Source organism: Panicum hallii, chromosome 2 (assembly GCF_002211085.1).
Source record: "Panicum hallii strain FIL2 chromosome 2, PHallii_v3.1, whole genome shotgun sequence".
NCBI lineage: Eukaryota > Viridiplantae > Streptophyta > Magnoliopsida > Poales > Poaceae > Panicum > Panicum hallii.
The window spans coordinates 578,566-715,543 of NC_038043.1; the positions used below are offsets into that span (position 1 = coordinate 578,566).

The window sequence follows — 136,978 nt, forward strand, 5'->3', positions numbered from 1 at the left end:
CATCCTTGTGTACTTTGCGTGCAGTGTCCTCTCCTTAGAAAGCATATTTAGGGCATCATGCCTCACCTTATCCAATAATTTTCCGGTGCCTAATTGATGGCCTGGAAGTAACTCTGGGACAAATGCCATCAAATATGCACAGTAATTTGATAGTGTTTCGGCAATAGTATGATTAGAAACCGATCTCCCTCCTACTTCCTTTCCACAATATGGTTATCGTTTATGATTTCAAATAGGCAACTATATATGAAATTTTATTTCACGGTGAATCTACTTACAATTATTTGGTATTAAAGATAGTATTTATTTTTTTATATATATTTGATTAAATTTGAGATTTGGTGGAAAATAGGTTTCATATTTTTTTTCTAGGATGGATGGATAGAGCAGGAGAAGTCGCCCGCTTGGAATTCTCGCTACGTTACGTTCGGCCAAGTTAGTACCCATGCATATCGATGGCTAATCATGCGTAATCATGACCCACTACGGCTGCCGGCGGCGGCGGCGGCGAGCGTTTCGTCCTGCAGATCGAGGCCGGGTACAGACGTAGTACAGTAGCTAGCTAGCAGGTTAATGCGCGCCACGGAGAAGCCCATCCACCGATGATCGATCCACGTCGATCGAGCGCCGCGCCGCCGTACGTGGCCAGTGCATGCGCCCACAGCGCCGCCAGCCGCCGCCGCTGGTAGTGGTAGGATCCCCGCGCCACGTGGCGCTTGCCCGCCCCGTCCCCGTCCCGTTCCGTTCCGTTGGCTAGCTTTGCTTGTACACGCGCCACCCCACCAACGGCGACGACGCAAAGCCGCAAGAGCGCGACCGCCACCTCGATCCAGCGAGCACGTCCCCGACAGCCAAGACCCGTGGGCCCCGCGCCTGTCGCCTCCTGGCCCATGCGCGGGCAGGGGCCCATCCGCCCTCGCCGGCGTGGCAGCGGAACGCACAAGGCGGGTGGCGCCGCGCAGCCCGCCGCCGCCGCCGCCTTGCATCACGCGAGTGGGCCAGCTGGTGGTCTCACCGGAGTTCCCGTCACCAGTAAGTGCAGAAGCTGCCAGAGCGAGGCATGGACGGGATCACGCTCGAGAAGCTAGCTTATGATGCAGAGCGCTACGAACAAAAAACGTCACGGATAGTGAGATACGTATATAGGATGAAATTTTGTTTGTGCGACGGGAAGGAACTTGCGCCGGCTACATGTACGCAGAGCTACCACAACATCAGATGCATGCATGCATGCGTTTTCTATATATAGCTAGTCTCTTCATACCAGGGGCCGGCTGAAAACTACTTGCCGGTTTTGTAGTAAAACTGTCGGATGGCATGGCAGCGCATGGGCCCAATTAGAATACGCTTTTTACGGGATAAAATTTGAAGAACATTTATTTTGGGCAAGACCATATCTATGACTCGTACGTTACGACGATAGAGAGTGGCATGTTTTGACAAAATATTGCCGCGAATCATGCTTGACGTGCACTGATGATAACGTCAATTTACAAACAGCATGGTGCTAATATCATTTGGAAAAGACAACCTCAATATATATCTTATCAAGTATTTAGTCAAACTATAAGTATGTTAATTTCATACCTTCGCTCTATATTGTTTCTAGGCACAAATATATTGCGATGAAGTATAACTTTAAAGACCATGCCAAAATCAAATATGTCTCTTGTGCATCCTTAAACAAAGGGTTGTCCTTTCTCAAGGAGTAAATTGTAGCCAAAAGAAGAGTGAAGTCCTTGTTCCGCGCTCTACACTGCTAGCCACTTTTCACAAGCAGTTATATATATATATATATATATATATATATATATATATATATATATATACTTCCCTTTCTCCGGTAAAGGGTTTTTAATTCAAAACCGATCTATTGATGTTTCCATACTTTCAGGGCCTTATATATATATATATATATATATATATATATATATATATATTCCTAAAGTGTCTAGTATGAAACATTTAGCATGTTCTACAAACTAGTTTAATCTGCACATGTATTGGGTGTAATTCATGGCACAAATTAACATGGCATAAGAAAAATTTGCCCAATAAAAAGAGAAAACACACAAGCTAGTTGTCCACTTCAGCAGGGGAAAAAAGTACACAACATGGTAACCGTTGCTCCTTAGCGCCATATACGGAGTATACATATATATGCAGCTGCAGGTTCAAATGAACGGCAGAGAAAAAAGAGAAAGCACAACACAAGCCAACGGTGGGCCCGGACGGCCATCCCTGTGGGCCCCACCTGGTGAAGGAGAGAGGTGGGGTAGGAAGGAGAAGAGAGAGGTGTACACGTAGCAGCCGCACGACCCCCACTACTCGATCGTCGTCGTCGTCTCGTTATCCCGCCGCCTCTCTGTCCTCTCCTCTTCCACCTCCGTTCAGTTCACGTTGCTCGGCTCCATCATCGTCCTTCAGACCTTGCCTCATAATTACTTCCCCCACTCACTATCCTCTAGTAAAGAGGAGCTGAATCGCCTGCCGCCCCGGCGACCCGGCCGAGCTGCAAGATTCACACCCCACACCACCTATATATAGAGAGAGCACCTGGCTAGCTAGCTGCCTGTCACGTGGAGCGCCAAGGTCAGAGGACAGCGAGAGGCAGCAGCTAGCCCAGGATCGAGCGATCCATTCGATGGCCGTGGTGGCGCCGGAGGACGACGGCAGGGCGCCCGTGGCGGTGCGGGAGTTCGACGCCCACAGCGAGCGCGACCGCGCCGCCGTGGAGCGGCTGGAGCGCGCCTGCGAGGTGGGGCCCAGCGGCGGCAAGCTCTGCCTCTTCACCGACCTCCTCGGCGACCCGCTCTGCCGCGTCCGCCACTCGCCGGCCTACCTCATGCTCGTACGTCCTCCATCCAAGGTCCCCGATGACGATGGAATCGGAATGAATGGTCGATCGGTCACTCACTCATCAAGCGGCGTGTGAATAATGCCAGGTCGCGGAGGCTGCGGGCGGGCCCCTCGGCGGCGCGGAGGTCGTCGGCGTCGTGCGCGGCTGCATCAAGACCGTGGCGTGCGGCCGCGGCAGCAACCTCTTCTCCAAGGTCGCCTACCTCCTCGGCCTCCGCGTGTCCCCGGGCCACCGGCGGCGCGGCATCGGCCGGAGCCTGGTCGAGCGCATGGAGGAGTGGTTCCGGCAGATGGGTGCCGAGTACGCCTACGTCGCCACCGACCGCGACAACGAGCCGTCGGTGCGCCTCTTCACCGCGCGCTGCGGCTACGCCAAGTTCCGCACCCCCTCCGTGCTCGTGCACCCCGTCTTCCGCCACGACCTCGCGCCGTCGCGCTCGCGCCGGATCGCCGTCGTCGAGCTCGCGCCGCGCGACGCCGAGCGCCTCTACCGCGAGCGCCTCGGCGACGTCGAGTTCTTCCCGCGCGACATTGACGCCGTGCTGTCCAACGCCCTCTCGCTCGGCACGTTCCTGGCCGTGCCCGACGCGGCAGCGCGGCAGTGGCGCGGCGTGGACGCGTTCCTGGCCGCGCCGCCGGAGTCGTGGGCGGTGGTCAGCGTGTGGAACTGCAAGGACGCGTTCCTCCTCGAGGTGCGCGGCGCGCCGAGGCTGTGGCGCGCCGCGGCGCACGCCACCCGCGCCGCCGACCGCGCGCTCTCGCCGTGGCTCCGCGTCCCGTCGGTGCCCAACCTCTTCGAGCCGTTCGGGATGCACTTCCTCTACGGCCTCGGCAGCGCCGGCCCGGCCGCGCCGCGGATGGCGCGCGCGCTGTGCCGGCACGCGCACAACCTGGCGCGCGCCGCCGGGGCGTGCGTCGTGGCCACCGAGGTCGGTGCGTGCGACCCGCTCCGCGCCGGGGTGCCGCACTGGCCGAGGCTCGGCGCCGAGGACCTCTGGTGCATCAAGAGGCTCGCCGACGGGTACGGCGACGGCGCGCTCGGCGACTGGACCAAGGCGCCGCCGGGCGCCTCCATCTTCGTCGACCCGAGGGAGTTCTAGTAGCGCGGTTCAGCTTATTAGCATAATCAGTTTTGAGTTAGTGTCTACCGTCGATCCTGCATCCGACGGCCGAGAGCGCGTCGATTCGGCTTGCCTTTTGAAGGACCTGTCCATAGTTTCATCTCTGTTTTGTTTCATTTTGTCTTGTCAGATCAGAGTGTAATGATGTAGTGAAAGAGAGTTTTTGAAGTTAATCAAGTATGATTAGTGGAATGGAAAGGGCCTTCTTGTTTTTGCTGAATTTGTGCCCTGCCTCAATTTGCAACCGTTGTCAAAAGAGTGCTCCTTGCTTTTCCATAACCCTTTTGGTAACGAACTGGAATGTTCCCAGTGTTTTCCTTGCGTGCTTTGCTCCTTTTACATGGCCGTTCATGCTCCTCACACTACCATTGTTAATAATCTTTTGGTCTATTGCTAGCTTCCTTCCTTTTCCTATAATATTATAGGTTGACACTTACATATGGTGATTGCATCATTACATTCTTTAATCTATCAATGTAAAGTTTCAAAGTAATTACTTAATTAAATTGTAACCATGGAAATTAAAAGCGAACAATGGAGGTAGAATATGCTCAAGAACTCTGCGTGCCAAGACCGTGCCGTAACCATTAGCTGATGCTTTCTTTATCATTTTTTTCGTGTCCATCAAAATTTTACGCCTATTTTTCATATAAATGTAAAGACAAGGAATGCAGAAGTAATAGTTTTGGCCATGAGTAAATAACAAGAAGAAAATTAAGAAGAAGTTAATTAGGAGGTGGATGAGGCTCCTCGATCTGTTTGTTCCCGAGTTGCAACGTCCACTGAGCTAGTAACAGGGCGTGGTGTCTACCGGTTGTTAAGCCCCTGCACAGCGCAATCATGGATCTGAACCTGAAACAGACCCTTGACCATTCGCCATCAAGTGTGATGGATGCGTTTGTTGCTGTTACAGGTGGTGTTATCATTGCACAGCACCACTGTTAGCTCATAGCGACGCATTATATATTGTGTTCATCATCAGTTACATCAGCGGAGAAGTTTCAGGACTATGCAATAGTACCACAAACAATCATCATTGTATCCTCTGTTATTGTGGATTAACATCTAACTTTTTATTGTACACTTAATTGTGCCACACCACAATTCTATTAATATTTACATATACTAATTGTAGACCTTGTCAGTTTTTTTTTTTGTTTTTGTTTTGAGTCCATCATCATGCATGGTCCATTTCAACATCTCGATCAGGGGAAGCGGTGATGTAGAAACGGTGATTAGCTACTCGATGCTACTTTGATTGGATTGGGCATGACAAGTGAAAAGGTACCGTGGGTAACGACAGGTTATGCCAGAAAGATAAGGCATAGCCGTACAATCATATTTGCGATCCGACGTTTAGAGGTGTATGGTTTGAGGAATCGGCTGCTCATCTAAAATAGAATGGTTTATTATGGAGTCATCCGAATTATGATGGGATGATGAGCCAATTCCTCATTATTAAACTAAGCTAACCGTGTACATGCGAGCGAGTCATGAGGTGTGATGCATCGATCCATTTTATTTCCCAAACCGAACAACAATATGATCGAGGAATAAGAACATGATGGAGCAACATATTCCTCAAACCAAACGGCCCTTTAGAGGATTAGAATCCCTGTATAGAGACAATCTCAATATAATATACTCTCTTTATCCCAAAATATAACTATGCTTAAATTTATTCTTAGTTAAAAAGTTTTTAAATTTGACTATGAATTACAAAAACATCATGAAGATTGACAACATAAAAATGATGTTAACAGATTCATCATGAAACCAACTATCGTAATACGAAATTGTTTTTATTCAAAATAAAACTATTTTTAGAAATGTTATTTGTTAAAGTTAAAAGTATTTGATTTAGGATAAATCTAAATATAACTATATTCTGAGATGGAGGGGGTATTTGACTGGTGGGCAAAGCTAGACTCTCAAGAGAAACTTTAATGGTACCACTATTGTTAATCCTTATTGTCGCTCTCATGTCATGGGTCCCGTAGCAGTACACGACAAGAGCCCCAAGACAAGAGGAAATCTAGCTCAACAGTCAACACCCAGCATATATTTTCAGTAATGATCACATAGGGAAAATTTTCTTCATTAGGTGTGTAGACGGCACACCGTATCTCTGTTGCTAATCTCTAGCCATCAAAGGGCGTCAATCCAGCAACCAATCATCGTGCCTGCAATGTGCAAATCTACATCCATGATCCATGGTGCTCATGCAAGTCTAGAAGCAAGCAACAAAGGCTGTGGCTTAACCCCTTTTGTTTCCTTTTATAAAAGTGGGTCATCCAATTGGAAACCGTAGCTATCTGGCAGCACTGGCAGAAATCCAGCATAGAGTCCATGCCGACACTTTGTCCCTGGCCCTGGCAGACAATCTTCATCGACCCAAACGAGCCCAATCATGATGTTCTGTACAATGTTGTCGATGGAGCACTGAATCTTTTGTAACAGGTCCTGATGAACACTTCTCCTTTTGTCAGTGCTGAAGCTGGACACGAACACCAGCATTAGGGATCCGTTAGGCGACTGTTTGCTGTCTCTGTGCTCCCTGCTGTCTCTTCTGAAAAGTGGTATCCTCGACAGAAAAATGAAATTACAGGAACAGGAGAGCAGTACGGTGTGCTCATACTGTTACATGTAGCAAGCAGCAGTAACGTGCGACTTGACTGAATTTGGCTGTATCTATACAACAAGGACCTGCCGGCTGCCAATCATTGGCTTCCTTTTTTGTATGGTCAGGTAGCAGGTCACATGAAGGGCAATGTTCGTGGGATGGAATTGCTTCTGCTTATGGAGTACTTCTGTGTACCTCGAGTGTACTCCACTACCTGTACAACTGTAGAAGCAGATAGTAGCTAGTGTACCTTTTTGCCAAACAGTAGCTGCTAGAACTGCAGTATAATTTTTACAATGAGCTGTGGTAAAGCAATATAATTTATTATTTTCCGAAGCGCTTATTTTGAAAGATACGCGGATATTTTCAATCAGTAGATACATGAGCATCTCAATCTTTTGGTTGAAGGAATGATCATCTCCTTAAACTATCCTGAATTATTGCTGATGAACAATTTATTGAACGGAGTGCCTGAAAAAAATCTGAGGAAAGGAAGAATTGCTGAAGATCGTTGCGCATCTACTAGAATGCACGATGTGCCTTTTCTGCCGTCCACAAACTGAAAGAAGATTCCAACTTCTGGGCCCGCAAACTGGGCTGGAACTGCACCTTAGTGGCTACTGTGCTACGGTCGAGCAGCCCATGGGCCCCTCGCTGTCTGCCACCTGGTCCAGATATCTGATATCTCCCATTTGTGGTAGTGAACAAAAAGAAGACCGACTTTTCTTGCACGATCTGTGATTACTTTTTAGTTTTGAAAAAGAATCTGTGATTACTTTGCCATCGTGTCATCTGCCACGATAAGCTGATTGATGACTCAATTATTGTTCATGCTAATCGCCTTTGTTTGTTAGTGCTCTTTCTGTTATTGGACGACATGATAGGTTGTGTTAGGTATTTGATTTGGATACGGCTAAGATTATATATAGAGAGAGAGATGCTTTTGCATAGTGTTATTACTGTTCAAATCCCACATAAATTTGTGTGCGCTTATTTTAGATACGAGATGACAACATATCAAAGATGGTTGGTTCCTTTTGGAGCATTAGCTGATTGGTAGAGAGCTGCTACTATCTCAACCAATTTTGCACGGCTGCTCTGGCGATCGAAGACCTTGATATATACTCCTTCGTCCTAATATATAAAGCGTAACCACCTTTTACTCAAATCCCATAATATAAGGTGTGCCCTCTCTATACGCACGTACACCGATACTATTATTGATAAAAATATTAAATACGTTCCTTGATATTTAAACTAGAGGTGGTTACGTCTTATATATTAGGACGGAGGAACTATATAATTCCTCAAGATTAAATAATATTTGCGAGCGCGTGCCCTTTCTTGGAGCCGTAATGTGATGTTTCTAGGCGAAAACTTTGGTATGATTTTATGTGGATTGATGATGGGATGTCGCTTTCTTCATCCTCTTTTAATTAATGGAGATTATCAGGAGGATTTTTCAATTAGATTTTTGTAAGAGAACTTTTTTCTTAAACTTTCACAAGCCATAGTTTCATATACTTTATCATTAAGATTTTTTTCTCACAGCACATCTTCTATCAGGGATTTTTTAGATAAAGGACGAACCGGCCTTTATATCCACAAGTTGGATATATATAGCCAAAAGTTATAAGAGTTCTTAGACTCTGAACCTCAAATGACGGTTTTGAAAATACAAGAAAAAAAAACTCTAAAATAAAGGAAGAAAACTAGAAGACTAAGTTCCGTCAGGGATACAAATTTTATGTATCCATATCACCGAGGCAAGTATATACCTTAGTGAGTTTCAAAATATGAACAAATTCATTGTCCTTAGATAATCAACAACAATTTTCATGATTGATTTCACACACGCTCACCAAAGACATAAAAATGAGAATGTGGTAGATTTAAACTAGATCCTTGGAGAAAAGTTGTTCATCCTCATATATATTTATGTAGGGAAATAATATTGTGTAAAAATTTCATTATATTTATGTAATAAAATATCAAAATATCATATACACTAAATTCGGAACAGATAAACATGAGCTCACATACTGATTCATTTAAGGGCTTATTTCAACCAAGCATTACTGAAACTTCACCAATCATGAGCTGCCAAACTTGGGCATCCTCTTCTTCCTCTCCACCACACGCTTCGGCCTCCGTATCTTGCACATCAACACGTAGCATGTCGAATCTCCCCCGAGGCCTGACGCGCCCAAACATGACGTCCATCGACATAACCCTAAGAGCTTCTTCGCCTGTCTGCTGGTAGTCGTCAAGGATCACGACGTGTTCTTCCAACAAGCTGGGAACGCGCACGGCGGAGTTCGCCTCCCACGGATGGACCGCGAATGATGGTCCAAGCACCGTTATTTTATTCTCTGAGATTCGGGCAGTATTATAGCTAGGTTCCTTCCGTGTGCAAGTAATGACTTGGTTGTTGCGCACTTTGACAGTTTCTTAACTTGCATGTCTTGACATACCTCTACTCAGACCTGCGCAGATGGGTAGATGCACACAGTATCCTATAAGTTTTTTTGCAAGTTAGCCTATGTCGTGAAGTTAAGGTCGGCGGGGGCTGAAGCGGGCCCGTAGCGCAGCACCCGGTGCTAGCTGTTCTTTGTCTCCGTAAAGAAAGTCATTTCGTGGGAGAAGCCGAGCGAGGTGGAGGGGCTGTTGGGGAGGAGATGAGGTTTGATCTCGATAGTGTCGAAGAGCGGAGGTTGAAGGGGGTTGGATCTTGCTTGCTTAATCCATCTTCTATCTCTCTCCTTGGAGTAATCGGAGGTTTAATTTCAAAAGGGAGGTGCAAGGAGGCTTCGTTCTCGTGGGGATGCGAAAAATGCAAGTCAAAATGATCTTTAGTTCGCAAAATCTAACCATGATTACATATGTATTCTAACATGGATTAATTGACCTATTGTTTAGTTTTGGTGACAGTTTTAAATTTAACAAATTGCTTTTGTAACTGACTGCAGCAATTAGGCTTATACCATCCATCAATAATCCAGCCCACCAGATAGATGGCTATATCTTTTATTTCTAAAAGTCAATTATGAAATTCTTTAAAAATGCATATACTCGGTTGCATAACATGAATCAAAGTAAATAAAGTTAAATAGATAGAACGGCAGGGTTTCTTCTTTAACAAGTCTTGCTAATTTGTGTTGGTTGCTAGGGATGCATCGATATTATATTTGTTTCATATTTTCTACAAAATTCAGATTCGAACACGGATAGACTCGGATACAAATACGAATGCGGATTGTTTCAGTTACGATTACGGATATATGTGTATTGAATACGGAGCGAACTAGATACGGTTACTATAGGACATGGATATTTCTTCGGATATCGAGTAAAGGCATCATTTATTCATATCACACGTGTTGTAACATTCGAACACCCTATAAGTCTAAACTTTAACTAGATTATACTTAACAAAACAAATTAACAAACAATTACATGATATTTCTAACTTGTTACGTAGATGAGAGATTCGATTACATGATGTTCTAACTTGCAACATAGCTTAGATTAGAGACACTCAATTAATGACACTATAACTTATTATATTGATGATACTTGACAAGCACTCAAGTTGGCCAGATTCAAACTAAAATCGTGCTTGATTAACCAAATTAACAATAGATGACATACCATTTTGGGCACAAAATTACACAATATTGACATTCTGAATTATTACATGCATAAATATATAGAAGCAATCGAATTATTGCTAGAGTTCGAACTATTATACGCTATTGAGTTTTTCAACAAAAGATGAACAAGTCTATTTTTTATTGTTGAATTATTGCTAGAGTTTGAGTCTAATTCTGGAACTAGGAATAAATAGGATCCAACTCCAATATAGTATCAATAGATAGATTATATTTTTAGAAAAAAATTTATGCTAATATTATTTTTTTCTAATTATAAATGAATTAGTTATAAATTTTTAAAGATAAATTAGCCATATATTAATTTATATATTTGGAATATTACAACTATCCGAATATAGTATCCAACTTGACTATCCGGATTATCCGACCGGATGTCCGATATACGAAGGACATTATCTTTCTTGTATCCGAATCCGATATCCGAATAAAGTATCTGAATTCGTATACGATATCCCAAAAAATGTCCGGATATCTGAAAATGATACCCGACTCACTATCCCACCCCTTTCGATCGGTCAGAAAATATCCGTACCATTTACATCCCTAATTCTTGGCATCAAAATGCAAATGGTATGAAAGGATGCTTGCGTTTCTGACTTCCCTATTTCCAAAAGCGGTTACGCTTGCTCGCGGTTGTTGGATCGTGAGGTACGTGGAGCCGTGGAGGGCAACCGTCTTCACCAAGCAGAGCCTATTGAGGTCGGTGGCTACTTTGCTATTTTTTATTTTGACCTCTCTACGGGGAGAGGGCTCACCCGGTGACAATCGGTGGAGAGCCCACCTACCCTTACCATCCCGTATGTTACATGTGAATAATGATAAGCATATGCATATCAATCTCAACTTTAAAAAAATTAATAGTTCTGCATCTGTAGATCCAAATCAAAATTCGATTATATCATTTTGTTTGTTTTAACAAGAGCTTCGAAATAAGTTCCTACTTAAGTATGTTGCACTCAAAGTGATAAAGTTACTTTTTCAATAACAAATTTTACTTTCTCTGCCATATAAATTAGTCACAAGTTACTTCATATCATGTGTACTATTGACAAGTTACTTCCTATAATGAACCAGAAAGTTAAATTTTTCTAAAATTCATCTACTACAATATTATTTTTTGTTAACTTTCACAATGTATAAAAGTTACTTTTGTTAATAAAGGCATGGATAAAAAAGTTACTTTTTCTAACATTAATATACTACGAAGTTAATTTTTCATAATTTTTAAGGAGTATGAAGAACTTTTTAAAGTAAATATAATAACTTTCCTTTTTTGAAAATTCAGTAGGATTAGACTTTCCATGTTAAGGAAGTTTGAGGCCTTAGATTATTGGTTTTTATTTTAGCCTGTTTACAGGTGTGAAAGGTATGTGAAGGTTTTGACTTTTAATGGCAGCAAAGTCACCGCTCCATGTGGTCCCAAACCATTTCTCAATGGGGAATAGGCCCCAGCTTCCCCTACATCGTCGACTGATTATATGCTGTGTTTGTTTTAACGGCGTAACGAGCATAAGAGCATCCAAGAGATTAGCAAAAAAGACTAGCCAATTTTACTGATTTAGCTACTCTCTAAAATAGATTTGATAAGAAAATACTAAGTACTCCAACAGACTCTGTAAAACTAACTAAGAAGCTGGATGGCTAGTGAGGTATGCTATCCAAAAGTAGAGAGTGAACGAGGTGGGATGGAGAGCTACTAAATTTGAAGAGTCATTTACAAATCCTGTTGGAGATGTTTTTTGTTTAATAATAGCTAAATTTATTTTTAGAAAATAATTTGACTAATTTCTTGGAGATGCTCTAAAGCACTGTCCTTGCACTGCATGTATACATCGCGGCCGTTCGTTTCCGACCCTCGCGTCCTGGCCGTTAGCTGCCGTGCGTAGGTAATCCGCGTTGGGCTTTCTGTTAACCTGTCGCCGTCTAGTTCGACGACGATCAACATTCGTTCTACGCCTAAATGACAGTTCCGATGCCTGACCACACCGCCGCCGCCATGCCCAAGAAGGCTGCTCGCCGAGCTTTCCCCTGCAATATCGTTACGGGTGAAGAACACGATCTGCGAGAAGTGGTCACGCACCCTGTCGTCGTTGCAGGCATGCTCGACGAGGGTGCTCTTCCCGACTCTTCTAGGGCCAATGATGGGGAGGAAGCCTGCGGCCCTCCTATAACTATATTTGTAGTTGTGAGGTTCGAGATCTAAAAGCTGCATCTGCTAAGAGGAAGCGTACTTAATTCTGTCATTTCGACGCTTATATAGGTGTATGTCTGTGCATGTTTTGGTTGGATGTCAGTACTCACAGGTTATAAACATAGTAAAAAAATTGATGATACGATGTCGCATGTTACAACCATGGCAAACTGTACCACTGCCTGGTTACCACTTACCAGAATAACAGATGATACTAGGACAGCGATTTTCATGGTGCAAAATGAATCGCTTGTCAATGGTTTTACCTCAGATGGACTGGATCTTCAGACTTGTATCTTATTTTTTCTGGTGTGTGTTGATGTAAATTTTGTTCTGATAATCTTCTTTATCAATACAAGCTGGGCAGATTTCCTGCCGGCAGTTTCAAAAAAAAACTTGTATCTTATTTAATATGGTATACATTCAGTATGTATTGTGTTTGTCCATAATTGCTAAAAATATCATGGTTTAGTTAGATCTCAGATGCACTTAAAATTTGCATTTTAACCTGAATTTCCCTATCCATTGCGCTCACCCCCAATCAATCCCCAAGCACCACATTTTGGTGCAAGGTTCTGACAAGCAATTCATCATATCTTATTTGTATCTTATTTGGTGCAAGGTTCTGACAAGCAATTCATCAGGAGGTGTACCCATGTTTCTGAAGACATGTGCATCTCTTTGGGTTCAAAATGATCAAACGGATGGTCACCAAATTCTTGGGACAGGTAAGGAAGATTTCGACTGTGATTATTCAGTTGTATGATGAGGCGTTGATGCAGAGCCTCGACTCTCAGAGAGTTCGAGCTTGTCAGCAAGAACATGTATGCTTCCCTGCAGAGATCAAAACGAAGTCAAGTCCTCCAAAAGGCCATGGAAATTAAGCTAGCTGCCTTCCTCGCGAGTTGTTGATTTGGTCGGCTGGTCGGCTTCTTCTTCGTTGCCGGCGAGGTGGGCCATGGAATGGGGCGGCAGGTGCTGTTCATCCAAAAGGTCCAAGCTTTGCTTTTTCAGACCTCTCCCGCCCAACGTTCGATGGAGATTTTCTCTACCTCGTCCGGCATCCCGCCAGGAATCCGGCGATCGGGACTAGGGGAGAGGACATCGGAAGGCGGAGGGGGCCGGCGGCCGGCGCCGTGAGTGCTGGATGAGCGAACAGACGAGGGAGAGGCACAGTAGAACCAAACCAGGGGGCTGTTTGCATAAGGCTAATCGCGATCCGAATTAGGGGGTATATGCATATATCGATCCAAAGTAGGGGTTTATTTACATGTATTCGGGTCGCGATTAATAATAGTTGCGATCCAATTCCGGGAGGTTTTCGCAAATGTTCTGGGGGCGGTGACAGAGCCCACGACGAGGCCGTGCGCTCGACGCCGGCGACCTCCGCTAGGCCACCGCGACGCATCTCGCGCTCACCAGCGCCAAATCCACACTCATAGGCTTGGGAAAGCAAGGAAGGATTCAGAGATGGAGCGACAGAGAGGGATGGGGAGGACAAGCAGGCATCGCCGGCGGGGGTAGCAGCCAGGCCAACTGCGCACGGCGGCAGCTCGGATCCTCCACTCTGAGGCGAGGAGCTCAATCCGAAGACGCCGGAGGAGCGCCCCTGCCGGCTTGGTGGCCTCGCCGGCAAGCATCGATTTGATGGCTCGCCGCTGCAGGCTGTCGGTTCCCAATGTCAATCTTCAGTTCTTCACATTCAGGCTTCAGGTATTCATCCATCCATACTACGAAAATTCCAAGCGTAGCTCTGAATTTCCTTGTGCATTTACTCCACCAAATTCCACTGAAATAGGATATGGTAGTTCAAAAGAACCTAAAATTGCAATTCAGATGTCAAAATGTTCTGATGACTGCTTGATTTTTTTTTTCACCGAGAAAACCTGAAAGTATCTGTGTACTAGTGCATTAAAGTTACTTGTTCTCCTGTCAGCTGCATAGTTCAGGACAAATATCTGTGTCCCACTGCCGGCTGTAGATTTCCCTTCACCAGGTATTAATCCATACACTCTGAAATTTCAACCATCTTCAACTCCAATCTGAAGCGTTTCTCTGCCTTTCCTTGTGTAATTTACTCCGCCCCTTAATTATTTTCAGCCAATCTATTTCATAGAAATGACCTAAATGCAGTTCAGAGCTTCAGGTACCATAAACACTCTGGTGACTGCTTGATTTTTTTTTGGTTACTGTTTGCCAGAATAAATGGGAACTTGGAGGCAATATTGCAGTAGAATTATTTGTTTTGTTGTCAGAGATACATAGTTCGGAACAAACACCTGCTTCACATCAGTTAGCCTTAGTTGCCAAGCACATATGTTCAAAGATCCATATTTTCATCCTGTAACAAGTAAAACAAAAATATTATGCAAGAAACCCACTTAATGCTTTTGAATGCACGGTCAACTTATCTTAATACAGAGAACACGAAAAAACCTGAGTGAAGAACAAAGGAAACAAAGCCGAACAGAAAATGATATATGTACGCTGCACGATATCATCTACAATGCCACATTTTAGAGAAACAAGATAAAGTGCTATAAGATTGATTCTCATACAGAGTAGAAATCTTGCTCTTCTGGCCCTGCTTTTTTCTGGTCACCTTACAATCACACTCAAGATTCTGGCAGCTATATATATATGTACTTGTGATATGGAGGCAGGTGAATGTCATGCAAAAGTTATTTTGGGAGCTTCTTCATGCACAAGCGCTGTATGGTCATGGTTGTGAACTACGCAATATTGAGAGGAATCAGCTACTCTATGAAGAAATATATGATCATCATTCATTGTTCATCCTACAATCACTTAGGCTTTTTCTGAATCCAGGTTCATTTTGTCACCTGTTGTCCTTGAAGCATGCAAGAATCCTGTTCCAGTTCTGCACATTAACACTAGATTTTAGACCCACTGCTGTTTTGTTTAAATATATAAAGGGTCCAGAAAATGCCTTATATACATCTTGGTCAAAGTACTCATAAAATATTTCTATTTCTATGGATGCAAAACTCGGTTGCTCTTCAGGATCTGCGCTTCCAAACGCCATGATCTTTTTTTTTCCTTCTCTTCTTCTGGCACTCGGCATATGAATGTGTCGAGCATACTGTAGCCTTTGTACATGCATTTTGTCAAGATATTGAGTTGCTGAAGCATTGCTTGGTTTGTGATGCACCTGCCCTCTGCCTCCTGGACGGTGAGACAAATGCGCTGCAGCATCCATTGCAGTCTTTGCATGCTGTCCTCCTTAGATGTTGCTTGGTTCAAGTACTTATCAATTAACAAGGAGAGGGATCGTGTGGCAAGTTCACCTATGATTGCAGAGATGGCTGCATCCATTGGGCCAAACTTCTCCTGCAACTGCAAGATGGTGTAGTGGATCCATGAGAGCGTATGGGATTTATAGTGTATACTGGTGTAATGTAACATTTGGTAATATGAATTTTTTTTGTGGTTAAGGAGGAGTTTGGGAAAAGAGCAAAGAGGGAATCATGTGTGGCGGAAAAACATTCCACTGGGGTAAAGAGTAAAAAACTAAACAGCTGGAGGATTTTTTGTCACTTTCATGGCCGAGGAAAGTCCAAAATTTATTTGAAATGCCTTCTCTTTGTCCTCAGTAGAACCATAGAAGGGCAGGGTACTGTTTCAGACACGTAAAATAGATGGTCAGTAACACTGCTACCAATAGGAGTTTTATTTTCAACTAGTCATAGAGGTCAAACCATTCATCTAGATAAAACCCATGTTACAGGGCAGCTTTGCAGTAGGGTCCCATAGTTGATGATGGCACTGTGTCACTAAGCAAAGGTCTGAGAGTCAAGATCTGTACCTTTCTCAGCTGGTAGTGATATTCATTGACAATGATGGAGAGGAAATGTAAATCCAGCGAAAAAAGGAGTCCCAAGGGTCAAAGATGAAGCATCTCGTGCATGGACCGTCATATTGGACCGACCTTTTGTAGACTTGTACTAGTAATATCTTTTTTCCTTTCTCTCTCACTTGTTCTTAATACATCCTTGATGTCCTTAAAGTCTTATGCCTGAAACATCTCATGCTATTTCTCCAAAGCTGCTCTTATATTTCTCTCTAACACCAGTTGGGTTAGTTTCCTGAGGAGAGAGAGTTCCCTAATGGATACTTTTCTTTCTGCAGTCCTGGGTGAACTAGCCTCTAGATCCATAAATTTCTTCATCAGCAAAAGCTCCAAGCCAAAGGTGCTGGGTGTGGAGGACAGCCTGCAAATGGCTCTCATTCGAGCACAAGTTATCATCGACGAGGCCACAGGACGCCACATCACGAACCAAGCTATGCTCCAGCAGGTGGACATGATAAGAGATGCCATGTACCAAGGCTGTTACATACTTGACGCCTTCAGATACCTATATCACGATGAGGAGAATACCAAAGATCAGGTTGTGAGTAATTCTTTCTCCCTGTCAAAAGTAAATTCTCTGAAAGGAATCTATTCTTCCAATAAAAAGACACGGATTTTGGAACAATTGCAAGACACCCTTGACAATTTGAACTGTATGATCCTTGATATGAAAGAGCTGGTTGTGTTCATGACGAGCTACTCTCGCCTCTACCGCCAGCCATATAGCATGCATCTACTGCTGGGAAACTGCATGTTCGGCCACCAGATGGAAGCAGAGCTTGTCCTCAATTTCCTATTGCACGCACAACCTAATGGTGCTGAAGAATTGGAGGTCTTGCCACTTGTCGGTCCTGGCAAAGTTGGCAAGAGCACCCTTGTCGCACATGTTTGCAATGATGAAAGAGTCCGTGATCATTTCTTAGAAATCGTGTTCATGAGCGACCACGATTTCAAAGATGAAAAGTTAACCTATCTTGGGGAAAGATGTGTGAAGAAACATCAAAAGCCCATGTTGAAGAAAGATGGGAGGCTGCTAGTCGTTGTTGAGATGGCTGGAGACATGAACGAAGATGAGTGGAAGAGGCAGTATGCTGCTTCAAAAAGGTGTATGACAAAGGGTAGTAAAATCATAATCACAAGCCGGTCTGACAAGATCACAAAGCTTGGAACGACGAGGGCAGTAACACTGAAATATATGTCTCATGAAGCATGCTGGTACTTCTTCAAAACACTTACATTTGGAAGCACAGACCCCATGATGCACCCGAGGATGATATGTCTAGCCATGGAGATATCCAGGATGCTGAAAGGGTCTCTCTTTAGTGCAGTGGCCATTATCTGTTTGCTGAGGGACAACTTTAACACCCACTTCTGGTGCAAGGTTGTGACTTTTTTTAGATGGTTCATCAAGTGGCACGTCTCCGAATTCGGTGAGCATCCATCCGTTGTTCTGAACCAAAATAAACCTGCACACCTTTGGAGAATGGCTAGAACTTCTGAAGAGATTGTGGTTTACCATCAATATGAGGGCTCTTCACAAGAGGAGCTTCCGACGATAGCATTCCCAAGTGTGTTGTATGGGAGCGTGAAGCCCTCTGGGAGATTTGAAGCCCTAGTATGGAGGTCTCAGATACCGCCCTACTATAACTATATCTATACTTGTGAGATTCGCGATCTGAAAACTAATGCTGCTAAGAGGAAGCGTTCTTAGTTCTGTTATTTTGAAGCTTAGATACGTGTATATCTGTATATGTTTTGATAGGGTGTCTCCACTCACAATTTATAAACATATATAGTAATAAAAAATGATATGATGTCACATGTTGCAACCATGGCAAGCAGTGCTGCTACCTTGGCATATTTAAGTTACAAGTGATCGTTACCAGAATAATGGGTGACAGTAATTAAGGCAAAAAGGAAATTCTTTCCGATAGCTTTAACCCAGATAGACTGGGTTTTCAGACTTATATCTTGTTTAATATTGTATGCATTCAGTATATATTTGTTTTTGGTCCATAATTGCTAATAATACCGTGGTTTAATCAAATCTCTGGTGGACACTTGGCTTATTCAGTTTTATGATGATGCGTTGATGCACAACCCTGACTTTCTCGAGGGTTGGAGTTTGTCCCTGTAGAATCACAACCAAATCAAGTCCCCTAAAAAGCCATGGAAATTTACTCATGACGCATATAGAGCTGTTTGGATCCAAGGGCAAATGGCAAAAAGGCAAATAGTAAAATTTTTGCTCCTGTCACATCAGATGTTTGGACGCTAATTAGAAGTATTAAATATAGTTTAATTAAAAAACTAATTATATAGATGAGGACTAAATGACGAGACGAATCTATTAACCCTAATTAATCTATAATTAGCAAAATTACGGTAGCATTTGCCCTTTTGCACTTTGGAGTGTTTGGATCGAAAAGTGCAAAAAAAAAGTGCAAAAGAGCAAAAATTTTGCACTTTCTCTTTCCATTGGATCCGAACAGGTCCTTAGCTTGTCAGCGAGAACATGCATGTATGCCTCCCTGCAGAGATCACAACGAAGTCAAGTCCTCCAAAAAGCCATGGAAATTGTGCAAGCTGTCGTTCTCGCACGTCGCTGATTTGGTCGATCGGCTTCTTCTTCGTCGCCGGCGAGGTGGGCCCTAGAATGGGGCTGCGGGTGCTGTTCATCCAAAAAATCCAAGCTTTGCTTTTGCAGAACTCTCCCGCCCAATGTTCGATGGAGATTTACTCCGCCGCGTCCGGAAGCCGGCCAGGAATCCGGCGATTCGGAGCAGGGGAGAGGAAATCGGGAAGGCGGAGGTGGCCGGCGGCCGGCGGCGTGAGTGCTGGAGGAGCGGACAGACGAGGTGCACAAGAGAACCAAACCAGGGGGCAGTTTGCATAGGCTTTTACCAAACCAGGGGGTTAGGTGTAAATATTCAGATCGCGATTATTAATCGCGATCCAAAATAGAGGGTATCCGCGTATATTCGGATCGCGATTAATAATCGCGATCCAAACCAGGGTCCTTTTTGCAAATATTTCGGACCGGCAGTATCCCCCGGGAGGCCGTGTGCTCGCCGCCGGCGGCTTCCGCTAGCCCACCGCGAAGCATCCCACGCCCACCAGCGCCGAATCCACACGCACAGGCTTGTCGAAACAAGGCAGGATCTAGAGATGGAGCGACACAGAGGGGAAAGAAAGAGGAGCAGGCATCGCCGGCGGGCGTAGAAGCCAGGCCAACTGCGCACGGCGGCAGCTCGGATCCTCCACTCGGAGGCGGAGGAGCTCAATCCGAAGACGTTGGAGGGGCGCGATTTGCGCTGCTCGGGCTCGGTTTGGTGGCCCCGCCGGCAAGCATCGATTTGATGCTCACCCCTGACGGCTGTCTATTTCCAGTGTCAATCTTCACCTTCACTCTTCAGGTATTCATCCATACTACTGTACAAAATTCCAAGTGGAGCTCTGAATTTCGTTGTGCAGGTTCTCTACCAAATTTCACTGAAATAGGATGTGGTAGTTGAAAAGAATCTAAATGCAATTCAGATGTCAAAATGTTCTGATGGCTGCTTAATTATTTTTTTACTGACAAAACCTGGTGTACTGGTGCATTAAAGTTAGTTGTTCTCCTGTCAGCTGCATAGTTCAGGACAAATATCTGTGTCCAACTGCTGGCTGTCGATTTCCAATGTCAATCTTCACCAGGTATTAATCCATATACTCTGAAAATTCCAATTATCTTCAACTCCAACCTGAAGCATTCCTCTGGCTTTCCTTGTGTAATTTACTCCACCCCTTAATTATTTTCAGCCAATCTATTTCATAGAAAGGACCTAAATGCATTCAAGAGCTTCAGGTACCATAAACACTCTGCTTTATTTTTTTGGTCACTGTTTGCCAGAATACATGGGAAATTGGAGGCAATATTGCAGTAGAATTATTTGTTTTGTTGCCAGAGATACATAGTTCGGAACAAATATCTGCTTCACATCAGTTAGCCTTAGTTGCCAAGCACATATGTTCAAAGATCCATATTTTCATCCTATAACAACTAAAACAAAAGGTTATGCAAAAGACCCACTCATTGCATAGGAATGCACTATCACCTTGTCTTAATACAGAGAACACGAAAAAACCTGAGTGAAGAACAAAGGAAACAAACCCAAAAAGAAAATAATTTATATGTATGCTACACGATAGCAATCGACAATGCAAAAGTTTTAGAGAAACAATTTAAACTGGGGTATGATTGATGCTTATACAGACTAACTTAAAATCTTCCTCTTCTGACCCTGCTTTTTCCTGTTAACCTTACAATCACGCTCAATAATCTGGCAGTTATATATGTACTTGTGATATGGAGGCAGGTGAGATTCCCAAACTAGGATGTCAAATTTGCCATGAGGTCTAACACTCCCAGTCCCGTCAAGAATGTGATGCAAAGTTATTTTTGGAGCTTCTTCATTCACAAGCGCTATGCGGTCGTGGTTGTGAACTACACAGTATTGAGTAGAATCAACTACCCTCTGAAGGAATATATAATCACTGTTCATCCTAAATTCACTTAGGATTTTTCTGAATCCAGGCTCATTTTGCCGTGTGTTGTTCTTGAAGCATGCAAGAATCTTGTTCCAGTTCTGCACGTTAACACTAGATTTTAGACCCACTGCTGTTTTATTCAAATATATGAAAGGTCCAGCAAATGCCTTATATACGTCTTGGTCAAAGTACTCATCAAATATTGCCCTTGCTATGGATGCCAACCTCGGTTGCTCTTCAGGTTCTGCACTTCCAAACACAAGTGCCTTAAAGAAATACCAATATGCCTCTCGAGACAAAAACTTCAACTTAAGAGCTTGTGCTGTTCCAAAATTCACAATATTCTCTGACCGATGTGTTATTATAACTTTACTGCCTCTTGGGATGCTACTTTGACAAGCAGAGTGCAACCTTCCCCATGCACCCTCATCAATATTCCCAACTAATTCAGCAATAACTAAAAATTTTTCTTCATCTGAATCACCACGTTGATGTTTGATTCTGCTTCCATCCATTATTTTCAACTGCTTTTCTTCTCTGAAATCATTATCACTTAAGTAGATGACATGAGAAAAGTTACTACGCACCCTTTCATCTCTGCGGACATGCTCAACAAGTGTAGTCTTTCCAACTTTTCCTGGACCAACAATTGGTAGGATGCCAAAATTGCAATGAACAGGAGGTTCTTCATGCAGTAAGAAGTTGATGACCCGTTCCATTTCCATCTGGCGACCAAACATGCACTTCTCCATAAACAGATACGTGCTGTATGGCTGCCGAAACATAGGAGGGTAGTCCCTCAGGAAAATTACAAGCTCACTCATACCAGCTACGGTGATCTCTAGACTTTCAAGCATTTGTTCTATATTTTCAGTGTCATATTTGCTACCAGCAGAGAGTTTAGCTGGACTGAATTTAGATAGGGATAAGGAGCGACTCACGCCATGATCTTTTTTGCCCTTCTCTTCTTCAGGGACATCGCATATGAAGGTGTCGAGCATGTAGAAGCCTTTGTACATAACTTTTCTCAAGATATTGAGTTGCTGAAGCATTGCTTGGTTTCTGATGCACCTCCCCTCTGCCTCCTCAACGGTGAGACGAATGCGCAGCAACATCCATTGCAGTCTTTGCAAGCAATCCTCCTTAGATGTTGCTGGCTTGAAGTACTTACCGATTAACAAGGAGAGGGATCTTGTGGCAAGTTCACCTATGATTGCAGAGATTGCTGCATCCATTGAGCCAAACTCAAACTGTGGCTGCAAGATTGTGTACTAGATCCAAAAACGCATATGGGATTTATAATGTAGACTGGATAATATTGTAGCATTCGGAATATGATTTTTTGTGGTTAAGGCGGACTCTGCATATTAGATGCCACTAGAAGAAGGAATCACGTGTGGTGTAAACCTTTCCACAGGGGTAAAGAGTCAACAACTAGACAGCTGGATGAGTGAGGAAGGGGAGGGAAGAAACTTTCAAAGATGACACAGGTCCAATTGCTATTCATGATGGTGATGATGACGTGACAAGCCGATGGAATTGTGCTTTGTTTGCATGCATGCTCTGTCTTGCTATTATTGCTGGTGCCATCCTTTTCACGGCTGAGGGAAATCCTAAATTTATATCAAATGACGTCTCTTTCAGGTGGTATTTATTGAAGATGAGGGAGAGAAGTCCTGACGGCTATGTAAACTCGTGTCCAAATGACTGCCTACATTGTGGAAATACTACTATTACAAGATAATGTAAGGTGTTAATAGGAGTTATATAGTGTAGCATCCCTCTCGTTTTCTGGTCAAATTTGTTTTTCTTTGACTAATTAAGCCTCCCAAACCGCTGTAAGGTTCCAAAGTGTTCTCAGCTGAGGGACAGAAAAAGTCAGTCAGAAACAAGCGGGTGAAGGCAAAGGGAGCCCCAAAGATCAAATGTCATGTGCATGGACTACCTGAGTGAAAAACTGACCTTTTGATGACTTGAACAAGTAATCTGTCTCAAATGGAACAGGTAAAAGTTGTTCTTGATACATTTGTCGTTAACCTTGGGGTCACAGGTTCTGGACGTGGGGGAGTGGAGGACTGCCTCTACCGGGTCTTGCTGCAAGCACAGGTTATCGTCAACGAGACTATGGGACAGCACAGTAAACAAGGAAATTGGAATAATGTAGTGTGTTGTATTGCTATAATTGGTTATGTAGAGTTACAAGACTTTGGACGGCAGAAAGCCTCATAGAGATAGGGTCGAGAGTAGAAACAGGGGAGAATAAGGAACCTATGGAAGTAGAGAACCACATCTTACATGGCAAGTGGACTCGCACAGATGGTGATCGCTTTGGCTTTGAGTCACTAAGCAAAGGCCTGAGAGTCAAGGTCTGTACCTTTCTCAGTTGGTAGTGTTGCTTGTTGACAATGACGCAGAGGAAATGTGAACCAGGGGAAGGCCCAAGGTCAATGATGAAACATCTCGTGCATGGACTTTGGACTGACCATTTGCAGACTTGATCTAGTAATATCTTTCTCTCTCTCTTACTTGTTCTTAATACTTTTTTGACGGGAAGTTGTTCTTAATACATCCTTGATCTCCTTCAAGTCTTATGCCAGAGCCATCTCATGCTATTATCCAAAGCTGCTTTTATATTTCTCTCTAACATCAGCTGGGTTATCTTCCTGAGGTGAGAGTTCCCTAATGGATACTATACTTTCCGCAGTCCTGGGTGAACTAGCCTCTAGATCCATAAATTTCTTCATCAGGAAAAATTGCAAGCCAAAGGCACTGGATGTGGAGGACAACCTGCAAAGGTCTCTCCTTCGGGCACAGGTAATCATCGACGAGGCCACAGGACGCCACATCACGAACCAAGCTATGCTCCAGCAGCTGGAGATGCTGAGGGATGCCATGCACCAAGCCTGTTACATGCATGACACCTTCAGGTACCAATCTCACGGTGAGGAGGATGCCAAAGATCAGGTTGTGAGTCATTCTTTCTCTCTGTCCAAAGTAAATTCTCTGAAAGGAATAGGTTCTTCCAATAGAAAGACACGGATTTTGGAACAATTGCAAGACACCCTTGACAATTTGAACTGTATGATCCTTGATATGAAAGAGCTGGTTGTGTTCATGACGAGCTACCCTCGCTTCTACCGCCAGCCATATAGCATGCATCTACTGCTGGGCAACTGCATGTTTGGCCGCCAGATGGAAGCAGAGCTTGTCCTCAATTTCCTGTTGCACGCACAGCCTAATGGTGCTGAAGAACTGGAGGTCCTCCCACTTATTGGTCCAGGCAGAGTTGGCAAGAGCACCCTTGTCGCACATGTTTGCAATGACGAAAGAGTCCGTGGTCATTTTTCTGAAATCATGTTCTTGAGCGACCATGATTTGAAAGATGAAAAGTTGACCTTTCCAGTGGAAAGATGTGTGAAGAAATATCAAAATTCCTTGTTGAACAAAGATGGGAGAATGCTAGTTGTTGTTGAGGCGGCTGGAGACATCAACACAGATGAGTGGAAGAGGTTTTATGCTGCTTCAAAACGGTGTATGAGAAGTGGTAGTAAACTCATAATCACAAGCCGGTCTGACAAGATCACAAAGCTTGGGACGGCGAGGGCAGTAACACTGAAATATCTGTCCGACGAAGCATACTGGTACTTCTTCAAGACACTTACATTTGGAAGCACAGATCCCATGATGCACCCGAAGATGGCTTACCTGGCCATGGAGACGGCCAGGATGCTGAATCGATGTTTCTTAGGTGCACCCGGTACTATCTTCATGCTGAGGGACAACTTTGACATCCGCTATTGGTGCAAGGTTGTGACCCTTTTTAGACAGAACATCAAGTTCCATGTCTCCAAATTCGGTGAGCATCCAACTGATGCTCTGAACCAAAATAAACCTGCACATCTTCGGAGAATGATTAGCAATTCTGAACAGATCATGGTTTATCATCAGTACGAGTGCTCTTCACAAAAGGAGGTTCCGAAGGTAGAATTGCGAAGTGTGATATATGGAAGTGTTAAGCCCTCTGGGAGATTTGAAGCCCTAGCGTGGAGATCTCATATACCGCCCTACTATAACTATATTTATACTTGTGAGGTTCGAGATCTAAAAAGTACATCCTCTAAGAGGAAGCGTACTTAATTGTGTCATTTTGAAGCATACACAAGTGTGTACTAGTTCATGTTTTGATTGGGTATTACAACTCACAAGTTAAAAACATAGTAAAAATATTTTCTTATACGAGGTCGCAGATTATAACTGGGCGAACTGCTTTATTACTTTGCATAGTAAAAATATTTTCGTGATATAAAGTGGATTGCTCGTCTATGGTTTTTACTCCAGATAACACTACAGCATTAGAATTTGTGCGTTCGAACTTATGTCTTATTTAAGACAATACCAATGATCAGGTCGTGAGTAATTCTTTCTCTCTGTCAAAAGTAAATTCTCTGAAAGGAATCTGTTCTTCCAAAAGAAAGACACAGATTTTGGAACAATTGCAAGACATACTTGACAATTTGAACTGTATGATCCTTGATATGAATGAGCTGGTTGTGTTCATGACGAGCTACCCTCGCCTCTATTACTTTGACGTCCACGGTGCAAGCTTTTGGTCTTTCTGAGAGGTCTTATCAAGTGGCACGTCTCCACATTTGGTGATCATCCAGTTGATTCTCTGAACCAAAATAGACCTGCGCATCTTGGAAGAATGGTTAGAACTTCTGAAGAGATCGTGGTTCATCATCAGTATGAGCGCTCTTCACAGGAGGAGATTCCGAAGATAGAGTTGCGGTGTGTTCTGTATGGAAGTGTTAAGCCTCCTGCTGGGAGGTTTGATGCCGGCCCTAGCATGTAGGTCCCCAACTACAACTATATCTATACTTGTGCGGCTGAAAACCACATCTGCTAAGAGGAAGCGTTCTTAATTAATTGTGACATTTTGAAGCTTCTTGTGTCACCTTTGTACATATTATAAACATAGTATTAAAATAATGATGATATGATGTCACATGTTACGACCCTGCGTTACCAGAAAGTGGATGAAATGCCAATGTTTTTACCCCAGATAGACTAGGTCTGTTGACTTATATCTTATTTAATATAGGGCATATACACAGGTTATCGTCAACGAGACTATGGGACAGCACAGTAAACAAGGAAATTGGAATAATGTAGTGTGTTGTATTGCTATAATTGGTTATGTAGAGTTACAAGACTTTGGACGGCAGAAAGCCTCATAGAGATAGGGTCGAGAGTAGAAACAGGGGAGAATAAGGAACCTATGGAAGTAGAGAACCACATCTTACATGGCAAGTGGACTCGCACAGATGGTGATCGCTTTGGCTTTGAGTCACTAAGCAAAGGCCTGAGAGTCAAGGTCTGTACCTTTCTCAGTTGGTAGTGTTGCTTGTTGACAATGACGCAGAGGAAATGTGAACCAGGGGAAGGCCCAAGGTCAATGATGAAACATCTCGTGCATGGACTTTGGACTGACCATTTGCAGACTTGATCTAGTAATATCTTTCTCTCTCTCTTACTTGTTCTTAATACTTTTTTGACGGGAAGTTGTTCTTAATACATCCTTGATCTCCTTCAAGTCTTATGCCAGAGCCATCTCATGCTATTATCCAAAGCTGCTTTTATATTTCTCTCTAACATCAGCTGGGTTATCTTCCTGAGGTGAGAGTTCCCTAATGGATACTATACTTTCCGCAGTCCTGGGTGAACTAGCCTCTAGATCCATAAATTTCTTCATCAGGAAAAATTGCAAGCCAAAGGCACTGGATGTGGAGGACAACCTGCAAAGGTCTCTCCTTCGGGCACAGGTAATCATCGACGAGGCCACAGGACGCCACATCACGAACCAAGCTATGCTCCAGCAGCTGGAGATGCTGAGGGATGCCATGCACCAAGCCTGTTACATGCATGACACCTTCAGGTACCAATCTCACGGTGAGGAGGATGCCAAAGATCAGGTTGTGAGTCATTCTTTCTCTCTGTCCAAAGTAAATTCTCTGAAAGGAATAGGTTCTTCCAATAGAAAGACACGGATTTTGGAACAATTGCAAGACACCCTTGACAATTTGAACTGTATGACCCTTGATATGAAAGAGCTGGTTGTGTTCATGACGAGCTACCCTCGCTTCTACCGCCAGCCATATAGCATGCATCTACTGCTGGGCAACTGCATGTTTGGCCGCCAGATGGAAGCAGAGCTTGTCCTCAATTTCCTGTTGCACGCACAGCCTAATGGTGCTGAAGAACTGGAGGTCCTCCCACTTATTGGTCCAGGCAGAGTTGGCAAGAGCACCCTTGTCGCACATGTTTGCAATGACGAAAGAGTCCGTGGTCATTTTTCTGAAATCATGTTCTTGAGCGACCATGATTTGAAAGATGAAAAGTTGACCTTTCCAGTGGAAAGATGTGTGAAGAAATATCAAAATTCCTTGTTGAACAAAGATGGGAGAATGCTAGTTGTTGTTGAGGCGGCTGGAGACATCAACACAGATGAGTGGAAGAGGTTTTATGCTGCTTCAAAACGGTGTATGAGAAGTGGTAGTAAACTCATAATCACAAGCCGGTCTGACAAGATCACAAAGCTTGGGACGGCGAGGGCAGTAACACTGAAATATCTGTCCGACGAAGCATACTGGTACTTCTTCAAGACACTTGCATTTGGAAGCACAGATCCCATGATGCACCCGAGGATGGCTTACCTGGCCATGGAGATGGCCAGGATGCTGAATCGATGTCTCTTAGGTGCACCCAGTACTATCTGCGTGCTGAGGGACAACTTTGACATCCGCTATTGGTGCAAGGTTGTGACCCTTATTAGACAGAACATCAAGTTGCATGTCTCCAAATTCGGTGAGCATCCAACTGATGCTCTGAACCAAAATAAACCTGCACATCTTCGGAGAATGATTAGCAATTCTGAACAGATCATGGTTTATCATCAGTACGAGTGCTCTTCACAAAAGGAGGTTCCGAAGGTAGAATTGCGAAGTGTGATATTTGGAAGTGTTAAGCCCACTGGGAGATTTGAAGCCCTAGCGTGGAGATCTCATATACCGCCCTACTATAACTATATTTATACTTGTGAGGTTCGAGATCTAAAAAGTACATCCTCTAAGAGGAAGCGTACTTAGGGTATGTTCATTTTGTAGAGTCTAAAGTTTAAACCCGTCACATCAAAGAGAATCTTGTCATTTATAAGTATTAAATAAAGTCTAATTACAAAACTAATTGCAGAACCCCAGGGCTAATTCGCGAGACGAATCTAATGAGATATATTAGACCATGATTAGCGGATGATTACTGTAGCATCACTGTGGCAAATTATGGATTAATTAAGCTCATTAAATTTGTCTCGCGAATTAGCACCCATCTGTGCAAAAATTTTTATAATTAGACTTTATTTAATACTTCTAAATGATAAGATTCTCTTTAATGTGACGGGTCTAAAGTTTAGAGGGTAGGAAACGAACACACCCTTAATTGTGTCATTTTGAAGCATACACAAGTGTGTACTAGTTCATGTTTTGATTGGGTATTACAACTCACAAGTTAAAAATATAGTAAAAATATTTTCTTATACGAGAATCGCAGATTATAACTGCGCGAACTGCTTTATTACTTTGCATATGTAAGTTAAAAATAATGGGTGGCATTGATAAGATAAGAGACTTTTGATAAGTGAGAAAGGGTCGGGTCATCGCAGCCTCTGTGGCGCGCTACATCTGCGCCCTGGGTGTAGTGAAAAATGAGCAAGGGTCTTCGCATTTCTCTCGACGGGTGCGAAGGGTAAGGAAGCTAGCCGAGCCAACTAGGATTCATCTAGGTAGTTGGAACGTAGGGTCTCTAACAGGTAAGTTAAGAGAACCAGTCGATGTAGCAATTAGGAGGCGTGTAAATATTCTATGCGTGTAGGAGACTAAATGGAAGGGTCAGAAGGCGAAGGAGGTGGAGGGTTCTGGCTTCAAGTTTTGGTACACGGGGACAACTTCGGGTAGGAATGGTGTAGGCATCTTGATCGATAAGAGCCTTAAGGATGGAGTTGTAGATGCTAGGAGGCAAGGCGACCGGATTATTCTAGTGCGGTTGGTCATTGGAGATTTGGTTCTGAATGTGATCAGTGCCTATGCCCCTCAGGTAGGTCTTAGTGAAAGCTCCAAGAGTTAGTTTTGGGAAGATCTTGATAGCATGGTTAGTACCGTGCCTATCAGTGAGAAGCTCTTCATAGGAGGAGACCTCAATGGCCATGTGGGAGCGACTAATGTAGGATATGAGCGAGTACACAGGGTTTCGGGTATGGTAGCAGGAACGAGGGGGGAGGATGTTTTGAATTTTGCGTTGGTCTACGACCTGCTGTTAGCGAATACCCTCTTTAGAAAGAGGGAGTCCCATCTAGTGACCTTCCATAGTGGACAATACTCGAGCCAAATCGACTTTATCCTTACTAGGTGAGAGGATAGACGTGCCTGCTTAGATTGTAAGGTGATATCTGGGGAGTGTGTTGTCCCCCAACACAAGCTTGTGGTGGCGGATTTTTATTTTCGGGTACGTGCCAAGATTGCGAGAACGAAGTGGTGGAAGCTTAGAGGAGAAGAGGAATAAACGTTTAAGGAGAGGATGCTAGGCGAGGGGTCTTGGGAAGAAGGAGCAGATGTAGATGATATGTGGCTAAAGATGGCCACATGTGTTCGGAAGGTGGCCTCAGAAGTGTTTGGTGAGAGTAGGGGAGGTAAGCAGGGAGTGAAAGAGACTTGGTGGTGGAATGATGAGGTGCAAAGGGCTATTAAGGAGAAGAAGGAGTGTTTCAAATGCCTTCACCTCGACAAGAGCGCAACAAACATCGAGGGCTATAGATTAGCGAAGAGGTCTGCAAAACGAGCTGTAAGTTTAGCGAAAGGTCAGGCTTTTGATGACCTTTACCAACGGCTGGGTACGAAGGAAGGAGAGAAGTATATTTATAGAATCGCTAGGACCCGCGAGAGGAAGATAAGGGACATAAACCAAATCAAATGCATTAAGAATGGGATAGATCGACTTTTGGTGAAGGATGAGGAGATTAAGGACAGATGGCGAGAATACTTCGACAAGTTGTTTAATGGAGAAAATGAGGGTCCTACCTTCGAGTTGGACGACTCATTTGATGATACCAACAGACGCTTTGTGAGGAGGATTCAGGAGGCAGAGATCGGGGAGGCTTTGAAGAGGATGAAGGGAGATAAAGAGATGGGTCCTGATGGCATCCCCATTGAGGTGTGGAGATATCTGGACGAGAGGGCAGTAGTATGGTTAACTAAGCTTTTTAACCTAATTTTCCGGTCAAACAAGATGCCGGAGTAATAGAGGAGAAGTATATTAGTACCATCTTCAAGAACAAGGGAGATGTTCAAAGTTGTACTAACTACTGGGGGATTAAACTGATGAGCTATACGATGAAGTTTTGGGATAGGGTTATCGAGCATCGCCTAAGAAGATTGACAAGCGTGACCCAAAACCAGTTTGGGTTCATACCTGGGAGGTCGACCATGGAGGTGATTTTCTTAGTACGACAATTGATGGGGAGATATAGAAAGGAGAAAAAGGACTTACACATGGTCTTTATTGACCTAGAGAAGGCGTATGACAAAGTACCAGGAGACGTCATATGTTGGGCCTTGGAAAAACACAAAGTCCCAACTAAGTATATTACCCTCATCAAGGGTATGTACAAGAATGCGATGACTTGTGTTCGAACATGTGATGGCGATACCAGTAACTTTCCAATTAAAATAGGACTACATCAGGGGTCAGCATTGAGCCCTCACAAGGGACATACAGGGTGATATCCCTTGGTGTATGCTCTTTGCTGATGATGTGGTGCTAGTTGACGAGAGTAGGGCAGGGGTTAATATGAAGTTAGAGTTGTGGAGACATACGTTAGAGTCGAGGGGTTTCAGACTGAGTAGGACCAAGACCGAGTATATGATGTGCGACTTTAGCCCGACTAGGCATGAGGATGGGGACGTTAGCCTTGAAGGTCAAATGGTGGCCAAGAAGGATACTTTTCGGTATCTAGGATCAATACTTCAGAAAGATGGAGACATTGATGAAGATATTAGGCATAAAATTTCAGCCGGTTGGTTGAAGTGGCAGCAGGCTTCTAGCGTCCTCTGTGATAAGAAGGTGTCACAGAGGCTAAAACGTAAGTTCTATAGGACGGCAATCCGCCCGATGATACTATACGGTGCTGAATGTTGGCCTACAAAAAGGCGACATGTCCAGCAACTGAGTGTAGCAGAGATGCGTATGCTGCGTTGATTCTGTGGGCATACAAGAAGCGATAGAGTCCGGAACGAAGAGATTCGAGATAGGGTCGGGGTGGCACCTATCGATGAGAAATTGATTCAACATCGGTTGAGATGGTTTGGACATGTACAACGGAGGCCTCCCGAGGCGCCAGTGCGTACTGGAGTTTTAAAGCGGGGCGATAATGTAAAGAGAGGTAGAGGTAGACCTAAACTAACTTGGGACGAGATGGTTAAGAGAGACCTTAAGGAGTGGAATATCGCTAATGAATTAGCTATGGATAGGACCGCTTGAAGATTAGCAATTAACGTACCTGAACCGTGACCTTTGTTACTTTTTGTTTAACCCCTAACTCTTCCTTTGGTTAGTGCCCTTTTTGTATTTCTTATTCTTATTTTTCTGTGGATTCCATCTCTAGCCTACCCCAACTTGCTTGGGACAAAATGCTAAGTTGTTATTGTTGTATTAATAAGATAAAAGACCTTTTGTGATATAAAGTGGATTGCTCGTCTATGGTTTTTACTCCAGGTAACACTACAGCCTTAGAATTTGTGCGTTCGAACTTATGTCTTATTTAAGACAATACCAAAGATCAGGTCGTGAGTAATTCTTTCTCTCTGTCAAAAGTAAATTCTCTGAAAGGAATCTGTTCTTCCAAAAGAAAGACACGGATTTTGGAACAATTGCAAGACACACTTGACAATTTGAACTGTATGATCCTTGATATGAAAGAGCTGGTTGTGTTCATGACGAGCTACCCTCGCCTCTATTACTTTGACATCCACTTTTGGTGCAAGCTTTTGGTCTTTCTGAGAGGTCTCATCAAGTGGCACGTCTCCACATTTGGTGATCATCCAGTTGATTCTCTGAACCAAAATAGACCTGCGCATCTTGGAAGAATGGTTAGAACTTCTGAAGAGATCGTGGTTCATCATCAGTATGAGCGCTCTTCGCAGGAGGAGATTCCGAAGATAGAGTTGCGATGTGTGCTGTATGGAAGTGTTAAGCCTCCTGCTGGGAGGCTTGATGCCCTAGCATGTAGGTCCCCAACTACAACTATATCTATACTTGTGAGGTTCGAGATCTGAAAACCACATCTGCTAAGAGGAAGCGTTCTTAATTAATTGTGACATTTTGAAGCTTCTTGTGTCACCTCTGTACATATTATAAACATAGTATTAAAAAAATGATGATATGATGTCACATGTTACGACCCTGCGTTACCAGAAAGTGGATGAATGAAATTAATAGTTTATGGTGTAAAATGAATCTCTTGCCAGTGTTTTTACCCCAGATAGACTAGGTCTGTTGACTTATGTCTTATTTAATATAGTGCATATACATTCAATATCGATTTGTTTCTGGTCCATAATTGCAAATAATATCGTCATGGCTTAATTAGATCTCAGATGGACACATTGCATGAGAGTAAAACGCACTTAAAAAGTGCATGCCAGCCTGAATTTCCCTGTCCAGTGCGCTCAGCCCAATCCCCTACTTCGATGTTCATTTTGGTGCAAGGTCCTGACAAGCAGTTCATCATATATGTCTCCTTTCAAACCACGACATCTTCAGGAAGTGTAGCCATGTTTCCGAAGATATGTGCAGCTACTTTGGTTGAAAAGATCAAAGGGGGCGCTCACCAAATTTGGGGACAGATCAGAGAGTTGATTGTGTCAGCAAGAACATCTGAACATGTATACCTCCCTGCAGAGATCACATCGAAGTCATGTCCTCCAAAAATCCATGGAAACTTCCATTTTTTTCACAGGATACGCGCATGACAATCTTTCAGCTTGCTGCTAGCGATGGCATGTCTGTCTCCCTTCAGAGTCACAGCGAGTTGCAACACGGCTGATGCCGCCGTCTTCCACATGCGCAAGGCACAATCACAACCTAATCGATCTTGGAGCTCCTGTCTGCGCGAGCTGTTGGTTGGTCGAAGTTTGTCAGTTGGCTTCTTCTTCGCCGCCGGTGAGGTGGGCCCGGCCCGGGGACGGCGGGTGCTGCTCGGGAAGAACGCTCAGCAATTCCAAGCTTCCAGCTTTCGCTGACCGCGGTTGCCAGACACTGGGTGATGATTCTCCCTTCCTTGCTCTTCCGGCCGGGATGGAAGGCGGAGGCGGCCGGCGGCAGGCGGCGCAAGCGTGGGAAGATGAGGCGACGCAACCAGGGGGCATTCTGCATAATTCGTATCCAGTCAGGGGGCTATATGTAAATATCCGGATCGCGATTCTATGGGGCTACATGCATATATTCGGATCGCAATTAATAGTCGCGATCCGAACCAGGGGTCCTTTTGCAAAAATATCCGGCGCCGGCGGCAAAGCATTCCGCGCCCATCGTCGCCACGCGCAGCCGCTCGGCCTCAGGCTTGGATTGGATGACTCGCCACTACCGAGTGCCGATTTCCATCGTCAGTCTTCACCTCCTCCAGGTATTCATCCCTTCTCTGAAAATTCCAATCATCTCTCTCCTCCAATCTGAAGCGTAGCTCTCACCGTTAATCCTTTTCAGCACATCTAATTTCACCAAATTGGGGTGTGTAGCTGAAACCTGAAAACAATCTAAATGCACTTCAGATTTCCACGATGGTCAAGGAACATCCATTGCTTTGGATGAGCCAGAAATAAGTAACAATCAATAAATCCTACCTGCGCCAAGGACACATGAGAAATCGGTGGTGGCAGCTTCAAATCTCAAAATACTCTGTACTTGTTTGCGGTCAGATAGAGTCCACTACAAATGGCAGTTTCTGTTACTTTTTTATTAGTTATCATGTATATATGCTCAAAGATCCAATATTTCCATGCTAGACAAACGAGTTGTGTTAAGGCCTATATGAACGCCTGATTATCTTCAGAGCACAAACACAAGTGATAATGAAGGGCATAGGAAAGAAAATGCACATACAACACACGCTGTACAATAACAGTTTAAAGTACCTACTTTTTTTAGAGAAAGGACATGGATCGGCTATATTGTTGTTCTCATCCTAAGTAAATTAACTCAAAATCTTCCTCCTCTGACCCTGCTTATTCTTGGTAACCTAACACTCAAGATCAAGAATCTCACAGCTATACTCGTGGATATTTCCAAACTAGGAAGTCAAATTTTCCGTGCTGAAGCACTCCCAGAAAGAATTTCTAGCATAGTTATGGTCAGAAGTTTAGGTACTTTCAGCTGCTATCGGAAGAAATATATGATCATTGTCCATCCCATAATCACATAGGATTTTTCTAGACAAATGTTCATTTTGCTTCCTATTCTCCCTGATGCATTCAAGAATCCTGCGCCAATCCTGCACGCTACACTAGATTTAGAAGGTTAGCCATGGTATTAAGTTAAGAGCCTGTGTTGTAAGAAAAAAAAACATCTGAGTATGTTTTGGTAGGGTGGGTGTCACAACTTACACTGTAGTTGTAAGTATGAAGAGTGCAATTTTAGTTTTTTTAGATAGATTAGTGGTGGCGTGAAATGACCTCCATACCCTTATTTATTGACTGCATGCAACTAACCAGACTTCCTAAAATTATGGGTAGAAGTTAAATTTGGCATGCAAATCAAATCTGACCAGTTAATTAGGTAGTTGTTGTTATCCAATTTCTAGGATCGCACTCTTTTGTGGGATTTTTTTTTCAAATGTTAGGATTGCACTTCTCAAGGGACAGAGGGAATATGTATTAACAGAATAGTGCATGATGCTGAGGCATATATTTTCATAAGTTATAGTGAATTACTTGTCACTGTTTTACTCCAGGAATATCAGATTCTGGCGCCATGCCTGTGCACCAACAGTCCAACACTACCCTTAAGAAGGTTAGCAAAGTTGTTCACCTCTAGGAAACATCTAGTTATTTTTGTATGTATGCCTTGATCAAAATACTTTGGATCCTGACTTTGGTTGCTCTTCGTGATCTAAGCTTCCAAACACAAGTGCCTTGAAGTAGTACCAATATGCCTCTCGAGACAAAAATTTCAAGCCAAGAGCTCTCATTCTTCTAAAATTTATGATATTCTCTGTCAGACTCGTGATTATAACTTTAATGCTCTTGGAGTTACACTATGAGAAGCAGAGTGCAAACTTCCCCATGCAACGCTCTCATCAATATTCCCAACTAGTGAATTAGTTCATGATAACTAGAAACTTTTCTTCATTTGAGTCACAATGTTGATGTTCATTTTTCTTCCATCTCTTAATTTGCACTTTTTTTTATGAAGGTGTTGCTCATGTAGTAGCCTCTGTCATCACCTGTTGCCAACATACTTGCATGTAGTAGCCTTGGTCATCACTTTGTCCCAACATACTTGGTTTGTGATGCACCTCCCCTCTGCTTTCTCAATAGTGAGATGAAGCCACAGCAGCATCCATATTGTAGTGAGACGAAGACTAACAAATCTACAGCAGCATCAATAGTGAGATGAAGCCACAACAACATCCATTGTAGTCTCATCATACTACAATATTACCTTTTGAGAATGGAAAATACTACTTTTGCAAGATGGTGTGATGGGTCAAAAATTGGCTCAGAGGAGTTATATAATGTAAAACCCATCTCCTTTATCGTGCTGCATGGTCTTCGTATTTCTTTGACTAAGCCTCCCACACAGGTGTCTATAGAAGACTAGCAAAGCCTTTGCAGATATGGTTGTGGTCCACATCTAACTGTTTCGTTGTAGGTAAAACCCAAAAGTGATGTTTCAGTTAGCATAGAGTCTAACATCTTAGATTGCGAAAAACAAAAAAAAAAAGCACTAATGTTTTACTGAGCTCATTAAATTTGTTTATCATAGATTACCTATTATTTCACTTGTTTCACAGCTTCACTTTGAGAGATTAATGGATTCACACATTTTTAATGCCATAATATATAAAAGACATAAGTAGGTTAACATGGGGCAGGTTGCACACGAAGGATGATCATTCATTGTTTAGTAAGTTCTCCTGCAGTAGCTGACTGTAGCATCACCGTATTTCAGGTTGGACACTCCTCAAAAGAAGGTAATGCAATGGAGAAGGAATGAGCAGGTTGTATCATTTGTTTGGTTAAAACTGCAGTGTTCGAACAAGTGTCTCCTTAATTTGGTCAAAGACTAGAAGCATGGGAGAATAAGGAATTAATGGAAGTGGAGAACCACATGTTACAAAGCAGCATGCAGGGAGGTGCATACGTGGTGATGGATCTTGCATTTAGATTACTAAGCAAAGGCTCCAAAGTCAAGAGATGTACCTTTCTCAGCTTTTGGTTTCAATTTCTTGGCAATGAGGGGGAGGAAAAGTCAATCAGGCAAAGTTGCTAGGGTCAAACATGAAACACAACGTGCATTGACTATTCCATTGGACCAACCTTGTGCATGACTTTAACTATGTCTCTGTTTCTCTCTCTCAGCTGTTCTTAATACGTCCTTGATATCCTTAGTCTTAAGACAGAGACATCTCTTGCTATTTCTGCAAAGCTCCTTTTGCAAATCTTTCTTCCACCTGTTTGGTTGTCTTCTGAGGAGAAGTCCTATAATGGAGATTTTTGTTTCTGCTGTCCTGGGCGAGCTGGCTTCTAGATCCATAAATTTCTTCATCAGCAAAAGCTCCAAGCCAACGGTGCTGGGTGTGGCGGATAGACTGCAAAGGGCTCTTCTCCGAGCTCAGGTCATCGTTGATGAGGCCATGGAACGAGAGATCACAAACCAAGCTGTGCTCCAGCATCTGGACATGCTCAGAGACGCCATGCACCGAGGCTATTACATCCTCGACACCTTCAGATACCAATCTCACAGTGAAGAGGAAGCCAAAGGTCAGGTCATGAGCAACTCTTTGTCTCTGTTGAAAGTAAATCCTCTACGAGGCTTTTGTTTGTCCAATAGAAACACACTGATTTTGGAACAACTGCAAAAGTCGCTTGATGATTTAAGCTCTATGATCCTTGATGTCAAAGAGCTGGTCGTGTTCTTGGCAAGCTATCCTCGCCTGTACCGCCAACCTTATAGCATGCATCTCCTGCTGGGAAACTGCATGTTTGGCCGCCAGATGGAATCTGAACTTGTTATCAACTTCCTATTGCACACACAACCTCATGGTTCTGAAGAATTGGAGGTACTGCCAATTGTTGGCCCTGGCAAAGTTGGCAAGAGCACCCTTGTTGCTCATGTTTGCAAGAATGAAAGCATCCGTGATTATTTCTCAGAAATCTTGTTCCTGCGCGACCATGATTTTATAGATGACGACCTCTCAACATTCAGACGATTTGAAATGATAGATCAAAATCGCGTATCGAACTCGAACAAAGACAGGGGATGGCTAGTTGTTGTTGACTTAGTTGGTGATCTTAATGAAGATGCATGGAAGATGTTATATTTTTCTTGTAAACAGCGCTTGCCAAGCAGCAGTAAAATCATAATCACAAGCCGCTCTGACAAGATCACTAAGCTTGGAACCACACAGGCTCTAAATCTGGAGTATTTGTCCCATGAAGCGTTCTGGTATTTCTTCAAGACAGTTACATTTGGAAGCATAGATCCTGATATGCACCCAAAGTTCACACACGTGGCTATGGAGATAGCCAAGAAGTTGGGCAGAGCCCTCATTGGTGCAAACGTCTTGGCTTGTTTGCTGAGGGACAATTTTGACATCCACTTTTGGTGCAAGGTTCTAGCCTTCATGAGAGGGCTCATCCAGAGGCATGTCTCTGAATTTGGTGTTGAACCATTTTTTCTTATAAACCAGAATAAACCTGTACATCTTGGGAGATTGGCTACACCTCATGAAGATTTTGTGTATTACTACGATTATGAAAGCTCTTCACGAGAGGAAGTTCCGAAGATAAGATTCCAAGATGTGATGTATGGAAGTGTTAAGGCTCTTGGGAAATTCGAGGTCCTAGGATGGATTTCTCCAATACCGCCCTACTATAGCTATGTTGTTACTTGTGAGGTTCGAGAGCTAAAAAGTAGAGCTGGTGCCAAGAGGAAACGTTCTGTAGAAAATTGAATCACTCATTGTTAATTTGCTTTATCTTTAGGAATCTCTTTGTATGTTCTGGTAGAGTGTTAGTTACAAGCCACAGCATAAGGATGTTACTAGTTGCAAAATTTGTGAAACTGTGCTCCTACTACCTGTAATTTGTCATGTGCAAAGTGTGCACTACAGTAGCTAGTAGCAGAATAATCCATGATGCTGAGGCATAGATTTTCACGAGTTGTACAATGGATTTCTTGTCATTGCATTGTTTTACTCCATGAATACAATCAGGCCCAGAATCTGGTTGTGGGCTTGCATTTTTCTTTTTCTCTATGCTTTCAGTTCAGCCCTGCATGCCATTTTGTGAGCAGAGCCTCATGACTGGAGGATACAGTTCCGTCACCCAGGCTACCTGTTCACCAAGAGGATACAGTTCCATCAGGCATACTCTGAATTCTATGTACCTTGCTCTGAACTCTGCATTCTGTTGCAATTTACCCTGTCTTGAGTTCTTTTCAGCCAACCTAGTTCCACTGATTTGTGAGATGGTAATTGAAACTCATTGCAATGCATTTGAAAAGCCACAATTTTCTTTATGTTACTGTCAAAGAACATATGTTGCTCAGGATACATGGGAAATTGCTGCTAGTGAAAATCCCAAATACCTCTGCATTGTAGCAGTGTAGCTACAGAGTCCAGAACGAATGTCTTGTTGACTTCAGCTAGCATGTCTATATCATCGTAGCACAAGCACAGCAGAAACTGTTAAAGCAATCTTGTCTAGGTTTGACAGAAAATACTTGCAATGTTCATCAGCTCAACTGCCAATCTGCAGTGAACACATCGTAGCACAAGCACAACAGAAACTGGAGGGCATCGCTAGCTGCAGAGACACGCGGCGATGTTAATCGCCGGAGGAAATCTACTGGATGGCAGAGATGGTGATGTCGTTCTCATGGCAGTCTCCGTCTTCCTCTCGCAGCTCCGGCCGGCTGTGCAGAGGATGGAGCGGAGTGCTGGCGCTGTGCTCTGAGTGGAAGCAAAAGAAACTCTGCTGCTACGGTCTGAGTGGGGTGGAGCTTCGCGCATACGGCCAGGACGGAAGCCGGCGAAGGAACCGACGAGGGGGAGGGAGAGCGAATCCAGGGGGCAAGTTAATTATTTCCTATCTAAATCGGGGGTTATGTGTAAATATTCTCGGATCGTGATTATTAATCACGATCCATGACGGGGGCTATATGGAAATATTCGGATCGCGATTATTAATCGCGACCCAAATCAGGGGGCTATATGAAAATAATCAGGGGCAATTTACAAATATCCCGGGCCGGAGAAAAGGCCCCCCGGCGAGGTCGCTCGGCCGCCGGCACCCTCCGCGAGCTTCGCTGCCAAGCATCTGGGGTCGCCTCCCTCAGACTCTCGCCCCAGCTGCTGTCTCCGGCCAAGCGCCAGGGCCGCTCGAGGCCCTAGCTCCTCTGCCGCCGCAGCACCGGCTGGCCTGAGACGGCGAGGAAGCGCAACGCCGCCCACCTGCGCAATACACTTTGGTGAGGCGCCGCCGCCGCGGGCTGGCTGCTCTCCTCGTTGTCGCACCGCAAGAACACGCTGGGCATTGCACGTCTCCGCCTCCAGGTACTCTTCCATACTCTGAACTCCATTTTGCCCTTGGTCTGAACTCTGAACTCCAATCTGAAGCATGACTCTGCCTTTTGTTTCAGTTTACTGTATCTTCAGTTCTTTCTTCTTTGCAGCGGATCTAAGTTTACTGATTTGTGATATGGTAGCTGAAAAGAACCTCAATTCATTTATGAATGCTCCGAGACTGCTTGATTTTTTTGTACCTGTCAAATAAATTGTTCCAGTTAATCCTGTCTGGGATACTTGGATGCGATAGCTTGGAGATCTCAAAATGCCTCCTTACTATAGCAGTATAGCTACTGGGATTTCTGTCAGATGCAGAGTCAAGGAAAAACTGTTGCTTGTGTTCATTTCCAATTGTTGGTACAGGAAATGTCGGAAAGACTAAATATGCACTTTTCCATAAACATATACGTGTTGAATATCTTGACGTTTGATTCTACTTTGACCTCTCAGTATACACTGCTTTTCTTCTCTGAAGTCATAATCGCTACAGATGCAGCAAGATGGTTGGTGGATCAAACAGGCATGAGAGGAGTGCATGGTCTTCATTTTTCTTTGACTAAATCTCTCACACGTAATTGCATATCGTAACTTACAAGACGAGCAAAGATTCTGCAGATGAGGTACTCGTCCAACATCTATAACTCTAAAAGCAAAATTGTTTCAGCTAACACAGTTTGTAATGTTTTGCTACTCTGCTGATGTGGATCTGAGTCAAACCTACCTTTGACGAGTGGTACAGCTTAACGTTCTGGTATTAGTTACTTACCGGTAACGAAGGTAATGGTCCTTGTGCTAATTTCTCCTCAAGTAGCTGGCAGTGGCATCTCCAGATCTCAGTCTGGACTCCACAAGTAGGTATGCAACGGAGAAGGGAGGAGGAACAGGTGCTTTTCATCATGTGAAAACTGAAGTCGTGTTTGATCAAGTCTCCTAAATTTGTTCAATATCAGAAACAGGGGAAGAAATTAAGGAATTAATGGTGGTGCTGGCTTTGGCTCACTAACCAAAGCCTTATTTCTTGACAACGAGGGAGAGGAAATGTCATGGAACAACCAGGCAAAGTCAAAAGGAATTTGAAAAGTTAAACATGATAAGCATTGGACAGGACTGACCTTTTGTATGACTAGAATTCTATAAGCTCTCTCTCTCTCTCTCTCTCTCTGGATTCAGAGATATCTCATGCCATTGCACAAGCGTTGTTCATTCTCACATCTCCTTCCTGCATTTTTTTCTTCCAAAGGAGAGAGAGAGAGAGAGAGAGAGGGAGAGAGAGAGAGAGAGAGACCCAAATGAATATTCTCCTCGGTGCTGTTCTGGGCGAGCTGACAACAAGATCCATAAATTTCCTCATCAAAAATAGCTTCAAGCCAACAGCACCGGACGTGGAGGATCGCCTACGCAGGATCCTGCTCCGGGCACAAGTCATCGTCGATGAGGCCATGGGATGGCAGATCACAAACCGAGGTGTTCTCCAGCAGCTGGACATGCTCAGAGACGCCATGCACCACGGCTATTACATCCTCGACACCTTCAGATACCAATCTCACAGCGAAGAGGAGGCCAAAGGTCAGGTCATGAGCAACTCTTTGTCTCTGTTGAAAGTAAATTCTCTACAAGGCTTGTGTTCTTCCAGTAGAAACACACTGATTTTGGAACAACTGCAAAAGTCGCTTGATGATTTAAGCTCCATGATCATTGATGTGGAAGAGCTAGCTGTGTTCTTGATGAGCTATCCTCGCCTATACCGCCAACCTTATAGCATGCATCTCCTGGTGGGAAATTGCATGTTTTGGCGCCAGATGGAAACTGAACGTGTCATCAGCTTCCTATTGCACACACAACCGCATGGTCCTAAAGAACTAGAGGTCCTGCCCATCGTTGGTCCCGGTAAAGTTGGCAAGAGCACCCTTGTTGCTCATGTTTGCAAAGATGAAAGAGTCCGTGACCATTTTTCAGAAATACTTTTCTTGCGCGGGCATGACCTCACAGGTGCTGACCTTGCTGTGCTCAAAGAAGGATATGTAACGGAACATCAAAATGATGGGTCAAATTCAAACAAAAAGGGAAGATTACTTATTGTTGTTGAGTTAGTTGGCACTCTCACCGAAGATGTTTGGAATAGGTTGTATTCTGGTTCTATACAGCATGTACCAAGCGGTAGTAAAATCATTGTCACAAGCCGGTCTGACGAAATCATAAAGTTTGGAACAACCCGGCCACTAAGTCTGAAGTATCTGTCCCATGAAGCATATTGGTATTTCTTTAAGATGCTCACGTTTGGAAGCATGGATCCTGAGATGCATCCGAGGCTTGCCCGCATGGCTATGGAGATAGCCGGGTTTATGAACGGGTGCTTCATTGGTGCAAATATAAACGGTTGTCTGCTGAGGGACAACATTGACTTCCACTTTTGGTACAAGGTTTTGGCCTTCTTGAGAGGCATCGTCAAGAAGCATGTCTCTAAATTTGGTGGGCATCCATTTGATCTTATAAATGAGAAAAAGCCTGCACATCTTGGGAGAATGTTTACACCTTCTGAAGATTTCGTGCTTCATGATGAATACCAATGCTCTTCGCAAGAGGATGTACCGAAGATAAGAGTCCAAGATGTGATTTATGGAAGTGTTAAGGCTCAAGGGAAATTTGAGGCCCTAGGATGGAGGTCTCGAATACCGCCCTACCATAGTTATGTAAATGTATGTGAGATCCGAGAGCTAAAAACTACGGGTACGAAGAGGAAGCGTTCTATGAAAAACGGAGTCATGCTTTACTAATTTTTTCTGGTACTATGGTTGTGTATGAAGACTTGTGATTATGTTTTTGATGGGGTGCCACAAGTCACAACATTTTCATGATTGGATCTTACAGGTTACAGAATTGCCAAACTGTACTACTACCTTGTCTTGTGTAAAGTTTGTTTGTTGTTGACAGAATAATCATGGTGTTGGCGCAAAAGGCCTAGATTTTTCATGATATAATGGACGTACACAATGCCTCAGATTGTTGCCACGTTCAAGCAGTAGACGGAACTCTGGATTGCTGCTGGAGTTGAGCAGCCTTGTCGTTTACAAATGAGAGAGCGTAGAGACTAGCTAGGCCACTCGATCTCTGTAACTGTCGTTTCTGGTCGTAACCAGTCTTATATTTCCCTTTCAAAAAAGATTGTAACCAGTCCCGGACCAAACATTTGCAGATTTGCTCCTGGAGCAGCCCAGAATCTTCTTCGTCAGCGAAACTTCCAGTTCTTCCATGTGGACTGTAGCTTCCGTTCATCCAAGATGAACCTGGTTGGAGACTCCATAAGTATTTGTCAGGGGATCGAGGAAGAACTGGGTGGGGATTGGTGGCGAGACTGCTCACCGCCTGACGTCGTTGGAACAGTCAGTGCGAGCAGAGCGGACAAACCATCGCTCTCATGGTCATGGCAGTCAGCTATGGCTATGGTCGCCGCCGCTCGGGAGTCGGGATCGACTCCGGCAGGCGGCAGCTCGACCGCCTCCGAGGCCCCCGGTCAGTCCATTCTCCTTACCCTATCTGCAGAGTATTAGAGGACGGGCCTGAGCGGGGTGGACTAGCCGTTGCGCTCAGGACGGAGGCGGCGGCACGGCCGTCCAGGGGAGGAGCCGACGGGGGAAGAAGAGAGCCACGTCAAGGTTCAATCTGTAAAATACCGTCCCGATACAAGGGCTTCTTTGAAAATATTCGGATCGCGATTACCGATCGCGATCCGAATCAGGGGGTCATGCGCAAATATTTCCGGGGGCTCCGTGCAAAATGTACCGGCCCGGCAACACGGCGTACGGCGCTGGGCGAGCTCGCGCCGACGCCGGCGATTGACATTCGAGGCCCCTCCCGCCAAGGCGCAGCCCGTGCCCCCCTCCCTAAAGTTCGCGCCACGGACGCCGGCTCCGACCTCGAGCGTGGGCCCCGCCGCTCAGGCCCTACGTTCTCTGACGCGGCAGCTCTCCGGGCGCTGGGAGCCGCCGGCGGCGACCTACCAGACCCATCTCACCAGGCACAGCCCCGCGTCCGCCTCCTTCAGATTGTATTCGGCCTCGCCCATGGGCACCGCTCAAGGCCGCACCTCCTCTGCCGCAGGCAACATACAGTTCGCCGAGGCGGCGACACCCGCTGCGCTCCAGGCATTCATTCCATACTCTCCAGGTCTCGATCTGAAGCATGACTCTGCATTCTGCTGCAGTTTCCTCTCTGTCTTTGGTTGTCTTCATCAGCCCGCCTATCTAATCCCATTCCCACCGATTTGGGATGCCATTCTTCAAAACGTTCTCATTGCATTTCCGATGCCATATATAATATAATCCCACCGATTTTTATTGTTTATAGTAGCTTGAAAAATTGCCAAACACCTCTGCAGTGTAGCTGCACAAGTCTACAACAAATGGCTGTTGGACTTCACTTTGTATTAGTAGCCATTTAGACTATTAGTTAGAATAATGTATGATGCTGATGCATAGATTTAGCATGGCCAGGTCTGAATCTTAGACCTGCATGCCTTTGGTGTGATAGAAATTGATCAGAATCTCAGTGCTTTTCAGTCTTCAAAGGCCACAAATTCAGAACATCTGCAGGCCAGGACAAATCCTACCTGCAACTGCGAGTGCCTGGGTACACGGGAAACTGGAGGCCACACAGCTCGGAAACTTCCAGTGTCATTCATAATTGCAAGCTGTACCCCCGACAAGCAGGTACTGCGATGGGGGAAGAGAGGACCTTGTGCTTTCTCGTTACGTGAAGGCTGAGTGCTAGCTGATCTTGATCACGACCAGGAACAGACAAAACTTGAAGGCGAAGGTAAAAGGAGCCCCAAAGGTAAGAAAGCGAGTACGTGGACCATGACTCACTACTGGCTGAAATTTCGCAAGACTTGGACAAGTACTCGACTGTTTAAGAACCACAAACTATTAATTGCCAATAGTCGTCGTCGCTGCATGGACAGTGACCATTGGACTCGAAAAAGCTACAACTACAAGCTACATTTCTGCAGTCCTGGGTGAGCTGCCTATGATCCATAAGTTTCAGAGACATCTCATTTCGTTCCGCACACTACCGCTAGCTCATTCCCTTGTGCTAGCTGCCGCCTTATCCTCCTGACGACGAGTGAGTCCTCAAATGGAGATTTTACTCTCTGCAGTCCTGGGTGAGCTGGCTACCAAGTCCATCAGTTTCTTCATCACTGCTGGCAAGTGAGGCATGATGAAAAGGCATGGTTGGCTCTCGCTTCCCAACCTCGCCAAGATGCAAATCTGGCCGCGCCGAAAGTGTATGAGCTAGATGAAATGAAATATAATGCGTGTGAAACTAGCTTTTTGGTAACAAATACAACTGCAGAGCACTACGAACGTACATGCTTCCATGCTTGGTCCTTCAACCCTTATATATAGCTGGACTGGAACGCTGCCATGCTCTGCGCCTCGGCCAGTGCCTGCCTGTGACCACCTTGACTGACCAAGAGGTAGACTGGGAGGGACTCGCCTACATGGAGAACCTGAGATTCTACCTGTGGTCGGTGGTGGAATGTCCTGATGGAGAGAATGTAGAATGGGCAGAGAGCAAAGTCATTGAGCTTAGGGCATTACTTGCTGATATGATGATGCCCTCTCAGACTCACTTGACGATGTACCTGGCTTTGCGGACAGATGGGGCGCTTTTCACTATTGATCTGCATGGAGTCCTACCGTGTCACAAGACTTTACGGAGAAGGTCGTTGCTACTACGGCAATTTCCCCTACGTGAGAGCTTCTGCACTCCAGGTAGGATAAGATACTCATTCATCCCGTCTGTTTTATTTAGTACGTACTGTTCTGCTTATTACTGATTTTGCTACATTAAGATTGAGTACTAACTACTTCAGTATGTGTTTCTTTGATGTGCACCACCCTTGTTCGGACCCTGCCTTCGCCCCTGTTCTCAGCTGCAGGTTTCTCGGTCAAGGTTGAGCTGGATCATGGTAGTGGTTAATAATGTAATAAGCATTATGTTTGTGCGAGGGATGATCTCCTATGTTTGTTATCTTGATAATCTCTGTAAATTATAAAGTTTGCTTGGGCTTCTCTGTCAAGCTGATTGCCTGTATCTATCAACTCTATGTGTATTACTGAACATTAGCTTGCAATGAAACCCTATGATGTCTGAATGCGTATGGTCGTCCCCCTCGTGTAGAAACTATTTGTTGTGCTCAAGAAAATGAGCATCTGAAATTGGAACTAACACCGCAATTCCGGTTCCATATGTGCCGTATGACTCCTGCCTGACAAAATGAGCATGAGAACTGGGAGAAGAAGGGAAGCATCGACGATGCCTTTTTCTTTGACGTTTGACCATCTTAATCATGGGTAGCTAAATGCTCTCAGAGATTCAGTCAGTCTTTTGGTAAGCATCAGTCGAGAAACCATTTGGAAGTGTCGTTCCTCACTCGTCGAGTAGTCAGGAGCCAGCAGCCATAGGGCATTTTACCCTTTCGTCTTCCGCGGCGAGCAGATGCAGAGCGGAGGGCCAGATGGCAGGCGGGACGCGGCTTCAGTGTCCGGTCGGATGGCAGGCGGCGGCGGCGGCGGCCGGCGGCGTAAGGGCCGGCGCCGACGAGGGTAAGAGAGACCACGGATCGCCGAACGAGGAGCCAATCGTAAAAACTACTATCCGAATCCGGGGGCTATTTGTAAAAAATCGGATCGCGATTAATAGTCGCGATCCGAACCAGGGTGTATTATGTAAATAATCGGATCGCAATTAATAATCACGATCCAAATTAGAGGTATTTTGTAAATGGTATCCAGAACAGGGTAGTTTTGTAAAAAGAGCTCCGGCTGGTGCATTCGCACGGCGAGGACGCCGGCAACCTCCGCGAGTCCCCCGCCGCCCCGCCTGAAGCATCCCGCAGTCCGTAGGCTGCACATCAGCACCCGTCGTTGGCGGCCGCGGGCCCAAGACGCGCGCGCTCGGCCACGGCAGGGAGCCACCAGGGATGAAGCCGCCGGCCGCGTCCGTAATCGCTTCCTCTCCGGCCGGTCGGCTGGCTCCGCGCGGCGCCGCCTCCAACAACGGGCCACGGATTCCACCTCCTGGTACTCATCCATACCCTGAACTCCAATCGTCGCTGCTTTGCCCCGTCGCCTGAACCCCAATCTGAAGCCCAGCTATCCCTTTTTGTGTCAATTTACTGCATGTCCTCATATTTCCCATCTCTTTTTGTGTCAATTTCCCCGATTTGTGATATGGTAGAAGAACAAATCTCGATGCATTTCAGATGCCAAATTGCGCTGGTGACGGCTTCATTCTTTATTTACTGTCAGAGAACATCTGTTGCTCAGGATAAAGCATCAGTTGCAAACATTCAATAAATTCCACTTGAGAGCGTTAGGATACATGGGAAATTATAGGCCGACAGCTTGGAAACCTCAAGTTCCTACGTAGTCTTTTTCTGTAACGTGGCAGTGTAGCTCCTTATCTTGCTGTCGGACACAAAATCCAACAACAATAGGATGCTTGACTTCAGGGAATGAATGACCCCCATATTTTCATGGTAGAAAAAAAAGTTCTTTTTTTAGAAAAGGGTAATTCATGTTTCATACAACAACACAAGAAAACATAGTATAGCTAGAAATTATATTATCCGAGTGAAGAGCAGATGGGAATTGAGAAAGCAGAAAAAGTAAACGACTAGCACCAGTAGTATTCTTAAGAATCAACATTGGTCGAAGGGAGCCTCAGTAGTCAAAAAACGTGTGCACTAACTATGTCTATTGTCTGTTGGACTGGACTGACCTTTTGCATGGCTCTAGTAATCTTGATGTTCTCTTTTTTTCCCAAACTGGTCAAACAAAGTGAGATTTCAAGAGTGCTTTAGTTGTTACCGATACATCCTTGAAGTCTAGGCGCAGATCGCTGTCCATTCTTCTCAATCTGCTGAGTTATCTTCCTGAGAGGAGAGCTCCCAAATGGACATCCTCTGGATGAACTGACCACTAGATCCATAAATTTTCACCAGCAAATTCTCGAGACCACTGATGCTGGACATGAAGGATTCCTCCGCTGGGTCCTGCTCCAAGCAGAGGACATTTAGACAAGGCCATGGGACAGAACATCACAAACCAAGTTATGGCTATTTGAAGCTCAACAGCTTCAGATACGACAAATAACAGATTGCAGTAATTATTCAATATTGTGTAAAGTAAACTCTGTGAAAGATTTCTGTTTCTCCAGTGGAACAAGTACAAAGATTTTTGAAGAACTGCAAGAGGTGCATGACAGCTTGAGCTCCATGACTGTTGGCAGTGGCCATCGGCATAAGGGCTGGAGGATGAGCCGACGAGGATAAGAGACTAAGAGAGAGGGCCGAACTATGAGCGAACCTTAAAATTAAAATCTATAACATTGGGCTATTTGTAAATAATTGGAATAACCGGGATCCAAACTGGAGGGTCTTTTGTAAATATTCGAATAGCAGTGAATAATTGTGATCCAACTAGGGGGTATTTTGTAAAAATTGCTGATCGCAATTAATAATCATGATCCAAACCCAGAGGTATTTTGTAGAAGTGATTCACACCCAACCTCATTATAAAAGCCAATGCTTCAGTTGACACATTTTCTAATGTTTCACTATCCTGTTGTTTTGCAGTATTGACCAACTACTATGAGGATCATGAAGGTAATGGTCATTGTGGTAAATTCTCTTAAAATATCTGACAATTGCATTTTCATATTGCAGGTTGGACTCGTCATGAGAAAGGTGCTGCAATGGAGAAGGGAGTTGAGCATGTGGTTTCTTTATGTGAAGACTGAAGCAATTTTAGGTCAAGTCTTTCCTTAATTAAATCAAGACGAGAAACAGGGGGTAATGAGGAACTGATGGAACTGGAGAACTGCAGTTGCAGGGAGGATTTGCATAGAAGTTCCATAGATGCTACTTATTGGCAATGAAGGGAGAAGAAAAGTCAAGATACTGAAGCATGCTTGGTTTGTGAAGCACTTCCCCTCTGTCACGGCAAGACGAACCCTTAGCAGCATCCATTGTAGAGTCCATCTCCTTGTCGGATGTGCTTGATCTTCATTTTTTTTCTTTGACTAAGCTTCCCACATAGCTGTATATATGAATTGTACTAGCTATGACCTGGTTTGTAACAGCTGTGCAGTAGGTGATTTGGACTACTTGAGTGGACTGACTTGACCAATTAACCCCAAAGATCAGTCAGGAGTAGACTGACTCATGACTTGAACAAGTAATATCTGAGTGTTACTTATAGACATCACATTCCATTCCAGAGGTGATTGTTCATTCTCTCATCCACCTGCTGTGTTATCTTCCTGAAGAGAGAATCCCCAAATGGACAATTTTCTTTCTGCGGTCCTGGGTGAGCTGACAACTAGATCCATAAGTTTCTTCATCAGAAAATGCTCCAAGCTGCAGGAACATGATGTGGAGGACCACCTGCACAGGGCCTTGGTCCGAGCACAGGTCATCCTCGATGAGGCCATGGGACGGCAGATCACAAATCAAGCTATGCTCCGGCAACTGGACATCCTGAGAGGCACCATGCACCAAGGATATTACATGCTAGATACTTTCAGGTACCAATCTCATGACGAGGAGGATGCCAAAGATCAGATCGTGAGTCGATCTTTATATCTCTCCAAAGTAAATCCTTTGAAATATTTCTGTTCCTCCAATAGAAACACACAGATTTTGGAACAACTGCAAAAGGTGCTTGACAATTTGAGCTCTATGATCCTTGACATGGAAGAGGTGGTCATTTTCTTTACCAGCTACAGTCGCCTGTACCGCCAGCCTTATAGCATGCATGTCCTGTTGGGCAACTGCATGTTTGGGCGCCATATGGAAGCAGAACTTGCCATAAAATTCTTGCTGCACACACAACCTCAGGGTTATGAAGAATTGGAGGTCCTGCCAATCGTCGGTCCTAACAAAGTCGGCAAGAGCACCCTTGTTGCTCATGTTTGCAAGGATGAAAGAGTCTATGGTCATTTCTCAGAAATCGTGTTGTTGCATGACCATGATTTTACAGATGCTGAACTAGCTTTTAGAGAAGGATGTGCAATGAAACATCAAAATCACATGTCAAGCTCGAACAATGACAAGAGATTGCTAGTTGTTGTTGAGTTAGCTGGGGATCTCAATGATGATGCATGGGATAGGCTGTATTATGCTTACAAATCGTGTCTACCAAGAGGTAGTAAAATCATAGTCACAAGCAGGTCTGAGAAGGTTGTAAGGTTTGGAACAGCACAGGCTCTAACTCTGAAGCATCTCCCCGCAGAGGCATATTGGTATTTCTTCAAGACAATAACATTTGGAAGCGTGGATCCTGAGACACAACCGAGGTTTTTGCAACTGGCCATGGAAATATCCAGGATGCAGAATGGTTCCCTCAATGGCGCAAACATCATCTCTTCTTTGCTGCGGGACAACTTTGACATCCACTTTTGGTGTAAGATTGCAACCTTCTTGAGAGGGTTCATCCAGAAGAGTCTCTCAAAATTTGGTGAGACTCCATTTGATCTTCTGTACCAAAATAAACCTGTAGAGTTTGGAAGAATGGCTACATCTTCTGAAAAATTTTTGGTTTCATATCAGTATGAATGCTCTTCACAGGAAGAGATTCCAAAGATAAGAATACAAGATGTGATGTTTGGAAGCGTTAAGCCTCATGGAAAAATTGATATCCTACTATGGAGGGCTCAGATTCCCCCCTACTATAGTTATGTCTATACTTGCTCTGCTATTCAAGAGCCAAAGGCTACAGGTGCCAAGAGGAAGCGTTCTATGAAAAATGGAGTCACACCGAGATGATTTTGTCATGATCTGGCTTATGTAGGAGGATATCTGAATATGTTTGGTATGGTGTTACAAGTTACTTCGCAGTCATGGTAGCATGTCACAAGTTTCCACATTGTTCAACTGTACTACTGCATTGCAACCAATCCCTGGAGCTGTATTACTTGATCTTGCTATCTTTTTTCCTTAAGACATCTTTCTATATTTTTTTTCCTTAAGACATCTTGCTATATTTTTTTTTCCCTTAAGAGATCTTGTCATAACTTTTTTCCTTGAGGCACCTTGCTGTCTTTCATGTACCTGTACTGTACTAATGCTGCAATTTGGTACTTTGATTGATGCTATACTATGATGCTTGCTCTGTTTCCCTGTGTGTACTTGTGCGAAATCGTTGTTGGTTGGCGCCGTACCCTTGCGTTGTGTTCATTAGATGGCACGCACTCCATCAGTACCAAACCACTAGTAAGACTGTCTCCAGGAGAAGGCCCCTCCGTAGTGTATCTGGAGCAGTAAGATGCGTCAAGTTTGAGACTAAAGGTCACTTTATTACCTCCTCCATGGAATACAAGAAGTCGTCTGGTATTAGTGAGTAGAAAACAAGGTCATTAACCAGCATTAAGTAATAAAACATTAAGCTTCATTAAGGTGTTGTGTTGAAGGAAACAAGCCTTGTCTATATGTTGCGGCATCTTGTACAATTCTCCTTTCTTGCTACTCAATCTCTCTCCCCCCCACCTACATGGCTACTGAAATCCCCATGGATTTCAGTTGCTTTCAGCCACATACAGGGATTTGTAGTTACTTGCAATTTGATTCGTACATGCAGGAAAATGGGCACTGCTATGAGCTCCATCCTGTTGATCATCCATTTGAAGCTATTGGGGACTATAGATCTGGTTCTATTCTACCCTCTGCAACCTTCAAGGACCTTCAGCACTTCGCAGAAAGAGAAACCAAGAAGCCCATCTTCGACCAGGCTTCATCGGTCAGTCATAGATTTGACTCTCAACTGCATCCGCTGACTCCCAAAACTGAGGTTTCTCATCTCATAGAAAATGGCCTTGGATCATACAAGGCATATGATGAGATGAATGGCAGGTTTGTGCCAAGAAAGAAGACCAATAGTATTTCATTGAAGAAAGCTAATGTGGTGAAAAAGCAATGGACACCAGAAGAGGATAGGTAAAATCTATCAATACTTACTTTTCTTTGTCCTCATAAAAGGTCTCAACTAAGTCGTGATTTGTTCTGTCATCTATCAATCAGTTCATTCTTGGAAATTTTAACAGGAAGCTGGTAAAATTAGTGGAACAGTTTGGACTGAGGAAGTGGTCTTACATAGCACAAATGCTACCAGGAAGAGTGGGAAAGCAATGCCGAGAGAGATGGCACAACCATTTGAGGCCGAACATCAAGGTACAGTTCCTTCAGTTCAATGTTTTTAATTTTGATTACATCCTTCGGCTCAATGTTCATGGGACATAACGAGTACTTTTCTGTTGCTTCTCAACTGGTAGTGAAGTAAAAGTCTGAGTGTTCTTGCATGTTATACTACTATTCCCATATTGCAATGCTTGAAATTTCTTTATTTTACTTTAGCCCATTTCTGTGAAATTTTGATCTCAATACAATCGTAATATTTGGCAGAAGACATAGGTCAAACATGCAATGCATTATTGGTGCACTAAATGCTAGTAGTTACTAGTCAACCTTGGTAATTTTTTGGTTCTGTATTAGATGAATTGAGTGCCTTAGCAGAGAGATAAATACTAGAGACATATGGACACCAGAGAGAATTATTTTCTTTTTGTGCGAGAGAGTACTGTTACTGCATTTGGTTTGTACACTCTTAAATCTGCAATTAACTCTCTTAGTATTTAATTCACCTTAAAATACATTATTCTTTAATTTAGGAGCAACGGTTATATTTATGTTTGTTTGTCCACTAGTAAAAGTAGAAGGAAAATTCATGTTCCTTGCTGGCCACTGCACCTTCTTTGCCGCCTCCCCCTATCTGTTCCCAATCGTTTATCCCTATCCATTGGCATGCGCACTAGAGGATACTAGCTGGATGGATTCACAGTGTTAGTTCCAAACATGATGAAATGCTATTTCTAGGTAACGGCCCTTTCTCTCAATGGTATTTCTTATGACAGAGATACTTCAATGGTATTTTCTGAAAACGATGTTCTTTCGGTGCTTTTCATAGCCAACTTTCCCTTTAAAAAAGAATCTACGAGAGTTAGTTAATCATCATTAGAGGTTTATATACTGTAAAACAGAAAATAATGGAAAACACAAGGAAATAAAAGCTTGAAAATGCCCATTCAGGATTCTAAAATCTTAGGTATCTTTAATATAAATTTTTTTGATAACATTAACATCATGATATTATCTCAATAAGACCATTCATGTATTGATTAACCTCCTTTTTATGGAACCTGAAATGCAGAAAGACATTTGGAGTGATGAGGAAGACATGGTTCTGATACAAGCACACAAGGAAGTGGGCAACAAGTGGGCAGAGATAGCTAAGCGCCTACCCGTTAGAACAGAGAACTCCATAAAGAATCATTGGAATGCAACAAAGAGAAGGCAGTTTGCACGAAGGCGTAGCCGCACTAGCTCCAAGCAGGGCCCCAAGTCAGGTACCCTTCTACAAAACTACATCAAAGGCCTTGGAATTGGCCCAAGCAAGAACGTCATTGCGCCTCTTGCTCAGCCTACATTGTCGCCGTCGTCTTCACGAATAACCCGTCAAAGATGATTGATGAAAGGCTAGAACACAATAACCCGTCCAACATACTGGATTCCCAAGGAATACTCAGCATACATGAGCAGAATTACAGCAAGGCTGAGTCTTGTGAAGAACTTGCAGTGGCTCCTATCTGTGACGACTTTTCAATTGACATGCTGTGTGACAGTCTGTTTGACACAAAGGAGGACACCTGCTTTCAAGTCTACACCGTGGATGATGACATGGACATGAATTGCATTTTCAACCATGTCGATCATGCGATCAAGGTTGGTTGTGAGATAGATATGGAGATGATGTGGGATGATGAGGATGGCCTTGGATGTGTTGAAGAACCAGCTGGATCAGCTCAAATAGAAGCTGTGAATGTTAAGGAGGAGATGGATTTGATAGAGATGGTGGCAGTCACACAGAAGTATGGCGAGGCAGAAAAGAACTAGACAAGTAACTAAGTATATGGTATTTACAGATAATAACTGCATGACCTTTTCTTAAACAAAAACTGCATGACCTTGCTTTTGGATATGTCCTTACGACCTTACCGGGGAATGAATCCCTGCTATCATCAGTAGATAAAGCTTCAAGTAAAGCACTTGATTTTCTTTGTTTGATGTGCATATATTGCGGTTATTTTTGTTATTATTTGCTGTTGGTATATACAATACGTTTCCAAGCCAATAGGAAGCGCCTCGAGTGCTGGAAACCACATTAAAAACCCGGTGGCTTATACATACATACATACATGTCTGGTTCAGGAAATCATAGCTTATAGTTATATAATGGTTTCAATCTGTTGAACACCATTATTGAGGGGAGAGCTTTACGAAGTTAATTTCATTGCAAAAAAGGCATAAAGAACTGATCCAATATGGAAGGAATCATGAATAGTCAATGCCTTTGTATACTAATTCAACCTTTCTATCTATAGAGAAATATGGATAAAAGAAATAAGTATTTATATGGAACACTCTGCAAAGATCCAATTTATTTAAACTTATATTCCATCATATTAATAAAAAATAGTTTGAAAACGAAGAAAAATGGTCTGCTTAAGAATTATTAATATTGAATTTCCATTCTCAACGGATAATTCAAAATGATCAATTCTCAGGATCAACCCTTCCAAGTCAAATAAACTCTCAACCTCTAGTTGAATTAATTTAATAAATTAATATATTTATTTGCGGAGTCTTCCATCCACCAGGCTATTGCAACTGTTTAAATCATGTCCTTTCACCCGTTTTAAGTGTCTTGTCTAGAATTGTTATGAATTTATAATATTTTCTAAGTAAAGAAAAGGCTTAAAGTAAAAATTTTGTGTAGAAATTACATTTGCACCTAGCGTTCATGTTGTAATGCTGCCAAGTGGGGTCAAGTGGTCAATGGCTGTTCAAAACCACTTGAAACGTGACGAGTCAAGTGTTCAAAACAATGAGGCTAAAATGCAAACTAGGTGCATTCTCTGTACAAAATACACTCACCTTGCAACTGCAACCGAGAGAATACACTGATTGCAACTGGGCGCTAACCAGTTGCAGCTGGGCACGACCCAGGTGCAACTGGGCGCAACCCGGTTGCAACTCAGACCGATTCGGTTGCAACTGGATGCGAACTGGTTGCAACTTGGACCGATCCGGTTACAACTGGAAGCGAACCAGTTTCAACTCAGACCAACCCTATTGCAACTGGACACAATCTAGTTGCAGCTAGAACTATGATGATTGCAACTGCGAGAGTGGGTGCATTCTCTATGCAAAATACACCCAGATGCATTATAACAAAACTATATATATATTTATATGATGAGTTTTTCATACACTCTCACGTTGCTACCGTTAATAGATCCACTAGTTAATTAATTAACAGATTACTTTAATTAAAATACCAGCTTATCCGTAGATACTATCATCAACCCACGACGCTTGGTAGCTATGATATAACAAACATAATTTGTTCGTATGTCCGTCGAGATCGATGAGCTGGCCGGTATATACGCATACTTAAACATACAAACTAGTATGCATGCGGATGCGGACACGGCAAATCTCGTTTGGAGGGAGTTTCCCTGCGAATACTTTTTATGTGGAGTACGTGTTCATGTTTTTTGACAGAGGTTAAGTACACATATTATTTTAGGAAGGGTATGTGTGCATACTCTCTCGACTATAATATGTGCGTAATTTTTTTTGCCTGACTGGAGACCGGAGGCTGAGTATGTGAACATACTTGCGTACATACTTTTCGACATGAAGCGTAAGTATGGGTACATACTTTTGACATGATGAATGAGTATATGCGTATATACTATTTTGAGAGGAAGCATGTCATTTATACATGTTTATTCTGTGTTTTAAAAATATAAATACTGCACATCTGTACTCTCTCTTATTTGGAAAACTTTATCATTCACAAGCTGATTTGGAACACTTAATACATCATTCACGCTAATACAGTATTTAGAGGAGAGTATTGGTATTAATATTCAGTAAGTTAAGCATACAAGCAAGATGTTATGCTATCTAAACGCGTGTACATTTGACTAAAACCATATATGCAGGGACTACCATACTAAAAATCGAGTGAGTTTCAGCTCTGTTCTTGGTACTTGCTACTTCAACATCCCATGCATGCCCATTGCCTGATCCTTGTAATGTTGAACCCTTCCTGTTAAAAAAAATAGTATTAGTATGAGGTTGCAGCAATGCATCTCTGAATTTTTTTTCATGAATGAAACATGCAGATTATTGCTGAAGTACGTTTTCCAACATAAATTTCTGCAAACACAAGTATGTGTAAATACTACATGGATAGTGATGCGTTGCACAGTAATTTTAACAATTCTTAAATAATCTCTGCTGAATAATCTCCAGCTTCAAAGCTGTCGTGATTCAGTTTCGTGGACAGGCCATATTTGAAATCGATCAGTAAAATTGTGACAATTCACTGAGATGATCTGGGAGATGTGTGATCTGGGTGATGTGCTGTCCAGGGACCTCGGTGCATACCTCTGATGCGGGTGTTCTTTATGCGTTCGAATGGCACACAGGCCAATATATATGTCATATAGTAGATCGCCACCTCCAAATCCCGTCCAGCCAGGCATACATGACAAAATCTTCAGCTGTTGCTCCAAGTTGCCCTGTGCTCAGATCAGGATGGAACATCACAATCTGCTGTTGAGACCATAGACGGATCTATGAGTACATGCAAACAAATTAGATCACTCGAAACTAGACAAGACCCATGGCTTACATTCCTTCAATTCGCTGGATATTCTGACAAGCAAAATCGCTTGCCTCTTCCTCCGTACTACAAGGTGCCAAGTCGAGAGCTGTGAAACCTACGATCACCGCACATACCAGCATCGTCGGTGTCATCTTCCTGAGGATGGCCGATGGGCTCTACACTTTTGATCTCAAGACCGGGAAGGCGGTGAAGGTTATGAGCAGTGGCTTCGACGGCATCGCTCCCTACGTGAGCTTCTACACTCCAGGTACCACCACCTGACCCTCCCCCTGCCTGTTTTTAGTCTTGCTGTAACAGCTTTGCTCACTTGTGACTTCTCTCTAAAAAGATTGGATTTTTTAAGGGCTCATAGCCAGTTGCAATAATAATGTTCAGTATGGGGAATATTAATAGTTCGTTTGGCCAAAAGAAACTATAGTCGATGATATTTGTTCTCTAGAACAATGATTTCATAAAGTTCTATCCTCCCATCAGATTTTCCCTTTTATGGTCGCTGTTGGAATTGGCTTAGCATGCTTTGTTCATCTATTGCACCTGTTATCGACATATCTTTAGCCCTATGCATTCCTTGGGTATGATATGGCATTTAACAGCATAGAAGTACGGATGATGTTTTTAACCTGAAAAAGGATAGGTGTTTTGCTGCAGTTTCTGAATCCATCTTCTCGTATTATGATCAAATGTGGAGCTAGCTGCAGATAATAAGTGACAGATTGTTGTTTATTTTGCCTGTCTGTGTTTGCACTTTAACAGCAACTTATTTTTTATGTGTGCTTGGTTAAATTGATTTCTCTACCTGCTGATATTTTTAAAAAAATCTGTTCTGCAGTACTAAGACCGGCACTGGCGGCTTCAGGCGAAGGAAGCGCGGGTGCTTCCACAAGCGCATGACAAACTCAGGGTGCTCACCGGAGGAAATTTGGTGCTGATAGTGTAGTGGCCATGATTAATAGTGTGATTAGTGTTATGCTATCATTAGTGGTGTTGGTGCCGTGCTTAGTGAACTAGTCTTCAGGGCTTCTGTTCATATATGCGTGAAGATCCAAATTCAGACACCATATATATGCGTGAATCTTGAGAGCACGGCACTCTAGGCCACAGGGGGCAGGATCATTGAACAACATTCAGGTCTGAAGCCTTTTCTACAGGCAAACTGCAGATAGAAATACTTAGACAGATAATTTCATTTCTTTTATCACTCTCTGTTTTACTGATACTCGGTCATATGTCGCCACCTGCACCATATGTTAGGAGCACTTGTGAAGAGTTTCTCTCTATTTTTTAAGGTTTAAGAAAATGTGGGAAAAGCAGAGTAAATGAGTACTCCTGAACTCCTGCATTAGCCTATTCTTCCTGTCTCTACCTGTACTCCTGAAATTAGCTTGCTATGAAAGTGTGGACTGTGGAAAGATTCGGCACCAAGTAAAATGGACTCCGGGGCATGTTTGAAAGACTGACAAACTGGGTTTCAGTCCTGCCGACAGAGAGTGGCAGTGTTTCAAGTCCCGGGCAGAGTGTGTTTTGAGTCCAGGGCCTGAGGCGCCGTAGGCGCGCGGCGGTGTAGCCGTGCAGGAGAAGGTGAGAGCGTCTCAGGGACGTGCGGGGAGAGGATGCTGTACTCGTCGGCGATGCACTTCTCCCTGTTTGTGTCTTGGGACAACCGTTTGTCATCAGTGAGATCGGTGCTGAGCTGCTGCTGGCCTTTGCCAGTTTACCAGTTGGCGTTCAGGGCTATCTAAATCTGTCATTAGCTGGATTGATGCAGGTGGCCAGTTCCTTTGCACGGCTCGATCATCCATCCTCTGGAGAAACTTAGGCTTTGCAGTTCATATCTCTTAATTTGGCCGGGCGCTGGATATTCATCAGATTCCTAATGCGATTTATTTTTGGCAGCATGCGGAGTATTATTCCTAATGCCACAAAAATAACTGAGCTTGTGAAACAGGTTACGGGCTTTAAATAAAATATACAATACATATAATAGAAAAAAGATTTGTACAAATTCAAATAAATCCATACAGGATAGATCCTGTCATCAATGAAGATATCTCTTGAACAACAGTATCCGGATGATCACAGGGGTCTGTTTGTGAAACAAGTTTTCCAATATTCAAGCAAAATATTCAATAAATCCAGAAAATATAAATGCTCAAATAAAATTTTAAATAAATCCATATAGATCATGTGATCAATGACTAGGAATCCCTTCATCTCCAGCTCAAATAGTATCTACATGGCCACAATCATCAAGGAGGATAAAGAGATATCTTAGTCATTGATGACAAGATCTATATGGATTTATCCGAGATTTTGTTAAAATGTTTTTTTATAATTATTGAATCTTTTACTTGAATCTTCTACTACTTGTTTCACAAGTTCTAGCTACTTCTATGTCATTTTCACGTGTCCCAAAATGTCTCCATTATTTTTTCTAATTTTTTTGAAGGTGTTTGAGTTCTTCCCCCCTCATTTAGACAAATTGAAAATCTAAAGGCCCAGGTATAGACTTTATCAATCATAAAAGCATATCATTACTGTGAATTTCGCCTTGGGACAAGTCAATAGTTAGCCTATTGTTTTACTAAAAACTAGTTAGCCTATTACTATTTGGAAAATTTGTAGATTCATGATTTTTTATTAACAGGGCAAATTTCAACTTAGGACAAGTATGTAGCTAGCCTATTGCTATTTAGAAAAATCATATATTTATAAATTTGTAGTTTATTTAACACTGGTGTCTGGCTAGATATAAATACAACATTGTTGCGAATGGATGGATTGTGTTACTTCAATTGACAATAATGTTTGGAGTTTTTATCCGATGATGTGCTGCCTTGGATTAAACCTAAATGTTTTTTTCCTTCCCTCTTTTATTTGGGTCTGTCTAGTTATTAGATGATATATGTAAAAGGGATTAAATACGTCAAGTTTGGGATGATTCGATATATATATATATCATGATGCGATTTATATAAGAAGTATAACGGCAAAAGACACCAAGCGTCTATGTCACCCTACCTACCTTTCCCTCCAAAATTTCCCTCTTTACTCCTTTCCTGCATAAAGCCAGTGGATATGCCGTTACCGCCACTTGTCGTTTCCACGCTAACCCTTTTAAATATGCTGCAGCTCCCGCCACAATCAGCGTCCATCCGCTGGTTTCCTACCACCACTGCCACCTTCAGTCTCATCATTGTGATAGGGGATTCCATTCAATCAATCCTTGCTCATCGAGGGTGGAAAATCAATCAAAGCTGTGAATCCTCCCGGGTGCCTTGATTAGGAGCTTCAATTCAAGTGAGTCCTTTCTCCCCACTTGGGCTGCCATGCAGACCTCCAGCCGGCATAAAACCACCCCGTCCAGGCGTCCACCGCCCCCGGGTTTCCTCCCTCCACACTCCAGTTTCACTTGCCCCCCGGCCGAAGCCAGCCATGGACACCCTGTCCAGTGCCGTGCCACCGCCGCCGCTCCGCGTGCCGCCGGAGCTGCCGGACGACATCGTCGAGGACATCTTCATCCGTCCCGCCCGACGACAGCGCGCTCCTCCTCCACCCGGCGCTCGCGTGCAAGCGCTGGGCGCGCCTCTTCGCCGGCCGCGGATTCCGCCGCCGATACCGCGAGCTCCACCAGGCGGCCCCCATGCTGGGCGTCCTCGCCAATCTCACCCACACTGGCGGCATCGCGCGGTTCATCCCCGCGCCCGGCGGGGGCTTCTGCCCGGCCCGCGACGACCGCCGCGGCTACCGCGCGCACGACGCCCGCCACGGTCGCGTCCTGCTCAACCGGGTGGCTGGCACCGACGCGTCCCCCGGGCCAGGACCCCGACTCCGCCCTCGCCGTCTGGTACCCCACCACCGACGAGCTCCACCAGCTGCCCCTCCTGCCGCGTCCCCAGCAGGTGCTCAGCTGGAACGCGGCGGTGCTCTGCGGCTCGCTCGGCGCCTGCGACCACCTCGACTGCCGCCCCGGGCCCTTCCGCGTCGTCTTCGTCGGCATCGACGACTCCGACTCCGACTCCGAGGCGGTCTTCGCCCACGTCTACTCCTCGGAGCCCGGCGCGTGGAGCGACGAGACCCGCGCCGCCCTCCCGGTCCCCGTCGACGAGCTCGACGCCGCCGTGCCCGGCGTCCTGGCCCGGAACGCGCTCCATTTCGTGCTCCTCACCGGGACCAGGATCCTCCGGCTCGATCTCGCCACGCGGCAGCTGTCCGTGATCCACATACTGCGCCGGCCGGACTACGGCCCGCACATTAATGTGCTCATGGCCACGGACGACGGCGAGCTGGGGGTTCGCGGAGGTGTGCCTGCGGTCGATGGTGGTCAGGCTCTGGTCACGAACGTAGGGCCATGGGTGCTGAGCAGGGCCATCGAGCTCAGGAAGGAGCTTCCTGCTGACGCCCTCCTCCCCGGGAGCATGCCCGGCGTTGTCGCCTTTGCGGAAGGCGCCGGCGTCGTCTTCATGAAGACGATCGACGGGCTCTACAGCTTTGATCTCAGGTCCGGGCGGGCCGCCAAGTTTCCCATGACCAGCGGCTTTTTCGACATCGTTCCCTACGTGAGCTTCTACACCCCAGGTATCACCACTTGACTTGTCTTATCCTGCTTATTTCATACAGCTTTGCTCAGTTGTGATTTCCTTAGTACCTGCTGCTGATATGTTTTGAATTTTTACAACTTTACCTGCTCATATGCTTTGAATTTTTTGCTTTTCTGTTCTGCAGTTCTAAGAGCGGCACTGGTTGCTTAAGACGAGGAATCAGGTGCAGGTTATTAGATTTAATCTTGTCATTAGAACATTGCATGTTTACTTTGTTAGTTTGCATGTAGAAATAAATGTGCGCGTGTTCTATACATGGTAGCACTGCAGGTTTTGGTAGATCAAGCACTCAGCTGAACGTGTGATATGTGCTAGTTGATGTCTTGAATCACTAGACAGTAGACATGCTAGTTAGGCGTGAGGCCATGCTGTGTGATACGGCAAGTGCATGTGTGTGAATTGTATAGGATATACGTAAGATTAGGAGCTCGTTGTGCATGTAAACGTGTGGAAGTCCATGAACGAAGATCTCCAGCCCGGGTCAAAGCCACGAAGAGATTTTTTGGCAAGAGAATAGGCTCTTGCATGGCTACTACTTGCACGTTCCGCATGTACCGAGATGTGGCGTGAGTCTAGGCCAAGTGGACTGGCCGGTTGTTATCCATTTACATGTACTTCAGTTTATATAATGAGAAAACGGTGAGGCTGTAGGTGCCAGAGCCAACCAAAACTACTTGTTTCTTTTGTTCCTACGGTGTGCGTATTCATCAGAGAGAGAGTGCGTGGTGTTTGTGATAAATACCACCTAGAGAGGGAGTGATTCCAACACAGGTGCTTCAGCAAGTGCTTGAAACTCAAGAAGGCTCGCACTAGAGGATTTCGTGGCAACAAGTGCTGGTGCTCCAATGCTGTACCGTAGAGTGGGAGCATCAGTCAAGTATTTTTTTTTCTCTGTTTCTTTTTAAGTCTTAGAAGATGCATGGGAGAAACGGAAAGACGAATGGTTATGTTGCTTAATAGTTTTGATGCATTGTTACCCTGTACCCTGCTCCTGAGCACTAGGCTTGAACAGGAAAAGGAAGATAATCTGTTCGGTGATGATTGTTTAGTTGGGCGACATTAGCTGAATGATCGTTATGTTAACTTCAGAAGTTTTTGTTTTCGTTATTTTTTTTAAAATAAAATAAAAAATTCAGGCGATGATCTGACGAATCGAATTCAGACGAGACGGACGAGATGTTCCTGAGTCTGAGACGTCCGCTTTCATGGCTCGTTTGTCTTCAGAAATTACGACCTGCAGCTGGTACCCCTTGGTTCGGGCGTGCGATCTGCATCAAGTTGCTGGTTACACTCTGAACAGCCCGACAAGATTCTGAACATTGTGTTCCTGTTGACGCGAGCTGGGGCTTTTTCTGAACATTAGGCGCGTTGTCTAGTTCCTCTTCCAGCCCCATTTCTGACAGCACGCAGCAAACTGTTAGCCCCATCCACAAGCGTGTTGCTGATTATACTCTGACCGATAACCTGCGCAAATGAACCTTCCCTTTGCCGGTGAACGTTGCAGACTTGCGGTATTGTGCGCAGATGCCATTGCAGACAGACAGGCGCACCGACCGTGCCAGTCAAGCTCGAGCAGAACATGGCGGCGCTGGACAGGGACATGGCGTAGGCACGCGGCCACCGTTGGCTCGGCGAAGTCGTCGAAGCGGAGGCGGTTACCTCGGAGGACAACAGGGTGGAGGCCCAAGGCGACGAGGAGGCGCCGCGGCGGCGACACGCGCACACCACGGCCCTGCGCCGCGCGTGCGCGGGGCATTCCGCGGCGAGTACGTGCGGAGGCGCCGCGCGGGAAGGAGGCACTCAGAGGCAGCAGCGGTGTCGCCAAGGAAACGTAGACGAGGACCTCCCGCGGGAGCACGGCGCGTGTATACGCTGTGACCTCCGACGACGCCGACCGCCGCGGCGGCGGCTTGGCAATCGGGGTGGACACCTGGACCGTCCGATCCCATTCGCGCGGCCAGGATCTTTCAATACCATGTCAAAGCGGATCGCCCTCTCTCCCTGCTTCCGTGGACCCACCTGTCAGCTCCGCCGTCCCCTCACAAACCACCTGGCTGGCTGCCTGCCGGAAGTACGAGACCGTCGAGGGCATCTTCGTCAGAGTCCCGCCCGACGATAATGCGCGCCTCCTCCTCCTCCGCCGGCACCGCGAGCGCCACCGGGACGCCCCCATGCCGGAGCTTCTCGGCAACCTGCCAACCTCACCCACCCACACCCAGAGGCGGAGCTACATTGGTGGATGTGCTCCGATGAGGGCGCAGCACGCGGGGGTGCGGCTGCGTCCACGCCGGACGCGGCGCCGTGGTGGAGGGAGAAGTCGGCGGCGGTGACGTTCGACGCGCGCGCTGGCGGACGGCCGGTGACTGCCTGCCGGTGTCAGGTCTCTTGGAAGGAGTGCGGTCGTGCGGACTTGTGGTGAGGTGGGCCGTCGTCGCCGGGCGTGTCGGCGCCGTGACGAGGTGCGGAGCGACGCAGAGAGCGGCGACGGTGGCGCCGGCGCCGGAACTTCAGGGTCGGTTGACGTGGCGCTTTCTTGCTCGATCTCCTCTGCTTCAGGCTGAAGTGAGACATTCGAAGCGGACAATCATGCATTGAATCCTCAGGAACGAGCAGAGACAGCAATCCAGCGTTCTTCAGGAGCAAGAACACAATGCATCCAATCTGAGGACGATGGATCGAACTCTGGCCCGTGCAAGCACGGATTGGGAGCTCGCCAGACACCGGCGAGGCAGCGCCGCGGGATGATGGCTCGACGAGGAGGCGCGGGGAAGAGCCCCGTAATCCCGTTCGCTTCGTTGGAGGCCGAATCGGGTGTATCCTGGCCATCGGTTGCGGATCGAACGGCCCTCGCTGCCCAGAGTGGACGGTAAATGAAATACCGTCCACCAGGACGGTAATTTGGATACCATCTAACCCCGGTCGCCGTGTCCGGCGGCAAGGCCACCCGCCGGCGAGCCGAGAGCGGGCAAGCGACGCCACGAAGAGGACACCGCTCTGGAACAGAAGCTGAGAGCGCCGGCGAGTCGTTCGCCGCCGCCTGCGTGGGCACCAAGCACTGCCGCCTGCAAGTCCGCCCCGTTGCGCGTGCGCAGTGCCGCTCCGCAGCGCGCCAGGCACGCCTGCCGGTGGCCGGCCGTCGCGGCGTTCCGTCGCACGGCGCGTCTGCTCAGAGTAACGCGCCGCACGCGGAAACGCGTCCGCGGCCACGTTGGACGTGCCGCCGTGGTGGAGGGAGGTCGGACGTGCCGCAAATCGGCCAGGGACGCGGTGACGTTCGAACGACGCGCGGGCGGGGCACGCTGCTTTGTTGCTCTCCTCCGCTTCAGGGCGAAGGGAGACATTGCCACTCATGTGTTCCAAACCTCAGTTAGCAGAACTGCAGAAGTAAAAATCATGCTGAAATTCAGTTTACACGGGCACGCCTCTATGGCAGGGGCGGGCCCAATATTGATACATGGGTATTCAGCTGAATATTGAATATCCAAAAATTTTGGTAAAAAAATTTATATACGTAGTATATAACATGGATATGTATCAGAAATAGAAAATAACATTACAAAACATGCTTCCCAATCCTATATTGCCTCTTGGCTCAAATAGCTCATTTCTCAATCTTATTTTGGTATTTAATTATGTGCTATAAATCTATACTTTATGCTGTCAATTATTTTTCACCCTTTGAAAATTTTGAATACCCAGACCTCAAATCCTGGACCCACCCTTGCTCTGTGACCGTGAGATTGTGCAATGGTAATAGTAAAAATCAAAATCTGCTATCAAGATTTTGAAGGAAAGAAATATCAAAGCTTCTCATCACCGGACATACGGAGTAGATTATTCAGATGTGATGTGACTCCGAATATTTTCCCTCAGGAGAAAAGAAAATGCTACACCTTTTCTTTCTGTGCCCTGCTTTTATCTTGCAGCAAATGAACGAACTAGGGGGTTTTGAGAGGCTACTCTGCGAAATGCAGCACAGGAATCGACCGCATTTTGGTGTCGCCTCGATATGAACGTCAGAGAGCTGCTTTGGTTGATGAAACTGTGGAGTCCACAAAAATGGCATAACAGATGGCTAGCCGAGTTCAGAGCCTGCAAGCAGTCCAACCATTGATTGTTCTGTGGCCTTTAACAGTGAACAATCAACCAGTTAGAACAGTACTTGTAAACTTCCTGAATGTCTGAATAAATGATGTGCAGTAGACGTTGCTGTTGAGCATCGCAGTGTAGCGTAGGGGTGGCATGTGTTGCTTGCGTAGAGATGCCCCTGCAGGTACGGTGGACATGCATTCGTCGTCAAGAGCTCGAGCAGAGTGCTCCGTGTATTCGCTCGTCGTCGAGAGCTAGCTAGCCATGCGAGGCATTGTCCTCAGAGTTCTGCAACGCTTGGCCTTGGCGCCGACGGACGGCGGACAGCAGGGACGTGGCAACACATGGCGGAGGCGAGCGCGAGGCCATCGAAGCTAGCGGCGGTGGTTACCTCGCAGCAGAAACAGGATGGAGGTAAATGGACCGTCGGATCCTACTCCCGGGGCCAGGATCGCCCCTCTCCCTGCTCCATGGCCCCACCTGTCAGATCCGCCGCCCCCACAAACCACCTGGCTGCCTCCAGCCTGGCAAGGCCACGCAGAGCAGAGCCCACAGCAATCCCCACCCCGTCCGTTGACTCCTCACCGGCGCCGCCCGCCCGCCCGCCCGCCATGGCGGTAGATCCGCCGCCGCCGGCGAGCGCGCTGATGGAGGAGCTCGTGGAGGAGGTCCTCCTGCGCTTCCCGCCGGCGGACCCCTCGCGCCTCGTCGGCGCCGCGCTCGTCTGCCGGCGCTGGTGCGCGCTCGTCACGGGCGCCGGCTTCCGCCGCCGGTTCCGGGAGCTCCACCGCGCGCCGCCCCTGCTCGGCCTCCTCTGCAACGCCGGCCCCGGGGCGCGCTTCGTCCCCGCCTCCGCCTTCCGCCCGCCCGGGCTCCCCGCCGGCGGCCTCCTCCGCGGCTGGCGCGCGCTCGACGCGCGCCACGGCCGCGTCCTCCTCCGCTGGGACCCCGCCCGCGACGCCGCCCCCGGGGCGTGCCCCGCGCTCGTCGTCTGGGACCCCGCCGCGGACCGGAGGCGGGACCTGCCGCCGCTGCCGTGGGCGCCGTACCCGTACAGCTGGAACGCCGCGGTGCTCTGCGCGGCCGCCGGGTGCGATCACCTCGACTGCTGCGGCGGCCACTTCCTCGTCGTCGTCGTGGGCACCAACAGCAAGGAGATGTTCGCCTACGTCTACTCGTCGGAGGCGGGCGCGTGGGGCGAGCCTGCGTCTGCTCGGCATCCCAACGACAACGTGGATTTCGCGCCCAGTGCCCTGGTAGGGAATGCTCTGTACTTCGCGTTCCAGATGGGCACATCAGTGCTCGAGTACAATTTGGGCACACGGGAGATGGCGGTGATTCGCCTGCCATCATCTCCTTATGGTTGGCGGCGAATTGTGCTTGCAACTATGTACGATGGCCATCTGGGATTCGCCACAGCAGACAAATCCGCAATCTGCCTCTGGTCGAGGGAGGCGCATGGTGGAGGAGATGCGCTTTGGGCACTCACCAGAGCCGTTGAGCTTCACAAGCTGCTCCCTGCTGGTGCCCTCACAACCTTTTCTGATGTGGTTGGCTTTGTGGATGTCATCGGTGTCATTTTTGTGCGGACAGGTGATGGGCTCTTCTCCATTGATCTGAAGTCCAACCGGGTCACAGAAGTATCCAAGGACATTGGCTTCTCTGGTATTTTCCCCTACATGAGCTTCCATACTCCAGGTACTAGCTTCATTCGTCCTGGATATCTTTAATTCACTACATCCATGCTTATCTGTAACCAAAAGCAACAAATAGTAAAATGGAATACCACAATTCTGTTAAAAAAACCCTGTTTTTATCCTATCTAGGTACTCTACCATGCTTCAAATTGGCAGATATGCCTAGAAATATATATTTTTTTATCTGTTACCCCTGCTTTAAACATCAATGAGGTGTTGAAACTTATCTATTTAGGATGGCCTGGAAAAGTACCCTGTAGGAGAGGAATTTAAAAAAAAACTGAATTACCTAAATGAGCTTTTACACTCCAGCCTCCGCCTACTTTTAACCTCTTATTCCGAGTTATGATCTGTGAATGTTACTGAACAACATAGATGATATCAGTGCTACACAAAGATAGGTATCCTTTCTTGAGTTATGAGTCCATTTGTCTCAATGAAGAAGTGCAGTTGTTACCTGGTGGCTTGTTTGGTTAGCCAGCGACATGTTGCTTTTTGCGTCTGGTTAGAAACAAATGTTTATTGAGAGCTAATAGGTTCTCAACCTGCTGATATTATTTCCAAATTTTGTGTATTTATGCAGCACTGGGAGTTCCCTCAGCAGGTGAGGGGCCAAGTGCGGGTGCCTAAGGGGAAACTGGGTCATGGTAAATGGTAAATAGTATAAGCTTTATGGTGGGTTCTGGTTTTATTTTGTTAGTCTTCAAGGGTTCTATGTTTTGCTTAGGGGTTCCTTTCTTGTAAATTTGTTACTTGATCATTGCCTTGTCTGTAAACTGGTTACTCTGCAAGTCTGCATGTGCTCCAGAATTTTAGCTTGCCAATGAAGCTTAGAATGAATACATTCTTCTTCTGTAAAGTGTAAACATATGTATGCTCAAGCAAACAGGCATTTGAAATCAATGCTCCGAAATGTCATATATGTTGTGCTACTTCTGCCTGATTATAGTTTTATTCCATATTTCCATATCTTGTGGCTTGAATCATGAGTAGTGAGAAGAAAGGAAATAATCCCTGATGTGCATTTTGTGCCATTCTCAATAATCAGGAGGTGCTCAATGCCCTCAAATGTTCAGTCAATCTTTCTCTATGCACCAGTTGTTAAAACATGCAGGCTCCATTTGAAATGGATGAGTTTTGCATGAATGAGTGCAATCCCACAGAAATTCTTCAAAATTCCTAGCTACGATTAGGAATAAGTTCTTGCTGTATTTGCTGACTGCTGATAGTTTTAGTTCACATACAGAAGAAAACATTTGGAAGGGTTCAAAGGGTAGCTGCTCATGGTTTCTGATTGGAAAGTAATATTGCAGATCTGAACGGTTGAAAAGCATCCATAGGCTACACATAAGTTTTGATTGGTTTATGAATTGTTCCTACTCTGTATGTCAGTTAGAGAATCATTGCTGAACATCATTCAGATTTTCAGATATTGTTGGAGGTGCTAACCCCTAGTGCTCAGGCAATGTTTGCAGAGCGCTAACCTTTTGAAATAACATGATACTTTTACTGCTAGTGATATCAGCTAATTCAAGAGAGTTATTTCCTTTGTTGGGAATTTGCAGTGCATCTAGCCTAGAGGCAACTTATCTTTAGTCAGTCAAAAGTGTTACAGGAGACACTGGTTAATATTGTTCCTGGCTGATACATGGGACATACAGATGCTAATCTGGCAACCTGTTATTTCTGACCTTCATTACGTAATATTATACGGGCTCTACAGAGAAATTACATTGACCATAGATGGTGATGGATCAGTGGCTCCACGAAGTAAAGGGTTGGAGTCAACAGTCAAGAGCTGTTCCTTTCTCAGCTTGTAGCCTAGTATTGGTAGTTGCAATTAATAAAGGTATGGTCAATTAGAATAATCAGGTGAAGGCGAAAGCAGTCCCAAAGGTCAAACATGTGAATGGACTATTGACTCTCAATTTAGGTGTTCCTAATACGACTTTGCTCATTGGGTCCAGTTGTTCTTAATTCTTATATGTCCTTTCTCTCCTAGGAGGCTTGGAGTTCCATGAGAAGCATAGAATATACTGAGTTCCAGGAACATCAAAACTGACAGTATGTTGTTGTTTTATCCATCCTGCAGTGTTGTCTTCCTGAGGAGCCAGGGAGAACCCCAAATGGAAAGTTTCCTTTCTGCACTCCTGGGTGAGCTGATGACTCGATCCATAAATTTCATTATCAACAAGTGCTTGAAACCACCGGTGCTGGCCGTGGAGGACAGCCTACAAAGGGCTCTCCTCCGGGCGCAGGTCATCGTTGAGGATGCTGTGGGACGGCACATCACAAATCAAGCCATGCTCCAGCAGTTGGGCTTGCTGAGAGATGCCACGCATCGAGGCTACTACACACTCGACACCTTCAGGTACCAGCCTCAGTATGCGGAGGGCAGCAAAGATCAAACTATGAGTCGCTTTATATCCCCGTCCAAGATAAACTCTGCAAGGGATCCCTATTTCTCGAGTCCAAGGGCACAGAAACTCAGGGCCACTACAAGAGGCACTTGACAGATTGACCTCTGTGATTATTGATGTGGATGAGTTGGTCATGTTCTTGATGAGCTACCCTCGCCTGTATCGGCAGCCTTACAGCATGCATATCCTGTTGGGTAACTACATGTTTGGCCGCCAGATGGAAGTAGAATTTGTCATTAATTTCCTGTTGCACAAACAACCCCATGGTTCTGAAGAATTGGAGATCCTGCCAATTGTCGGTCCAGCCAGAGTCGGGAAGAGCACCCTTGTCACTCATGTTGATCATTTCTCAGAAATCTTTTTCCTGCACGGCCATGAGTTTACAGATGACAAGCTAGCTTTCAGAGAAGGTTGTGCAATGAAGATCAGAATACTGCGCCAAAACTGAACAGAGATAAGAAGATATTGCTAGTTGTTGTTGAGTTAGCTGGGGATCTTAATGAAGATGCATGGCGTAGGTTGTATCATGCTTCTAAACGGTGTGTTCACAGCGGAAGTAAACTCGTGGTCACCAGCCGGTCAGACAGGGTTGTAAAGTCAGGAACAACACGGCCTCTAACTCTGAAGTATCTGCCCCATGAGGCGTACTGGTATTTCTTCAAGACGCTTACATTTGGAAGCATGGATCCGGAGACGCATCCAAGGTTACTTCGGTGGCGCGTAGATCACTTCTTGTTTGTTGAGGGACAACTTTGACATTCATTTTGGTCAAAGGTTCTGAGCTTCTCGAGAGGGTTCATCCAGAAGCATGTCTCCAGATTTGGTGAGCATCCACTTGATCGTCTGGAACAAAATAGACCTACACCTTTCTGAAGACCTCGTGATTTGTAGTCAGTACCAATGCTCTTCACAGGAGGAGGAGGTTCCGAAGATAAAAATCCAAGATGTACGTATGGAGAAGCGTTAAGCCTCGTGGCAAATTTGAGGTCCTAGCATGGAAATTCTCCCATGCCCCCCTACTATAGCTATGTCTTTTCATGTTTTCAGTTCAACCCTGCAGGCCTTTTTGTCAACATAGTTAGCCTGTAAGCGATAACAAAATGAAACCATTCCGTTCAACTAATCCCACATATCTTTCCAACTCTTTCTGGGCCTGAGGAGATTGGTAGGATGGCCAATCTTCTTCAACCAAGAAGCCCTGCTTGACTCGTAACAAGGGCTGAAAAGTTGCCCCATCCCTAGAAGGCAACCGGTCATCCAAATCACTAAGCATTACCGCCGTTCAACTGGAAACATAAGACGGAACTGAATATCTGAAGTTAAACCATCGACAGGGCTGACGTTCAGGCTGCTATTCTGTTGATTAAGACATATACTTTACATATGGAAAAATGTAGCAGTTAAACAGGGTCAATTCTCTTCTCCTTATTCGTATACGCCGTACCGCAAGGTTCCGGATCTTTAAAAAGAAAAAGGAAAATGTAGCAGTACATTTGACAACGTTGTAGCCTGTGACATTCTGTTATGCATTTTGACTGAGCTGTAACTTCTGACATCCTACAAAATGATAAAAAAACATACCCTCCTAAATACATAGAACATATAATGACAATATTAACAAAATGAGACTCTACAATTATTCGAAGAACGCTTTCTCTTGGTGCCTGTAGTTTTAAGCTCTTGAATCTCACAAGTAATGGCATAGCTGTAGTAGGGTGGTATCTGAGATCTCCATACTAGGACCTCAAATTTTCCATGAGGTCTAACGCTTCCATACATCACATCTTGGATTCTTATCTCTGGAGCCTCCTCTTGCGACGAGCGGTGATACTGACGAGAAATCATGATAACTTCTGAAGGTGTGGCCATTCTTCCAAGCTGAAGTGGTCTATTTTGGTTCATAAGATCAAATATGTGCTCACTGAATTTAGAGAGATGCTTTTGGATGTATTCTTTCAAGAAGGTCTGAACCTTACGCCAAAACTGGATATCAAAATTGTTCCTCAACAAATAAGAGGCGACGTACGCGCCGTTGAGGTTACAGTTATGCATTCTGGATATCTCCATGGCAAGTTGCGTAAGCCTCGGGTGCGTCTTGGGATCCACGCTTCCAAATGTAAGTGTCTTGAAAAAATACCAGTATGCCTCTTGTGACAGAAACTTCAGAGTTAGAGCTCCTGTTGTTCCATACTTCACAACCTTGTCCGACTGGCTTGTCACTATGATCTTACTACCACTTGGCATGCATCGTTTGGAAGCAGAATACAGCATCTTCCACACTCCTTCATCAAGGTCTTTAGCTAACTCAACAATAACTAGTATTCTCCCATCTTTGTTTGATGCACAATTTTGATACTCCTCCGCATATTCTTCGCTAAGAGTGGTTAGTTTTTCATCTCTGAAGTCATGGTCGCTCCAGAACACAATCTCTGAAAAATAGTCGCGGACTCTTGCATCGTTGCAAACATGAGCAACAAGTGTGCTCTTTCCAACTCGGAAGGGACCGACGATCGGCAGGACCTCCAGTTCTTCAGCACCATGATGAGGCTGTGTGTGCAGAAGGAAGTTGATGACGAGCTGTGCTTCCATCTGGCGGGCAAACATGCAGTTACCCAGCAGTAGATGCATGCTGTAAGGCTGACGGTACATGGGTGGATAGCTTGCCAAGAACAGGACCAGTTCATTTGCATCATGGATCATGGAGCTCACATTATCAAGCACCTCCTGCATTTCTTTCAAAATCTGTGTACTACTTGTTCCACTGGACAAAAAGAAACTTCTGACACAATTTGCTTTGGAGTACAATGGTAAAGGGTGACTCACAATCTTATCTTTGGCGTCCTCCTCCTCAATAGGTTGGCATCTGAAGGTGTCAAGCATGTAATTGCCCCGGTGAATGGTGTCTCTCAGCATGTTCAGCTGCTGGAGCATGGCGTGGTTTGTGATATGCCGCCGCATGGACTCACTGACGATGATCTGTGCCCGGTGCAGAGTCCTTTGCAGGCTGTCCTCCACAGCAAGCGACGGCAGCTTGGAGCACTTGTTGATGATGAAATTTATGGATCTAGAAGCTAGATCACCCAGGACTGCAGAAAGGAAAAGCTCCATTATTTGGGTCTCTCTCTCTCTCTCTCTCTCTCTCTCTCTCTCGCCCTCTCCCGCTCCCGCTCCCCCTCCCCCTCCCCCTCCCGCTCCCTCTCCCTCTCCCTCTCCCTCTCTCTATGTGTGTGTGTTTGGAAGAGAACGCAATTTTTATTCTTTCGTGGAACTCTCTAGAGTATGTTCTATGTTTCTTTCTCAAGACTCCATGGAAAGCAAGAATATAGAGAGAGCTCAAGGATAAATTGAGTCAATGGCCCATGCAAACAATGTTTGACCCAGTACTTGTCTAGTATTAATAAGACGTTTAGGGGTACGGTGAAACTTTGGACTTTTTCTTTAATTTCGGAACCACTAATATACATGAAAGTCTTAAGAGTTGTCACATGAAAATGATATGGATAGCAAGTGCTCGGAAACTTGGACGCGCGTCTTTCCTACTAATTCCAAAGTAAAACACGTGCTAACTAAACATTGCTTTTGGACCATGCCAAGAAGAAATACTTTTGCAGTCTGAGTACCTGAAGGAAAGCATTGGGATTTATTTTTTTTTCGCCTTCATTTTCGTATTCTGTAGGCCCTAATAAGTTACACCACACTACTTTAAAACTAAATAAATACAGCAATATGTCAACTAAAATTACATATTAAACTTTTTTTGCATATGTATCAATAAATCACAGAAGGGACCTCCTCTGTTGTTCAAGTAAAAAGAAAGTTTTCAATATCATCTCATTTATCTACGTGGAAGTATGGATGATGGCATTTGTGCTGAAGAATAATGAGAGAAGACAGTGTTAAGACTGTTGGTTATATGGTGATTGTCATATAAATATTGTTACTATTCTTTTTCTTAACATGGGTTTGTTCTTAAGATCGAGTGGATATATTCCTAGAAATTTATTACTGTATTACACGTGTTCAGGGGCCAATTATATATGGAGTCAACGACAATGATCTAAAGTCTAAACTGTGAGATGCTAGATCTGGAGTTGAAGTTTGGTGTTTGCTGATCAACGTGCTGCTAATATGCAGTGCTTGTGATCTGGCACATGTAATTACACAAATTCAGCTATATTGCACGTAGACATCAATTCTTCTCCTGACTAAAAACGTCTAAAATGTTGAATTCGACGAGGTATTGCAGACAATTTATTTATTTATTTATCTTGAAAGGAAGCAGACAATTTATAATTATTCGAGGGGATGTTCTATTACCCCGACTACAGTTTGGTATAAAATCAGTAAGATCTTTTCTTAAGAGAAAATGGCATTGTTCTGAAAATAATATATTCATTTAAAAAACAATCCTAGCCTCTCTACCTTTCTGTTGACTCCAATCGAACCTTCCCTTTTATGCAGAAATACACAGTTTTTTTCAAATCTGAAAAATAAATCTTATTTACACATATTGTTGGATACACATAATAGCTAAGCTACACATTAAGGGTGATAGAGGAAACATGCTGCCTACCTTTGTAGACACATGTTCCAAGTTTCACCATATGTGCAACTTGCAAGAAGTCGTAGCACTAGTTTTGTGAAAAGACCATTAAATACCAACTGTTAATATGAAACCATTGGATGTAAATTAAGGTACAGACAGGGCAATCGAAAATTTTACTATCAGAAAATAAGAATTCTTTATTCTTCCAAACTTATGTATAATTCTTGCCAAAAAAAGGGTCAACAGCAATATTGAAGCCATATACTGGAGAGACGTACAATTTCGTTACCATTTATCAATTCTGTGGTAAACTCGAAGCATCTCAAGTTGCCACATCTTGCTGGGGAGCTTTCAAGCCGTATGACTTCAGAGCTACACACATTACCGTCACATTTCAATTGATACAGTGAAGCCCCCAGAGGTCACAGAAATACCGTCACTAACTCTGCAGGCCAACAGACAAAATGGAGTTGGAGAATGGCTGCCACTCTACTTGGTTACATTATCAACTCCAAACTTGGACAGTAGGGAAGTTTACCACCAATTCAGCCAGGCTTAAATATGTCTGAACCATTATTCAGTCAGCGAGTCAGTTACACCATGACAAGATCAGTTGGAACCAAAGTTGGGTTCTCCTGATGCAAAGCATAAATCTTGTCGGTCATTCCTTCCTTCCGATAAGCTTCCACCAAGATAGAGTATGTCATGGCATCCGGATCACACTGCTTATGCTTCATGTGCATGAAGACCCTCTCCATCTCCATCAGATCATCTGCTTTTGCACATGCACCAAGAATAGCATTGTGGAAAGATGTATCTGTGGGCACACCAAGTCTCTCAGCAAGCTTAACCATGCCCACAACCTTATGGAAAAAGCCTGCTTTGCTAAACCCATTTATTAGACAACAGAAGGTCTTTGTATCTGGCTTCATACCCTCGGAGCGCATCTGGTTAAATGTGTGTTCCATGTTTTTGGCATCACCCACCTCAGCAAATGCCTCAATCACATTGTTGTATGTGGCAGTGGTCCATGGAAATGCTAGCTTGCGCATGTACTCCATGACTGCAGACATCTTATCATACATCCGCTTCTTCCCATAGGCGCCAATGAGAATGTTCAGTGTGCGAGTTTCTGGTTCGATGCCATAGCTTCGGAATTTCTCATACCATTTCTCCATCGCTTCAACCTGCCCCCTGTTTCCAAACAGGCTTAAGATAATGTTCATTGTCCAGACATCCGGCTTGCAGGTCGTGCTGTCGAGCATGTCAGAGAGCACTCTTTCCATGTCATCCAATCGTCCAGCCTTTCCATACCCGCTGAGGACAATGTTCTGGGTGACCGTATTGGGTGATATCGAGCGCTCAGCCATGTCTTTGTACATAGCTTCAACAAGGTCAAATCTGGTGGCATCGACACAGGCCTTGATGATGGTGCTGTAGGTGTAGACGTCAGGCTGGCACAGTGGGGAGGCCTTCATGTTGGTGAGGAGCTGGAGCGACTCATCCAGTAGGCCGCTGCGGCAGTAGGCCCCAATCAAGGCAGTGTAGAGCTCAGGGGTGGGTTGGCATCCTTGTTGCAGCATCTCGTCGAATAGCTGGTGCGCTTGGGCGGCCTGGCCCGATCTGCCAAGCAGCACGATGAGCTTCATGTAGGTGCCCTCCTTGGGATGGTAGAAAGGCTGTTCCTTTAGCATCTCGAAGACCTGCCAGTACCAATTTACCATTGGCGTCAGCATCAGCATTGCATGAGTTCCTTTCCTCAAACAAGAAATTGAAACGAACAAGAAATTCAGGGGAGTCGTGGGTTGTTGGAGACGATGGAGCAATTCAAACAAGGGAAACCAAATGTAATGGGGTGGTGTTTACCTGCAGCGCCTCTCGCCAGTTCTTGGAGTTGATGCTGTCGGCGAGGGCCTCGGTGACGGTGCACGCCCACGCCTTGGCGTCCGCGCGGGCGTCCAGCCGCTTCTTGACGTTCTTCAGGGGCGTCCTCGACGCTTTCGAGTCGGGGGGCGCGGCGGTGCCCGGGAACTCCCCCGCCTTCCAGTGCCGCTTCTCCTGCGGTGAGGCGGCGCGGCCGACGTCCCTGCCGGCAGCGGCCCCCGCCGGGAACTCCCCCGCCTTCCAGTGCCGCTTCTCCTGCGGCGGGATGGAGGGGCCGCCGTCCCTGCCGCCCGCGGCCCCCGGGAACTCCCCCGCCTTCCAATGCCGCTTCCGTTCCGTGAGTTGGGATGACTCCGAGGGGCGGCGCTTCTCCTGCGGCGGTGAGGGGCGGCGCTTCTCCTGCGGCGGGGTGAGGCGGCCGCCGCCGTACCTGCCGGCGGCCGACGAGACCCCCACGTCCGCTCTCCCCGGCACCCCCAAGCCCGGCCGGAGAAGACGCGGTGGCGGCATTCGGGAGTTGGAGAAGAGAGTAGAGCCGGGAGAAAGGGAAGCGGTGTAGGCCGGCGGACCCATTACGAGGCGTGTGCTAAGATCGAAGAGAGAGAAGGCCGAGCGGGCGGGGGGAGAAAAATGGTTGCTTAGCAGGCCGCGCGCCGGCGCCGTCCACGGACGGGTGCTGGCCGCCGCACCGAGTGCGCCATTGACAGGTTTACGAAGCTGGGAGCGGGGAGGGATGAGAGCGAATTCAAGCTTGAACCTCCGCCGCAGCGCTGCCGCTCTCGAATCCACACGCCTAGCTGGCCGAGGAAGAGGGGGGCGGAGAGATGGCCGGCGAAGGGAGGATGAACGGAGCGAGAAGCAGAGAAGGGAGGGGATAAGGGTCAAACCGTCAAAGGGATAGGTAGGAGGACTGCGCCCTCTGACGTAGCGGGTCCACAGGTCAGTGTTCTTTGAGCTGTGAAGAAAAAATCTATAGGATCTCTTGTCATCGAGTTGCAGCTCGAAACCTCATAAATGTTTGGTGAATTATATTCCACGGAATCAATGTAGTCCAAATACCGTTCAATAAACTTTCTAATTCTGAAGTACCAGACAAAGTTGACAGCCTCTCGTGAGAAGAGGCTGGACTCTTAATCATCATCCATAATTTCTAATTCTATGCTGTCAAGTTACAGCAACAGATCAGAGCTAATGCCTCTTTATTGGTTTTTCCATGTACCTAAATTTAGATCAATCGTCAATTCATATTCATTTCAAGAATGCTTTGCAAGATAATTTCGGTAGGACTTGAGAGTAATTCAGATTCTACAGACATTCCTTTTCCGTAAACCCACTGCTCTTGAGCCCACATGCATGGCTACATACCATTGACCAAACTTTTTATGTTACTAACTGAATACTACTCATTCTTAGAATTGGCAGATTCAATAAAAACTGTACCTGGCGAGTAGAAACTCATGTGGGAAGCAAGCAACACCAGCAACACCATGAATGAAATGCAACCTTGGAACCTAGGAGCTCAGTGCTGTTCAATGGCCTTGTTCCCCATGTAATGCGCATGAGTGTAGTTAGTTTATTGACCACATTGTTCTTTCTAAACCTATTTTCCTTGCACTATCAGTGAGGCAAATACTATTCGATTCTGAAGTGCCAAATAAACCAATAAGTTTTCTGCAAAAAATGTGGGTTCAGTAAATAAGTTCTATCCAACCACCAGTTTCAAGCCACGGAAAGCTATTGGAGTAACATGGTGGTCATGCATGATCTGCAGAGTTTTAAGTTCGTATGCTAGGATTCCTAGGAACCAATACTTTCACACAAAGAATTATATTAATCCCCATCCCTGATTACAAGCTCAAGTTCTGAAACAGAGAGAGCATAAAGCTCAACTAAGCTTTACGCTGACTAGGAGGTTACTAACTTTAGAGCTAACGCGACTCGCCAAAGATACAAAAGAGTTATCCCACCACAAAACACAATTATGCCCTCTACTATCTCCACTAGAAATCCTTCCGTGCATCGAAGCACCAACTCATGGTCCCTCACCCGTAGAGACTGCTCCTAGTGCTACAGAAAAAACACATATATTCAGCAAACTGAGGAATCAAATTGCCATCGAATTTTTTTCTCAGAAACCAAAATAAGCAACCGTAAAGGGCTACTAACCAGAAACTAACCACACACACACACACACACACTGATGGGACGTGATCTTTCTGGTGAATCAGGAATTAAGTAAAGCTGTACCTGGAGTGCAGAAGCTCGTACGTGTAGGGAACAATGCCATAATAATAGGCATGCCTTCTTGATCTGACCAGACTTCAGATCGACAATGAAAAACCCAACAGCAGTCCTCATAAAAATGACCTCACCACCATCCACGACGGCAGCCACATGACATGGGGTCCGATCCGGCCACGAGGGCATCAGCCGGCAGTAGCGCATCGACGAGGTCAACCACCCTGCTTTGTGCCCATGTTGCATCTCCGTTGGTACAAACCTCCCTCAACCACATGCAGAGTCTGGACAAATGCATGGTGGTGAACCCCAACCTACCATGCATCTTCCGAAGCCATGAGCACAACTCGCTGCCAATTCAGGGGTGAGGCGAATCAGCGAGATTTCCCGGGTGGCCCTGGCCACATTGTACTCGAGGATTCTAGTGGTCGAACCAAGGTCGTAGCACTTGAAGTAGACCGCGTGTGCTGGGCTCCAGCACGAAGAGGTTGTCGCAGTACAATGGCGGGCTCGCTCCACGCGCCAGCCTCCGATGAGTAGTGCTGGTGCGAGTGGTGCCCGCGAAGACGACGCGGAAGGGGCCCCGGCGGCAGTCGTCGTGGTGGCCGCAGCCGGGGGCGGCGCAGAGCCCCGCCGCGTTCCAGCTCCACGCGGGCAGATGACCATAGCCCATGCAAACCACGAGGAAAGGTCCTTGGCGACAGCTGCAAGTTCCTCGTTCCCATCCACCGCCTCGAGACTCGACTGCGCCGCCGCTTGCCAATTTCCTCCTCCCCTGTTGCGAGTTTGCGACGCCCAAGCGCGGTGGGTGCAAACGGGGATTCTTGCCAATTTGGTGACAACGACAATACTGCAACCATCCGAAGAGAGATACAGCACCAGGGGGCTTTTTAAATCAAGCGTCTAGACTAATCTGAAACGTATCCTTGGTGCTATCGTGCAATACAAACGATTTCGGCAAGCATCACACAAACACACAGGTAGGCAGCTAGCTCGTTCAACACAGCAAGCAGCCTGAGCAAGCCAGAACACAGAGTACACCAATCACCACCACCTCAGCAACGCAGCCTAATAAACTGACTGCCTATCTGCCACATCCAGCATAGCCCGTCCGTCCCTCCTCCTGAGGGTTCGTCAGTACTCGGACGGCGAGATGACGTCATCAATCTTGAGTATCATCTTCACCACCTGGGTGGCGAGCAGGATCTGTTGCTGCTTGCCGATCAGAGTCTCAAACACGTTCTGTTCTTTCATGTCGTTGGTGCCAACGTCGTTGCAGTCTATCCCGCAGTGGGGGTTGCTCTCCTGCAAAGGTGTGCAGCAATCGGATGTCATCAGAGTTTCCAAACAACAATTCAGAAGGAATGAAACAGCAAGAGCCGAAAGCTGCACTGCAAAGAGATTACGATAACAATAATCAAGGGCAGAAGCAACCACGCCAAGTAATATGTAGCCATACTATGAATGAATGCACTTATTGCTTATTGGCAGTATCAAGATGCCACGGCAGCTAACAAAACAGATTCAAAGAAAAGGGTATACAAGTCCCATACCTTAACTTGCTGAGCTTTTACTGCAGTTAAGGTATCGATTGGTGGCAAACCACTGTTTTCAGCCAAGGCTAGTGGAACAGCATCTAGTGCATCAGCAAATGACCTGATAGCATACTGTGAAAAAACACACACACAATCAGAAGGTACAAATTGCATCCTTATTCAAAGAGAAGCTCCAAAGTCAACACATACCTGCTCAACTCCAGGGTGCCGATCTGCAGCAGTTTCAACAGCAATTGAACAAGATATCTCTGCTGAACCGCCACCATACACAATTGAGTTATTGCGGATCAAATTCCTTGCCACACAAAGAGCATCATGAAGACTCCGTTTGGTCTCCTCAATCATCATTTTGTTACCTACATAGCAGCAGTTAGTTTTACCATAAACTCAGATAAGGAATTATCCTAAAGCATAGGCGATAAATGAAATTTAACTATTTAAGATATGATTTGAGTAAACTGTAACAGCCAGCATAGTTTTAAAATGTTTGCTATCCTCCATCAGATGATTATATCTAAGTATCACTGCATGTATTTGTGTACAATCTGGGTTCCTGATGCAGGGTCAATACTGAAAGAAAGTTGGTTTGAGGCAAAATCCTTGATTGCGCAGTGAAATCACCACATAGCATTGAAATAAAAAAAAACTGAAACAGGAGAATTTCCCCTACTGATTATATATAAAATCAAAGTATATAAAAAGAAAAGGGTTCCCCTACTGACTATATAGAATCAAATGTTATAAAATATTTACAAGCATTTTCACTTTATTCGTTATGAATTATGAAGTTTCTCCAAATCAGATTAAAAACTGATGTTAATATGAAAGAAGGAAACATGAGGACATACCACCACGAATGAAAATAGTTACAGCTCTGGAATTGGCACACTGCTCAATGTAAAGCATCCGGTCCTTTGTAGTTCCGAAGGACTTCTCTCTGACTAATCCAGCCTATTGAAAAATGGCAAGGAAAAATATGTAACAGGTTGTCACTTGCAATACAATAAAGATGACAGCAGAGTATTTTCTATGTACAGTAAAAATAAAATTCTATGTGTCTTTCAACTGGTGTGGTCAAGAAACCAAAGCTAAATCCAACATCAAAGCTACCAAGAATGGCATGATAAAAGTCAAGTGTATATACAATAACAGCTCCAGAATATGAGTGTACCTTTCTATTCAACTAATAATCTGCTCATTACACAGAGTCAGAAACAATAAACAGTTATTTAAAAATATGGATATCTAGAAAGGCTGTCCAAAAAATGATATCTAGTCTAACTACTTCAGATTCAGATACATTAGATCACTAAACTGCTTAAGTGAACACCACATAATCAACCCATGCTTTTCCGGACTCAAGTCTTGGAAAATAAACTATATAATACATAAGAGTGATACCTTCCCAAGCTTTTCCGGACTCAACTCTTGGAATCTTGGAACAATCCGTCCTCCTGCAGTCAGTTATGTTAGGTATACTGCCTTCACAAGCCATTAATAGTCACAAAAGTATTAAACGGTGATATATAGGAGTATGTTGACCTGTTGCAATGGCAATCAATTCCAATTCAACACCACCAACCCATCTGACAGCTGGCAGATTTCTGTGCATCAACAAATGATTGGCTTCATCATCAAAACCCCATTGACAAATAACCAGGGTCGCACCAGCATCCTACAAAAAAAAAAGATTTGTGAATGGTATTTTAGCAAAGCAAATACCTCATTTACCCATAGTAACAAGCATAACTGGAAGAGGATGTATTTCAACTTGTATCACTGCAATTACTATAAAACCATGGGAAACAAATGGAATCTAAGCAAAATAACAATATAGATATTTGGATTACAGATCACACATCCAGATCAACATGATAGCTATGCATGTACATGTGTACGAAACATTATCACTCAGGTATTAGCAGCATAGATATTCTATGTTATTAAAACAGTTTAGATTTTACCTTGCACTTCTGAACCATCTCATCAAAGTATTTCTGCTCTTGCTCGCGCAACGTCTGGAATTTCTCTACAGTGTCAATGTCAACCTTATGCTTTGTCTTCGGCTTCGGGGGCTCGAATGGGCACGTCAGGATGGCAATCTTAGCATCCTCAATTTTCTTTGGCATTTGCGGGTGGCTCATATCTTTGTCAACAACAATTCCATATATGAGCTCAGTGTCCTCCAGCTTACCACCAACCTTGCCTTCTACTTTAATTAAATCCAAGTTAACATCCTTCCTCTCCAAATCGGCAACCGCAAGGACTGCTTTGACAGCAATCTCTGCCAGTGCCCGCTTGCAACGGTTAACACTGCATAATAAGAACAATGGAGACATCAGACATGCTGTTTTGTACGTGAATCTACTGGAATCATTGTGAAGCAGTAGAAAATACAATCTATTGTAAAAAAATGGCGGTGCAAAAAGTTCATACTAGGTGCAGAACTATATAGTTGAAAATGTTTTAAAGACTAAAAATAAGAGGACAGAAAGTTCAGATATGAATCAATGATTACTAACATGATAGAACCAATGAAATCTTCTAACCTAGTTCTATTACGCTGGCTCAGATAAAAGGGAAAAGCCTCAAGTTTCACGCTTAACGGAGATTTTTCTGTTGTACGAAAAAGAAGTGGCATAGCAATGGACAAAAGAAAATTTCCTCTATGATACTCTGAGAACATAATGTAGGGATTACTAAACAATAACCGTAAGGCCAAATGAAATTTATATGACTTACATCTTGGACGATAGAGTTGTCATGCAGGTCTGAACCAGTGGCTCGATATTGTCTGCACTGAACTCAAACTTCTGGGAGATGTGCTCTAGGTGCTCAAAAGCTATCCTTGATGCCATCTCATAGCCTTCAGCCACCCTAATCGGGTGAATACCACGTTCCAGAAGCTTCTCGGCCTGCTCCAGGAGAGCCCCAGCCATGACGACCACCCCAGTGGTGCCATCCCCGATTTCATAGTCTTGGCTGCGGGACAGCTCCACCATCAGCTTTGCAATCTGGTTGTCAACATCCATCTGCTCCAGGATGGTCGCCCCATCATTTGCTGTCAATTCATTCACAAGGCAGCACGTTCAGTATTCAATAAACAAAATTACATCTCCAAATCGACACCTCCTGTCCTAATTGAGGCATGGCACAGATCCTAAAACTGTAGGGGCGCCTCAGTTTAGCATTACCATCATGTAGGGTAAAACAGCTTGTAAACTTGAGCTGGCACTAAAATGGGATCACGAGCCACTACAGGAAATGGAGTTCCAACACGAGCGACTGTCCCGCGAACCCTAGATCTCAATCCCCGCGCGCAACCACTCAAAAACCCTCGCCCCCCGGAACACAAGCCAAGCGAAACTAGGGAGCTACGGTAGATACACGAGGAAGAGGAGGGTGAAGCGAAGCAGATGCTTACTGATAGTGACGTCGCCGTCGGGGGACTGGAGCATCTTGTCCATGCCCTTGGGTCCGAGCGAGGTGCGTAGGATCCGCCCGACGGCCTTGCCGGCGGCGATGTTGGCCTTCTGCGCGTCGAGGCCGCGCAGGCGCGTCTTCTTCTCCTGCTCCCGGAGGATGATGAAGGGGCGCCCGAACTCGTCGAAGGCGAGCGCCATGGCCGGCGCCCGGTGGATCGGAGGGGCGGCGGCGGCGGCGGGGGCGGAGTGCGGGCGGGGGAGGAGCCGAGTGTGGTGGAGTGAGTTTCTAGAGGGGGAGAATTCTCTATGGGCCTAGATACTCGCTGCTTGTGGGCTTCACCTGATGGGCTCCGTGGCCTCTATTCGGATGGGCCTGGATGGCCTTTGCTGGCGACAGGTAGCAGCAGGTGCTGGTGCGTGTGCCACGGGACTTTTTTAAAGAAAAGGTTAAAAAAAATAAAATTCGAAAAAGGTGTGCCGATTGGGAAAAAATCGAAAAATGGGTACCTCCTGTCCGTTGATCGGGCGGGAGGCGTGGGGCCGGGGACCTCCCGCCCAACCAGCGGGCGGGAGGTTCCAAAACTTATACCCGAGGGGCTCTTCGCGAATAAGAAACTTTTCTTATTCGTGAAGAGTTCCCTTACGCGGCTGCGGGGGCGTCCCGCCCATCCAACGGGCGGGAGGTCCCCCCGCGATATATAATCCCCCACCTGCCCCTAAATTTACATTTTATTCAGCAAAAACCAGGAAAAAAAGAAAGGGAGGAGAGGAAGAGAGAAGAGGAAGCGGCGAAGCCCTGTTCACACGTCGATTTGAAGATATATTCTCATTCTAGTCGTATAATTACTTAAAAATAATTATAATCTAGAAAATATTTCTTAGGGTAGTTATGTTTTGAATAGTTTTTAGTATTTTCAATTGTTTTTAGTATAATTTATATTCTGAATAGTTTAGATTCTGGAAAATATAATCTGTGAATCGTTGAAACTTAGGGTCGTTGTGTATTAATATGTAGTATAACTAGTTTATTAATAATTGACAGATATGTCTTTCGAGAAGGGTATTTTCAGTATATATTACGGAGAAGGAAATGTGATTTATGGGCCGAATGGGGTAGATTTAAGTGAATTTAACTGTGTGGTCAGAGAAATTACCAGACCGCACGAGAGAATATTTGAATCACTATGCAACAGGTTAATGAGGGGATTAAGGAGTAATCAGGAGACACACACTGTGAGTGTTCAGTGCGTCATAAATCGTACCACTCACGCTTTGATCTGGGAGCTGATGCCACTTGCAAGCAACGAGGACTGATTAACTTATCTGCAAAATGCAAGTCATTGGCAATGGCCACTGGTACTCCTTGTCAGTGTGCACCAGAACCCTTTGATAAACATTGAAGCTGCTCCGGGGGATAAAAATATTGATGAAGAAGTTGAGGAGCCAAATATTGAGGCAGGTGGCACCGCAGCACCTCAATGCATGGCTGATGAGGGGGAGAACATACCCTTTATTGTTGAACAGCTGCAAGATGAAGAACGTGAATTGGATAAAGCAATGAATGCCGATTCGTCTGATGATGAAAAGGATGTGCCTGAAGAATGGGTAAACAACAACTTCAGTCATCTTGACGTAGATGAGGGATCCAGCGTGCCTTCGGATTATAGGGAGAACGAAGTTGTCCAGGGTGCGAGGTACCACTCAATTGATAAGGTGAAGGAAGCTGTTAAGTGTTGGTCTCTCTCTCTTATGCGAGAGTTCAAAACAGTCGAGTGCAAATCTCGTAAGTACGATGTGGTATGTGTGAAGGAGGGCTGTCCGTGGCGGGTGCATGCCTATAAAGAGCAAATGGAAAGATTATTGGGAATGCTCAATTGTCACTCAGCACACTTATCATTTGCCGGGCGTGCAGAAAATCCATCGCAACCTTACATCGCAAAACATCGCAAATGAGATGTACGGGATGATAGTAGAGAACATGTCATTTGAATCAAAGTCTATTATCAGGCATATTCAGAAAAAGTATAAGTATACCATCTCGTACAGCAAGGCGTGGAGTGCAAAATAGAAGGTGTTGGAGATGAGGTTTGGGATGTTCGAGGCTGCATATGATAATTGTCAGTACATACAGACAGGGGTAACTCCTGCTAGGCTGTCCAGGCCCTTAGCGTATCACCATACGTGATCTTTCCCTCGCCTCCTGGGTGACGTGGCATATGGCCCAGGCCTGACAGCTGAGACTATGGTCTCCGAGTCCTCCCCGAGCTCTATGAGGTCCGGGGCCTCCGCATGCCACGGGAGGCAAGGAAGCTCTCGGGTAGCCCTCGTGGACCCGGACCCCCCAGGGAGGTCCGGGGCCGCCACGTGTGATGGCCGGACCATCACGGGCCTGACCGCTCCAACCGGCCTCGGGGGCCCTGACCTCCCTCCCTCCAGGGAGGGGTCCGGCGCCGCCACGTGCCGCCCCTACGGAGGGAGCGGGGCTGGCCCTGCCACGTGCGTGTGGCGCGCGGCCCTTCGCGGGTCTCCAGCCCACCTATCAGCATTTAATGCGGTAGCTGGGCCGGGCGCCCCCAAGTCAAAAAGCGTGGTCTGCCACTGACACACGGGGCAGGTAGGCTGACACTACGGTAAGCCCGCCTGTTTCCAAGTCGGCGCGTCGTGTCGCCGTGTACAGTGCACCAGCGGCGTGCAGTCCCATCACAGCGCCGCGCGCGGCGTAATGATGGGCTGTAACAGGAGAGCCGAGGCGTGCGCTACTACAGCGCGCGTGGAGGCAACGGCGCGGCGGGTCAGCGCTGCCCCCTCGCCTGTCAGAATCGCGCCCAACAGTGGCAGCACAGCACCACTGTTGGGTAACACTGATAGCGGTCACTGTGCCTGCAGGACGGCACACAACCGTATCCGGATTGTCGATACGCACGATATCTTCCCGACCGAGAAGGCTGCGACAAGGGGCTAGAGAGGGAGATCTCCATATCACACAGAGTAGGTCTCTGTTGGCCGGACCCACCTGTCGGGGTCCCGCACAGTGTAAACACCTCCCTTGGACTATAAAAGGGAGAGTGTACTCATTAGAGGACAGGCTCCAAGTTTTTGTACGCACACAAGCTTATGCTGCTTTCCATTCAGGCTTACACAGCCAAAACAATACCAAAGTGGACGTAGGGTATTACGCTCCGGCGGCTCGAACCACTCTAAATCCTTGCGTCCTTCCTGCGTTCATCGGCTTATCAATCTAGCGCTCCTAAGACCCCTCCAAACCCATCCTTAACTAGGATTAGACGGGTGCTTTCCGCCACCCGACTGGAGAATTCCTCCGACATTTGGCGCGCCAGGTAGGGGGTTAGGTTTGGTTTGCGCTCGGTCGACCTTCACGACCTCAATGGCGCAGGAAGATGGTCACAACGACCTCCTGTTGGGCGAGGAGGTGGCGTCCACGACACCACATGTTTCCCGTCATCCAACATCCAGGGCGGTGCGAGCAGCTCTGCAACACGCTGCGGCGCGGGCCTTAGTGGCCCAATCGGTGCCCGCACCGAATGGGCCGCTCATGGCAGCCAGGGAGTTGCTCCGCAACCCCCCTGGTGAGGCGGCCTCGCCCGACGCCCAGAGGCAATGGCATGACAATGTCGACCGCCTCCTCAACCTGGCACAGGCTTCCCTGTGTTCAGCGGGGGGGTCTGCCCCCAGGCAACGCCGTCATCAGTGCGCGGCGCATCCGGTTCTGTGCACTCACCATCAGTGAGGAGTGCACGGACCGAGGACCTCCGGGCCGAGCTCAACCGCAGACGTGCGGGAGAGGACGCTCGTGTCTCCATTGAGTGGGTGCGTGGTCGCCGGCTCAATATCGAGGGTCGCGACCTCGATGCCGAATTCGCTGCGGTTGTTCCGGCCCCGCAGGGACCTGTCCAGGCACCGGTGTCTGGGGTGGGCTGCGCCGCACTCGCAGACCACCTTCGCGCGGTCGCCTGGCCGTCCAAGTTTCGGCCACACCTGCCGGAGAAGTACGACGAGTCCTCCAACCCGTCAGAATCCCTGCAGGTCTACATCACTGCCATCACGGCGGCTGGAGGTAATGACGCCGTTATGGAAAGTTACTTCCATGTAGCCTTGACCGGGCCAGCCTGGACCTGGCTCATGAACCTTACTCCGGGATCTATCCGATCCTGGGGGGAGCTGTGCGCACAGTTCACAGCAAACTTTGCCAGTGCGTACCAGCAGCACGGCGTGGAGGCCCATCTCCATGCTGTGAGGCAGCAACCCGGAGAAACCCTCCGAGCCTTCATTTCCCGCTTCACCAAGGTACGTGGAACGATTCCGCGTATCTCCGACGCGTCTATTATCACGGCTTCCCGACAGGGGGTCCGTGATGAGAAGATGCTGGAGAAGCCGGCGACCCACCAGGTGGAAACCGTCACCACCTTGTTCGCTTGGCGGACAAATGCGCCAGGGCAGCGGAGGGCCGTGCATGGCACTCCGCAACCCAAGCAGATCCCGCACAGACGAGTGGGCCCAGTGTCGCTGCCCCTGGCAGTGGCAAGAAGAAGAACAAGAAGACCCGTGGCTTTGACAAGTCACGGATCGGGGACCGGCCGTTGCTGCGACAACGACCGGAGGCCAGAACCCCGCGGCAAGCGCCCACGGCAAAAGCGCACTGACCCCGGATCGTGCCCTGTTCACCCTGGGGCTCGCCACAGTGCCACCGAGTGCCGCGAGATCCAAAAGCTCGCGGAGCGCCTCAGCAAGAGGCGCGACCAAGCCTCTAGGGAAGGCTCTCCCCCTCCGAGGCGTTCCGTCAAGAAGAAGGTCTCCGACGCCGATGCGGCCGCCGGGGAGAGGGAGTTGGGGTACCAAACCCCCAACAAAGACCTCAAGGGTCTCTTCCACCAGTCTGACTCCAAGTCTGGTGGTGACGAGCACCGCAAGAAGTTGTACGTGATGTACGGCGGCAGCTCGAATCTCGTCGCCCGGCGGGACATCAAGACCCTCCGCCGAGAGGTCCTCTCGGCGAAGCTGAAGGCGGCGCCGTACTAGCGGTGGAAGAACACTACCATCTCCTTCGGGCCGTCGGACTGCCCGAAGAACATGGCGGGCGCTGGTGTGCTGCCGCTTGTCACGGCACCCACCATCGCCAACGTCCGCCTCGACCACGTGCTGATCGACGGATGTGCAGGCCTTAGTGTCATCAGCTATGCAGCGTTCAAGCACCTGCAGATCCCGGAGTCCAAGCTGGCTCCTTCGCGCCCATTCTGCAGAGTGGGCCCTGACCCAGTGTACCCGGTGGGGACCATCACCCTACCGGTTACATTTGGGACGGAGGACAACTTCCGCACCGAGAACGTGCAGTTCGAGGTTGCGGAGGTTAACCTCCCCTTTAATGCCATCATTGGCAGACTGGCCCTGTACCGGTTCATGGCCATTGCCCATTACGGGTATTTGGTCCTGAAGATGCCTTGTCCGGCAGGTGTCCTCACCATCCAGAGCGACCGGGCCACTGCCGTCGTAGCGGTCGAGAAGCTCCATGCGTTGGCAACAGGGCTTGCCCCTGCAACTGGCGCCCAGGGGTCCGACCCCTCCACCTCGCGTGCCAAGGCCCTGGCCAAGGCACCCAAGGTCCGTCCGTCTGACACGGACGATGTACCCGTGAAGACCGTCCAGGTCAGAGCGGAGACCTCCCAGACCACCCGCATCGACGTGTTCGACTGGGAACCGTCACAGATGCCCGGGATCCCTAGGGACGTGATTGAGCACCATTTGAAGATCCACCCCGACGCTAGGCCGGTCCGGCAGAAGCCACGAAAGCAGTCCATCGAGCGGCAAAACTTCATCCGTGAACAGGTCCGCAAGCTGCTGCAGGCTGGCTTCATTGAGGAGGTCTACCATCCAGTGTGGTTGGCTGTAACATCCCGAATTTTACGCATGCTTAAAACCATACTTAAGAATTAATTAATTAATTAAATTAATAAAAGTACTCCAGATAAAATAATGTCAGTTGCTCAAACTTTGTTCTCATTCGAAATGCAACCCGTCCTTTGTATTTTTCCTTGTCAACCCACAATCCGACTCATCTTGACCTCCATCTGATTAAATTGGAAACCCAACCGAATTTCTTCTATCTCGTTCCAACGTGACCGTGTTAATCTTCTAATCCTATTACCCTTCTTCCTCCTCGGTATGGACTTCATTACTGGTCTACCCAGAACCAAGAGTGGTAATGATTCCGTCTGGGTAGTGGTCGACCGTCTCACAAAGGTTGCCCACTTTATACCTGTGCGCACCACTTACGACGGTGACAAGCTAGCTAAGCTGTACATCGACCGTATAGTAAAGCTGCATGGCGTACCCAAGCGGATAGTCTCAGATCGAGGGACCCAGTTCACCTCGAGGTTCTGGAGGAGTTTGCATGAGGCACTTGGCACTAAGCTGGATTTCAGTTCGGCTTATCATCCTCAAACAGATGGCCAAACTGAGAGGATTAACCAGATCTTAGAGGATATGCTGAGAGCATGTGTCCTCACTTATGGCAAGGACTGGGAAGATAGTCTGCCATATGCCGAGTTTTCCTACAACAATAGTTACCAGACCAGCATTAAGATGTCACCGTTCGAAGCTCTCTATGGAAGGAAGTGTCGGACCCCACTGATGTGGTCTGAAGTTGGGGATCGCATCGTGGAGCGACCGGATTTTATTAAAGCAGCAGAAGACAAAGTGGCCGAGATAAGAGCAAATTTGAAGGCAGCTCAGTCACGCCAGAAAAGCTATGCGGATAAGAGAAGGCGTGAGCTCAACTTTGAGGTTGGAGATCATGTGTATCTTAAAGTCTCTCCAATCCGTGGCACGCGCAGATTCCAAGTGCGTGGAAAGCTGGCCCCAAGATTTATCGGTCCTTTTCCGATCTTGAAGAAAGTGGGAGCCGTAGCTTATAAGATCCAGCTGCCGGAGGAGATGTCAGATGTGCACAATGTCTTTCATGTGTCCCAGCTGAGAAAATGTTTAAGAGTGCCAGAAGAACAAGTGGTACGGGACACCATCGATCTGCAAGATGACTTGAGGTATCAAGAGGTGCCCGTTAAGGTTTTGGACACTGTGACTCGTAAGACCAGGACATCCACCGTCAAGCTTTGCCGAGTCCAGTGGAGCAGGCACTCAGAAGCGGAAGCGACATGGGAGAGAGGAAGCGCTGAGAGCCGAGTTTCCCCACCTTTTTCAGGAACCACCCGAATCTCGAGGACGAGATTCCACCTAAGTGGGATAGGTCTGTAACATCCCAAATTTTACGCATGCTTAAAACCGTACTTAAGAATTAATTAATTAATTAAATTAATAAAAGTACTCCGGATAAAATAATGTCAGTTGCTCAAACTTTGTTCTCATTCGAAATGCAACCCGTCCTTTGTATTTTTCCTTGTCAACCCACAATCCGACTCATCTTGACCTCCATCTGATTAAATTGGAAACCCAACCGAATTTCTTCTATCTCGTTCCAACGTGACCGTGTTAATCTTCTAATCCTATTACCCTTCTTCCTCCTCGGTCCAGAATATCATCAGTAGAGCTCACCGTCCTTTCTCGCCATCCCTGTAATTTTTCCGAGTCCACCGCACAACGTAGAATCTCATTCACCGTTTACCTCTAGTCGAAGCCGATGAAGTATCACCAACATGCCCGCTAGCCTTGCGTAGTGTTTCGGCAAATTTGCCTGTTTTTCCCCTCTGCTTTTACGCACGCCACAACGGCGAGACCGACAGCCTCGGCAGCCGCGCACCTCACCAATTTCACGCACGCGCCGAAGCCTCCGGAAGCAGCCGTACGCGGGCTTTACTGCGGTAAACGATCACCAGTGCAAAGCCTTTACTCCGGTAAACGGCCAATAGCCTGAGCCGACAGCCTGCCCGCCGTCTTTGACTTTTCTCGCACAACCATGCCAAGGAGGATGTCACTGCACTGAGGCTGCAACCTTCTGGTTCCCAACTGTGCTCAGTCGCTGTGCTGCCGAACGTGACGCGACTCGTCGGGCAGCATAGCAAGTAAAACGGACGAGTGAGTCCATGCTTGAACTGTGAGAGCGTCCACACGAATAGCAGCACACCGGAGATTTTTCCCGGCAAGCACCGACCTTCCTCCGCTACTTAAACAAACCCACAGCCACCACAGCGCCCCAATCCACTCGACTCCCATATTCCAGTCACGAGCTGAGCTCAAGCGTCTCCCCAAACTGAAATCGCTGCCCTCGTTGATCTGCTCCTGTGAGCCTTCCTCGGACCGACCAAAGGCAAGGTGAGCACCACCAGTGTCCCCTCTGCCTCCCCCACCCGCTGAATCATTGATTCCATGGTCTTCCTGAGCTGCCGTCGAGCTTCTGGCTCCATGGCCGCAGCACCCCGATGCAGCAGCAGCCCCATGGCCATTCCCCGAGCTGACGCCTCAAATGAGCAAGCTGTGAACCAAGGATCGATTTCCCCTGCTCCCTGGCCATCCCCTTCCCCTTCCTCCACGCCGGCCAGAGCTCACTTGAGCTCTCCAATGGCGGACAGAAACAGGAAGCCAGGAAGAAGAACAGTCCTGTGCTTTCCCTGGTGGTCTGTGTGAGGCAGATGACCCCCACGTGATGGGCTGAGTAAAAGGAGCCCACACAGCCCAACCATGCCTAAGCCCATGTACACAAATTAGCTGGACCCAAATCAATTGCACAGCAGGACAGATACACTCGTACAGCCCAAGCCGATCCATTCCTTTTCATTTTCGTAGTCAACTAAAAACAGCAACAATGTTTAGACCATATCTCACCCATCCGAACTCCGATTGACCAGATTCTTTTTCCTAAATTCATATAAAATCAAGAACTATCAAATGAAACCAATATGTGTATGATGTGCTGATGTTTGCTTATACGTGTATGTGGTCTGTTTGCGTGATTACAAATCAAAATCAGAACCCGTACGCGAAGGAGAACCAGAGGAACCGAACGACCCGGAGTTCGACGCAGAGGACACTTACGCCAGCGAAGGCAAGTCTCATCGACTCCTGCTTGATCATATTGCACCTATTGTGAGGAACTACCCATTACAGCCTTAGTATAGGTCATTGCATGTGCTGCTGAGAATTACCGAGTGAATGAGATGAACCTAGTTACTGCCTTGATTGCATGTTGTTATGATGTCTTGCATGATGATTGCCTATTGACCTTGGATACGTTGAGTTGAACCTGATATGAGATGAGATGTCAACCGGGGTAGTGTGGGACAGTGGATGTGTAAGCGCTACCATGGTGGTAGAGTTACGTTCGAGTGCTGCCGTGGTGGCAGGCTCGGGGTTGTGTTGTTAGGGATAGTCACTGCCCTGGTGAAACCCAAGGGCCGAGTTGTTTTGCCATCTCACCTAACCTATGTTCAGTGCGACCACGCGTTCCGGAATGGGACGGGCTTAGCCTAATCCCACTGGCTAACCTGGTAGTCGTCCGAGGTGGATGTATTTATGGGTGGAGACCGAGAGTGGTCAGGACCCGAGGGTATGTGGGCGGCTAGGCGAGGTTATGCCATGGCTGGGTGTCGGCTATGTCGATATTGCCTCGGGCAGTATCGTGCGTGTGGGTACAGCGTGCTACCTCTGCAGAGTGTACAAATCCATTCGAATGGCCGTGTCCTCGGTACAGGACAGGTTACGGTGTGGACATAACAACGAGGTGTCTATCCAGCCTATTCTAGCCCTGTTATGTGATGGTCATTGGTGAGATAAATCCGGAATGCTTGTTAATTGTCACCCTTTTGTTGCATTTATTATTGCATTATTTAGCTACTTGATCATTGCATTGTTTATCTGCTTTAACCCCCTCCCGTAGGGCGAGGTGGGACTTGCTGAGTACTTTTGTACTCACCCCTATTGCTGATATGTTTTTCAGAAGATCCTGACTACGTGCCAGAAGACGTCGAGTAGTCCGTGCCCGCACCCAAGTCTGTGTTCGTGGAGCCATAGTCTAGCGGTAGTGCCGATGACGTGTGAAGAGCAGCTTAGTGCCGATATAATGATTGTGATCGTATTCCTAGTGATTGTAATCTTCGTGATGAACTGTGCAAAAATAAAGCTTGTATGACTTTGGTTCCACCTATGTGATGTATTGTACCAAAGACTGTTTTCTGGTATATCAATACATTATTAGCACTGATCCTCTGGGTCGGGGCGCTTCAGGTGGTATCAGAGCCATACTTGGCTATACTCGTTGCGTCCAGAAAACTCCGCCACTACTTCCAGGCCCACAAGATTGTGGTGGTAACCTCCTACCCATTGAGGGCCATCCTCCACAACTCCAACGCCACAGGCAACATCGCCAAGTGGGCAGCAGAGCTCGTTGGATTCTAGCTCGACTTCCAGCCACGCCATGCTGTCAAGAGCCAGGTCCTTGCTGACTTCGTCGCGGAGTGGACACCAGCACCAAGCGTCCCTGGGGGTCCGGGTGACGGCTCGGACCCCCCACGTCCGGAAGTCAGAGCTCCGGTGTTCACCGGACCTCACTGGACACTCTTCTTCGATGGGTCCGCCCGCGGCAAGGGGGCAGGGGCTGGCGTGGTCTTCATCGACCCATGTGGCGAGCAGTTGAAGTACATGGTGCACCTCGACTTTGGGGCCACCAACAACATGGCGGAGTACGAGGCCTTGATCTTCGGACTCACGGCGGCTCTGTCCCTGGGGGTCCGGGAGCTCCTGGTCAAAGGGGACTCCCAACTCGTCATCAGGCAAGTCCAGGGGGAGTGTTGCTATAACAATCCCCAGCTCGCAGCCTACCTCATTCATGTGAGGAGGCTGGAGAAGGACTTCGATGTGCTGGAACTGTAAGACGTTCCACGCGAGGCCAACTCAGCAGCAGATGCACTCTCCGCGAGCGCATCAACTCAGGCACCCGTGCCTGAGGGCGTCTTCCAGAGACACCTGCTGAAGCCTTCTGCCCAGCCTGCCGACCTGAGCAAAAAGGGTCGGACTAGCACCTCGAAACTAGCGGTCCCGGCGGTGCTCCATCCGTGGAGCCCGCCAAGGGTCGTGTGCTCCCTTGAGGGTCCCGAAGACCTCAGGGAGTCACGCCCGAATTCTTAGGAAGATCCCGATGCATGGATCTCTAAGGTCCGGGACTACCTGAAAGATAATTTCCTTCCTAAAGACCAAGCATCTGCTGAGCGCATAGTCCGGATGGCTAAGCGATACACGATGGTAGAAGGGGATCTCTACCGCCGTGGCGCCAATGGCATCCTCATGCGGTGCATCACCCAGGAAGAGGGCCGCGACTTGCTCGCGGAGATCCATGGAGGCGAGTGCGGAAGTCATTTTTCATCCCGCACGCTGGTCGGTAAGGCCTTCTGGCATGGCTTTTACTGGCCGACAGCGCTCCAGGATGCAGCTGAGTTGGTAAGATCCTGCAAAGCATGCCAGTTCCATGAAAAGCAGATATACACTCCAGCTCAGGCGCTGCAGATGATTCCTCCCTCTTGGCCCTTTGCCGTGTGGGGATTGGATATCTTGGGACCTTTCTGTAGAGCCGTCGGCGGGTACCGGTACCTCTATGTCACCATTGACAAATTCACCAAGTGGCTAAAGGCAACCCCAGTGGTCAATATCACCAAGGCATCAGCAACCGCTTTCCTCAAGTCAATCGTGTGCCGGTTCGGGGTCCCGAACCGGGTCATCACCGACAATGGGACTCAGTTCACGAGCCAATACTTCCAGGAGTACTGCGAGGACATTGGCATCTAGCTCTGTTTCGCCTCAGTGGCACACCCCAGGAGCAATGGCCAAGTCGAGCGGGCTAATGCTGAGATCCTTAGAGGACTCAAGATCCGGACCTACTGCGATCTTGAGAAACATGGTGCAAGGTGGATTGATGAGCTTCCGAGTGTGCTGTGGGGAAACCGGACCGCACCCAGCCGGGCAACAGGGGAAACCCCTTTCTTCTTGGTCTACGGGGCCGAAGCGTGCCTTCCCCCGGAGATAACCATGGGCTCTCTACGAGTCCGAACTTTTGATGAGGACTTGCAGGAACAGCAGCGTCGCCAAGACGTGGACTTCGTCGACGAGCGAAGATGGCGAGCTGCAGTCCAAAACGCACGGTACAATCAAGCGCTCCGGCGCTACCACCAACGGTTCGTGCGGAATAGGGAGCTCCGGGTCGGGGACCTAGTCTTAAGGCGAATCCTAAACCGAGAGAGCCTGCACAAGCTCTCTCCCAGCTGGGAGGGGCCCTTCAAGGTGACAAAGGTGTGCCGACCCGGATCTGTTCGTTTAGCTACGGAGGAAGGCATGCAACTACCCAATCCATGGAACATTGAGCACCTCCGTAAGTTCTATCCCTAGGACCTAGTTGAGAGGAAATTTTTTCTTTGTAATTGGTAGCTCCAACGTGCGGTCCAGGGCGGTGGAGGTCCACCCTCGTAAACCCAGCCCCTGGCGAACATCGCACAAGTCTTCTGTACCAATTCGTTAAGGAAAAATTTGTTTCTCAAATGTGTCCCTGAAGTCTATGAAGTTCTATTTTTTCCTTGCTTCTCGATTACGCTAACCCCCCACGTGGTTTTTCACATCTGAGTCGTGCCGAAGGCCCTACCTAAGTTGCCATACTACGTCTCTGCCCGGGACCCCTGTCTTGCGGAAGAAAAGGAACCGGACACCTGGGAACTGGCTTTAGGGAGACATGCTCATTCTTTGCCGGGGTACAGGACCGTGTTGCCGCTTAGCCTGGTTCCGTACCCTAAGCCTACACGCCCTGCCCCCCTAGGACGAGTACCGTTGTACCTCGAACCATGGACCCGGGGGCCGGGACCCCTTAGATTCCCGAACTGTGACCCCGGTGCTCTGACTCGTTACGCAACTCAGTAGGCCTTCGCTGGCCGGTCCGGGACCTCGTGGGGACGTCTACTAAGTGTCGATCTAAGTCACGTGCAGGACCTCAGTTTTTTGGCAGCTAGTCCCGACCTATCGCGACTACCTCCCAGGGGGCCACGGGACCTCGGTGTACTCAAGACTCGGTGTACTCGAGAACACTTTACAGATCGACAACCAGGAAAACAGCTAAGTTTTTCGAAAAAAAGTAGACGCACGAAATACTTAATGCATTACTGATAATATGCACAACATAACGGAGTTATTTTACAATAACAAAAGTTATATTACAAAAGAAACAACAAAAAGATTCTAGAGCTATTGATCTGGTGTCCCGGAGGCACCCCCGCTCTGTGCAGGTTCCGGGCGACGTCGGGCGCGTGCCGCGACCATGTCCGCTGCCTCCTGGACTCCTTCCCGCGCAGCGGCTGCCGTTGCCCGGAGAGGCCCGACTAGGACTGGAGTCAGCTGGATGGCGGGGTCGTGGCTTCGGAAGGTGGTAAGGATGTACTCCGCCATCCCCCGGGCAACTACACGCCCCTCCGTCTCCAGGAGGTCCTGGATGCTGGCCTCCACGTCCCGCAGCCGCTCGGCGGTGGAGTCCAGGACCTGGAGGGCGGCGCCAAGTGGTGAAGAAACCTCCGACACCCGGATGGGGTTGGCTCCGAGTGCTTCTAGCAGAGGGTTCGCCGCGCCGACCCATCTTGTGATCCGATCGATGCTGGCGCTCTGCTTCGCCAGGAGCTTCTCCACCTTGGCCTCCCTCTCCCGGAGGGCCGCTTCCCGCTCCTGGAGCCTCCGTGTCCCGACTGCCAGCTCCTCCTCCATAGCCTCTTTCCGCTTCTGGAATTCTTGGAACCGGGCCACCACCTCTGCTTCGCGGGTTGCCGCTAGCTCTACGAGGGAGGCCTCTTGCGCCTCGACCACTGCCGCCGCCTTCTTGGCCTGGTTGGCCTGCTCCTTCTCGGTTGCCGCCAGAATCTTCTCCTCCGCCGCGATCCGCCGCTCAAGGGCTTCCGCTTCCCGCCGCGTCGCCGCCTTCTCCCGTTGGAACGCTGCCGCCTCCCGGTCGCGAGCCTCCTGCAGCTGCTCTTGCAGGAGCTCGCGCTCCAGCACGAGCTTGGCGCGCTCTTCGGCGTGGCGGGCGGAGGCGGACTTGATGCGGTCCCCCAGGCGGCGCTCCCAGTCGGAGAGCCAGAAGTGCTCCGCATCCAGCTTCTCCCACTCTCGGCAAATGCCAGCCTCCAGCTCCTCCTGAGCCTGCTGGAATTTGGCAAGGAGCCGGGGGAGGGGGATCTCCGTTGTGCTTGGGAGGAGGGGCCTTCCTAGCACCACCTCCGGTTCCTCCTCCTCCGTTGGTGGGGCGGCGGCGCTGGTAACCTCAGCGGCCTCCGGTGCCGCTGTCTTCGCCGCCTCCGCTGCCTCCGACGCTGCAGCCTCTGCCGTGGCAGCGGTCCCCTCTGCTGCTGGCTCAGCTGGAGAGGGCCCGGCCTCGGCGCCCGGCTCGGCTGCTGGTGCCTCGGTCGCCGCAGCGGGCCTGGCGGCCTCCTCCTGGGGGGTGGCTTCGGGTCGTGGTGGTGTGGTGGCCTCTGGCTCCGGACCCCTAGGTCCGGGGCCTTCTGGAGCTGTCTCAGGTGGGGGCCCTGCTGGAGCCGACGCCGAAGATTCCGGTGCTGGCTGGGGGCCGGGTCCCCCGATAGGTGCCTCTGAAGATTGGGGCCTGTCGTATCACCGATATGGTTAAGGCCCAGAAGTTAAGAGGGATAATGAAGAACTCTAGAAGAAGACTACTTACATGAAGTCGAACCACTCCCATCTGCCCCGGGCGGCGGGGGGGGGGGGGGACCTTCCTCCCTGCCGAGGACCCCCCGGACCATTGGCGGGTTTCCTCGGCCGCCGGTGCTTCTGGCGGCGGTGGCGGGGTCTGCGGCCTGGGCTCCGTTGGTGGTGGTGGCGTCACCGGACACCGTGTCGGCGGTGGTGGTGGTGGAGTCTGCTGCCTCGGAGGAGGTCCTCTCGCCTCCTTAGGCCCCCTCTCCAGCTGTTGGCGCTGCGGCGGAGGTGGTGGAGCTCCGCTCCGCTCCTCCGCCCCCGCCGTCTTCTGACGCTTCGGCCCCGGCTCCCCGACTAAGGAGCCGTCGCCACGCTGGAGCCTCCGGGACTTGCTCCCTTCGGCTCGGCTACTCTGTGCGGGCGCCGCCCCCTGGGCCTCGTCGCCCCTTTGGGCCGGGGCAGCACCCGCATTGCCCTCGCGCCGGTGCTCCGGCACCGGCGCCTTCTCTTTTCCTTTTCCGGCGGGAGCCGGACCTCGCTGGCACGCTGCTGGCGGTCCGGTGTGGCACCAGGGATCTGGAGCCCGCGGTTGCGGTCGCCTCCCAGCTGCCGGACCGCCAGGCCGCCCTCGTCCAGGGTCGGCATCGCTGCCAGGATTGATGATCGGAGTGCCTGGTCCTCGCACAGGGCCTTGACCCCGCTCGGGAGGACCAGGGACTCTGGGCTGAACACCTCGCCGGTCATCACCCGGACTGCCGACTCCAGCTCCGCCCTGGTGAAGTCGACGCCGGGCCCGCGCGCGATTCTGAAGCAGTCATTCAGCCCGGTGTACATGTAGGCCATCCGGGACCGCTGCTGCAGGGGGTGATTCGCCGCTTCAAGAAGTCGCCCAGTACCATCATGGATGTGAGGCCGCTCCGTTGGAGATTCTTTACCCGATCAAGCACCGGACCAAGCTCCTTCGGGATCGTTGGCTTGGCCTTCCAGGTGCTCCGGTCGCTCTCGGGGGCGTCCGTTGGCAGCTCCAGGCGGTCGTGGGGGTCAGCTGTTGCAATGACCCAGCCTTCGCGCCAGTCCTCCCACTTGGAGCTGGAGAAGGCGACGATGTAGGAGTTCGCCATCCCGTGCCGGAGCTGAAAATAGTAAGCGCCGATCTCGCGCTTGCTCTTCCCGGTCCCAACCAAGGCATAAAAATGCCGGAAGATGGTGGTGCAGGGGTGCATCCCCACGAACATCTCCATAAAGTGGGTGAAGACCGCCACAAGAAGCACGAAGTGGGGGGTGAGATGTTGAAGTTGGAGGCCGAACTCCTCCAGGAGCAGGAGGAAGAAGGAGGAGATCGGAAGAACCAACCCGCACATAATGTACGAGTTAAAGAGAACAAACTCCCCCGCGGCAAGGTCGCGGAGGGGGATCTTGCCGGCCCTAATCTTCCCGGCTTGCGCCGGTGCGGACCATCCAAGAAGGCGGCGCACAGAGTTTAGCTGTGCCTGGCTCTGGAAGCGGCGCAGAAAAGGAAGCGAAGACATCGCGATGGATGTTGAGGTCGTTAAGGATGGATCGCAAGGGAGCAGGGAGGAGAAGGAAGCCGAGCGCAAGGAAGCTGTTCGCAAGGAAGATTGCGAAGGTGAAGGGGCGCTACGGCATCTGTTGGTGGCAAGAGCGAAAAGGTAGCCGTTCCCTTCGGCGCTTGCCTTTTATGCAAAAGGCTGCTGCCCTCTTGCGCTCTGTGGCGACCGAGGAGAAGTCGAACGGTTGCCTGCACCAGGCCCCCTCCTCTCACACCCAATGACCGGTGGGCCCGGGCCCGCTGGTCAGAGGCGTGACCACGGGAAGGAGCGGGGAAAGGCGGAATCCGAACCGCCCGAGCCGCGGAACGGGCTCGAATAAGACAAGAATCTGAACCGCCTGACGCGCACGGCGCGGGCGGGGGACGAGCCCCTCGGGGATCCCACTTTGGGGAAAAGGTCATCTATGCCCTTCCCCAGCAGGAACGAGCTGTCCACCCGGCGCAATGCTGGGAAACTGGCCCCACCTGCGGGTTCATTCTTCACCTGAGGTGGGCCCGGGGGCCTCTGTCGGTACATACAGACAGGGGTACCTCCTGCTAGGGTGTCCAAGCCCTTAGCATATCACCATACATGATCTTTCCCTAGCCTCCTGGGTGACGTGGCATATGGCCCAGGCCTGACAGCTGGAACCATGGTCTCCGGGCCCTCCCCGAGCTCTCTGAGGTCCGGGGCCTCCGCATGCCACGGGAGGCAAGGAAGCTCTCGGGTAGCCCTCGTGGACCCGGACCCCCCAGGGAGGTCCGGGGCCGCCACGTGTGATGGCCGGACCATCACGGGCCTGACCGCTCCAACCGGCCTCGGGGGCCCGGACCTCCCTCCCTCCGGGGAGGGGTCCGGCGCCGCCACGTGCCGCCCCTACGGATGGAGCGGGGCTGGCCCTGCCACGTGCGTGTGGCGCGTGGCCCTTCGCGGGTCTCCAGCCCACCTACCAGCATTTAATGCGGTAGCTGGGCCGGGCGCCCCCAAGTCAAAAAGCGTGGTCTGCCACTGACACATGGGGCAGGTAGGCTGACACTACGGTAAGCCCGCCTGTTTCCAAGGCGACGCGTCGTGTCGCCGTGTACAGTGCACTAGCGGCGTGCAGTCCCGTCACAGCGCCGCGCGCAGCGTAATGATGGGCTGTAATAGGAGAGCCGAGGCGTGCGCTACTACAGTGCGCGCAGAGGCAACGGCGTGGCGGGTCAGCGCTGCCCCCTCGCCTGTCAGAATCGCGCCCAACAGTGGCAGCACAGCACCACTGTTGGGTAACACTGACAGCGGTCACTGTGCTTGCAGGACGGCACACAACCGTATCCGGATTGTGGATACGCATGATATCTTCCCGACCGAGAAGGCTGCGACAAGGGGCTGGAGAGGGAGATCTCCATATCACACAGAGTAGGTCTCTGTTGGCCAGCCCACCTATCGGGGTCCCGCACAGTGTAAATACCTCTCTTGGACTATAAAAGGGAGAGTGTACTCGTTAGAGGATAGGCTCCAAGTTTTTGTACACACATAAGCTTATGCTGCTTTCCATTCAGCCTTACACAGCCAAAACAACACCAAAGTGGACGTAGGGTATTACGCTCCGGCGGCCCGAACCACTCTAAATCCTTGCGTCCTTCCTGCGTTCATCGGCTCATCGATCTAGCGCTCCTAAGACCCCTCCAAACCCATCATTAACTAGGATTAGGCGGGTGCTTTCCGCCACCCGGCTGGAGAATTTCTCCGACAATAATATTTCTCGATTGCTGGCCGTCCTCTGTCAAAGAAATCCTGAAAGCTATTATGACCTGAAAAGTCTAAACAGAGGAGAAGGTCTGCCCTTCATGTTGCAGCGGGCCTTTTTCAGCTTGGGTCCATGCATTAACGCATTCCAACACTGCCGGCCTCCCCTGTGCATCGATGGGACCTTTCTCACAGGAAAGTATAGATTGCAAATGCTGACAGCTATTGGAGTGGATGGAAACAATCAATTGCTTCCTGTTACTTTTGCTTTTGTTGAGAGTGAGAACACAGACAGTTGGTACTGGTTTCTGGAACGGGTTAAGCTTGCAGTCGTTCGGGATAGGGAAGATGTCTGCCTGATTCATGATTCAAAAGATGTCCGCATTGACTTGGCATTTGTATATTTAAACTTGTTTGTTATTATACTATTTTATTTTTAATGGCTTGATGTACCGTACTATCGTAATATTTGGATTCTACGTTGCAAAATGTTATCGCTTAACCATCTTCATACGAGTTTTAGATACCGTAATATTCTTCCTAAAATTGAACTAAATTCCATAAAACCATCAAAAATCATAACCATCAAAAACCAAAGTCAAAAAACCAAAAACCATCAAAAACCATAACCATCAAAAACCAAAATCAAAAAACCAAAAATAAACCAAAATAAAAAAACCAAAAATAATAAACCAAAATCAGAAAAGCAAAAATAAGGAGGGAACCTCCCGCCCAACGGGCGGGCGGGATGCCTCAGGGGCCTCTTCGCGAATAAGAAAAAAAATTTATTCATGAAGAGGCCCTTGGGAGGGGCCTGCAAAAAGTTTTGGAACCTCCCGCCCGTTGGATGGGCGGGAGGTCCCCGGCCCCACGCCTCCCGCCTGATCAACGGGCGGGAGGTACCCATTTTCCCAAATCTTCCAATCCGGCACCCCTTTTTCGAATTTAATTTTTTTAGCCCTTTTTTAAAAAAACTCCGTGCCACGGTAGCAAGTGATTGAGTTCTTCCCCGCGTGGACATGAAACAAATAACACTCCTCTCTATCGTCCTAAAAAGTTTTCTTTAGCTCTGCTTTTATCTTGTATCCCTTCCATAGCCCTACCGTTATCTCTCCGGTTAACCCCAGTTAAGGGGCTGTGAAAAGGCGAAAATGCCTCCGACACAAAGTACAGGTATTGACATCTCACATAAAACACATATTTGATATGTATTCTGTTTGTAACAGCAGAATACTATAAAGAAAATTCTCTACATTTTAAACACACTAAAGAAATCATCATGCACAATAATATAATAGATTTACATACAGTACAACAATATAATAGATTCACATACAGTAGTTTGAATTTTATAAGTTAAGATTTCTAATAAGTTGAACAGTATATTTCTAATATGCGAGTTCACATGTAGTAGGTTCAGACACTTCACTTGGATTGCATGACGTACATGTTCACGTACGCTCCACAAAACGAGCTAATACATAAGCCAACTAGTCCAGAACATGGTAAATTACAAACTGAGCCTTCTTTTGCTTCTTATCCTCGTTGCAGGGCTGCAAGGATCAATTTTTTTTGCTTCTTGTGCCCATTGCAGGGCTTTCAAATAATACGTCGTCCTTCTGTCCCTTCTCTTTAGTTTGCTTCTTAGCTTTGGGCTTCAGGAGCTTTCCTTTCTCTTTAGCCTGTTTAGCTGGATTCTTCCCTTTTGCTTTGGTTGCAACTTGTGGATTTGAGCCTCTAGACATGGGAAACTCAATGCTAATGGGCTCAGGCTGGTTTGTACTACCTGCTGACTTGCACCTATACATATATAACAACTAAAAAGTATCATGAATTGTAAATACAACAAGACTGATTTGTATTCATGAACTAATCTTGCATGGTAATAAAAATAGCTGGTTCCAGATTGCATGTTGAGAAAACTCTTGCATGTTCAGAATTGAATCTTAGATTGCAAAACAAGGCTGATTAAAGCAAAATAAAATTCAGAAGAATTAGAAGCATATATTACCTGATGGAGCCTCGAGAATCTGATGTACTTTTTCTACTTTTCTTCTTAGTTGTAGGTTTTACACTATGGCTATGGTGGAAAGAAAGAGAGATAATTAGATGTGAAAGTATTAAGATGCACATAAACAAAAGTGTAAAAAGAGAAAACCTTGGTGGAAAAGTCATAGAGGATGCTGGCGCTTCACCATCAAAAGGTACTATGCTTTCCTCAGATGATGCTTTGGTGGTCCTTTGCATAGCATAAGTGAGAGTAGTCAAATAAATACCATAGGAAAATAAAAATGAAGGCATGCACAAAGGAAAAAAATTTACCACTGTAATGGAGCTCTTGTTCCTGGCTGAAGCATGCAGCCTCTAGAGACATTTATCTTCTACTTTCCATGCACAATATGCTCTGCATCTATGCGGTGCACTCTTCATAGTATTATACTCAAATTCATGTTTGATTGCATGCTGAGAAAGTGCCACCTTAAATTCATACATGTTCGGATAAGTGGAGCCTACTGTTATTGGAGGATCTTCTTAGTCATAGGCAATGGGTTCCTCATGAGCCTCTCCAACAAACCCCTCAGGAGTCTCACCAACCTCATCCTCATACTCATACTATACTCATACTTGAAAGTGCATTAAACCCTCTAAGTAGGTTTTAGTGTTGATGACATGCATAATTAAGGAGCTAATATGTTTATCGAGCTATGGAATAGTTAAAATTCAATGAAATAAAATATACGCATGAAAAGACGTTAATTTACTTGATAGACGATGATGGAGCTTAAAAGAATATCTTTATTTATTTTCTATTTTGAATTTGAGTATAGTAAACACTGTACTATTAAGAGGGATGCGAATAGATAGATTGAAGATGTCAAAGTGCTTAATTGAGATGCTAACTATCCAAAAACATACAAATCACACACTTATGCATCTAGTTTTATCACTGTCTCAGTGTGTGTCGAAAGTTCCGACCCATGTCGGAATTGGTTAATAGTTCCGATAGGGGGTCCTCGGCCGACTATTTTTTAATGGGGTCAGAAGTTCCGATTTTGTGTTGGAAGTTCCAACAATCACTTAACTAGCACACTAATAGCTAGTTTTTGGGGCTCGGGTATTTATACCCCTCAGCCCCCTCCTCACTTGCTGACCTACATGAGAGAAACACCTCCTTGAGCTTCCAAAACACTTCCCGAATTCCTTCAAGAGCTAAGCCTTGAGTCAATTTGAGATAGGGCTTGGGTGAGAGTAAGATTTTGGTGTCAGACTTGAGCACTTAAGTGAGAAGGCAGTCATGTTCATTTCAAGGGCACTTGAAGCATCTTCATCGACTCGATTCGTGTTTGTTACTCTTGAAACTTGCTTCTAGACAGTTTGGTGTCGCTTGGTTGAGCATCCTTTCGTGTGTGTACGCCCAGGAAGTTTGTATTACCCATCCTTTGTGGATTTTATAGTAAGTGACTCAATCCTCCTTTGTGGTTGATTGAGTGAGGTAAAGGGTTAGTGAAAGACCCGACTCTTTGTGAGCTCCTCAACCGACACGTAGCTTCCTTAGTGGGAGTGAACTTCGGGAACAAATCTCGTGCTTATTGTATTTATTTAGTTCTTGTTGACCTAAAATTTGTTTTGTGCCGATCTGCGTATTCAAGCTGTTGTGCTTGCAAAGATCTTCTGCAGAAGTCTCCTAGTATCATTGCACAACTTTTGATTCAGTCAGGTTCTGCAGTTTCAAGTTTAATTTTAAATTTCATATAAAAACTTTACTTTTGTTGGAAGTTTCGGTCCAGTGTTAGAAGTTCCGACCCATCGGAACTTCCTACATAGTGTCGGAAGTTCCGACAAATTTAACCACTGCGAAGATTTTTCAGGAACTTTTAGAAATGCCTATTCAACCCCCCTCTAGACATCACAAAGATCCTTTTAATACTCATCCTTATCCTCGTCCTCAGAAATATGGTCCTGTTCTTTGTTACAAGCAACAACATCCAGGGCCATTACAGGTTCAATGTTTAGGTACAGACCCTTCTCATCAACATCAACATATTCATTCTCAGGTAATGGATTTTGTAGATAAGTATCCTCATCTGGATATGTGCTGCTACTAGGTATGGTTGGATGACCCTCCCACTAAATGATAGGATAACCCTCCCACTTAATGATAGGCTCATAGCATCCTGAGGGATCACTATATGCAATGAATATGTGCACTACCTTACTGTTACTATGTTTCTAAAATATTGACATCAACTCTTGATCTGTATTAACTACTGGAAAGGTTTTCAAATCTGCATGATCTGTATTAACTACCGCAAAGGTTTTCAAATCTGCATCATAGTACTGAATATATGCTACTTCTAGATAACCCGGCGTACACTGATCTGTGATCTCATCGACCAAGTCCTTTAAATTTGTTGTATCACTGTCAACAACCTTGTCAAAGCAAAAACAACATATATCCTTTCCAGGAAGCTTAATTTCCAACAAATAAGTTGATTTTGGATCCATCATGTGAATTGTATCATCCTACACGCATGAGCAATACTATTCCATCTCCTAACCTTCTGAAAATCTAAAAAACACATGTAAATCTATTGTGCATTCGCAGGACTAACCCTTGGCAATGATGGCTGGCGTTGCTCCGTCAGCCTGGCGGCCGTGAAGCCCCGTCGCGCCCCTCAACCTGTAGCCGTGATGTTGGGGAGGAGGTGGCGCTGGCCGGTGTTGCTCCCTCAGCCTGGCGGCCGTGAAGCCCTGTCGTGCCCCTCAACTTGCGGCCGTGATGTTGGGGAGGAGGTGGCGCTGGTTGGCGAGGAAGTCGGGGCCGACGTCGCCTGGGCGCCTGACCGGCGAACAAATTTTTTGTATCTTGTGCTTATTGTATTTATTTAGTTCTTGTTGACCTAAAGTTTATTTTGTGCCGATTTACGTACTCGAGTTGTTGTGCTTGCAAAGATCACCTGCAGAAGTCTTCTAGTATCATTGCACAACTTTTGATTCAGCCAGATTCTGCAGTTTCAATTAAGAACTTTACTTTTGTCGGAAGTCCCGGTCCAGTGCCAGAAGTTCCAACCCATCGAAACTTTGTACACAACAGATTTAACCACTGCGAAGATTTTTTTTAGAAATTTTCAGAAACGCCTATTCACCCGTCTCTATGCATCACAAAGATCCTTTCACAAAGATCCGGGGTCGCCACCGCCACCGGGCACAGGATGGGGGCGCAAGATCCGTGCGGGGCATGGGGGCTCGGGACGGCTCCGCAAGGGTAAGGAGCCTCTTCCAAAGGGTATTTTGGTCCAAGATTTCTCTTTCTCACGTGCCACCTGAAACTTTAACGGAATGGGTTTAGCAGATCTCACGGTAGGACCATGGAAGGGATATAGCATAAATACACGGTCAAAGAAGGGAGTTTCAATTTTTTAGGTCAATAAAAGAGAGTGCCATTTGTTTCAGGGCCCCACATGGAATTTTCCATAGTTTTAACCTACAATATGGTCTGACCCCTCCCAAGTTTTGTAAAAAACCTTGGTGGATCGCGATCTTGTCGATCAAGCGTCCCGTGAATAAAGAGCATGAGCATTGATATAAAAAAAAGAGTTGGGTAGTTTTAGAAAACAGGGCACGAGAGAAGGCATCTTTTTCAAAATGCAGGGAAGCATCCGATTTGTGCGGATCATACCAGAAAATTAATCCGTGATCAGAGATTATACCATTATTATAATTTTCCCAAGAATTAAATGCCCACGTGTCGAATCGCGTATGGCCTCACGTTCTGACACCTCCCACCTCGACTCCCTCGCTGCTCCCCTGCACCAGGTCCACCAACGCCGCAGACCCCGACCAACCAGTGTCCGTGAGCGCGGCCCACGGGCGCCTCGTGCTCCTCCTCCGCTTTACGCGCTCGGGCTTCCACCTCACGCGCCTCGCTCCTCCCGCTCCCGATTCCTTCCACTCGCCGGGAAGCGCCGCGAGCCTCCCAACCCTAGCCATGGCGAGCGCGTCGGCGGCGGCCGGGGCCTCCTCCTCGTCCACCCCGCAGGCAGGCGGCGGGGACGCGCCGCGGCAGCGCCGGGCCCCGCGCGCCGGCTCCGACCCGCTGCTCATCGTCTGCGGCTGCTTCAGCGTCGTCACGGCCGCCACCGCGCTCCTCTGCGTCGCCGTCAACGTCCTCTCCGCCGTCCAGGCCTTCCGCGCCGGCTCCAATGTAAGCCGAACGCCCCCACCCGTAACGTAAGCGCCCATTTGCCGCGCTGACGAGCTGAACCGGGGGATGCGTGTGATGTTGGGTTTCAGATATTCGGGGGCATATTCCGGTGCTACGCGGTGGTGTTCTCGCTCTTCGTCGGCGTCCTCGAGACCGAGTGGGGATTCATCATCAAGTTCTGGAAGGTTGGCTTTCTTCCGCCCATTTCTCGATTTGGAATGTTGGATATTGCGAATTGGTTGCTCTGTTGTTTTCGAAACGGTGGGATTATTAAATTAGAGCCTAACTGGTCGCTATCCGGTTGTTATGGCATGTTATGTCATATATAATGTGCAATGTGATCCTTGGTTCTGTAGTTTACTGAGGGTAGCTTACTATTTCTTCTGATTTAGTGATGCTTTTTTACTTTTAATGTGGTCAGATATTTGAATACTGGCCTGCACGGGGAATGCTACAGATCTTGTAAGTGTTCTGGATGACCATATTCCTCCAATTTTGTTTCCAACACTCAGAGCTCAATCCGTTCATATTTATTTGAATGTACAACTAAGTGAACTGCTTATGCTTGGTGCTCATCTAGATATTACCTTAGATATGATAGGATGTGTTTGTTTGTCCTTTCTTGCAAGTAATACGACAAAATAGAGATCAGACAAAATTGTAAACGTGATGGTGAGGCATTGATTTGTATTGTTCAGTTGGTTGTTTTGTTTCGTGAAACAAAAAATTTACAATGCTAAGCCAAAACTTGCTTTCTCTACAAATCTGGACCAAGATTTGATAAACAACTCTAAATCATCATATTACTTTGATATTGAGGTCATAGTGTTGTATTAAGGTCAGCTATGAGCAACTCTAATCCTCATACATTGCTTTAATATTCTCTTATGCCATATAAGTCTTGTGTTAAGGTCAGCTATGAGCAATTCTAATCCTCATACCATTGATATTCTCTTATGCATATATCTGTTGTATCAATTTCAGTTACATAGAGTTTTATTCTTCTGTTGGAGCATTGTGGTCCTCACATGTTCAGGCTTCTCTTGTGTATGTTAGCATGCACTGTTACAAGAATACCTTTTTGGGTAACCAAGGATGGAATGCCATCTTCACCTTGCCTGAAATGTCTCTCCTTTGATCCTGTCAATCTTGGTTCTCTAAAATATAACATAGTTTCAACCAGGGTGATTACAGATGAAAGAATAATGTTACATGTACACAGTTGATTCGATGTTTGAGAATACTAGGATGAATTTTTTGGCAATTCGGGGTAATACTCTTGTTATCCAGCTAGTATTGAGCAGATTGATCTATTCAGGTTCACATTACAATTGCATGCACTAAGAATTTGTGTCAGTTACATGCATCTGCAATATAAGCGCTGATATCATGAACATCTTTTGAAATTCTTGCCTGCAAGCAGTGTCACAGACACAGGGACATGTTGGAAGAATCCTATCAATTGTTCTTGCACATGCTGAATTGTAGTACATGCCTATTCCTCTCTTGATGTCATTTTGCTTTTGGTTCCTGGCAGTGTTGCTGTCATGACAAAGGCATACCCAAGTATTGAAAGGAATGATCTGATTTTGCTCCAGGAGATTGCCAGCTATATGCTTCTTGCATGTGGAGCTGTCTATGTTATCTCGGTAAGAGAATTTTGGATGTTCATATGTGTTGACAGACTGTGTAACTGACTTAATAATTCTTAAATTTTGGATACGACACTGTAAAATGGCTGAACACTAAATCTTGTAGGACATTTATACATTAATATTCAGTCATCTTTTGTTTGGGAATTTATTACAGTAACTAACCAACCATATTTGTTCAGTTCATGAGTTGCATAGCATTATGAACCAGTTGAATGTTTGTAGTGCAGGCAGAAATTTCTCATACAAACACCTTCTCTAAATAGTATCATGATTATTCATGAAGTTTTCCCTACCAGCTATGTCTGGTATAGAAAAATATGATCTTATGATGTACGGTGAACAAATGGTCAACATTTCCTTCTTTTATTGCATAGTCACATATATCTTTAACTAAGAAACTTTGAATATGTAGGGGATATTGTGCATTGGTGTGCTAAAACATTCTAGGCAGCAGAAAGCAACATCAAGGGAGCAAGCAGTCAAGGATCTGCAGGTAAGTACTTGGTTCATAATTTCACCTGTGACAGCATGGAATCCTATGACTGGACGTTTCTGTGTTTTGACCCATGGTCTTCCTATTTTGTAAGACACTCTTTCTATTGCTCATGCCTAAACTGTCCCAGTTGTGTCTTAGTTTGATCTTCAGTTACTCCGGTTCATAACTGTGCCATAAGATTCTTCTTTTCCTGCTTATTTTTCTTTTGTGGACAATTCAGGAGAATCTGTAGCTGAAGCTGAAAACCAAGTGTGGCACATAAGAAATACAGAAACCTGAAAATTCTTGGCGCTCCCTTTTCCAGCTCAAAACAGCTCGTCACCCTGTTTCACAAAAGTTCTTTTGTTAAAGTTACAATGGAAAGTTATAATAAAATATGTGTTCACAAGAGAAGGCATTTGTTTCTATAAAAAAGGGTATGCACAACCTGCAAAAAGGAAAAGGAGGCTGCAAACCATTGTTTTTTTTGTTGATCAGAGCCAGGCAATTGTCTATTGAATAGCGTACTACCAAAATTGCTCGTCTTAGTTTCATAGTTAAAGGGTAGAGTCAAAATGGTACAGGCAATAATTTTTATCCTGCACTCCATCACTGCCTGTTGATCATTCCTCATTTCCTCAAATGTGTGCATGGTGTTTCAGGAGCTGGAGAGACGGAGAGAAGAACTTGAGGCGCTGTTAATTGCTGAGCGGTCCGAGCTGGTCTGAAGGCTGACCACAATGATCTAACGTCTCTCTTCCATTGTAGATAACTGTCTTTTCTGATGATAGCATACTGCTTGGTGACGGCCAATGATCGTTCATCCAGAAGTCATTTTTGTTGAAGTGTATCTTCGTTAGTTCCTCTGTAAGTGTGAACCCTTGCTATTTCTTTAACCAAGTCAACAGATTCTAAACTTAATGTCTCCATGCTATGTATTGATATCGCTTTGCAGTTGCATGTGCCACCCATTTGACATTGGGCATTATAGTGATATTGCATCAGATTCTACTTTTTTTTATTACTGATACAGAATTATGGATGTTTGTCGCTAACGCCATGCTTTTAATGGGCAGGTATTGTGGTTTTCCTCTTGTTTCCAGCTGAGTTGTGGATTTCTGGTTTTGAAGCATTGCCTGGGAATAGTATGTTGTTTCAGTTAGATTACAGCATGTGTGTGATGTACCATGCTGCCCTCATGTATGGCATTTGTGTCATGTACCATGCTGACCTCGTGTAAGCTTGTTGTGTATGTTGCTGAATAGTTCCCCTGAATTTTGTGTAGGGTTTTTGTTCATGAACCATGAGCTCAAGCAATTTCCTTTTCTCACAGATGAATTGTAGTAACTCATCCTTTCCTATTGAAGTCATGATTATGATTATGATTTCTTGAATATGATTTTCCACGTTGTGCCCCTATATATGTTTTTTTATAACATAATCTCTGTGGAGAAGCGTTGAATCTTTGTAACCTACAAGTGAGTTCAATCAAGTTTGACTGTGCAGTGTGCGGTATCGATGAGGCCGACACAAGTCATCTAGAAAAATCATCACATTTTCTTTAGAACGGTCATCCACTCTGGTCACTTCCCTCACATGCTTTCCTCTAAATCCTTTCAAGGTTTATTTGAAACAGAAGGAACTGAAAAAATATAGATGTTTGGAACACATGAATCTGTAACACATGCCTAAAAAGATATTTGTTGAGATAAATTAGTCATTCCTTTTTCTTTCTAATGGTAAATCAATCAATGGAGGCAGTGACTGCTCGACCATAGATCACATCCAGCAGTTGAGCATTACAAACCATATGAGATTTTCCTTCTGTTGAGCCCCAATTCTACATTGGATTCTGAGGGTGATTGATACCCGACTATGCGATGGAAAGAGCGCTGCGAAGGCAAGATTGCTAGTCACATAATAGCACCTCCACTTTGCAACGGAAAAATAGTCCATAAGAGCACGTAGCGCCTACAAAACTAGATCACAAAACTTGATCGCTCACATGGCCACCTACCAGGCTACTACATGGCTACATTAGCAGAAGACAAACATGCTCTTGTCCGAGGAAATCAACCTTCGTGCAGAAGATGTCCCCACGATCCGCTCTAACTGCAAGTTAGCAACAAGTCAGTTCACTTGAAGGATAACTAACATGCTGGTGGAGATCAACTCATTGGAATCAAGGAATGCATATGAACTCCAAAAAGATACAATATAAAAATTGGATATATACAAGTGCTACCAAACGATTACGCGAGAACTGCATGCGGAACATGTTCATTGCTGTTGAACATTAACTAAAATTAGGTGAGACAGATTTTCAAACAGAAGCTCAAAACCGAAAGCTTGTGATTTTCCTCTTGAATTCAGACTGTGATACTGCAAGCACAGCATCAAAATAAATTTGTCCATACTGCTAATTGAATAGCTGAACTGCATGACATGATGGACCACAAACTGCATGAAAAAGTGACTCACCTTAAGAAGGTCCAGACGTGAAAAAAGGACATTGCACTTTCGGTTTTCTGATTCACCTAGCATATTTACAAGCTGAAAGGAAGATGCAAACCCAAAGGGCATTAAATTTCAAACCTCTTCACCATAAAACTTGAGACAGCGCACATGCAATGGCAATTTAGTCAATACCTCTGGATAAAATTCTTTTCTCCCTGGCAATGAATAAATTAGCAAATGTTTTGTACCCCTGATCTGCATGTTAAGAAATAATGATGAATATCCTAGACAGTACACCAAACACAAAAACAACAGGAAGTGCTTAGTATAAGAAGCATTTTTTACCTTATATCGGTGGTAGAAGTGAGATCTTTCACTATAAAGCAAGATCTTTTTCTTGCCCTCAAAAAACCAGAGTCTTGAACGAGATATGTCTTGTTGTGATGTCGCCCTGATTGGGGTGTAGATTGAGACAGTTACCACTTGTCTTAAGACTAAGAGAAGGTAATTTAAATTGAACTAAAAAAATAATCAATAACGAGGAGGAAGATCTACTCACTCTCCAATTCGACAAAAAGACGCTTCCTTAGATTTTAAGAAATTGCTTATTCGAATATATTCAAAGTACGAACTAGCAAATAGCAACAATCCATCCTGCATTGCACTAGAAAATTAGCGAATATTGCAAGAGATAGTCATTATAGGAGCATGAACATTATCAAATTTTACAGGAGAATGGTGCATCTGGAGCATTAAAAAGGTAATGCTCTACAACATTTCAAAAGTACCAAACACCGAATGTGGCAGCTTTGCACATACATAAGAAATAACAGAATAGAAGCATACCTCATCCAACTCCTGAATCTTTGGATATACCTGTAACGCATAATAAAATATATAAAGAACAGACATATTAAATAATATATAAAACACATTAATATGGAATAGACTACAAAAAAGTGGTGAATAAAAACTCTATAATTTTCTACAGAAACCCAGAGACTGTCTTGGTGGGCCACACCTACAGCCAGCACACCAAGAAGCATAACTCAGCCAGCCCAGCCGAGTGGGCTAATCTAACTGCTTGCTCTTTGCTTAGAGATTAAGTTATTCAAGTTGATAAGATCAGTTAGCTAGTTATAAGTTTGCTGGCTTAATTGTCAAGATAGAACGATTTGTTAGGATACTTGTAGAATTTGAACAAAGCTCAGTACACTTTGAAGGATTGTACAAAGTTGCTCAGGTTATTCTTTAACTAGTAAATCCTCCATTATAAGAAATGTACTATTTGAACTAACTCCAGTACAATGGCAGATATCCTATAGAAGCACAAATAACAGACCTTGTTGCAGAAATAATCAAAGCGGGCCTCGTCAGCTTCAGCAATAGAAGATGCATCGAACCGTTCATACACCTGTTTAGAATTTGCACATTGAAAAAGATTAGATTAGTAAAGCAGAACTATTTTGGAAAAAAGGATGCAATTCTGCATGAACTATAGTCTACTACAATTCTGCATGAACTTTGTTTACATAAATATATCTGTGTAAAATTTACGTTTTATTAACTATGTATGCAACAACATGACAGAATCAAGACAGATAAGAGCATTTAGCTCACCTGCCGCACTTCAAGTTGTATTTTCGGAAGAACACCTGCATACTCGGTCACCATTTTAATCTGGGAAAAATTGTAAAACTATGAGTTCAACAATATAAAAGTCACCTATACACCCTTAAAGAAAAGAAAAAGAAACAGCTGACTCGGTGATTCAAGCATGGCAGATACCTTTCCTTCATAATTGAAACATAATCCATTGAATAAAGCATTAATCTCTGCATAACATGGCAAACAATTGAAATTTAAAATGTAAATAGGTCTATGAATAAACAAATGGACAACTATGCAACATATGTAAAAAGGAAAAATCCGCATAGCACCATTAAATTATGAATCTATTAAGTAATCAAGGTCTCGCAGTTCCCATGCATAACTATCACCTTGAGCATCTTCATCCTCTACACTACTGAAAAACAAGAGGGTGGGAGCTGAATCCATACCTGGTGTAAGATATGAGCTCAACAGAATTGTCTGCCGATAGTACTGTGCATGCTGATCCAAGTACCTTGAATATCAATGTACAAGCTTAAGTAATATGGATATAATTTGAGAATATATGCAGATAATTAATAATAAACTGCCATGACAATTGACTGTCCATAATACAGAGTTGATGTTATCATAGCATGAACATAAAAATATTCGAGGAAACAGAACTACCATGGCCTAATTCGCATCACATTGGTTCCATGTTCTTTTGATGGCAAATGATTAAGATGCTCAAACACGGCCTCCAGATGCGCCCAGTTCTACATCCATGCATAAACTGTCGTTTGTAACAAGTTACCACCAAATAAGTAGAAAAATATATAAGCCTTGAAGTTTACCTGCATAGATATCACATCTGCATGATCGACAACCACTATCTGCAAATAAACCATTTTAGAAATAAATATACAAGGAGAAACACCAGATAAAATACGCTGTTCAATTACTAAGTACAAGTCTATGTTGAGATACAATTTTTTGCAACAGTTTTTGTTCTGATACATTAGCAACCTGTGAGGTACAATATTCTGGAGTACTTTTGATGAAAGATGCGATAATGTTTTTGTTTCCATGTGAATCTAGATTGTGGGCATATATTTATGCTTCAACAGGAAGACTTGTATCTAGTAATGAATGGTGAATAGATCATAGGTCCAAAGGAACCTACTTCAATTGATGATAGGAAATCAAAATCCTTTTCCTTGCCATGTTCTCCATCAATTTTCTGATAACAGAAAAGCACAAAGTATAAATAATAGAACTATAACTACATGGCCCAAAACTACAACTTAATGCAATTGATTAGAAACCAAAGTTATGTGCTGAGATGAAAGAAATTGCATTTAACAATAAAAAGAAACATAACACAGATCAAATTTACGGCTGCTATATAGCTAAATTATAATGGTGTGGTACACGCAAGATTTTCAGATGGGCCTTTATCGTAGGCAGATTTCTCGTTTATTTCGATCCCAAACAATTTGGTGTGACCTATCAGTTAGGCCTTTCTTTTTTGTTTTCTAGGACTAGCATGAGCAATTTGGCAAACAAGGAACAAGATGGGCCATTGAGAGGAAGTTTCCTAATATGCCAACAGCATTTTGTTGTTGTTGAATTGTCTCATTTGCAGGGATAAAGCTTCCAACTAAAGGAGGGGGGCAAGATGAAGATTGACAAAATTATAGCAAGGATGCTGAAATGGCTTTGGTGTTTTACTGCATCAAAAGTTCAGTTTATCAAACAAGACAATTCTCCAATCATGCATGTAATGCCTAAACCTTGATGATGATGCTTATCAGTTTCAATAATATTGTTTCCTTCATCCAACTGTACAGGTCACACCGAATGGATTGACCGATCCAACAGCCAATCTCCATGAGGTTTTTCTTAATGTACTTCCCTAACCACCATTTTCCCCAGGATACTGTCCTACAGCGGTCGCTACTTCCCAAAACCATCACTGCTGGAAGTGCAGTGCTATTTATGTTTACTTGTACCCATATCCAAGTAACTTATATGGCATAACCAAGTTTTGCCATTAAAACCATGACATGTTTGGCAGACTTCCTACCTTCCAACTGCAAACCACCAAAAAAACACACACCAGCTCCTTGCTGGCCTAGAGCCGTTGCCACCCAGATCTTCCCACTATATTACTGGCTATCCATTACCAGTGTCATAACCTAAGTATTATAGCAATGTCCTTACACTTTTCAGGAGTACATCAAGTTCTATATCAAAAGGATAATATGTCTTCCCAGAATAAGAGTAATGTACAGCTGCTGGACATAAGTACAGGTCACGAAGTCTTATGAAGAACTGTTGTTAAAAAAAAATACTTACACGTTTAAGCGCTAAAGGAGATGCAACTATGATATCAGAAGAATAGAAGTTACTGTACAACTTGATAGATTTCCTGCAGAAACATTAGTTCAAACATGAACTATTAAGATGTTCTCTGTAATCAATGTGCTAGCAAAAATTAATTTGATCTTATGTTCTTAGGAACACTAGTATATCTGTTTCTGAAACATTTTGGTCATTTAAAAAGGCATCTATTATATTCCCTCCATTTCAAAGCAAAAGTAAAGCATGTGGCATACGCTTGTTTCGTAGAAGGTAAAGATTCAGTGAAGTCCAGGCAAATGGATAACAACCGAACATTGTAATGATGAAAATAAGATTATGAAATGAGGAGATTTCCAACAAAGGACTAATATAAAAGCTGCTGATTGGAACTCTAAGTGGAACATAGTGAAATATAGAGTTATATATCCACAACTCAACATCTATTGAAATCCAAACTTTCACTTCGCAGTCATGTAATAGTAAAGGGACAAAAGACTATTTTAACTTTATGTGGAAAGTGGTGAGAGACAAACTGAAGTCTGAAACTGAAATTTTATTATAAGCAACTTAATAAATATAAATTAATTATATAGCACACTTACTTCGTTAATTTTATGCCAAAAAGAAAGTGATCATCAATATCTCCAGCAAAAAGAAGGTCAAAGTCTGCAGGTTTTGTGCTATGTTCAGGCACCTCCATTTCATCATCTGATTCACCAAATTCCTTTTTAAATGGTCCCATGGCATTCTACAGAAGAGAGAAAGATATCACTTAGCCCCGGAAACAGAAGCATATGAGAGCGGGCTATTAATATGGTTATAGTTGTATATAACTATATCAGCTATCATATCAGCAGGTAACAATATAGTATACAGTATTATGCAGGAACATATGTATGCATAGGGCTGACTAGAATTCGTTTTATAAATTTGCTTGGTATCTTGAAGAAATCAGAACCCAAATCATTGCATATAAATATAAGAAAATGAAATCCTACCTTTTGTTGCAACGGGGAAAGCTGGATCAATCTCTTCACAATGCGTCGTGCAAAACTTTTGAGTGGCAACAAGAAAAGAACCTAAATATGTATTTAGACAAAAGAAATGAGGATAAATATGAATGTAGCTTAAAGACTGGATTTATGGTACAGGACATGACACACTATACGACCCCCATCAAACCGAATAACCGATAGCATACCAGCTAAGTTTACATACACTGATAATTGCATGAGAAAATAGGACTTCATCCAATTGTAAATAAGTGCCATTTTGATCATCAACATGATCCCCAAAACACAACTTATGACTGCTAATATTTGCTGAAATATAATTATAAGTATAGCAAACATATGCTGTTGGGAAGCTTTTGGGACAATATACCTGTATCAATTTTCAAATATTGGGCTCAACACAGAAAATGTAATTAGTAATCAAAATGTGCATATCCAAAGCGATACTTATTTTAGACTGGAGTGCAATTACATTTCCACAATTATTTATGGACAGTAAATCTCTATAACGTGTAGCGTTCAATTAGATACTATTCACTTAGGTGTGCTCAAAGTCAACCAAAGATATTGCTGAGCATGTTGTCAACTACTTTTGGGGCCTATGTACCAGAGGCTTCACCTTAAGACCATGCAATGTGCAGCAGCTGCACACCATGACACATGACCTGATATCCTTAACTCAACTGGCAACCGATCCCTAGTAATAGATTGGATTTTAGGATAATACTATTGTTTAGACCGATTTATTAGGACATGCTCTATTAAAACCTGTCCCATCCTGCAGTGCTTCCTTGGTGTGGGAAAGATCCTCAAAGGGCATAGTTATTGACACCTAGAATGGATATCGAACTGGTCAAAACCCTGGACTGGTCCAAACAGTTGGACAACCAGCTCAGAATAGCTTAAATGTTGAGTTTCATACCAAACTCAGCAATGAAGCATGCCACAGTGGTGGAGGGATTTGCTACTAAGACTGAGGTTTGTGGGTTTGAATACATTTCCTAGCATTTTTCATTGCCATTTCCCAGCACACCTCCACAGCAGACCCTGGATTGGATAGTTAAAAACTGGAGTATAAGCTATCTCTACTACTAAAAAGACCTTAAGAGGGACGAAACCTTCCATCGGTGTTCCCCTCGTGCGACCTACGTCGCCCCCTCCTTTCGTCCAGCCTCCGGCATACGATGATCGTCCGTTCGAAAACTGATTGCTTCTACGGCTTACGATCTGCTAATCGTCACGCCCGCTCCCAAATGCGTTTGAAAATGCTTTGATTTCGGGCGCCTTCCATAACCCGCGCGCAATAGTTGGATGCCCTCTTGGGCCGCCGTCGCATTCGCTCCTGATCCCAGCCGCCGCGCTGCGCACTGCCACCATCGCGTCCGCTCTCGGGCTGCCGTCGTGTGCTCCGGCGGTAGTTTCTCCCTCCCCTTAGCCCCGCGATCCCTCCGGCACCCCCGCGCTTCTCAGGCCGGCGCTCCGGCGCCCCTGCCGCTCCACGATCCGCGAACTAAATGGGCGCCCCTGACCAGTCGACGCCACCGACGACAACGACATCAAGCCTCCCCGCACTTCAGGTGCTGCCAGTTCGCCGTCCCTCAACCCGCACGGGACGTCGGGATCTTGCCGCGATGGCCGCAGAGCCGGACGCGAGGCCCCCTTGCTCGCCGACTCTTCGCACGCGCGGGCGGCTGCGCGTCGCCTCCGGTCTCCCCCACTTCAGCTGTTGACGATTCTGCATCTGTTCTTTAGATCTGTCGCTGGTCCGTTTCTTCTCCCCTTTCCCAATGCCCCACTCTCTCAATCTCGAGAAAATCAATGACCTGAGGATGTATCATTGGGTGCAGTGTTTCTAGGAGGAGCCCTGTACTCTGCTTTTTCTTGGTTCTCCTGGATTTGTTCGATCGACTGCTGCAGTATTCTACCTGTGGACTACTGCAGCACTACGGCTCTACAACAACGATTTGGTTCCGTTCTTCTGTCAGCTGCAGCGGCAGCTCATCAATTAACTGCTTGGCAGCGATAGCAACTCATCTGGTTTGCATTTCTCTACTTGTTGCTCACCTGCAATTTCTTGGCTTTGACATTCAGTACCATTTTAATTGCAGCAACAGCTTGGCTTTATCTCTGATTTTGATCCACGACAGCAGGTCAACCACGAACCACGGTAGGCACATTCAGTTATCAGCTTGCACTTCGTAGGCATCAAAGGAGCATGGAGCGGGAGGTTTCAAGTCTCGGAATGTGAAGTGTCATTTTCCTGAAGAAGTGTGGTAGTCTTTGGTTGTTATTTCCTATAAGTAATCCCTTGATTGATCTTTTGATGAATGATTAGTTTTATCAATTTTGATGAATGATTGGCTTAATCAATTTACATTGTTATTTCTTCCTTGCATGTAATCTCTTTGCTTGGTCATTAGACTCCAACTTGGTGATGTTCATCAGTTTGCTGATGAAGCGTTGATGATTGGATTTGGTTTGTTAGCAGCTGATGAAGCATTGATGATTGGATTTGGTTTGTTAGCAAAACATGCATCATGAAAGACGTCTTCATGAGCATGTTGTACAAGCTAGATTAATGGCATAGACTAACTTTCCAAGAAAAAAAGGATGTATCCAATGTTGTAAATTGTGAACAAGATGTGTTTGAAAGGCTATAAATTATGAACATGTATTAATCAAAATACTATCTTCTTTGTAATTGTATTTTGATAGGGAGTACCAATGAACAGCTAATTAGGGTCTTGATGAGGAGGAAGAGGTTTGAGGTGTTGGATGAGAAAGGGCTAATGGTGGTGGATATCACTATACCAGAAACTAAAGTAGAGCTTGTCATTATGAGTGCTATATTTGTAGCAAAGGAACTTTAGGGTTACTTTAGTGGTAAACCATGATGGTAGCTAGGAGACTTTATCCATGTGAGGACATTCGTCAAATACATATTGTAAACCTGCTGAAATAAAATGACTTTCTATTCCTTGGATTATGTATACTATGCAAACTCCACTTATGAAATTCTCATTCTACATTGCTATGTTGGTATTATGTACCATTCATAATCATATACTCATGGAAGGAATTTGTTTCGCCCGTAGCAACGCACGGGCATGAACCTAGTAAGATAGGCAATTTCTTTGGATCAACTAGAGCTAGCAGATTTTTATTATCTCTAGCTGATCTAAACGGGGTCTTACTCTACTGATGCAGCATAGCACACAAAAAAAGCAACTACAAAAATCTAGTAATGCAATCTCAGTTAATGTCTCGACAGAGCAGATGCTCAATATTTCAACATTCTTGATGCGATATACCTTTGGGCGCGTAAAACCCTGATCAAGGTATGTGTTATCATCCGAAATCTCTCTGTCAGCATCATTCCTAAGCTTTGTGTCATTTCTAATGACAACATCTCGTGTCCTATGAACATGATTCAACTGCAAAAGTTGTACGCTTTGCAAATTAGCCAGCACCATAAGAGGTTCAAGAATAATAACATGACCAGAAAGAGATAGTAAAACTTACAGCATGCATAATATATGCGTCCATAGTACTGGAATCCACACCATTACGTTTCAGATAAAATGGCTTCTTATTACAATGCATTATGTCACGATAACTATTACCTGCAGTAATACATTAAGAAAAATTATATCTAGCATAAGGAAATAGAAAGTATACCATACATCATACTGGGAGAAAATTTAACAAGATACAGCCCTAATTTGGCTGTTTCGTTACTGTATAGGAGAAAGTAGGCTTGGGATTTGGGAATCGACTGATAATCGTAAAACTGTATCAGTAACCCTACTTTTCATCAAATATGATTAGGCCAAGATTGAATAGGAGTTGGAGCTACCCCAAACAGGCCCCAGTAAGTATAAAAGAAAGAACCATGAACTTTGCAGCTGTGATCAATGGAGACAAGAAAGAGATGCTATTTATTGCAATAAAGAAAACTTACAAAGAGAGAAGAAGCTCATTCGAGAATTTAAATGATCAGAAAGCGTATGTTGCCAATGCTCTCTCAACTTTCCTTTGACATCATGAAGATGATCATCAGAAGCTTCCTAAAAGAACAAAGCATCGAGGTTCCCAGTAAAATTAATCATCCCAGAACTAGTCATGCATATTTGAATGATTTGGCATTTATTAGACAAACAAAAATGAATAAGAGCAATATTTTTGCAGGTCTTGTGCTTAACAAAATCTGCATAACTTCACAATACGTGTACCATAAAAATATTAAGGGATCACAGAAAACAGTGTTGCTTGACACACAAACAATGATCAAAATTTCCTCCCCCAAAACATTTGTTTCCGGTTCCTCACCTCCAGCTTGTAAGATGAGTGATGCACAGTTGAGAAAGTGTATAAAGTGCACGAAATATAAATGCATTATCTTAATAAACTCACTCCATTCTGAAAAAACATTAGTAGGTACCGGAAACACATTTGAGAGGTCAGCTTGAAATTCACATAAGTTCAGTAACCAGATTTCAGGGCTGAAAAGATCAAGTTCACCTGTAACTTTTTATGATGTGTGTGATTCAATTTAGCCTTCAAACTTGAAAACCCAATGTAAGTGGTATATAATTTAACAGTGACCCTATAGGCATTATAACGGTCACTACCATTAAGCACAGTTGTTTTTCTCGTACAGCATTAGGCATAGCTATTACTCCAGGACGAAGTAGTATTGGTACTTGAAACATACTATAGCATATCTCAAGACTGGAGAGTACACTATCATCTAAAAATATCCAGATGACTAGCATATAAAATTCAAAACACAAGACATAAAGACTAACCAAAACTCTACCTGCATTTTTCCCCCTGTTCCAACCCATTTGGACCTTGGAATGTCCACAGCAGGCATTTCCCATTTAAATTTAGAGTTCTGCTTTATCAATGCCTTGACTTCTTCATTTGTTATGACGCGGCTTACATGACGATGAAATGAACTGCAAAATAGGTAAAGGGAGACAACGTTGAAAAAGGAGTGACAATGGATGCAAGAACAGGAAATGGCCAACAAATAGAAAGGATATGAATCTTTTGTCACATCTGCTCACTTGTTAATCATAGATGGAATTTCAAAGGAAAATTGCAAAGTTCAATTGTATCCCGACAATAAAAATCATGAGGGGTAACATCCTCAGATCAGTCTAAAAAAAATAACTCCTCGGATCAAAATGGCTACAGAATGAAGTATCAAAAAATGAATGATTGGTTGATCATCTTGTTATTATTATTACTGATATAAGGACAATACAAATTAACTATACAAAATTGTATACTACAAAAAAGGAAATAAAGTAAACATGTTGACATTAAGTTAACATTCTGAATGCAAACATGGAACCATAATACTCCATAAAGGTGATAGATGTTGAACAAATTATATGCAAAAAGCCTCATATGTGCAGCACCAACCATGAAGTCTCTGTTTCATCGAAACAATGGTTTCCCTTGTTTATCGTATCACCTGGCTCATCACCACTAGGAGCGTCTAGCTCATCTTCTGTGTCATCTTCATCACTCTGCGCTACGCCTTGAAAGCCCCCGTTGGATTTTTTCTCATGCTGAACAGTCTCCGCCGCTCTAGGTTCAGTATCTACAGTTTCAGCTGCACACGGTGCCCAAGTTCAGCAGGAACGAGCGCAAGCTATATTTTGTTGCAGGAAGCAAAGAAAAAGAATCCAATGCGAGAAGAAGAGACCGTCGTCGTGCTCCGGCAGTTGGGGATTCTCCTCCCGTATCTCGGCTCCCTGCTTCGCGGACCTTGGCCTCTTCGGCCGGCTCTTGGCTCCTGCGGTTACAGCAGCAGCAAACACGAGGAGGAGAGCACGTTAAGACAACTCGGATAGAGGGGAGGAGGTGGCGCCGCATTGGTTGGGGCAGGGTATCGTACCTCGAGCGGCGGCAGAAGGCATGGGCTTGCGCTTCCCCATCCTGCTGTGAGGATGACGGCGGCGGCGGCAAAGGGTGGCGGAGAGGGTTGCAGCCTCCCTGGCTCCTCCAAGGTTTGAGCTTTCGAGGACGTGCGGGACGCACACGGCGGAGGCGGAGAGGGTTCGCGTTCTGGGGTTGGAGCAAGCGAGGCTAGCGGCGGCGGCGGCGGCGGCGAGGCGCTGTGAACTATGATGGAGGGAGAGGGAACAGAGGAGAGGGTGCGTGAAGGGTGCGACGTGAGCCGTGGGCTGTTGGCTTCAAGTTATGGGCCCATTGCGAAGCTCTTTGAGCCGATAGGGGATTTGGGCCTTTAGGGTCGGTGGTCTGCGTGCTTTTGTGCTTTTGGGCCAGCCTGCTTGCTCTGAAAGCTCGCTTGCCAGGCCTTGAGCTGTGCTTCTAACTTTTTGTTTCCAAACTCAAGGACAAAACTATCCGAAAGTAGCATAAGATCATCCTTTTCTGCAAAACTTCGTAACTCGTAAAAGGGTCATAAATTTGGAGACTGCATTTAGAATTTCTAAATTACTGGAATTTACGTTTTTGAAATGAAACTTTAGTTTTTTTTTATGAGCACAGTTCTTTGGAAAATAGGCATTTCTCTGCTTCTATTGATCCCAAACCCAAACTAGAAATACAGCTACTTAGGGACTACGACTATTGCATGCTACAAGCTTATTCAGATTTCACCGACATCCGAGAGATAGGTAGAGGAAAGCTCAAAATGTAAACAACGAATTATGAATTTTAATTGTAGGTTTAAGTGCAACCTACAGCTTAGGACAACTCCTTCAGCTAGCTAGTAGCATGCTGTAATACACATAATTTTGAACAACTTAAGCCCAGTTTGGACCCTCCCAGTTCATTATAAACTGTAGTAGCTGGGGAAGCCCTCTCAAATCTTTTAATAAGCTGGGTGCTTGGATAGTTGAAAATTGGACTCTACACTGGCCACAAGCCGTGTTGTTTGAATCAGTTAGAGCTTTTTTTAGCAGCCTTTTATTATCTTTAGCTATCTAAACGGGTTCTTACTCTACTAATAGCTTTTCAAATTCGTAGCAAACCATGGCAAGGGCTAAACAAACGCATGGCCTGCATGTTCCTGACCCTGGCAGTATTTGTGGTTTATGTGTTATTTTCTCAAACTTTGTGGAAAACCAGAAGAGGGGAAATCTTAATAAATATTCCATCCAGTCCGGAAACAAAATACTAGAATTTGATTCCAGAGCCAATCTTAGTTTCCATTTGGAACTCTATGTGCTTTTACCAATACTCATTGGTAATTTTCTCCAAGAGGCTCAACGGTTGAGTTTTACATGCTCACGACCTTGCATTTTGTTTTCCATAGGTCAGTGGGCATCTTTAACTTCTTTTTCCATATGGTCGTAGGAAAATGAGAAGATGAAAAATTACTACAAGCTACTGAAACTACATGAATGATGCAACAGTGGAACGCTAATACTTACATGTTACAACAGAACTAGTAAGGACTAAAGAGCCTAAACTAGTGCAAGATCTTACAGGGAGCGAACGCTCGTGTAGCGCGTTGGTTGGGGCGCCGCTGTGCAAACCAGCCGGTCGGGGTCTCGCACCAAAAAAACCTCCTCGCTTGTCCCATGTCTAAAGCATAGTTGGGGTCCAGCATTTCCCACGGGTAACGGGCCACTATGTACGGGTGGGACAGGGGTTCGGGAGTTTTTTAGATCTGCGTGAGAAGATCTTCTTAGTGCAATGCCGTGGGGTGGTCTCCCACGTAGGTCTAGTTTTTTTAGATCTTACAGGGATGACTACTAAGGGTATTATATATTTATTTTTGTGAGTTCTTGGTAAAGCGCCAAAGTAAACCTCCAATAATATTGTTTATGGAGTGAGAAGCCATTGGAACTATAATGCTCGAGGAAGCTATGGTTCCTATACCATAGGCAAAGCCAACAAATGTTGCCCTGGAAAAATAAAATATGTATAAGAACATATCTGAAGCTTATCACCATGTTACTTATGTGGATAGCAGGAATGATACATGGAATTTTTCCCATCGCACATATGCGAAAATACTGCAGAAAAGTACATACCAGATTGCAAATGAATATTTCCTGCCATTGCCCAAGTGAAGAACACCAAAAATGGTTCCGATCATAAGGGCACTAATCCAGTTCAATCCCAAGGTAGGCATCAGTGCCCCTCGAAAGAGCAACTCCTGTTATAAGTGTACATAAAGTTTTTTTTGTTAATCAAACCAGTGTTCTTAAGCAATATTTTTTAATCGATATGCTCACCTCACTTATCCCAGGGAGGCAAGCAACAACAATGTAGTCCAAAGGCTCCAGCGAAGTAAGGATCTAATGGGAGAAAAGAAAGTAATTAAGTGTGGATTTCAATAAAGAGTTTTGCAGTATATCTAAAAAAGTGTTGAGTAAGCTTGGCAGGGTTGCAGTCCAAAAATTACATCAGAAGAAGACATTGCACTCTAATTGTTGACCATGGAATGGAAAGAGATTCTAGTATGTATCCTACAGCTGCGTGTCTGGATTGGTAGTCGCAATATGCAAAATTGTTGGGAGTGAAGAATGAATTGATGGAAGACTGCATGTTATGCGAGTTCTTTTCATCGGACAAATATAATGGCTTCAACTGGTGCAAGGCACTCCAAAACATTATATGTTTCATTAGGATAACAGACTAGAACATACAATTTGTGGAGCAACTATATCTTTCAGTGTTTAACAGAATGCTTCTCATTATGATGAACCTCTATGAGATATTAGAACTATGTTCCTTATCAGCATGTTAAAATGTGAAATCAATAACTCAAACAAAAGAGACAAAAGATATCTATTCAAAGGATGTACATAGTTACATACTTGTGTATTTGCAGCTTCACTGGAATCTCTGAAATCTGACCATGTTTGTAGCAGAATGTATCTGCTAGAGGAGATTACTATTACAAGTCCTGCTACCAACTGGAGATGCCATGTTTCGAAATTGACTGCAGAAAAGCAGTAGTTACTATGCTACAAAGCATTTTACCTAGTCAGCAATATTACATTAATCTCATTTATTCGCAAAGATGGAGAAAAAAAACACTTACATGAAACATCTGTAGGATCAGCAATTGGCCATCCATTTAAAGATGCAAGGTGTGATACCTGCAGTAGACAATCGCCATTTTTATCATATGAAATTTAGGCAAAAGTAACAGAGAGCACAAACTTATATGCGCTTAGTATAACCTACAGCAAAGCTACATTCAAATTTCAGTATCAAAGCTGTCTCAACAGCTGAAATTTATTCTAGAGAACACTAGAGTGTTTACCTGGCGAAGCAGAAGACCTCCAGCAAGCAGCAAGCCTGATGTGAGAGTGCATGCCTGAAGAACAGCACTCCTTGGGGCACCTGAAATTTGATCATCAGTAGCAGCAACATCCTCGCTATTGACCTCGAGGCTTGTGCTGGCGCTTCCTCCACTGCCTGAAGAAGCTTCCTCACTTGTCAACAGTGAATCTTTTGACTTGTTCTGAAAATTTCTCCTTTCCCTCTTAGTACTCTTGGTCGCAAATGTTATGACCGCCTTCAATATCAAATAACGTCTGTTTGTCATATGCAGACATCGAGAGCTACTAAAAGTGAAAAGTCACTGTTATGGCAGAGCAGTGCTTACATTATGTCGGCCAGAACACATATGTTTCCATGCAGCAACCGGGCTTTGCCATTCCCAACCTGATCAAGTATCATCTGTCAATGTAAGGGTACCAGAATGATACAAGCAATAGTTTCCAAAAATAAAAAAAAAGAATGATATGTTCAGACATTTGGACGTGAGTGACAACCCATATAGTGAACACATGCCATGGAGATGGATCAACACAGGAAAAAGGAAAGACTCCTATTTTCATCCACACTAACTCTGACATGAACATAAATTATGATGGACTAGCTGCTCCAGCACCGATCGCTGCTCGTCTGGATGAGGGGGTCGTATTCAAATTCAATGGTTACAGCTCTACCATACTTGTCTTTTTGAATTTTGATTCCATCGAAATTGACTTTACGGTATAGGTGCTGAGCTGCTTATGCCCTCCCTCGCAATGCCTTGCAGTAAAGATTCCTGTCAGGCCTAGAGACGATGAACTGAAACTGACAATTCCTCCCCTAGCTGCAGTAACTTACCACCATGTGCTGACATCAGCAACGGATATAATCCAATCTCCAAAATGGAAAGGGGAAATCTAGGTATTTTTCCACTAAGCAAGGCCATGGACCGTGGAGATTGGAATCTCGCACGACGTAAAGCTAGCTATCGGACGGATGTAGAGAATTAGCCGGACCAAGAACACGGGAAGATGGATGCACGCACGCACCTTTGGAGGGGAGCGGGAGGCGACAGGACAGTGCGCTCGCTGCGAGCGTCATCCACAGCGGGTGGACAGGGGCAAGCTGTTGCTGTGCAGAGAACCGGGTCTCCGAGCACCAGGGTTGCGAGGAAATGAGCAGATTGCTGGGGGAAGAAGAATGAACTGAGAAGGCGGGGGAGCAGGCCTCTGTTTTTGTGTGGCGTAGAGCCCATGGGTCATATTTTCTTTTGTTTTTATTCCTTTTTGTATTTGTATACAAGGCCCGCCCAATATGGAATGGCTGAAGGCCGGGCCCCCAAATCCCTTGGATTAGAGATCTCCAAATTTCGAATTTCGAATCCCTTGGAGGAGCTCTGGGCCGTCACCCACCTGGAGGAGCTCTGCTCGGCGGCGATAGATGCCGCCGGCGCAACAGCACCGCGGAAGCCACCGTCGTTCGTCACCCACCGCTAGGCTCAGGGTGGCCCATGTTGCCTGATATAACATTCATCTCATTCTCAAGTCTCTCCCTCTCCTCTCCTCTCCCCATCCGCCGCCGCTGCATCTGCCTGCCCGCTCGCCTTGCTGCCCCGACCGCCGGCTGCCCGTCACCCGACTCCTCCGACACCGGCGCGCCGCCGCCCGTCCGGCATCCCCTCCGAGGCTCCGACGCCTCCTGCTCCGGTAAGGCCATGGCCCATGAGGCTCCTGCTCCTCCGCTCCTGATCCGGTCCTATGTTCCCAGTAGATATAGATTACTAGATCTAATATTCTAGAAAGTAGTAGATAAGCAATAATCAGAGCAGTATGCACTGCTTTTGTATGTGTTATTGTGCTACTAGTAAGTAGCATTTGTTTTCTGCATTACCATTCAGAGCAGTTGGCCACTAGCATTTTTCAAAATTCATAGATTCGCATTCTGTTTTCTGCAGTGGTTGATTGAGGCGAATGACGACTCGGGGGACAAGCTCTGACAATGCTGCATTGGGATCGCAAGGTACAGATACTGATGTTGAGGTAGTCGATGTTAAGAGGAGAAAACTCAAATCTGTGGTGTTGAAAGAGTTCACTAGGGTTGAAATTAATGGGGTATTTGCTTTCCACGTTTGTTTGTACCAATTGATGACGGGAGGCATAAGCATGGTTTACAAATTATTATAGATATAATGGGAGAGAGGTGAATTTTAGATGGTTTTGCTGTGTTCTGCTATCACTAACTTTTTCTTCCTTGCTCACAGATGTATGTGTTGTTGGGATTGCACGCACCCCTATGGGTGGTTTTCTTGGTGCCTTGTCTTCCTTACCTGCAACCAAACTTGGCTCTATAGCAATTCAAGGTGATACACACATCTTCTCTGCATGTACACCTTCTCTGAAAAAGATGTAAATACTTGTTTAACACTGACATGAGCACTGGTTGGGGCCGTTAGCTGCTCTGAAAAGAGCAAACGTGGATCCGGCCCTTGTGCAGGAGGTCTACTTTGGAAATGTCTTGAGTGCTAATTTGGGACAAGCTCCTGCAAGGCAAGCTGCTCTGGGTGCAGGGATACCAAACACTGTTGTCTGTACCACTGTTAACAAAGTCTGCGCATCTGGCATGAAAGGTTTGAACCTAATTCATTTGTCCAGGCTATACTCTGCTCACAATTTACACGAGTGAGACATTTTATCTGACATGCTGTTACTTTTCTTTCCTCTGTGCAGCTACTATGTTTGCAGCACAGTCAATTCAACTGGGTATCAATGATATTGTTGTGGCAGGTGGCATGGAAAGCATGTCCAATGCCCCAAAGTACATTGCTGAAGCTAGGTATGCAAAGCACTGTTTTGATACATCCAATATCGTGCTGCATAACTGAAGCATATGCTTAGGTTATTTGGTGGATAGTGGATACATGCATGTTTACTTATTTGCGTTGCATTTTCAGCCACTAGTTTGTATTGATATGCCCATTCTATATTGGCAAGGCAATTAACAAAGGCACCTGTTTATTTTGAAATTATATTATGTTCTTGGTTAAAATGGATTTCAACTGCAATAATCTGATAGGCTTACCGATTACAAAAATGCAGGAAAGGGTCTCGTTTCGGACATGACACACTTGTCGATGGCATGATTAAGGATGGCCTTTGGGATGTATACGGTGATTGTGCCATGGGAATGTGTGCTGAGCTTTGTGCTGACAATCATGCCCTCACAAGAGAAGATCAGGTCTCTTACTACGGATAATAGTGTTATAGTTTTATTTCTATATTTGTCACCACATAAAGTGGTGTTATTCAATAGTGGTCAATAAGACAATTCTTTTGAGAGTGCCCTGATTTTTTTCAGTTACCATCAGTTTATACATCTTCTTTCATTATCTTGGTTATCATCCTAAGTGGTCTGGCTCTGCATCAGCATTCCTAGTATCTTATGATGAACTTGTAGTTTGGACCCTTTTAGGAGCAATGGCTTTTCTATTTGGATTTTCGTATGATTGCTAGGGTGGGCTTATGTGATGCTCTGGATCTGTAGATGAACCGTTCATTTGCTTGCTTCCAAAAAGATGAAAGTAGAAGTGCCATACTAAAATGAGTACTATTTGTATCCTTGTTGAAGCAATATAGATTTAATCTCCTAGGAGCTGCTCTTCGGTACACACATTACCCTTCTATACCTCAAATATTTTCTTGTATCCATTTTCATTTTTTGTTGTCAATTATTTTCCTGTGTCAGTTGCCTAGGAATCTTCCTATATCTGATGTGATGTATTTTTTTCTATATTGCAATAAATATATTTGCCATTACTGGCAAATTTGATTTTACCTTTTTTCCATGCATAGGATGCTTTTGCTATCCAAAGCAACGAGTGTGGAATTGCTGCTCGTGACAGTGGTGCTTTTGCATGGGAGATTGTTCCGGTGATTTTCTCTCTTTCTTGGATCTAGACATTATATGCTTTATTTGGTTTTTCTTATGCCCAATGTTTTGTCAACCAGATTGAAGTTCCTGTTGGGAGGGGAAAACCACCAGTACTTATTGAGAAAGATGAAAGCCTGGACAAGGTAAATTTCTCATGTAACAAAGTTGTTATGAACGAAATAAAATTTGTAGTTTGTTATGAACAAGGTAATTACTGGCATGTACTTTTATCATAATTCTTGCTTCCTGGGAGCACAATGGGCCTCCTTACATAAAGAGCGTTCCAAACAGTTATTGTAAGGTCAATGACATGACAGTTTCACTTATCTTGTGTTATTTCTTTGCCTCTTAGTTTGACCCCGTAAAACTGAAGAAACTCCGCCCAAGTTTCAAGGAGAATGGTGGTACCGTTACAGCTGGAAATGCTTCTAGTATAAGGTATAACTGCTTGACGTTTAGTTTATTTCTGAATTATTTAAGTTTTTCTGCAATATGCTGTTTTTTCCTGAAAGGTCCGAGAAACAAAATATTTCATCGTTAACAATTAATTCTTTTATTATATCACGCATGCATTTGTTATTTTTTGTTGCTGTCATATGCATGCCATATTCAACTTCTGTTTGTACTTACAAATTGCTTATCCTATTTATGTTTGACTGCTTGTTATGCTCTACATTGTAACTAATTTCTTTAGGATTGTAACATAAATTGGTGTAAATGATTTATATCACATAAGAAAGTAAAAATGTCTTTGTAATGCCTTATTCCCATTCAATCAAGGAAAATTAGCTTACCTGTATAGTTTCTTCTCGGTTGTCTTGGACACTCTTTCGTCACACTTTGCACTGTATATTTTTCATTGACCGGTACTGTCAAGAGTGCTGCCTACTGTTCGCTTGTGTAGGCTTCTGCCAGTCACATCTAATTTGTTTTACATGAATCAGTGATGGTGCTGCTGCATTAGTCTTGGTGAGTGGGCAGAAGGCTCGAGAGCTTGGCCTGCAAGTCCTTGCAAGGATCAAAGGATATGCAGATGCAGCTCAAGTAAGCTACAGAAACAGTTATCTCATTTAAGAGTAGAGTACGCTTCTAGGTATATCATCATGATCTAAATATTGAAGGATGTAGTTAGTTATTTTCTCTTGAGCAGTTTATGTTACTATTTTAGATATCAAATTTTATCAATGCTTGTCATTCTCATTTATGAATGTTGCCATACCAAAGGCTATCGCAAATGCTGGGTTAGAGTCATCTCATGTCGATTTTTATGAGATTAATGAAGCCTTTTCGGTATGTATTGAGAGTTTATTTTACTGTTTACTTATTTTTTTGGTAACAATATCTATTTTTACTTCTCAATACAGGCTGTTGCGCTTGCAAATCAAAAGCTTCTCGGGATTCCTTCAATAAGTGACACCTATATCAAACTACCATTCCTTTTAAAACATCTTTTTCAGAAAATACACCTTGGTTCGTTTGTTATTTGCTATGCAGCAGCAACATTTAGTAGCATATAATTCTTCAAAACCATTTAGTATCACAATAATATATTATGAATTAACAACAATGTGCTTTCAGGAAAAGATTAGTGTTCATGGAGGAGCTGTATCTTTAGGTCATCCTCTTGGGTGCAGTGGTGCTCGTATTTTGGTCACTCTTCTTGGAGTAAGTTTTATCTTATGATGCTAATTTTTCTGATCTTCTGGGTTACAATCCCTTTTGTTTAAAGATGTGGAACGTTGTTCTAGTAGAAAACTAGAAGTAGATATGTACTCCCTCCGTCCCAAAATATTAGTCATTCTAGAAATTCTATGATAGATTAACAAGATAAAATGACCATCTTTGCCCCCTATTTATTACCCATATTTGGCACTAATTGATTCTTGCATGCCCATGCACTTTCTAAATAGGATAAAATGACTTGTTTTCTGGGATAGATTTTGAATCCTAGAATGACTTTTTTTTTGGGATGGAGGGAGTAAGTAATTATGAATTCTGTCAAATACTTGAGCATGCCATAGGGTTTGCCATGAAGGGTAAATAATCTTCACTGCCGCTAGTGGGTTCTATACTTCTGTTAATGATTTTTCAACGTGCGAAAATACCTTCAATTGTGATCCTAGATAAACTTGCATATCCAACTGATGATCATCGTTTCTCTCTCTTTCTTAAAAGGAAAAATCTCAGGTATCTTCTTTAGTCATCATTTTGGGACATCATCTCGTTCCTCATATTCCTTGTTTCTTTTTAAACAGGTCCTTAGGGAGAAGGGTGGCAAGATCGGTGTTGCTGGTGTCTGCAATGGTGGAGGTGGAGCATCAGCACTTGTTCTTGAGCTCGCATAAGAAATACTGACCTTGTAAGACTCAGCACACTGAATATATCTAACTTAACTGCATTATTTTATTACATGATGAGGTATTAAAAATGACAATAAGCTGTGCGAGGTGCTAGTGCAACTGTCTGCATTATTCAACTGATTCTGATGAGTAATCATTCTATCTTACAAGTTTTGTGACATTTCGCTAACCCTAGCAACTTGACATTGCAGGTGCAATCGTTCCAGTAGTTAGCACCGGCTTCCTGCGGCGACCTTGTACTATTATGTGATGTTTATTTATGTTGTAGCTTGTTGGACATTCTTAGATTAATTCAGCAATAAATTGTGTCATGCTTCAGTTACTTGCATAGTATTCTGCAATAAGAGAAATGGAGCAGCATCTTTGCACGGTTCTTGTATATCAAGTTCAGGCACTCAATAGCTGTAGTTTTTACATGTCTGTGAAATTTATTTGCCTGAAACTGTGAGGATGCTATGTAGTAATGGTAATGCTGTGTTTCAGTCAAGAGTAGGGCTGGGAACTGGCGATGAGCAGGTGCAAGATACATGTGGAGCCTTTGGTGGTCCTCGTTTTGTGCTGGCTTCGTGTGTGTTGAAACTAGATACAGTGCGTGAATGTTACATGAACAAGGGACTAACGAATGGATTCCGTGTATTGATCATTTGTCCACTTGAAAATCATCAGTTCAGAACAGGTACCTATTCTATTTTGTGGGGATTGGTTATTATTAAATATAATAGAAAATATTTACGGTCGCAGATTGTGTTTACACCGTCAACCTCCCCAGATCTGCTTATGATGTTGATTTTCCTCTTGTTAAGCTGCAGAAAAATCCCGTTCCCCTGCAAGCGCCACGGAGGCGATTGTGCTGTGCCACCCCCTCCAATTCGTTCTTTCTTGATTTGGAGGTGCCTGAGCTTCTTGGAAAGGTATCTGAGTTCCATCACCCTCTCTTCCTAGCATTGTTCATTTTTTCCCCTTTGAAGCCTTGGGCTTCTTGTATTCTGTCCAACTCAGCAGGCACTGAACTGGCAAGGGCATGCAGCTATTATAAAGAAAAAAGCAGGCCTAACAAATGAAGTTGATGCTACAGATAAATGGGCAAAATGGGCCTTATGCCAGATTGCGGGATGTTTGCGTGAAGGCATGGGTTAGTTACGTGGGTTACAGAGGGGACGGGCGGGCTGCCAGAGTCCCCAAATTGCTTTTTCAGTTCAGGTGCTCCATCATGCATATCCCTATGCATGGAGAACACAAATTTCATTCCCCTGATAAGACTTATCTGATCATTACGCCATATAATCTAAGCAAACACGATCTGAACCCTGCCTACTTGCCTAGGTTTGGTTTGATCTTTGAAAACTGGACAGGTTTCTACAGGGCCTATTCTATCTTTGTGTAAAAATGATATTGGCGGAGGGGCAAACTGGACAAGTGTTTGACTGCTCGTCTGGCCAGCCGTTCCCCCAGCCAGCCCCAATCCTCGCCGCCATTCCGCCATGGGGGTGGTCTCCGGAGCCAAGAGGAGGAGAAGATCAGAGGAAGAGGAAGACGAGGAGCGCCTCGACCGCATCAGCCGCCTCCCCGACTGCGTCCTCGGCGACATCGTCTGCCTCCTCCCCACCAAAGACGGCGCCCGCACGCAGGTCCTCTCTTCCCGCTGGCGCCACCTATGGCGCTCCGCTCCTCTCAACGTCGACCTCTACGACCGCTCCCTGAGCCGTCGTCACATCCCCCTCAGTAACATCTCCCGCATCCTCTCCTCGCACCCGGGCCCCGGCCGCCACTTATCCATCCCCCGGGACTACGTACCGGAAGGCTGCGACGAGGACTGCTCCGCGACCCTGGACGCCTGGCTCCAGTCCCCCGCCCTCAACAACCTCCAGGAACTCGAGTTCCACCTCGGCTTTGAGCGACCGCCTTCGCCTCTGCCTGCATCAGCATGCCGCTTCGCGTCGCCAGCTTCGGCGGCTGTGTTTTCCCGGATGGGAACAACGCCAGCGCGCTCCACCTTCCCGTTCTCAAGCAGCTGAGCCTTTTGGGTGTCACAATCTCTGAGAGCTCTCTGCATTTCCTGCTCGCTGCCTGCCCTGTCTTGCAGAGCTTGATGCTAAATGACATCATCGGCTGTTCTCGCATCCGAATCATGTCCCCTACAATCAGAAGCATTGCGATCCGCATGCAAAATTCTTGGGGAGAAGGGCCCAAATCACAACAATTCATCATCCAGGACGCCCCCTGTCTCGAAAGATTACTTCTTTTTGGGCGAGGGCGGGTACGCTCGGAAATGGTCATCTCAGTAATCTGCGCCCCGAAATTGTATATTTTGGGGCAACTCCCTGGTGAGGATAGGCTTAGAATCGAGTTTGGCCCCACAATTTTTCAGGTATCTCTGCATCCTTTCCCTTTCACATTCATGAGGGGATGCAATTCGCTTTGCCCTTAGACTTTCATGCTTAACACAGGGATCACGTGTTGCTAATTCGACGATGCCAGTGCCTAGTGTGAAGGTTTTAGCTTTAACACAAATCAATCTTAGTTTGGATGTGGTCATTGACTTCATGAAATGCTTTCCCTGCTTGGAGAACCTGTACATCAAGATGGTGTGTGGGCAGTATGTCAAGGTGACTAAACATATTCTGTAATAGAATGTCCATCTCCATTCTTTTTTCACTACTACAGCATCGTGCTTGTTCCAAATCTAGGTTGTCACCATTTTTATGTTCCTTCAGTTTTTACAGCCAACAGAGCCAAGGATTACAAATGCATGGTGTCACAAATACCGGAACCTTATCGGTACCCTCGATATTCACTTAAAGAAAATTGTGGTGACCAACTATCGAGGCAACAAGGCACATGTTAACTTTGCCAAGTTCTTTATATTGAACGCGAGAGTCCTTGAATCATTGGTGCTTGAAGTATATGTTGGAAATGGTAATAAAGCTTGGATTGAAAGACAGCGTACACTGCTCCAGATAGAAAATAGAGCTTCAAGGAGTGCACAGTTTGATTTTGTGTCTTCTTCTGGTTGGCCTATGCTCTGTGACCATATCTGGTCTGAGCAAGCACATGATTTGTCGACAGCTGACCCCTTTGTAAGGTTTCATGACTGGCACTGATTCCTTTCAAGGACCATAAAAGCCCTCTTCTCCTGTCTTGGGTGACTTGGAGGTAATGCTATGCTTTCCATGGCTAGGACCTTAGTCAACAAAGAAGTAATGGAACACAAAAATATATTTGCATTTCTTGGCACACCAAGTCCTGGTTTGCTAGTTGTCCTAGGCGTTTTAGTCATACTGGTCAGAAGTTTATCTGTGGTAAATGCACGGCTTCTGTATATTCTAATTGCAACACTTTGCTTCATAGTTTTTGACTAAGTGGTATACTATTTGGGTTGTAAATATGTGTCTTTTTCTGAATTGTCGGCAGTCTGTTTGAAATATATGGCAGTGGACAGGAAGTTAAGCAAGTTGTTGCATGACAGGCTGAATATTGACGAGTCAGGAGATAATAGCAAGATTTGGGTAGAGTATTTATTCATTATTATAAGTTCCATGATTCCAATGATAACCCAAGCCCTAGTGTCAATTGAATACTTCTTGAATATGAGTTATTGATTGAACCATGCCTGAAGATTCAGTAATTTTATATGTATATAAAGATAAATGATTTTATACGGATGGCGATTCGCCCAGTGATGTTATACGGTGCGGAATGTTGGCCTACAAAAAGGCAACATGTCCATCAATTGAGTGTAGCGGAGATGCATATGTTGCACTGGTTTTGTTAGCACACAAGAAGGGATAGAGTCCGGAATGAAGATATTCGGGATAGGGTCGGAGTGGCACCAATTGAGGAGAAACTGATTCAACATCGGTTGATATGGTTTGGACATGTCCAACGGAGGCCTCCTGAGGCGGCGCCGGTACGTAGTGGGGTTCTAAAGCAAGTCGATAATGTAAAGAGAGGTAGAGGTCGACCTAAACTGACTTGGGGCGAGTCGGTTAAGAGAGACCTTAAGGAGTGGAATATCTCCAAGCAATTAGCTATGGATAGGAGCGCTTGGAGACTAGCAATCAACGTGCCTAACCTTTGCCCCTATTTCTGTTTACCCCTATCTGTACCTTCTGTCTCGTGTCTTTTTGTGTTTCTCTTATCCTTGTTTATTTTCAGTTTCATCTCGAGTTTACCCCAACTTGCTTGGGACAAAAGGCTATGTTGTTGTTGTATAAAGATAAATGATTTTAGCATTGAACAATCATAATTCTGCAATCTGTTAGCCTTTGCTGTCATATCTGAAAAGTATTCAGGTAATCTGGTAATCATAGGGCTACCTCTCATCTTATCTGATGGAACAATATATCACAGTTGATTTACTAAGGTTGGGTCCTTGTTTCAGGCACAAACTGTATGCTCATCAGGTTATATTCGCGACCAGTCATTGAACTGGAAAACCATGGAACTCTAGTAGAATCTCCTTGAAGGATTAGTAATCCATGAGTTTAGAGGATCTATAATGAAGTTTTCTTTTGTGACTTGACTACTCAATCGGTCAGAGTGCTGTAAAAGTTGACAGTAAGCACTGTTAAGGGACTAACCACTACTTACCTTGTCATCTAAAGCCCTCTGGACATGGTGCAATATGATGTGCACCAACATTGATTATTGCATAAGGTCGATGCTGATTTTGCTTGGATGTTAAGCTATACATTCTTATCTAATATCCATTTGCATTTCTTGTCTCAA

At 45.6% G+C, this 136,978-nt stretch overlaps 17 protein-coding genes and 2 pseudogenes across 39 annotated transcripts in view; 13 read left to right on the forward strand and 6 right to left on the reverse strand.

Annotated features, from left to right (window-relative positions):
* Positions 1-2,221: 2,221 nt before the first annotated feature.
* LOC112882317 (probable N-acetyltransferase HLS1) lies at positions 2,222-4,252 on the forward strand. 2 transcript variants are annotated; one of them, XR_003226642.1, is made up of 3 exons: positions 2,222-2,851; positions 2,946-4,051; positions 4,149-4,252. XR_003226642.1 is itself a non-coding variant. In XM_025947345.1 (2 exons), exons 1-2 carry the CDS (start codon positions 2,645-2,647, stop codon positions 3,957-3,959), a joined length of 1,221 nt encoding a protein of 406 aa, XP_025803130.1. In that variant the 5' UTR covers positions 2,222-2,644; the 3' UTR covers positions 3,960-4,134. The 2 variants fall into 2 exon arrangements, 1 of the variants encoding a protein (XP_025803130.1); XM_025947345.1 differs by lacking the exon at positions 4,149-4,252 and having other exon boundaries at positions 2,946-4,134.
* An 8,893-nt stretch (positions 4,253-13,145) lies between these two features.
* LOC112882966 (putative disease resistance RPP13-like protein 1) lies at positions 13,146-25,176 on the forward strand. 3 transcript variants are annotated; one of them, XR_003226737.1, is made up of 3 exons: positions 13,146-14,181; positions 14,405-14,464; positions 14,569-15,486. XR_003226737.1 is itself a non-coding variant. In XM_025948168.1 (2 exons), exon 2 carries the CDS (start codon positions 23,729-23,731, stop codon positions 25,004-25,006), a length of 1,278 nt encoding a protein of 425 aa, XP_025803953.1. In that variant the 5' UTR covers positions 14,040-14,181; positions 23,574-23,728; the 3' UTR covers positions 25,007-25,176. The 3 variants fall into 3 exon arrangements, 1 of the variants encoding a protein (XP_025803953.1); XR_003226736.1 differs by having other exon boundaries at positions 13,147-14,181; positions 14,405-14,587; XM_025948168.1 differs by lacking the exons at positions 14,405-14,464; positions 14,569-15,486 and adding an exon at positions 23,574-25,176 and having other exon boundaries at positions 14,040-14,181.
* LOC112882965 (disease resistance protein RGA2-like) lies at positions 15,493-18,158 on the forward strand. Its single transcript, XM_025948167.1, has 3 exons — positions 15,493-16,130; positions 16,217-16,436; positions 16,618-18,158. Exon 3 carries the CDS (start codon positions 16,707-16,709, stop codon positions 18,048-18,050), a length of 1,344 nt encoding a protein of 447 aa, XP_025803952.1. The 5' UTR covers positions 15,493-16,130; positions 16,217-16,436; positions 16,618-16,706; the 3' UTR covers positions 18,051-18,158.
* Positions 22,396-28,115, forward strand: LOC112882963 (putative disease resistance RPP13-like protein 1). 3 transcript variants are annotated; one of them, XM_025948165.1, is made up of 4 exons: positions 22,396-22,614; positions 22,713-22,975; positions 25,984-26,545; positions 26,625-28,115. In XM_025948165.1, exons 3-4 carry the CDS (start codon positions 26,484-26,486, stop codon positions 28,012-28,014), a joined length of 1,452 nt encoding a protein of 483 aa, XP_025803950.1. In that variant the 5' UTR covers positions 22,396-22,614; positions 22,713-22,975; positions 25,984-26,483; the 3' UTR covers positions 28,015-28,115. The 3 variants fall into 3 exon arrangements, with proteins under 3 accessions (XP_025803950.1, XP_025803951.1, XP_025803949.1); XM_025948166.1 differs by having other exon boundaries at positions 25,984-26,379; positions 26,582-28,115; XM_025948164.1 differs by having other exon boundaries at positions 25,984-28,115.
* Positions 28,116-33,519: 5,404 nt separating this feature from the next.
* On the forward strand, positions 33,520-38,555 carry LOC112879759 (putative disease resistance protein RGA3). 2 transcript variants are annotated; one of them, XM_025944141.1, is made up of 3 exons: positions 33,520-33,599; positions 34,923-34,981; positions 36,143-38,555. In XM_025944141.1, exon 3 carries the CDS (start codon positions 36,678-36,680, stop codon positions 38,145-38,147), a length of 1,470 nt encoding a protein of 489 aa, XP_025799926.1. In that variant the 5' UTR covers positions 33,520-33,599; positions 34,923-34,981; positions 36,143-36,677; the 3' UTR covers positions 38,148-38,555. The 2 variants fall into 2 exon arrangements, with proteins under 2 accessions (XP_025799926.1, XP_025799927.1); XM_025944142.1 differs by lacking the exon at positions 34,923-34,981 and having other exon boundaries at positions 33,532-33,599.
* A 477-nt stretch (positions 38,556-39,032) lies between these two features.
* Positions 39,033-45,899, forward strand: LOC112879493. 7 transcript variants are annotated; one of them, XR_003226084.1, is made up of 4 exons: positions 44,230-44,467; positions 44,549-44,772; positions 44,914-44,919; positions 45,385-45,899. XR_003226084.1 is itself a non-coding variant. In XM_025943753.1 (3 exons), the coding sequence occupies exons 1-3, from the start codon at positions 43,504-43,506 to the stop codon at positions 45,738-45,740; spliced, it is 561 nt and encodes a 186-aa protein (XP_025799538.1). In that variant the 5' UTR covers positions 43,282-43,503; the 3' UTR covers positions 45,741-45,899. The 7 variants fall into 7 exon arrangements, 2 of the variants coding, with proteins under 2 accessions (XP_025799538.1, XP_025799539.1); XM_025943753.1 differs by lacking the exons at positions 44,230-44,467; positions 44,549-44,772; positions 44,914-44,919 and adding an exon at positions 43,282-43,903 and having other exon boundaries at positions 45,419-45,532; positions 45,694-45,899; XM_025943754.1 differs by lacking the exons at positions 44,230-44,467; positions 44,549-44,772; positions 44,914-44,919 and adding an exon at positions 43,282-43,903 and having other exon boundaries at positions 45,419-45,532; positions 45,700-45,899.
* A 316-nt stretch (positions 45,900-46,215) lies between these two features.
* Positions 46,216-50,935, forward strand: LOC112879331 (putative disease resistance protein RGA3). 3 transcript variants are annotated; one of them, XM_025943566.1, is made up of 3 exons: positions 46,216-46,843; positions 48,490-48,574; positions 48,650-50,935. In XM_025943566.1, exon 3 carries the CDS (start codon positions 49,105-49,107, stop codon positions 50,587-50,589), a length of 1,485 nt encoding a protein of 494 aa, XP_025799351.1. In that variant the 5' UTR covers positions 46,216-46,843; positions 48,490-48,574; positions 48,650-49,104; the 3' UTR covers positions 50,590-50,935. The 3 variants fall into 3 exon arrangements, with proteins under 3 accessions (XP_025799351.1, XP_025799350.1, XP_025799352.1); XM_025943567.1 differs by having other exon boundaries at positions 46,222-46,843; positions 48,490-50,281; positions 50,392-50,571; XM_025943565.1 differs by having other exon boundaries at positions 46,217-46,843; positions 48,400-50,935.
* Positions 50,936-51,331: 396 nt separating this feature from the next.
* On the forward strand, positions 51,332-53,769 carry LOC112879966 (annotated as a pseudogene).
* A 12,012-nt stretch (positions 53,770-65,781) lies between these two features.
* Positions 65,782-69,421, forward strand: LOC112883016. Of its 2 annotated transcripts, none has more exons than XM_025948229.1 (2): positions 65,782-66,960; positions 69,052-69,421. In XM_025948229.1, exons 1-2 carry the CDS (start codon positions 65,874-65,876, stop codon positions 69,063-69,065), a joined length of 1,101 nt encoding a protein of 366 aa, XP_025804014.1. In that variant the 5' UTR covers positions 65,782-65,873; the 3' UTR covers positions 69,066-69,421. The 2 variants fall into 2 exon arrangements, with proteins under 2 accessions (XP_025804014.1, XP_025804013.1); XM_025948228.1 differs by lacking the exon at positions 69,052-69,421 and adding an exon at positions 67,543-67,891 and having other exon boundaries at positions 65,783-66,960.
* On the forward strand, positions 69,056-70,632 carry LOC112883017 (annotated as a pseudogene).
* Positions 70,633-70,739: 107 nt separating this feature from the next.
* Positions 70,740-73,893, reverse strand: LOC112883015. Its single transcript, XM_025948226.1, has one exon. The coding sequence runs from the start codon at positions 72,485-72,487 to the stop codon at positions 70,994-70,996; it is 1,494 nt and encodes a 497-aa protein (XP_025804011.1). The 5' UTR covers positions 72,488-73,893; the 3' UTR covers positions 70,740-70,993.
* A 203-nt stretch (positions 73,894-74,096) lies between these two features.
* Positions 74,097-76,735, reverse strand: LOC112883014 (pentatricopeptide repeat-containing protein At3g06430, chloroplastic). The gene is made up of 2 exons (XM_025948225.1): positions 75,792-76,735; positions 74,097-75,628 (listed from the first exon to the last, which is right to left on the reverse strand). The coding sequence occupies exons 1-2, from the start codon at positions 76,380-76,382 to the stop codon at positions 74,519-74,521; spliced, it is 1,701 nt and encodes a 566-aa protein (XP_025804010.1). The 5' UTR covers positions 76,383-76,735; the 3' UTR covers positions 74,097-74,518.
* Positions 76,736-78,914: 2,179 nt separating this feature from the next.
* On the reverse strand, positions 78,915-83,313 carry LOC112882239 (T-complex protein 1 subunit epsilon). The gene is made up of 9 exons (XM_025947251.1): positions 83,028-83,313; positions 82,346-82,664; positions 81,568-81,916; positions 81,146-81,278; positions 81,005-81,057; positions 80,452-80,554; positions 79,793-79,959; positions 79,601-79,714; positions 78,915-79,352 (listed from the first exon to the last, which is right to left on the reverse strand). The coding sequence occupies exons 1-9, from the start codon at positions 83,224-83,226 to the stop codon at positions 79,182-79,184; spliced, it is 1,608 nt and encodes a 535-aa protein (XP_025803036.1). The 5' UTR covers positions 83,227-83,313; the 3' UTR covers positions 78,915-79,181.
* A 12,897-nt stretch (positions 83,314-96,210) lies between these two features.
* LOC112879967 (translation initiation factor IF-2-like) lies at positions 96,211-98,310 on the reverse strand. Its single transcript, XM_025944410.1, has 3 exons — positions 98,135-98,310; positions 97,273-97,612; positions 96,211-96,978 (listed from the first exon to the last, which is right to left on the reverse strand). The coding sequence occupies exons 1-3, from the start codon at positions 98,308-98,310 to the stop codon at positions 96,211-96,213; spliced, it is 1,284 nt and encodes a 427-aa protein (XP_025800195.1).
* Positions 98,311-99,198: 888 nt separating this feature from the next.
* Positions 99,199-110,672, forward strand: LOC112879970. Its single transcript, XM_025944414.1, has 8 exons — positions 99,199-99,292; positions 106,676-107,148; positions 107,238-107,333; positions 107,570-107,610; positions 108,686-108,797; positions 109,216-109,296; positions 109,941-110,145; positions 110,355-110,672. Exons 1-7 carry the CDS (start codon positions 99,199-99,201, stop codon positions 110,004-110,006), a joined length of 963 nt encoding a protein of 320 aa, XP_025800199.1. The 3' UTR covers positions 110,007-110,145; positions 110,355-110,672.
* A 284-nt stretch (positions 110,673-110,956) lies between these two features.
* LOC112879454 (U3 small nucleolar RNA-associated protein 25) lies at positions 110,957-123,703 on the reverse strand. 4 transcript variants are annotated; one of them, XM_025943703.1, is made up of 24 exons: positions 122,617-123,703; positions 122,425-122,514; positions 122,139-122,331; positions 121,525-121,666; positions 120,667-120,772; positions 120,228-120,328; positions 120,017-120,139; positions 116,691-116,771; positions 116,295-116,440; positions 115,687-115,759; positions 114,512-114,568; positions 114,183-114,221; positions 114,016-114,104; positions 113,796-113,860; positions 113,524-113,570; positions 113,356-113,415; positions 113,078-113,149; positions 112,582-112,611; positions 112,295-112,389; positions 112,081-112,186; positions 111,928-111,990; positions 111,760-111,831; positions 111,296-111,390; positions 110,957-111,170 (listed from the first exon to the last, which is right to left on the reverse strand). In XM_025943703.1, the coding sequence occupies exons 1-23, from the start codon at positions 122,654-122,656 to the stop codon at positions 111,316-111,318; spliced, it is 1,965 nt and encodes a 654-aa protein (XP_025799488.1). In that variant the 5' UTR covers positions 122,657-123,703; the 3' UTR covers positions 110,957-111,170; positions 111,296-111,315. The 4 variants fall into 4 exon arrangements, with proteins under 4 accessions (XP_025799488.1, XP_025799487.1, XP_025799489.1 ...); XM_025943702.1 differs by having other exon boundaries at positions 110,957-111,390; XM_025943704.1 differs by lacking the exon at positions 114,512-114,568 and having other exon boundaries at positions 110,957-111,390.
* Positions 123,704-124,438: 735 nt separating this feature from the next.
* The window catches only part of LOC112879458, a 32,914-nt gene continuing 20,374 nt past the window's right edge, over positions 124,439-136,978 (reverse strand). For 3 of the 4 annotated variants that reach the window (XM_025943712.1, XM_025943711.1, XM_025943713.1), the window contains 7 exons: positions 126,313-126,371; positions 125,968-126,222; positions 125,743-125,800; positions 125,516-125,640; positions 124,931-124,993; positions 124,727-124,851; positions 124,439-124,597 (listed from right to left, as the gene is read on the reverse strand). In XM_025943712.1, coding sequence (XP_025799497.1) covers positions 124,462-124,597; positions 124,727-124,851; positions 124,931-124,993; positions 125,516-125,640; positions 125,743-125,800; positions 125,968-126,222; positions 126,313-126,333 — 783 coding nt within the window. In that variant the 5' untranslated portion in view covers positions 126,334-126,371 and the 3' untranslated portion in view covers positions 124,439-124,461. Of the gene's footprint in view, positions 124,598-124,726; positions 124,852-124,930; positions 124,994-125,515; positions 125,641-125,742; positions 125,801-125,967; positions 126,223-126,312; positions 126,372-127,012; positions 127,198-136,978 lie in introns of those variants that run through there. The other variant, XM_025943710.1, reaches the window with a different exon arrangement.
* LOC112879457 (acetyl-CoA acetyltransferase, cytosolic 1-like) lies at positions 127,346-132,572 on the forward strand. 2 transcript variants are annotated; one of them, XM_025943709.1, is made up of 15 exons: positions 127,346-127,669; positions 127,918-127,982; positions 128,224-128,322; positions 128,416-128,589; positions 128,690-128,795; positions 129,059-129,197; positions 129,812-129,889; positions 129,968-130,033; positions 130,243-130,328; positions 130,835-130,950; positions 131,059-131,180; positions 131,255-131,295; positions 131,468-131,555; positions 132,146-132,249; positions 132,442-132,572. In XM_025943709.1, the coding sequence occupies exons 2-14, from the start codon at positions 127,934-127,936 to the stop codon at positions 132,233-132,235; spliced, it is 1,254 nt and encodes a 417-aa protein (XP_025799494.1). In that variant the 5' UTR covers positions 127,346-127,669; positions 127,918-127,933; the 3' UTR covers positions 132,236-132,249; positions 132,442-132,572. The 2 variants fall into 2 exon arrangements, 1 of the variants encoding a protein (XP_025799494.1); XR_003226071.1 differs by having other exon boundaries at positions 130,835-130,934; positions 131,115-131,180; positions 131,255-131,555.
* Positions 133,732-134,265, forward strand: LOC112879979 (F-box/FBD/LRR-repeat protein At1g51370-like). The gene has a single exon (XM_025944421.1). The coding sequence runs from the start codon at positions 133,732-133,734 to the stop codon at positions 134,263-134,265; it is 534 nt and encodes a 177-aa protein (XP_025800206.1).

Bases quoted from the DNA above. Each gene is read 5' to 3' on its own strand.
- LOC112879759 (XM_025944141.1), top strand. From the start codon at position 36,678: ATGGAGATTTTTGTTTCTGCTGTCCTGGGCGAGCTGGCTTCTAGATCC.
- LOC112879979 (XM_025944421.1), top strand. From the start codon at position 133,732: ATGGGGGTGGTCTCCGGAGCCAAGAGGAGGAGAAGATCAGAGGAAGAG.
- LOC112879457 (XM_025943709.1), top strand. From the start codon at position 127,934: ATGACGACTCGGGGGACAAGCTCTGACAATGCTGCATTGGGATCGCAA. The intron at 131,296-131,467 runs AATAAGTGACAC...AATGTGCTTTCA, and splicing joins AAGCTTCTCGGGATTCCTTC to GGAAAAGATTAGTGTTCATG. The intron at 131,556-132,145 runs GTAAGTTTTATC...CTTTTTAAACAG, and splicing joins TTTTGGTCACTCTTCTTGGA to GTCCTTAGGGAGAAGGGTGG.
- LOC112879970 (XM_025944414.1), top strand. From the start codon at position 99,199: ATGGATGTTGAGGTCGTTAAGGATGGATCGCAAGGGAGCAGGGAGGAG. The intron at 107,611-108,685 runs GTAAGTGTTCTG...GGTTCCTGGCAG, and splicing joins CGGGGAATGCTACAGATCTT to TGTTGCTGTCATGACAAAGG. The intron at 109,297-109,940 runs GTAAGTACTTGG...ATGGTGTTTCAG, and splicing joins AAGCAGTCAAGGATCTGCAG to GAGCTGGAGAGACGGAGAGA.
- LOC112882317 (XM_025947345.1), top strand. From the start codon at position 2,645: ATGGCCGTGGTGGCGCCGGAGGACGACGGCAGGGCGCCCGTGGCGGTG. The intron at 2,852-2,945 runs GTACGTCCTCCA...GAATAATGCCAG, and splicing joins CGCCGGCCTACCTCATGCTC to GTCGCGGAGGCTGCGGGCGG.
- LOC112882963 (XM_025948164.1), top strand. From the start codon at position 26,560: ATGGATACTATACTTTCCGCAGTCCTGGGTGAACTAGCCTCTAGATCC.
- LOC112879454 (XM_025943703.1), bottom strand. From the start codon at position 122,656: ATGGGGAAGCGCAAGCCCATGCCTTCTGCCGCCGCTCGAG. The intron at 122,515-122,616 runs GTACGATACCCT...CTGTAACCGCAG, and splicing joins GCCTTCTGCCGCCGCTCGAG to GAGCCAAGAGCCGGCCGAAG. The intron at 114,105-114,182 runs GTAAACTTCAAG...GCATGGATGTAG, and splicing joins CAGATGTGATATCTATGCAG to AACTGGGCGCATCTGGAGGC.
- LOC112882966 (XM_025948168.1), top strand. From the start codon at position 23,729: ATGCTCCAGCAGCTGGAGATGCTGAGGGATGCCATGCACCAAGCCTGT.
- LOC112883016 (XM_025948228.1), top strand. From the start codon at position 65,874: ATGGCGGTAGATCCGCCGCCGCCGGCGAGCGCGCTGATGGAGGAGCTC. The intron at 66,961-67,542 runs GTACTAGCTTCA...GTATTTATGCAG, and splicing joins CATGAGCTTCCATACTCCAG to CACTGGGAGTTCCCTCAGCA.
- LOC112882965 (XM_025948167.1), top strand. From the start codon at position 16,707: ATGGCTCTCATTCGAGCACAAGTTATCATCGACGAGGCCACAGGACGC.
- LOC112879967 (XM_025944410.1), bottom strand. From the start codon at position 98,310: ATGCCGACCCTGGACGAGGGCGGCCTGGCGGTCCGGCAGCTGGGAGGC. The intron at 97,613-98,134 runs GCGGGTGCTGCC...GTGATACGACAG, and splicing joins AGCACCGGCGCGAGGGCAAT to GCCCCAATCTTCAGAGGCAC. The intron at 96,979-97,272 runs GTTACCAGCGCC...CTGCAAGAGCAG, and splicing joins CGGCACCGGAGGCCGCTGAG to CTGCAGGAGGCTCGCGACCG.
- LOC112883014 (XM_025948225.1), bottom strand. From the start codon at position 76,382: ATGGGTCCGCCGGCCTACACCGCTTCCCTTTCTCCCGGCTCTACTCTC. The intron at 75,629-75,791 runs GTAAACACCACC...TGGTACTGGCAG, and splicing joins ACTGGCGAGAGGCGCTGCAG to GTCTTCGAGATGCTAAAGGA.
- LOC112883015 (XM_025948226.1), bottom strand. From the start codon at position 72,487: ATGGAGCTTTTCCTTTCTGCAGTCCTGGGTGATCTAGCTTCTAGATCC.
- LOC112879331 (XM_025943566.1), top strand. From the start codon at position 49,105: ATGGACAATTTTCTTTCTGCGGTCCTGGGTGAGCTGACAACTAGATCC.
- LOC112879493 (XM_025943753.1), top strand. From the start codon at position 43,504: ATGCGCAAATATTTCCGGGGGCTCCGTGCAAAATGTACCGGCCCGGCA. The intron at 43,904-45,418 runs GCATTCATTCCA...CTTTGCGGACAG, and splicing joins CGACACCCGCTGCGCTCCAG to ATGGGGCGCTTTTCACTATT. The intron at 45,533-45,693 runs GTAGGATAAGAT...CCCTGTTCTCAG, and splicing joins TGAGAGCTTCTGCACTCCAG to CTGCAGGTTTCTCGGTCAAG.
- LOC112882239 (XM_025947251.1), bottom strand. From the start codon at position 83,226: ATGGCGCTCGCCTTCGACGAGTTCGGGCGCCCCTTCATCATCCTCCGG. The intron at 81,279-81,567 runs GTAAAATCTAAA...TTTTTTTTGTAG, and splicing joins AGATGGTTCAGAAGTGCAAG to GATGCTGGTGCGACCCTGGT. The intron at 80,555-81,004 runs GTATCACTCTTA...ATTTTTCAATAG, and splicing joins GTCCGGAAAAGCTTGGGAAG to GCTGGATTAGTCAGAGAGAA.